This window comes from Puntigrus tetrazona, chromosome 19 (genome assembly GCF_018831695.1).
Source record: "Puntigrus tetrazona isolate hp1 chromosome 19, ASM1883169v1, whole genome shotgun sequence".
In the NCBI taxonomy this organism is placed as follows: domain Eukaryota; kingdom Metazoa; phylum Chordata; class Actinopteri; order Cypriniformes; family Cyprinidae; genus Puntigrus; species Puntigrus tetrazona.
Window position 1 is genome coordinate 3,701,855 of NC_056717.1, and position 136,971 is coordinate 3,838,825.

Below are 136,971 nucleotides of genomic sequence, written 5' to 3' on the forward strand. Positions count from 1 at the left end.
CACACACACACAAAAGAAATCTATAGCTACCAAAATAACTTCTTTTGTGTTCCTTATTAATAGTAAGGTAGTTGTTGAGTTTATTGGGTGAGTTTTATAAGCGTGTAGAATACGGTCGTGTTTTATAAACTAATAAGGAATGCTTGTAAGGTCCACCTGAATCCAGACGCCTGGTCGAAGAATCAATGCCGGCTCGCTCCTTTACTTGAATTGCTGAATAGATTTTTTTACCACCATTTAAATGAACAAATTAGTTAACCAACTTTTTTTTATTTAAATGTATCTAAAATATATATTTTTTTACTTAATGTAAGTGACAACTAAAATATTTCAGTTGCCTCAACTAAAAAATGTTGTTATTTCAAGTTGAAGCAACTACTGTTTTTTGCAATTTAGATAAAAATATTAACATACCATTATTTAAAGGAATAATCATGTTGTAAATTATTAGTTCATCATTAACTAACCACTTGTAATGGACATGTTAATTAGCATTCACTCCTAAAAGGAGCTAATAAAAAAAAAAATCTTAAAAATTCAATTTTCATATGGTGGAGATATCTGTTAAAGGTTTAATAAAACATACATAAAATGTTAGCATATTGCTTGTGAATGTTTTGTAAGTGATTAGTTCATCGTTAAATAATCACTTGCATGAAATTGAGACCAAATTATCAATCGCACCTTAAAAAAAATAGAGGTTATGATTATGAATTCTTTAGATGCATGATATAAGTTTAGTAACTCGAGTAAACCTTTTTGTGACCTGGGTCATAGGTCAAGGAGGGAAGGATGGATGAAGGAGCAGATGATCTCTTTCTTCCACATCTTCTTCTCAGATTAGAGGGTTTGTTGCTTTATTGCATGATATACATGCTGTGAGTTTTTGGCTTCGTAGGGAATTAATTTCACTCCTTACATGCTAATTAGTAACTAGTTAATAGTGAGAATTAGTCCCTATAATAAAATGTAACCAAAAATCGTATAAACTTACGTTGACGGAGGGAAGTGAGCAATAGACGGTGATTTGGGGTGGGATTATAGATGAGGAAAATGAATGCATAATTGTGGCAAGTCTTGCTTTGGAAATATCCACTCATATTCTCTTTATAACATATCTAAGCACTGTTATACTGTTTAAATTATATACAAAACATTAATACAGTCTGTCTTGGAAGTTTGACGTAAACATATTCTGTTTTTTTCAGGAAGTCTGATCCTCTTTTATTTAGTCTAGAGTTACGAATGTGCTGATACATGATATATGGTAAGCACTTAATAGTGATTTATGCATATTTTTATACTTATTTTTGTTGAAACCAAGCATGACATATCTAGCCGTATAGAAAGGCTTGTCACTTTTCTTTTTACTTCTCCCAGTTTAAATCATTTTTTTTTAGCTGCTATATACATACATACGCAATTTGAGCTATAGCTCTTAATCATGTGACGTTTGAGATAATGGACCCCGCTGTAACTGCTTTGTGATTTACAAGCAGCTCTAAAATGAATATCCTCCATGTGCCAAAGCAAGTAAAAATGTGCTGCTTTGGCACAAATATATAAAATAGAGCTGCTAGCCATTAAGCCTTATATCAGTTTAGAGAGCAATACTCTAACCCAGAGAAATAATATGCTTTAAATGTTACGATCTCCTAAGGAGTTGCTCGGTGACTGTCACGCACCTGCTTATAACCTTCACCCCGGTGGAAGCGGTATAGGAATGAGACGTGGGTCAGTCTCGTCTCGAGAGCGCAGACACGAGTAAAACAGTGTAGACTTTATTAAGATCTCCAGACAATGGAGGTTAACACGAGACGGAACACATGCATCCACAATAAGAAGAAGAAGAAGAAGAAGAAGAAGAGATGTTAAATGAAGGACATAGAGGCACTAAGAGCGAACCGATAAGTGACTGATGAGCTAGTGTGTTAATGAACACAACAAAAGAACTAAATATGCACAGCTGAAGTAGCACGTCCAACTCAAACAGAACCCAACGAGCCGGTTCAGCCGACTGTCAAAGTTTGCAGAGGATTACAGAGGACTCAACGAGAACCAAATAAAGCGTAGCGAGGTTTGCGGTGGAAGGATTCTGCTGAGCGAGCTGACGGTGCTGTGCAAGCCTTTCCCAGAATATTGATATTGTTTTGAAGTCATCAGATGATATTCTTCAAGTTATTGTGCGAACATTACGCTTTATGAATCAAAACTAGCAGCGTACTGGAAATATGCTTAAGTTACATTTTATCAAAACCTGCTGGTTATTCTGGTTGTTTGTTGAGTATTAGTTTTTTAATAATTATAACTACTATAATTATTTGGACAATTACTGTAAGGCACACTTAAAAGTTTATTTACAATTAGAAAAACATATACACACAAATACATATATTTTTATATTTTTATATATATATATATATATATATATATATATATATATATATATATATATATATATATATATATAATTATTATTATTTTATTTTTTTATTTTGAAACGATACACTGTTCAAATAAAAACAAAACCATTATAACAGTGTGTGTCAAAGTCTCCGTTTGTAAAGTTTATTTTTTTTTCTTTTGCTTTTTGGTTTCTCTTTCTCCATTTTTACTTATGTTACTAATATCATAAGTTTCTATAGTTTCATTTTAGTTGTCGTTAGTTCCAGGTAGTCGCTGTTCTCTCTACGCTTAGTGAGCTTGAGGACAGAAAAAAAAAAGTTTTCTGGCTGTTAAAACCATTTATTAATGAAATAATAAATCACCCAGTAGATTCGGTTATGTTGACAATCTAAAAGTTTTCTTTTCATTTGTCTGTAGTGGCTTATACGGAGCTAAGATGGTTACTAACCAGTGTGCTGAGATCTACTCAGAGGAAGAGCGTGTTCCTACATCTGGACTCAGTGTGACGGATACTGGCAGCTGTAGCGCACGAAGCAGGCCTATTAAAAGTCTTCAAAGAGGTCCTGGGCATCCTGTGCTGAGGGTCTACACCTCTCTCTCTCTCTCTCTCCTCACTGCTTCTGCTGTCTGATTCCTGTGGTGTGTGTCTCTGGGGCTCTGAGATCTCTCAGTCCTATTTGGCATTCGTGGCAGGCAGACCCACTGTGTTGAGAGAGGGGGGATTTTTTTGGGCGCAAAGATGTCGCTGAATGGATGAGATCAGCATTAATGCTCGAGGATGCAGTTAAATCATAAATCAATTGTCTGGTATAAATCCTTTTTCATGCTTAGGCTGAGGACCCTTTCAAGTGCCCTACCTTTAAAGTGCTGGTGTGGTGCTTCTGATTTCAATTCTGCTCCTCAACAGTTCCATTGAATATTCTTTTAGTACTTTTGAGAAAGCAGACATACTATTACTAGAGGGAAGAAAAATAAGTGAAAGTGAACTTCGTTCACTTTTGCTGCACAAAAAAAAAGTGTACTTAAAAAGTAGCGCAGATATAATAATAAAGGCCACTTAAGTGATTTAATTTCATGACATATTTCATTTTTTTATATCATGTCTAATAACCTTGCGTCATGCTACAAAAGCACACTATGCTAAAGCTCAAGTGATAGTGAAATACAACTTTTTACATCATTAAACATTATCAAACCTTTATACTGCATATTGCAATTCTGTCTGCATGTTTTGTAGAACAATTGTGACTTTTTATTACCTTTTTGTCAATTTTTTTCAGGTTTTTAGTGTATATATCTCACAACTGTGGGGGAAATGAATGGCCTGTAAAATGTAAACTCAAAATTGCAAGAAAAAAGTCAGCGGAAATGAGCTTCTAGTTCCCGAAACATACGTAACGAACACAAGCGACCTTTAACAAAAGTGAAAGCCCCGGCACATATTACAGATGTTAGTACCTGGAGCTGCTGAAATAGGCTGTTTGACATTAATGTGATGTGTTTAGCCTCCTGTGCTAAATGACCGCAACAGGCCTCTGTTTATGTCTCGCATAAGAATAATGTCAGCTGTGAGTGTAAAAGGGCCGCAGGGAACGACGTGCCTGTGCCACGGCTCTCACAAAGCCCTGGAGGACACAGCCTCTGCAGGCTGCATGATCCGAACACTCGCGCGCCACCCTTTCCATCTCTACTAATATTGTGTTGACAATGCAGTTCTTGGCAATCCTGCGACGATAGCTCTCTGCGACCCCAGACGGCATTAAACACAATCACCATTCATCACCTGCTCGCCTTCCCCAGCAGACAAACGTTTTCAGGTTTTCGGATAATAAGAGCAACGTGCCGTTAACTGAGAGAACACATTTCTCTTTATATCGCAGCTCTGGGTTTTAATCCTTCTGCCAACTGGGCGGCGGCGGGTGCCAGACTGACCATTCAGACTGATTAAACTGCTAATCAAAAGCATTTGAACGTATTAGAAAAAGTCAATCTGCAGCGCTCGTTTGGGGCTTTGCGGCTTTGCGCAATGTGTCTTCTGTTACATTTCTTCGTAAAGACGCCTGGTGTGGGCTGGACGTGACGCTTAATCGGGTTTTCGTTAAGGTTGTCTAGATAACTAGCGGTTTAGATAGCCACTATTGTGAAAATATAACGTTTTGCACATTCCTAAATTAAACTCGTTATTAGATTGTCGAAAAAGTAAAATCACTCTCAAGCCGTTCAAGATTTTGATTTAGTTTGTTTGTTCACAGATAAATGTAGCTTGTTTCTTGGTAAACATCTTTGATGACCATGGAATAGCTTTGTGATCAGATTTGAAGAACCCGTTTATAGTTTTTGTGAAGTTTAGGTTTATAATCAATGTACATCGGTGTCAATCAAGTGCCAATAATTGCTAGGCATGCCAAGGCATTATTCATTAATTTAAACATTTGAAACGGGAGCTGCTGACCATCTAAAATATAACAGGAACAAATACAAACCAAAAAGACGACACACACACACACAATATAGATAGATAGATAAACGGACAAGAGGACACCCTGATTATTAAGATTGCATTGATCCAAATGCCAGAGAGAATAAATATGCTTCAGTGAAGATTTAAAAAGATTAACATCAGACGACAGCCTAATGTTTACCGGCAGATCTTTTCACAGTCATGGAGCCAGAACAGAAAAGGCATCTCTTTTTAACTACTGGCCGTGTCAGCATCAAACTGTTTGAGGACTATAAGGGCTTAGAAAATGTCTGGCGTAAAAGAAGATCAGAAATGCATTTTGGTGCCCTGCCATTTAGCCCCTCATACACATACAATAATACATTTACATTTAAAATGGTATTCAACTGGCAACCTATGAAGTGAAGCCAGACAGGGTGAGTGTGTTCCCTTCTTCTATTTCCAGTAGGAAGCCTAGTGGCAGCATTTTTTACTAATACTAAAGGAGTTTAGTGTCATTTACTGTTGGAAAAATGACTGCTGGCCAACATCTTACCTCTGCTTGAGTTTAATAATAATAAAAAAAATCATAATTATCTTGATTGATGATTGAAGGAGAGGTGCACCTGCGTGTAATTGACATAAAAATGGTAAGGAATGTTGAAAAATCAGATCTTAAGGGAACAAATAAAGTTGAATCAATAGAGGGCGCAAAATTGATACACACCCTTAATGTTAAAGGCTTAGAAAAAACAAAAATCCATTGAAAGTGTTCAATTACAAAAGATAGGATTTAAACCTTTTTAAAACATAACCTTGAATTCCTACACAATTGCTTAGACTTCAAGTAAAATACCATGGTCAGGTGAGGTCCATGAGAATGACCTGAATCCACAGCTAACAAAAGATCGTTCAGCAGCTTCAGAAAAGCTGTCTTTGTGCTGTGATGTTAATGTTGTCTAAAACCTGACTTCAATGTGTCTAACAAGTTTTCATACTTGGAACCTGATTACGAAATCCAAATGACAAGTCATCTCTGTAGGCTGAATTACATGTACCGAGCTCTGTTCCTCAGATTAAAATAACAGAAAATCAGGCATCACTACTAAATCTTAATTCTAAATTGAAATGTTTACACTTGTTTTTGTCTTTGTCTGCACGTCTCTCTTCTGGCTTTGGATCGCTTTTGCTTTTTAGGTCTTCCAACTACTGTCTCCACTGATGGCTATAGAATGATAATAAGTGTGTTCCACTGTCTAATTAATAAACATCACTGTAAAATAGCATATAATATCAGAGGCAGCTGGCAGTGAGCATGAGGATTCACATGGTGAACAACATTTTTATAGAAAGCTTTCATTAGCTCATCTGAGTGTACACCATTAAGATGATGAACGCACCAAAATGAATAATAATAATCCACACAGAGGGTTTCCAACAAGGAGGGTAGCAAACCCACACTTACACGTAGACGTGTAAATGAGCTTTTAAATGAACATCAGATTACAGAGTGCTTGTTAGGCCTCCTTCTTTTGGTTTACTTTATTTGTTTCTGTCGCAGTCGGGTTTTAGTTGCTATGAACCCAAGCTTTCTCAAACAGAGATTTTAAAAAGAATTTCAAAGCAAACTTGTGTTCTTGAGCTTTTCCTCAGGAAGGGTCGTTCTCTTTTGTCCATACGTTGCTTGATCACTTTTTTTTGTTATTCCTTATTTTGTTATATCATACATGTCGGTTTTAGTTTCTCTGCCGCCGTATGTATTTAAGTAGATGGTAATTATTTTGTAAAGCATTCTGTGAACCGTTCAGAAAGGTGCTATATCAAACTTTCACTTACTTATGTTAGTAGCTGTAACAATAGAATACACACAGAATTTCATAGGTGTCCGATTCATATAACGTGCAATTCAACAAATTAAAGAGTTTACCTGTCATGATAGATAAGAATATTATGAATACATCGCATAATATAATAACTGTACATTAAATTTATGTTACGTAATGGGCGCAATTTTATTTTACCCTCTTCATATTCTCTTAGATTCTCTTAACACTTTTCCCTATTGACCTCTGTTGCAAGTGCGTTATTGTAAACATTATTCATATTTCTTTTTTTCCCCTGAACATGTATCCGTGGTAATCTGCACCATGCCACAGATTCAATTTTCCATTAATGAAATCAGTGATCTAAAAGGCTGCGGAAAATAAAAGCACAGCTCAAGGTTGTGCTCTGCTTTAGCGCGAGTGGGTGGGAAGTATATGAAAGATGCCAAGCTCAGCATGTTAGAATAGGGTTTTATTCAGTCACAACCCACATGTCCACGCAGCACCCTGCAATAGTCACTGCGTTTGCTTCTTTCTATAAGTTTCTCATCCCCGCTCAATCAAAACTCCTCTCTGGTTATTGTCCGCCTCTCTTGGTTCCTTCTGCTCACCGTCTTCGTTCTGGCCTTCACGTCAGTCTCCTACGTCTCATTATATGTCTTTTCTCTCCCATATGTCTTTAGATTCACTCCTCCAAAACATAACACCCCACTGTCACCCTCAAGAGGCTCTTTAGAAGCTGTTCAATCTCTCAGACGCTGACAGCAAACTCTTTTCTCTGGGCAGCCCTTAACCAATCAACTGACTTCTTTCCATTCGGCTGTGCTTTCTTGGCCATTTCTGAGTAAAATCTTTAAAACCCACAGCACACAAACGTATATCAACATCGCCTGCTGCTCTTGGTGCTCATTTTAACAGCATATAGCATATTAGGCTTTGAACACGTTTGACATATTTTGTCTATGCATTTTTCATGAGGATATACAAATTAATTACATTTATCGATGAGTTCACACAACAGATTCATAGTTACAATTTAATTATATATTAAATGCTATTTTGATTTAAAGTAAATTTAAAAAAACTCCCAACTGTATTCCTATAGCATTACTCCATAAAAAGGTAACTAACTGCATTATATAGTTGACCCCCAACCCTTCTCCTAATAACCTTCTTCTATGTTTGTGTAGCGCGAAGCGGGTCTTGCTGTCATTGTCATAAAACATTTACACAATCAGTCAATCTAGATGACTGACAGTAACCCGGTGACCCGCTATGCTGTTTTGCAAAAGCTTGCTTTTCTTTCCAAATCTCTGTTAAGTGTTTTCACGGCTGTTGCTAGGATTTTGAATATGTTTTTGTTGGCGAGCGTCAGCATGGAGCTGAACTGTATTTTGATATTTTTGAGTTAGGGATGATAGCCAGCTAGCACTGGACTGTGAGAGTGTGAGAGTTGTTGTGTGTGTTTTGACAAAAAGGCTTTAGTAGTGCGTGAAAATAAAACACTTCCTACTCATTTCTCTATAACACCCAATGGTTCTTGACAGCAGGCACACCTTGTATATATAAATGATGTCTTTTTGGCAAAACAAAGGTTATGCCTGTAGAGCCAAAAAACAAAAAGGATCCACCTATATACAAATATGCAGCTGGATGTGCTTAGATGGGTCTGGATTGTTATGGGTCAAAAATGGTTTAGCCTGCTTGAATTTGGCATAAACTAAAACTAAAACTGAAAGTTTCCTGGGAAATGAAAAGCCTTGCTTTATCTGCTTGGGCAGCTTTTGGGCTTGCTCGTTGATCACAGCATTTCAATCCTCAGAGCAAGATTTAAATAGGTCATATCATATCTTTAGAATAAAAAGTCTGATGTAAAATGATAGCATACTCCATAGTCCACAAAGAGCATTTACTGAAACTGAGCTACAAAAACTTTCTGATGTTAAATACTATTCATTCGGCATATTTTATCACTTCTGTCATGTATCCAGGCCATGGTCTTCTGCCCATTCAACACTAAAGGTCACCTTCTCCATATTATTGACTTTCACACCACACAGACTGCTGCAAGCCACTCTGAACTCCATTTCCCATGCTCCTTTGCACAAGATTGTTTTCACCTGCGTTCAATTACACACTCCCCTCTGACTGTACCTAGTTAATCACACGTTATATAATCCTTGGACTTTTTCACGTTCAACCCAGAGTATTGTCTAGCATGTATCACTGTTTAGCGATAGCTACATTACAGAGCCATTCATTATTTTATGAGTTTAGTCCTAGTGCTGCCATGTCTATGTTTCTGTGTTCTGATCTTTGCCTTGGTTTCTGGATATCTCTTTGCCTGTCGTTTTGGACCCTGTTTGAACCCCACATGCTTGTTTCCCCTGATAATCTTGTCCTGATGGATTAAGTTTGCCATTTACTGGCCCTCACTTGTTTTTGTTTGTCATTGTTTTGACCGTGAATCTAAATAAAGCTTTGCATGTGGATTCATACGCCTCTCGTCTCATCTGCTCCATAACAGAATACTCGGCTAAACAAGGAACCAGTAGGTTTTCGAGTAGATACTGGCCAGGTATGGACAATGCAAAGATATTATTTGTCCTGAAGTAAGGTATACGATTGAATTGAAAGTCATATCAGTGAGTATTTAGTGCTTGCTTACTATTCAGAATTACCAGACTGCATCTTGATAGGGATTTTCTGCGATAGCATTAATCAAAACTAGCTCACTAGTTCATTTTTGGACTATGCTTTGTGTGTTGGCTCTTCGTTCACTGTGGGTGTTGCAGAGAAAGATTGCAACATCGCGTACAGTGCTATAATGGCAGACTACTGCCATTCACAAGTAAAGTCATCGCTAACTTTCACAAGTCAATTCTCTGCACAAACCAAGTCAAGTCACTGCTGATTTGCAGGAGTCAAGCTACAATTGATTGTCATGAGCCAAGTCAAGTCACCGTTGATCTTCATGAGTCAAGTCTAGACACAGTTGATCTTCATAAGTCACGCCACGTTTCAGCTGGCCGTCCAGAATCTCGTCACAGCTGTCACACGTATGGAATCCTTGTCTTGCCCTGTTTGCCATTGTTTTGACCCTGCCTATTTTTTGACCTTGAATCTGAATAAAGCTTTGCAAGTGGATCGGTACTCTTCTCGTCTTGTCAGCTTCATAACAACTTTTTTACCTGCTTCTGGTCTTCAACGTCTTGGCTGATAGTAGACTGTTAATACATTTTGCAGACAAAACACTGGTTTTGGGGATTATGCAATTTTGTGACTAATTGTTTTGTTAGACAAAATCAATATTTTTTGACAGGATCTGGCATCCTGATCTTATATTTCTGGCTTGGAAGCGTGATTTAACATTATGGCACATGCAAAAGGGGTGGGATGTTAAAAAAAAGGTCCTTAAATCATTGATTGTTGTCCTTAAAACAAGTCTTAAAAGTTTTTTTCTGTAGAAAAAAAAAGAAATAAAACTTGCAACCAAAACATGGCAAGAAGTTAATGTACTTGACTGACCAAAAATGACCAATACATAAGTTACATAAGCTTATGCAACCTGAATAAATGTTAGAGACACTGTTAAATAGTTTGCTTTTAAGACAGTTAAACTCACAAAATGTTTTAGACATTCGACTAACAGTAAATATCTTTGAAACTACATGTCAATTGTCAGTCATTACAGTATTAGTAGACTGTCTGCTTAATATCTTTTAAAACTTTATTTTGATGGGTCCACAACATACTACATACTGACTATGAGAATCTTTTGAAAGAAAACAGAAAGTATATGTCAGCTTATTCAACTAACCCTAAACCTACTATTAACAGTCTATTCTGGGAGATAGTAGATATTTAGTTGCAAATTAATGAGAATTAGTTAACATGTGGTTACAAAGTTACTTATACAAAGAAGAATGCCTGAAGTGGACTATTAAAATAAAGTGTAACCGTTTTTAATAACATAAGAAAACTTAGATATTTGAGGAACAGTTTCTTTAAATTAATGTAATCTTTGCATTTGATTGATGTTTGAAACATATGACATGAATATACCAAAATACAACCACAATACAATGTAGTTATACAAAGCTGTAACAATTACAAATGTATTACAAACAATTCTAAAATGTTTTGAAAATAAAATAAGAGAGAACTTTTATAATAAGATTTACTTGCATGTTAATATACCCTCCCAAAAAACCTAAACGGTCTCAATTATCAAGTGGTTTTGATTGTCTGAGCAGTATGATGTCATCCTGCACAGGCTCCGCCCATAACTGCTGACTGACTGTCCTGTATTAGCACACCTCCACTTTCAGCCAGTTGTACAATTGAGCAGCTGTAGCGGCAGCAATGCCTCAAACTATCCAGGTGTACAGAAGAGAGGGGCGGGGCTAGCCCTCATTATTATCATCTAAAGAGACATGCACCGAAATGGGTCGTTGTGAACAGATTTATTTTTGACAAAATAAAAAAGTGTGTTGCTTTACTTGAGGAATTTTAACCAAAGTATGTTACATTCTTTGAACACCATAAAGAGTCATACCAATTTGGGAAATATGGGCACCCGATTTCACCTTGGAAACATTAATTAAGCATATTGCTGGGTTCAGTCTGATCTTAACAGTTTGAGAGACGCATTGTAGATTGTTTGTTCACAAAGTAATACAGCTTTGCTAAGAGGCAGCTGTTACTCATTTTACATTTTTCACACAACTCCTAAAGGCAGCAAAAAATTGCCTGTTTACTTGCCTGAAAAAAGGTAATGTAGAACTAAATTTTAAAGCAAAAAAGCATGACTAACATTAATGAACCTCAGGGAAACAAATAAAATGCTAAAAGAAATGAATCGGCCTCCTTTAAGGCTCGTTAGTCATGTGCAAATGCTTCCATAACAGACAAGACTTTTGTAACATCACTGCCTGCTGGTTCCTATAAAAAGTTAACTTTGAAACCAAGTACAAACACAGAACTCGTGCTGGATAGTGATTCGGATGATTGGGTACAGTAACTTGAGCAATATTTATTCAGACCTAAACCTTGTTCACGCTGACAGGAATTTTATTGCAGTCAATCAACAGCGTGCTGTCCAGTTGGCCGATGATAGGCCTTCATATTTCTGAGTTTCTCTCATTTCTAAAAACATGGACACATCCCACCCCAAATAATCACTGTTGCTTGTTACAGTTGACATTTGCCAACTTTTATTGTAAATAAATGACTTCATGTCACTGTAGATTAATGTCAGTGTGTATTTATTTTTTTTCTTTGTGGGATATAAAAGCAGGTTCTGTTAAGAATGATGGTAACCAAATGGATCCCACTGATGTCCACAGTATGGAAAAATTCAGTGGCTACCAGGCACTTTTTAGTCACCCATATTCTTCAAGATCTGTTCAAAAGAAGAAATAAACTCACACAGGTTTGGAACTATATAAAGGTAAGTAAATGATGACAGAATTGTCTTTTTTGATGAACTTTCACTTTAAATCTGATGGTAGCTATAACGCTCACCACAGTAAAGTATTTCCCTGTGCAATTAGGTTTTGTGTCTGCTATTTTGTGTCAGCTGTTTTGAATCACAACTAGTAAACTCAGCAAGAGAACAAAAGGAATTGAAGTAAATATTTACCTGCAATATGTTGGAAGTCTGCAATGCATCTTCCTGTCTGTCAGCAAAGAAGAGTTTGCATGCTGCTTGCAAATAACTCTAAAACAAAAACAGCACATTACCATGGCATTCTTTGAAGCACATTAAAGTAGCATATACATATAATGGTACGGAAGATAATGGATTGAGAGTTCTAATTTTTAGCATCATCAACTTTGTAGATCATGTGTCTTTGTGCTGAGAAATCTTTTTAAAATGTACTCATAAGAATAACATGTATAATTGTTATTAATATCAATCAATAAATCAATCAATCATTTTTATTTATATAGCGCTTTTAACAACACAGGTTGCATCAAAGCACTGTACAGTATAATGTAGAAGAGTACAATGACAGGGATGTATAATGACGAGAGTGACCAATTTCTTATTAAATGCAGAGACGGTCTCTGTAATCAATTCGTCGTTAAATCACTAGAAGTTAAGTGTCCCCAACAAAGTAAGCCAGAGGCGACAGCGGCAAGGAAACAAAACCCCATGCATACAGAATGGAGAAAAAAAAACCTTGGGAGAAACCAGATTCAGTTGGGGTCAGTTCTCCTCTGACCGGACACCCAGCACTTAATATTACAAAATAGGCATGCACTTACTGGACTGAAGCAACTTAGCCATAGGCAGAACATGGGTAAGGCTGGTGAAAGGCTTAGACTTTCCCTGGGCATGGGGACTTATGGAAACTGCTTAGTGAAGTCCTCGACAATTTTGCTGAATAGCCCAGCCTGGGAGTGCCGAGGAAACAAATCTTGTCGGCGTCATGTACCTCAGCCAGGTTGAGCCATAGATGGCGTTTTTGGGCCACCAAAGTGGACATCACCTTCTTGAGGGACCGTGCAGTGACCTTTGTCACAGAGAGAGCAAAGTTGTGCGCAGCTCCTGCATCATCCACGGGTCGGGACCACCCTCTTGCATCTTTTTTATTGCCTTGGCTTGATGTACCTGCAGGAGCGCCATGGCATGCAGGGTAGAGGCAGCTTGGCCCGCAGTGCTGTAGGCTTTAGCAGCGAGAGCTGGTGTGGTCCTACAGGCTATGGATGGGAGTTGGGATGGGATTTTGCGGGCACAAGTGCACCGCAACCGCTCTATCCACCTGGAGAATGTCCACATAGCCTTTAGCTGCCCCACCATCGAGGGTGGTGAGGATAGAGGAGGGAGATGAGTGGCTTCTTACTGTGAAAAGAGCCATCAACGACTTTGTCAGCTTCTCATGCATTTCCAGAAAGAAAGGAACCAGAGTTAGCCATGATTTGTTATCACAGGCTAACCAATCATCACCAATCATTCATCTGTGAGGACTCAGGGCTGGGCAACATAGACACCTCCAGCCTGATACTCCTAACAGCCCAGGCAAGCGTGACTAGCATGTCTGGATCTGACTCGGCAGAAGAGTCGCAAAGAGGTCCACCTCTGCCTGATAAAACTCCTTGGGGGGAGTATCCATTCCCTGGGCCTCGCCCCTGCCTCAACAGGATGTCTGCTTCCACATTTAAATGCCCGGGAATATAGATGTCTCTCAGTGAGAGTAGTCTGTCCTGGGCCCACACAAGAATCTGGTACACCACGTGTACACAGACCTCCTTGGTGGTTTATGTAAGAGACCACAGATGTGTTATCAGTGCACACCAACACATGCCGATCTCTTACCATGGGGTGAGAGCGTCCACTCATGACTGCTCCCCAAGTGTTGAGAGACTTATCTGCCGCTAGTGTTACATGCCGACAAGGAGCTTTCTGGCCCTGATGTTGGAACCAGGATTTCCTCCACATGTCTATACACATAGAGCACGCTGTAACACTTTGATCATGCAGGGCAGATTTCCCCTCAGGGAAATACCCCTGTTCCTGAGCCACTACTGTAGGACCCTCATATACCGCAGGCCAAGAGTTACAACACTGGATGCAGCTGCCATAAGGCCCAGCAGTCCCTGGAACTCCTTGACAGTAAGTGACCGGCCATCTTTCACTCTCGTGATTGCAGTGAGAATTGACTCGATCCAAGCAGGGGTCATATGAACCTGCATCGTGGTCGAATTCCACACCACACCAAGATAAGTGGTTCTCTGATCTGGAGAAAGCAATTTTGTTGACATTCTGTCTCAACCCCAGATGTTTCATATGAGCAAGGATGACATTTAAATGTCAGCAAGTTGTCAATGTAATTGAGTATGTGGATGCCCTGGAGTCGCAGGGGAGCAAGAGCAGCATCCACACCCTTCATAAATGTGCAAGGTGAGTGCAAGGTCTAAGGGAAGAACCTGATATGGGTACGCTTCGTCCCCGAAAGCAAACCTCAGGAACTTCCAGTCCACGATCTTTTAGATCTATCATGACAAACCAATCCTCACACTTGATTTGAGGCACAACCTGTTTGACAGTAAGCATCCTCAACTTTAGCTTCATCACTGAGTGTTTCAGGAGCCTGAGATCTAAAATGGACCTCAGCCCTCCATCCTTCTTTGGAACTATGTAGTATTAAGTTGTAGAACCCAAACTCTCTTTCATGAAGAGGGACCACCTTGATGGCTTCCTTGCTCAGAAGAGTATCTACTTCCAGTTCCATCACCAGAGCCTATGAGTGTGGGTAGAACGTCTTTTAATCATGGTGTTCTGATCAGCCCCCGTGTTTTTGAGAGCTGTCAGCATGAGCTCCGATCCCCATGCTCCTCATATCGACAACCTGCTTGGGCACAAAATCACTAGATCTGGTGAGAAAGGAAGAGGATAGGAGATCGCCGTCCTCATTTCCCCCACCAAATCCCACCCCGATTTCCTGAGCACAGCCGCCACATCCACCTCATTGAAAGTGGGGCCTGCACCAAAAAGAAACGCCAGTGAAGGCTCACTCCTTAAAGAGAGCCCTGCGAGAGCCAAGCGTACGCAGAAATGGAAGCTCGCCATGCGAGCAATCAGCTCCCTTGAGGGCTGACTGTGCGTGCAATGCTCTCGAGCAGACAATAGTCAGACTGCGTGTATCCCCACCCATAAAGTAGTTCGGGAAGGAATAACACAGCCCGAAATGCTGCCTGCTCTTGACCTTGCTTTTACTAGTAAATGGTAAAAGAAGAATACTTACCAAAAGACTGACACCCATACAGAGGCCCCACTCCAAGTACTTATATGCTTCCTGGCCAATGACGTCATCCACCCATGACGTCTCGCATATCCTTTGGACTAATTACACATACAAGCCTGATTTATCAAATGTGATACTTAAATAAAGAAATACAAATAGGCAAACTTCTTTTTTCTGTCAGCCTCTGTGGAGCATCAGGTAGCTAGCAACATTTTTGGAGTAGTTTTCCAACAACATGCCCCGCAGTCCCTCATGCCTTATGTCCTTGACAGCAATTGGAAACAATAACAATAACCCAAACATCTTTCTTCACTTTCTATTGTTTTTCTTTTGGCGCATTTTGAAGTTGCACCATCGATTTGAGGTCTTTCTGGATCTTTACCTCCAGCAAAGATCTAATGGATGAGTAAGACTGTCACTGCAGGATGTTTACAGTGAGCTGTGTGCGCGTGTGTGTGTGTGTGTGTGTGTGTGTGGAGTCTTATTGGAGACATGAATCATGTCGTGTGTTAACAGACGACAAGCAAAATTCTCCAACACTGAATCAGGCCTCTCAGCTGCACTAAATGATGTTAGAGAAAGTGTTTATATGACGATATACTCTACACCAGTCTTCATGTGAGAAGATGAACTAAACTCCAGAGCCGTTATTATCTCGGTTTTATCACTGGCCCTTTTTATGACTGCAGGCGTCAGATTTCGGACTCTGTATGAGCACTGCTTGAAACTCTGATCTCTAACCAGTGGTCCACACTCAGATTTTATTATCAGCTATAAAGAGATGAAATAAATCTGCAAGAAACCATTCAAAAGACCATACCTATCTCACAGCATTTCCTTACATTAACCATTTTTGCTGTTATCTCGAATAAGAGCAAAACAATGCAACAATACATCCTCTTATTGTTTGCTATTGAATGAAAACACTACATGTGGGTGTATGAAGGATGATGCAAGAAGGGAAGTGGTTTTAAAAGACATGAGGAATAGGATAAGAGTCACATGAGAGGAATATGAATAAATGAAGGATAATAAAAGACTAATAAAGACTGCAGCTCAGTTTTTTTAAACCTAGTTAGCTGTCTTCATAAACAGCAGTCTAGGCAAACTCCTATGAGAATTGGGTTTAATTTCACGGGAATGTGCCCTGGTGGTGTATTTCAAATGTTAAAAGTGTATTTTTAAGAAACTGATTGGAGATAATACATTATAATGGACAATTAATGCATCTTAAGTGCACTTAGTAAATACATATTTTTGTCTTAACAAACAAACTAAAGCACATGAAAAGGACTAATTTTGGTCCTTTAATTTTAATTTCATTGCAACTTTGGCTTTGTAAATATGTAAATGTATTTAATTTATCATATGCTTGTCAGTGCATTCAGCAGTTACACTTTATCCATTTTTCAAAGACAGTAGAAAGAATTATGAAAATGCATATAAAGATGCATTGAGTGAAATCCTACTTAAATGGGTTAAAAAGCAATCTAAAGTTTAACTAATTGCATTTAATGTAATTTTAAATGTATGCGGTTTTATTTAATTGCAATTAACATGCAATTCAGTGTCAGAAAATATTTAATTCAGTTCAAACCCAGTATATTCTTCTGAAGTTAATTATTTCTTTAATAAGTATTTTTAAAGTATGTTTCTAAAGTGTAATTCTTTTTTTCACAAAAGAAACAATAATGTTAAAAAAAAATTATGTTTAAAAAAAAGATCTCCCTAATATCACTCCAAACCATACTGGCATAATTCTGTTGTTGACAAAAATGCAATATACATTATATACCATACATTATACACTGTGTCTTCTGAAACAATTTAACAAACCTAGAATGTAACTTAAAATGTCCATTGTTATTCACTGCGAAGTTAAAAAAAAAAGTAATATGATCACAGTGCAGTGATTTTCTTTCATGGAGTTTGTCACAATGCATAATGGAATTAGCTTCTCTGCAAATGATGCATTCGATCCTGCTTCAGAATTTGGCCAGAATCATCTTTCACATCAGGAGCGTGCCTGGGATGATTTAAAATGCTGCCCGCATAGGCAGCTCACTAGGTTTTTGGATCAGAGCCACGGTGTGACTACATGTGGGTGTATAAAGAATGAATGAAGAAGAGAAAGTGTGCCTAAAAGAGAAAAGAGGTGGCGAGGCAGAGGAGGAGAGGTGTGTAAGATAGAGAGGATGATAAAGAGAGGAGTCTCTTAGCTCTTTTCCAAAACCTAAGGAGCCGTGTTGCTGCCTGCGTCCTGAAATGGCAGCTGGCTTCCAAGGCAGCATCGTAACCTTGATGGAAGCACATAAGTGGCTAATTTGAAATGCTCTTTATAGGCGCACCACACAAATACTGAAGCACACAACAGACTCTGATTCTAATAGACTCTTCTAATGTTTTGCTAAGCTAGTATCACAAAACCAGGCAAGATTTTAAGTCTTCGGTATAACACATAGACTGTTTTTAAAGTGTTGTTATGGTTACTGAAAGGTGTCCCCAACAGCATGACATGCATGCAAGGTTAAAAAACACTTTTTTTATTCATTGTCATAATATGCTTTTATTTTTTTACCTTATTTGCTCATTATGACTCCCAAATGAATCGCTCAAGATTAATTTTTCCAACCCGCTTCTTTGTGTACTAATCTGCATCTGTCTCATTTTCATCTCATCAAGTGATGTTTTATAAACATATTTTGGGAGGAGCACGACTTTCAGCTTCCCTCCACTTACACTGACAAGCACTCGGGGGAAAAACTTGAGAATGCATTGTATAACTAACTAGTTCGTCCAGTGAGTTCTGTGCTTTCGTGCTTTCGTTTCTCAATATTTTGTTACCAACATTCCAATGTCAAACTACGTCAGGCAATATTCTACACATGTTGACATTTGTGGTTTATGAGGACTCCCTATAGGCGTAATGGTTTTTATACTGTACAAACTTTATGTGTTATAGCCCTACAAACTTCAAATTGTAATACAGTTGTAATATATCTGTCATATTCGTGTCAATAAACAAATATGTGTCCCTGTAAACCACAAAAACCAGCACACACACACACACACACACACACACAAACGTATATAGCATATTGTGTTTCACTGAACCATGTGTAAACACAAATTTGATATGAAATCAAATTAATAAAAAATAAATAAATATGTGTTAAGATGAAATGTATATTGAGATTGTGTATTGAGCATAATCTGTTTGCTTAGACGAAAGTCTGTAAAGGAAAGGCTATGCAGAAAACCATATAATCTTTATGTAGTTTGGCCATGTTTTATGCAAATTACTTTTAATTCATTAACACTAGGCTGGGGTTAAGAACAAATTTATGTGCTTATGCATGTGTTGTGAATATTTTCTTGAAAATCTGTCCTATGCAGTTATTATAAAATGAGAGCCACTGAGTTTAATTTAGATGAAAACTGTTTGAGGAAGAAGTGTTAATTTTGAAGTGAAAATTTTGAATATTTTCATTTATTTATATATGTATTTATTCATATTTTTGAAGGAAGCACAGCAAGGCAACATTTATTTGATCAAAATAGTGAAAGAAAATGAATAAATAATAAACAATAAAGTCTGCATATAATATTATTGCAGATTATTAAAAGTGTTTTCTATTTTAATATATTTTAAAATGTGATTTATTGCAGTGATGCAAAGCTTTATTGGTATTCTTAGATGACAAAAAAAAAATCATAGAAAGAAAAGCATTCCTTTGCAATTCTAAATTATTTATAGACATTAGAAATGTCTTTACTGTGACTTTTTGCCTGATTAATGTGTCCTTGCTGAATAAAACTTTATTTTTGCTCACTTATACCAAACTTTTGAATGGTAGTGTATTATGTTTCCGTTAAAAATAAAAAAACTGCCACTCTTTAAAAAAGCCAGCATATTATGCCACATGCATTATGAGCCGATAAACTTTAAACATTAAATACAAATCTATTTAAAAAGAAAAAGATATTTGTATTTACAATTTTGTCTACCTCAGTGTGACTATGAATGTCCACCGCAGATTTTCAGCTTCTCGAGGTCTTTAAACGCCGCGGCTTACAAGGTTATGTAACAGAGCTATCATGTATACCTTAGCTAACAGAGAGAAAAGTCATTTACATCTCGCGTGTGCGTGCTCGTATGTGTTATTGCCCTTGTCCTGTCCTGTATACAAGCACATAACAGTCGCGGGAGCTGATGAAATGGTATTGTAGTCCCGGGGGGCCCCGAACGCCTGAAGTGAGCTGTCACTGTCACGTTACATTAGTGCCCTGCGTGAGTCTGATCTCAGAGGCAGCACCTCATCTTCTTCCTCCGTGTCCTTCCAGTTACACACACACACACACACACACACCAGTCACAGTCTCGCACTAAACCATCATCTGTAATTCTAATGCATTTTCAGGAGCTAATGGAGATTGCAGCACGAGCGAGCGTCTTCGTGGCAGCTCCTGGGAGCTCTTCTTCCCCTTTCCCACATTTGACGTCGCTGTTTTGATAATGGCACGTCAAACTTGCTGTCATCCCGCATATTAAGATGAATTATGAGGCGAAGTTACCGTTGCGGCTAATGCTAGAGATTTGCAAAGTGCCGGAGAGATGTAGACATAACAGACACATCTGCCGGTGTCACCTTGAAATATATGACATTTATGCCTGATTCTCTGTAATCCCGAAGCTCTTTTAGCAGAACGTAATCACGCTATTGAGATGAAACTAGCATTCGTGAAATCTTACTTACAAGCAGCACAAATGTAATATTAATGCATGCAATAAAGTAGGGTTTAATCAGTACACACAATAGGGGAGGGCGATTTGTCCCTGGTATTTAATGGCCTGTCAGTGAAGTGAAGTTTGAACCCTATAGCGCAGACTGGAGTTATCCGGCCCTGTTTAAGTAGCTTACTGCGAGTCAGCTCTGTCTGTCTGATCCTCTCGCTGCATTACTGTGAGTTGCTCTGGCCTCATCCTGACACTCAGCTGGGATCTCCAACGTGCTCGGATTATAAATGGGCTAAACTGTGTTTGTGCCTGCGTGTTTCCAGCACGAAACGTGAGAGCCATCGTCAACCTGTTTTTGTGCGTCTGACATGTGTTGCCGTGCACAGAGAATGCAGAATGAGGTCCATAGCAGAGATAATTAGACGTAATGCAACCATAGTTACGTGCCTGAAGTGGATGCTGACTGAGTCCACTGATCGGTGAGAATTTCAGACAGATAGATTCCAGGTAACTTTACTGCTCATCTCAGCATTTTTTATATACCATAGTTCTAACTAACTGAATCAAATTCTGAATGTACCATATATATAGCCTACAGAGGTAAAGTGGACACCACATTCATACCACATGTTAAAGGGGTTATATAATGTTTTGTGTATTTGGTGTAATGCAATTTGTTTAAGGTTTAAAAACACATTATTTTCCATATACTTCATGTACTTTCTGAAACGGGTCGATTTATAAAAAGTTCATCTTTCAAAAAAAAAAGACGTGTGCTCTGATTGGCCAGCAATCCAGTCTGTGATTGGCCGAATACCTCAAGCGTCTGACGGAAATATTACATGTTTGTGTCCCAGCGCTATAACTCAAAAACAATAAAACATATTACAAATGAGGCATTTGTTGCATCCAGTGGAGACATAATTACTGATTATAATGACTTAGTACTGTCTTTGTACGCATCATGCCTCGTAAACATGACCATGTCTGCGTTCGTGACGGATAAGCTGCAAAAAAAAGCATTACTCTACACTGATCAAAACCCGCATTTGAATAATAAGTAGCAAGAATACTCAACTTACTTAGAGGTTGTGAGTCAGAAGCACCCAACTGTCCTTGCTGAGTTGGAATGGGCCTTTATCTCACTGGAATTGAACACCGGGTTGTACTTTAAGCAGTCAGTAATATTAATAAAATGCTCCTGTGCAGCTGGAAAGGCCTTTTGTAATCATGCTTTTTCAAACGGGACACTACAGCACCATTGGAGTAAAGACGGTGCCACCATCACTGTCATGCACTAGTGAGGCACAGACCAAGGATACAGGTCAGATATCTAAATCAAGCAAGATCGCAGATGATCTTTTTTATATATGTGACCCTGGAGCACAACAGCAACAGGTATATTTGTAGCAATAGCCAAAAATGTAAAAAAAACAACAACTTTAACAGCGATTTTTAATATATTTATTAATATATATTATTTCATTTAAAGTGAGGTTCTGAAAGGAGGAGTCTATACAGTTCACTGCAAAAATGTGATGCCAAGAATTTAATTTGTGTGTTAATGTTACATTTGTTGAAATTAAAATTTCGTTTTAAACAAAAATGTCATACAGGGCATTCGTCCTGGACAAAGTTGTATAAAATCTACACTCTATTGGGCCCAGGTGAGTTTTTGAAGACAAGCAGCTAGCCCACCCTTCCCTCTCTCTTCATTTTGTGTTTTAAAGATGAATAAACACCTAATGGGTGTGGAGCGACAAAGGGATGAGTAAATAATAGAAATTATGAGTGCACAATAAATATCAGCCAATATTCCATGTGCATCTTATCAGTAAAGCCGATTCTCTATTCAGTATTAAATTCCATCACGTGTGTGATTTCACATAGACCAGCATTTACTACAGAACCGTTGTTTACTGAAAAGTCAGTGAACAACGACTCTGTGTAGTAAATTCGGCTCAGTGTAAAATCATGCACCTGATGGCATTTACCATTAAATACAGAACCGGCTTGACTGACCAGAAAATCAATCCACAAAAGCCAGCCGACGGTTTATAATTGGTTTCTCTATAGTTATTGTTTTACTTGTCCTCTGTGCTTTAGTCCAGAAGATTAAATTGGATGCTGAAGGAGCAACTGACTCCCAAAATACTTTCTCTGATGGGAATCGAGTGTAGTATCTAAAGCACACATCAGCTGCACAGTATCTGTTCATACGTAATTTTGAGGCTGATAGATGACTGAGCTAAATCAAAGTCTCTAACTTTGACCTCCAATTCTCTGATTCTTTCATCAGCAGAAACGTATACCTGAAACTTATAGCAAATATATATATATGAAAATGACCTATGCATTGCCATTAAACTGAAAATGATGAACCCCAATATGTGAAGCTCATAAAACTAATCATTTTGGTAAATACATGTTAGATGACAGTTGTCTTGCATCTAAAGTGTATATATACATGTATATATGTATGTTTATACAGGTAATACATCTCCAATGAACTTGCCGCTGCTTTGAATTAGAGCAGCCGGGTATGCTGCAATAACACTGCCAAGAGGATTGAGCCATTTATTTTGACTATCTGACCAGAAGTATCACTACACTGATTTGGTCTATTGCCTCACTTTATAGTCTCTGAGCACAGACACTGCTCTGTCAGGTTCAGGAATCAGTCCTCTGTAAATGCACTGAACACACTCTAATATTTGTGTTAAAATGTTCTGGAAAAGTGTTGTAAACACAGCTTAATCACTGATTTCTAGTTGTATGCTAGCACAAAGAAAGTAGTGCACTTTCACAATGACACAACGCGTCCAGAAAGCTCTCAGATTTTATCAAAAATATCTTAATTTGTCTTACAGGTTTGGAACGACATGAGGGTGAGTAATTTATGACAGAATTTTTATTTTTTGTTTGAACTAACCCTTTAACTGTGGTTTTATATTGCTTTACCAACATGGTTCAAACAACTGAGGTCTGGCCATGTTGTTTCAGGAAAAAGTTGTGACTAGGTCATTTGTCCAGCAATGGATTGTACTATTATGGTTAAGCAGTGAGAAACAACACTGTATGGGACAAGCTGAAACATGGTACGTGGTGATGTTGACACGCAGAATCTGATCTTGCTGAGTGCAACATGTTCCTGGATCAACATCTTTGTAGACCCTGGAACAACATTGTGATTAACCAATCAGCTTCTTCAAATCTGATTGGTTAATCACTATGTTGTTCCAGGAACATGTTCAACTCAGCAAAATCAGGTTCTGCATGTTGCCACATGTAAAAAAAAAAAGGAAATAAAGATATGGTGTACACACTGCAACACTAATTCTCCAGTGTTGTCAGAGATAACAGATGAAAGCGAGATACACTATCCGCACCCAAAAAAGGTTAGCTCACTAGTGTGGGAATTGTTTGGACTCCATTATAAATGACTTGCCGTTAAGCTTCTTCTGCAGGAAGTGTAGAACACAAGTTATTTGTACAATGATGTTTACAAACTTTCTTTCTGCTCCCTGCACTCATGTTTCTTTTATTTTTACTGACCAAGAAATAGTAAAAACTAAATATATAAAAAAATTTGACTGCATCTTTTTTATTTTAAATGTTTTATTTTAATATTATTGTTGAGCATGATTTTGACCATGATAACAATGTAATGAAAATCTTATCATGGCAAGCCTACAAAACCTTGTTTATCGTCAGATTTCTTTTCTGTGATTGGTCATGGGTAATTTAAACAAAAAATTACTGTAAATTACTGTCTGATTACTTTCAGTGCTGGGTAGATTGTACACATTGTAGCCCATTACTGATTCCAAATTATATGAAAAAAATGGTTGTAACATAATCCATTTTGTTACACATTTTAGGTAATGTATCTGACTAGCTTTTGATGACTTTTATCCTAACTCAAAAGAAAGAAACTATATTTCATTTATTGTTATTGACAACATGAAGTGCATTACTTTACATCATTGCTTTATGATCTCTGCATTAATTTGTGCATTTTAATGTAATTTAGCTGTAATATAGACTCATGTAATCTATAAAAGTATCCATACTTGTTACGAACATGATGGCTGGGACCTGACTTGGTTTTCTGTTTTGACAAGAACTGAATTTTGAACTGGAGCACACACCACAGACAGTGACTGGAAACTGGAAGAGCCTGGCAAATCCTTAACAGTACCCCATATCCTAACCCACTGGTTAGGATTCACAAAGATTTTGGACGGGAGGATATTTTTAGGTTCCTCAGGAACTTCCAGGTCAATAGGAAATTGTGAAATCAAACCTGCTGAAAAAGAGTGCCCAACGTGCTTGGTGAGGGTTTAGTCTCATGGCATCACAGAGATACTGGAGGTTCTTTTGATCCGTGAGTACCTGGAATGGCTGTAACGCTCCCTCCAAACAGTGTCTCCACTTCTCCAGGGTGAGCTTGATGGCTAGCAGGCCTCTGTTGCTGATCATTTCTCTCCGTCGGGCTGAGCTTCCGGAAGAAGTAGGCACATGGATGGAAGAGTGGAGGGCACCGCTGCTGCTGTGACAGGACTGCTCCTACTCCAGTGTTTTAAGTGTCGACCTTGACTATGAAGGGTATTTCAGGGTCTGGATGTACAAGAATGGGAGTGCTAGTGAAGGCTCTCTTCCCGGAGTCCAGTACAGAGACTCGGGCTTGTAACAAGACTCGTGAGGGGACTGCAATGGTTCTAGAATTCTCAATGAACCGACGTTAAAAGTTAGCAAATCGGAGGAATCTTGAAGTTCTTTAACTGAAGTGGGTTTCTTGCAAGGAAGTGATAGCTTTGACCTTCCCGCCGTCCATCTGCACACCCCAGCGATCAATGATGTAACAGAATAATGGCACAGAGGTCTGATGGAAGGTACATTTTTCAGCTTTGAGGAAGAGTAAGAGCTTTGATACTCACATAACCTCTTTAGGACCTCCCCAACGTGCTGGCGATGGTCTGCCTCACTCCGGGAGTATATCAGGATGTCATTGATGTAGACGAGAACTTGTGGAGAAACTCCCGGAGGACCTTGTGCATAAAATCTTGAAATACAAATACAATACAATTGGCGTTGACCAATCCATAGGGGATGATGAGTTACTCATAGTGACCGTAGGTGTCACAAAGGCCATTTTCCACTCGTCCCCCTTACATATTCACGCAAGTAGATCCGTAACAATACTGTAGTCTGATTCTGAGTAATTTAAAATGTAATATAATTTAAGTTGAAGAACTTAATTTTTCACATATTACATATCTGTTTACATAATACAAATGATGAGTAATCGGTTACTAGCACTTTATGATATCAAAGGTAATTCATTAAACCGGTTAAAATTCCACCAGAGCTTGGGAAAAAATGGATACATTGAAATGGAATGGAATGTTAAACATATCATACAGATTAAAACAGATGTGCATTCTAGCTTGTGCATTCAAACCACGAGGGCATGATTGTATACAGTATATCCGTCTGTCAGTGTTTGTTTATGCACCCAGTGCTAGTACATGCAGTCAGACAGTTTTCCTGCTCCAGGCAAGTGAAGTTTGATCAAAGAGGTCATCTCTTGCGACCTCTGGCAAAAACCGGTTATACCTTCCCATGCTCTTCCTGAATAACTACTAAAAACTACAGTACTTGCAAAATTGCAAATGTGTACTTGATGGTGGTAAACTCTAAAAAACACCTCTAGGGTTCGACCGTACATAAGGTTTTTGTCAGTCACCATCCCAAGGGGCACCTCCAAACATGTATTGCTCAGCTAAATGGTGAATATTTTAGCATCTGTCAATCTGTCAACACTGGCAAAATATCCTTCTGTTGAAGCCATCCTCCGCAATCTCACCCGAGCTGTAACAATATATATATTTACCCTTGTATTTTTGTAGGCCTTTGTTGATTTTGATGAGGATGGTGTTAGACAGGGAAACGCAACATGTCCTCAATCCTCATCTCACATTCTCGCTCTCTCTCTCCTGCAGTGTTTCACATTTCAGCTTTTTTTGTGAGTGCAGCATGTTTTTGGAGATAACCGCCTAAGCATGGAGACGTTTGAGCCTTCAGGTAGCAGTGTGTGCATGGCCCACTGCCCTGGAGGCGTAGCGCGGCTTATCAGCTTCCTTGTCACACTATAAGTGTGTTGTTCTGACATTACAGCACTGCTGCCCTGACACTGCTTAAAGAAGAGTGATTGGATGAGGCTTGAGGTATAACAGTGTAATATATGTAAGAATCGAGTGTATAAAAGAACACATTACCTCATCTTGTTACTACAGACCAATTGATTTGGTTTTATCAGTCTTATTACTTTAACATCAAGCTTTCAGAGAGAAAAAATCGAAAGCTTTATGCACTCCTGAAATGATCTTACTACTATTACTACATTTAGGAACTTTTAGGAGTAGATAAGACTCAAAGCTGTTCCTAAGAGTCCTGCTCTACTGACAAACTGCACTTTTTTCTCACATCCCAAAGTCATTATCTTATCTCAACCTTGCATTATTCAACATATTACTTCACCCTCACTACCTTAAATTTATTATCTCAACTTTACTTCTGATTTAATACTCCTTATATCAACCTTATTACTTTACTTGCATTTTTAATCTCATTACCTCAGCATCATTACCTTAGCTTTTCTACTTTGTGGAAAACTTTACTTCCAGTGTCAAGCACCTCATCTTGTTACCTTAAAAAAAAACTCATTACCTTAACCTTGCTACCTCACACTCATTATTCCCACCTTTCTTACAATTTTAACCTTATTACCTCAATCTCAATACTAATCTAAGTGTCACTACCTCAACCTCATGAGATTAATTTAGCTCAAGAAGCTGATGTCAACCTATCGGCTTTAGACACTTATTTATCTTTGTGCTGCTAAGCCGCGGAAAAGCGCAGCGATAATATCATCCATAAGCAAAGGAGTCAATCAGTTTGACAAATGAGCATTTGTAATGTGAAGGGAACTTACTCTCTCTCAGTTTAGCCACGGGACTTTCAGAGCAATAACAGAAGACAAACTATGTAACTCTGATGTGTCCCCTGAGGGGTCTGACTCCACATTACATGCCCATTCAATTACCTTCATCAGGATCAAGGGTCTGCCTCACACACACACACACACACACACACACTGAAGAGTCCAGCGTTCAATTACAACTGAAGCGCTATCTTCAGACAGTCTCTATTGTTCACTCATTGACTCTGTACAATCAGGCCCTGTACAGATAGTTTGGGACCTGAAATCTCTCTAGTCGCTATAAAAATGAGCTTTCATTCCATGGGGCCTCCATTGTTTTTCTCCTCTGGTCTTTCACAAAAAAGGCTATGAGTGTTGCAACTGATAATGAAGCTTAATGCTTTTCACGACACACTCTTTTTGTGTATGGAGCTCCTACGAGGCTTGTTAAGTTGCTAGTTGTGGTATTTCAGTGGGTATTGTTGGGTTGAAGGGTGCCAGGAATGCAGGCGGTGAGTCGATGGGTTTGAAATACCAGTGTGCCACTCCAGACTTTGTTAGTAGCTGCATGGCACCAAGATGTTAAACACAACACACAAACGAGGGACACACACAATGGAGTTTTCCTAGGGTGGTGGAGACAAAGCTAGTATAAATGATTTATTAAAACACTGAACTGCCATCACAGAAATCTGCTTTTATGCTAACGAATGCTCACTGGGAAATTTCACCTGGAAATTTCAACAGAGTGAGTCAGCTTATTATGAAATGAGTTATGACCTCTTCCAGCAGACACATGGAAACTAAATAATACACAAATTTGTGTTTTTTATTTTAGTTTTTAGTGTTCGGAGATTGCAGGAATTAAGCCATATCGGCATCTCGGATCACCAAACCCCTTTTCCAAAACTGTGCATTCTTTAAGTTTAAAGTCAACAGTTTGTGTTTTGCTCAAAAACTGCTCTAATGAGGAAGCATTAATATATTTTGTCTTGTTTAGCCTTTTTAAACATTTCGTTTTGGCTAAGTAAATGCCAACACAAATGCAAATCACCGTATAACTAAACATTTGCAAGAATGTTGCAACCGAGAGCTCTCAGTGTCATTATTGCAGAATAAACTGTTATTACTGTCAGTGTGATTCATTGTTTAATTCACTGTTATATTCATGTTCTGATTACCATAGTTTATTGCTCTGGAGCCACCCAGCCAATATTCTTTCATTTATTTTTCTTTTTATTTCAGTACAACAATTCAGTACATACAACTACCCAAAATGTGCATCATATAATTCATATATGTTTAATATTTGTAATTTTTCAGAGGCATTGCTAGACATGAGAAGAACCACAGCGCACGCACTTTTTACCACACGTCAAAGTAAATATCTTTAGAAAACATTTTACACAAGTACGTATGCCAAATAATGACCAGCATGCCCCAAAGTCAGCCAGTTTCATTTGTATAGCGCTTATCACTATACACAAAGTGTTAAAACAGCTTTACAGGATGTAATAATAATGTAATAACATTTTATTGTCATGCCTTTCGTTCAGCCGTTTAGTGCTGGCTGATAATATAGTTAAATTTTGAAACGCTACAAACAATAAAACAGCTGAGATTTGCTATAAAGCACATTGCATCACTTTAGGGAAGTCTGTATGTATGCAGATAAATTAGCACAATAATACCATTTATATTTTGATATAGGCACTGAGCTGATATATATATATATATATATATATATATATATATATATATATATATATATATATATATATATATATATATATAGTACAGCATCAAACGTCCTTGATTATTACGCCGGAGAATGAGAGTATAGTTCATAGTTATTTCAGCCTAGAAAACCGCAACTTTTCATTTTCCGCCGGTCTTAGTACACGATTAACTACAAAAGAGTCAAGTTTTAAATAGGAAAAATACTGAAACTCTTAGGTCATTTTTGCATTTGATGCTACTGGTCTACTTGGATTCGATGATCTATGCTAAGCTATGCTAAAAGTGCTATCGCCAGACCCGGAGATCAGATGAGTGGATTAAAAAAACGGTAAAACTCAATGAGCCTATTTCCAAAAAAAAGTGTAGTGCTCCTCTAAGAATAAAATGATATTCTATCCTGATGTTCTATTCTAATATGACAGTGCCTCTATGTATAAGGTAGGGTTAAAAAAGAAATGATTGATTCAGTCAGTGTGGAAGAACTTGAGAAAGCCTAGCCCTAATCCCAGCTAAAAGCAGATTTGCTGAAGAGGCTTTCATGCTGGCCAACCCACTAACATAAGCAGAACTATGTGTTTTATCATATAAATTGCAGTCTGTCACATTTTGGAATGGAACAATGAACTAACCCTGCACAGCTAAATTAGCATTCATACGTGAGAGTACGTTTCGGGCCTAAAACTGTTTCCTGAATTTAGCTGCCTCGTTGGATGAAGAGGTAGGTGAGTGAAGGAGGAAGAATGCGCTCATCCTGTCCTCCTCCTCTTCTCTGAAATGTAGGTGGCTTAGCTTGTGATAAAGCCATGTCATAGGCAACGATTCCCGAGACAGAGAAAAAGAAACAGATTATGTTTGACAGGAAGAGAGAGAACAGAAAGGGATCCTGTGATTCTGTTGTTGCCACGAATGGGCAATCTCGCTTTGCCCTGCGCTAAAAATAAGGCCAGAAACGCAGACTCCCTCGGTGTCTGTTTAATTTCATTGTCAGTCGCTGCATGGACCGCGGGATTGTTAATGGTGATTCACTTCTAATGACCATTAGCATGGCACCCGCTGACTCCTCAGGATGTTTGTATCAGGGGTCAGGGTTTATCTGATTAGCTTTATCAGTTTGTCCCTGGAGGCACATGCCTTAACCACGCTGTTATTAAAATGATATATACACCGTTCATTACTCCAGTCTTCACAACATCCTTCAGCAATCATTCTAATATGCTGATTCGCTGCATTAAAAACAGCGCTTGTTATTATCGATGATCTTTTTTTCTGGATTTTTTAACATTTTGTAACATTATAGATGCCTTTACAGTCACTTTTAAAGGGTTTTTGCTCAGTAAAGGTATTTCTTACGAATACCAAACCTTTAACTTTATTTTATTTTATTTTATTTTATTGTTTCACTAGTGTTCATTCACCCTAAGCTGTAATACATCAACTGCCATGTTTTACTTTTTATTTGCGAATGCCATTCGCCTGCATAACGGTGTCGTTCCAGCATCTAGCACAACTAGCTAACTAGCTAAGTGCAAACCTAGCCTGCTAAACCAAGATAATATGAAGTGATCAATGGTGTTTACGACAAGCCTGTTTGCATCACGGAAGTAAAACAAGGTCGATTTCCTACAATTTCATGTAACTCGTGTTATGAAGTTATATAAATATGCAATTCTGCATTTCTACATTTGCAAGGCTAGCTTTTTTTCTTCGAATTCTGACTTTTTGCTCTCAATTTTAGATTTGACTTCTTTTTTCAGAATTGTGAGATACAAACTTCAAATTGTTATAGGTTCGGTTCTGAGGAAATTCATGTGACAACAACGTACAGCAGCACCCTGCTTGATATACTGTATATATATATATATATATATATATATTGCATGTTATTTTACAGTAATGTCGCATTCAAATGGTTCCACACAAGTCTCTCAAACACTCTCCCTGGCTTCCATTGCTTTGACATACAGACAGACGAAGCTCACACCGCTGCTTGAGTCAGAGACTGATAACGCCAAAGTCTTTACGCTCTTCATAAGTCAATCTGTGAAGGGCTTGCATGCAGTTGCCTCTTGAGGGACACACGAGAGCATCAAACAAATTACACACCTCAGCTTTAAGCAACATGAGCGATTCTGACTAAATTACAAACACTACACAGCGCATCTCAGCCTCTCAGATCATGTAAAGTGTTGATGTAAGCAGAGGAACGTAATCCCGGCGGCCTTTTAAGGAGCTGAGGTAAGTGAGATCCTCATTCTGAGCACTAAAAATTCAAGTGTGACAAATGATGGCGTGGTTTGATACACAATGACATAAGCCTGATATCACCGCTGCCTCTTTGCTTGCCAGTGCACTCTCAGTCTTTCTTTCTGCTTTTGTCCTGTTCAGTGTTTTCATCTCCATGTATTTTTAGTGCTACATACTGTTGGCTTCAGCAGAGCGACTCAGCAGCCAGTACAAACACTAATACTCAATGGCCTGTGGTGAATCAGACTCCAAGATAGCGTTGTGTACTGGGAACAATAACAGACGATCCAAGTATTTCTATCCATCTGCAGCCTGAACAGATGAAGATATCCAGGATGAAAGGCTACGATCAGCTCGGAGTGTTAAAGAGCGCTGGCCTCAGGGAGAATTCTGGATTCAGATCACAGATTTTAGACGTTATCATATCAGTAAAACTTGACTGCGCTCTGTCTGACGAGAGTCAAAGATGGCATCCAGTAATTTAGCAGACACTTTTATCCAAAGCAAATTACAAATGAGCAATACAAGAAGCAATAAAATAATGCAAAAATAAATAATCAATAAGCTGCAAAACACACGCACAGTACACAATACAGCATTTCAGACACAAGAATTTAAGTACCATATCCAGAATTTTGTTTTCATCAGTCTGATGAAAATGTCATACATACACTGTAGAAAGAAATGTTATAAAATAAATTAATAAAAATAAAAAAATTAAAATTATATTGTTATTTTAGGATACTGTTCACTTAAAGTGGATCAAAATGTCACACTGTAAAATAAAAAAATAATAAAATAATAAAAGTAATTAAACAAAACAAAATTACATAAAACAAAAAAGTTTGTTTTCAGAAATAAAGAAATCAGAAAAAAAATGTCAAATTTAAACAAAAATTATTTTGGGACAATGTTCACATGCATGGGATAATTGTTGTTAAAAGACAGTAAAGTTAAACAAATAAATAAATAAATAAAAGTCAGTCTATTAAAAAACAAATTAACTAATTACATATTTCTCTGAAATTAATTGCAACTAAGCCCAACATTTAACTTTTTAAATATACTTTTATATACATATAGTTTCATATTTAGCCTTCTGCTTAATGTAGCAGAGCTTAATGAGAGAAAAGCTTCCTTAAAGCTACAAAAGTTATTAATTCTGTCTCTTTTTCTTTTCTTCTTTGATTAACTGAGGTCACAGCGGCTGGGTTATCAGATTATTAGCTGCTAGTGTTCTGACAAGAATTTTTTCTTTTCTTTTGTGGGCAGATTATGTTTTCTGGGCCCTCTGAAGAGCGTATTGACCCGGGCCTCCCCCAACATCACGTTCCAGGCCCTTCTCTCCCTTGGTATTGAGGTAAGTTTGCGTTTGGGAAAAACTGAGTTTCCGGGTTCATAAAGATGATTGGTTTTGAGCGGGATTCATCACCACTATTCTGACCAGCTACTCTGGTTCAAACTCTGAGCTGGCAGCGAATGCTTATATCTAATTTTGTGAGCCCGATGGTCCGGATCTAATCCGGGCTGGATTTGTTTGGTCTGCTCTGAAACTCGGGGTTTGTTCATCTCGCTTAGTGCTACAGGCCACAGGTCTTTAAAATGTGTTTTATGGCCTGACAACATCTGACCTGACCGCAGCTCACTGTTGTTCTGAAGCTCCTCGTCGCCTGTTCCACGCTGAGGTGAAGCTGGAGCGTACATCTGAAATGTCTTCTGCTTGATTTGGTCGTAAAGACATTCTGCGTCTGAATAAACACAAGAAAAAAGAGACGAAAGCAGCTGCTGTGTGTGGGGTCGCCAATCATTCATTCATTATTAACTTATTCTACTAACCCTGAACCTAACAGTCTACTCTGAGAGGTTTGACAACAAGCCATGTTGAGGTTTTTCATCAACGTTATCGTCATTTCTTTTATCGATTTTGGTGGAAATTGCATCTCCGTAGTTTTAAGTATGACAGGAGAGTCTGTTGTCTGGATGAGGACATTATGAAAGTCTGTGTGATTAATTGTATAATCATAAAGTTGTGCTTAAAATTAATTCAGCGGTTTTTCAGAGCAGCCCTTGATAGGACACTCTTCATTGATTTAATTTTCGATGTATTTCAGATGTCTGAACCACCAGCTGTTAATTAGCCAGAGAGTTGGCACGAAAGTCCAAATCGATACCGAAGGTGCAGGAGACAGCTCAACTTAGCTAATCTAGATTTAGTTATGTGTTTGTTGAAGGTCAGAATAACTGCGGATAAATACTGCAATCACAGAAATTCCTAGAACGGACTTCTCTGAAGACAACAAGAGGAAATTTGGCCCTTTAATCAAGGTTATGTGCAAAATACACAACATTTTCACTTCGGATAGGAAGAACATCACCTCCTGAGGGTAAACTTAAAATTAATAACATGAAATGAATCGTATTGCTACAGAGGTATGCGAACAAAATTTTGCTCCAGCTGTCATAACAGATGTTACTGTAGTATTAAGTCTAAGAGCACTGTCTTACCATCTGGCAAGATTTAAGAAATAACTTTAAAGGTAATGTATGGTGAGATCATTTTAGATCATCATTTGCTGCTCCACACCATTACTGCTTGAAACACTTAAAGCTTAAACACTTTTAGCATATTGTAAATAATTCAGATCCTATTTCCAGGCTGCTTTCATGAGTTTCTCTCAGAAGTAGCACAAGCTTTATTTGGGGGGGACTGTAAACTAAAAATAGTCCAGTAATGCTCTTATCTCGGTGGGATGAGGTGTCAGGGGACGGTATATGGCACGGTGCTTCCTCCGCTCTGTCTGCCTGCAGACCACCCAAAAACACGAGTAGATCACAGATGACCTTCTGAACGACCACAGCTCACTCTCTCTCTTTTTCGCCAAAGGCAAGAACTTGTGGCCTCCCTAAAAGGAAAAAAAACTATCTTTCTTGCGATCTCATCAAGCTCATTTCTATAGAACACAGACAAAGAACATGTAGAGTGTTGTCAGGAATCTGTTAGAACATTCTGTTCAGCTCAGTGTGTATTCTTCGGTGATGAAGTTCATGAGCGTAACACTCAAGTCACACTTGAGTAGGAGCAAATGTTGGAAGAGCATGAATTAACATCTCTTCTATTAGAGCCTGATATATTTTGAAAAGCTTTCTTGCCAGTGCTGGAACGGTTAACATTTTCCAGCCCACATTGGGCAGCGTGGCCTAAAAAAGATGATCTATGTTGTGTTGGAGGCACATATGAACCATAGGATGTGAGTAGATTGGTTCCTGTGCTTTCTACAAACAGTTCAATTGCTCCACGCATGACCTGTGTGGCTATGAAAATCTGAAAATGTATTCAGGGTCAGGTTTATTTTCGGGTTGATCTCTTATTAGCTGACATACGCAGAAGCCTCGAAATAAGTACGTTTATTTTAAATGTAACATAGTTTTAGCTTGACGACTTTTAATCAAATAGCGTTGTAATGGTGTTTATACAACAACGACTGTGCATACATGCATACTTTTTTTAGTTGAAAAGTTAAAGTATAGATGACAATATTATCAAACGATCCCCATTCACACAGATCCAGAAAACAACTAAAAACACTGTATTATTTATGCCAGGCGATGAACAAATCATTTGCTAAATCATTCCCTTTATTTGCTAAATAGTTCCCTCAATTTGCCAAATCTTGTGCAGAATTTTCAAATTCGTTCCCTTGATTTTAAATCGGAATTAGTAAATTGAGGAAACGAATTATGAAATTTGAACATAAGTAATACGCTCTTGCATAATGTTTTCAAAACCTTGCCTTTTCAGGCCCCCCAAAATGGCACTGTAGTGTAAATGAACAGCCAAATTTTTTTTTTAATATATATATATGTATTGTTTTAAGTGGATGTGAGAAGTCAGCTGTCTTCAATTTCACACAGGTGTCAGAGAAAAGACAGGTGTAGAATATCACCATGTTCAATTAATATTTAATAACTGCAAAGTACAATGATTTTCAGCTTCGTTTTGAACACTATTGTTTTACAAAAGCAGCAGAAATGGAAAGGTATGAACGTTGTCAGCGTGTTTGTTATGTTAACCTTTTGCTTTATTGACAAGTGCACTGCCTTCACTCATGACTTTTTCATTAACTCATTATATACAGTTATTATGTTTAAGGTCTTGTATGGCTTTGAAGGGGTTTATATTACAACAATGATTGGCTTCACTCTACATTACCCCACTTATTGGCGGTGCACAAGATAAATAAATAAGCGTAAAATATTAATTTTACAATTATCTTATGTCACAAGAAAGAAAATATGAAGGAAATGCTGAAGGAATGCTGAAAACACTAAAGAAATCACTAGGGAAATTGTTTGTCCAGGTCAGCTGGTTACAAAATAAACCCTGACAGGCTGATAAGGCCCCCAACGTGAAGCAGGATTAAAGGCAATATAGATTTCCTTGACTGACGATTCACATGGGCATTCTTTGATTTCTGTGGATTAAACGGTATAACCACATTAAGCCCCACTGCTTGTTTTTTCAATGCCTGGACTTGTTCCCAGGATTAAAAGTCTTTTTAAAGGCTAATCACTTAAAGCTGATTATATATTAAGTCTTTTCTAATAAAATAAACTAAAATCTTGGCTTGCACAAATGCATACTCATATGTATTGATTTTCATATCATCAGATTTTTTTTTTGCATCTAGGTATATATAAATAGTGCTGTATATGCTCAGCGAGACAATAAATGTGCAAAAATGTCACAAACTTGAGGTGCCATTAATACAATTTATCGTAAAACTGCTTAGAAATTTGCTGATTTATCTGACTGCGGCAAAACTCAATGGCTGGGCGAACTTGAATTGGATCAAGTTACAGACTCTCTCGGTGGCTTTAGTTTCATAGAGGATGGAAGAACAAAATAAAAGAGTCATCTAAAAGATGAGATATTACCCAGGAATGCAGATTATGGTATTAGTGTTAGTTCCAGTGTTCCAGCATCATGATGCTCAGTGTTTACAATTTTCTCTTTGTATCAATTTTTCCAAAATTTGTCAATGACTCTATCAGCTTATAACATTACAGAAGTCAGTACCAATATATATATATATATATATATATATATATATATATATATATATATATATATATATATATATATATATAGTTGTACTTTCTTTCTTTGTGTAAACATTTGGGTGCTGTTATGAAAATAAACCCACTCTGTGACAAAAAAAATTATATTACATTGCATTACATGTTACATAAATTTAAATATAAATAATTTGAACATAATTGCTGTAAATTTAACCCACACTAAACCTATCCAAAACCAAATATGACATAAAAATGCATTTACCATGCAATTTCAAGTTTGTATTCAAGTCTCTGAGCTCTTTTATTGCAAATCCCAATACAAACTGCACGGACAGTACATCACTTCTCAGACACTCCAAGCTCCAAGAGGGTTGGATGCGAAAAACCCCCAACAAAAGCCTGTTGCTATCTGTCAGCGCAAACTGATCTTAAGTTGCGTTTCACAGAAGAGATGCAAATTGCAATTGCTTGTTACTATGTTAGAAAAGCCATATATGTGAAGTCGGTTCGTATGTAGTCAAACATTACGATTGTGCTATATAGAAGCTAATGTGCTAACTTTGTTCAAAGTGCTTTGAGGACATAACACAGTACCGTGCAAGGACCTGCGCCAAAATAAGTGTTTTTTACATCATAATCTGCCTCTGCGATCATAATTTGTCTTTGTGTTTCGAGTTGCGCAAAATGTAGGCAGAGGCAAGTTTTTCCTGTGAGCCTATGCTGTCCGTTTCGTCTCATTAATGTTGTTGTAAGACTGCACCAATCCCTCACACTTATTGTTTTTTAATTAACATTACTTGCGTTTTAGAACAAAGTTAGCAGTTCGATGATTCACTCTTTTGGCTCAGGAGGGGATGAGCCATTCAAACACATGCTGTCAGAAAGCATTTCTTCCTTGCCTACGGCTCTCTGATATGACAAGTCAGCGTTTCACGCTCCCATTCCAGAGGAGCTCACATAACACGCACCAAAGACTCTTTTTAGCCAATCAGCCTCTCACAAACAACCTCAGTGCTTAAATGTGATTGTTTTGAAACCCAGTAAGAGTCATTTTGCTCCAACCATCCTCAATTTGAGAATGCGAATTGCTGCGGTTGGACAAGAGGGAGCGCTTGCAAAATAGCTCGGCCTCTATCTGGATTTCCCCATTCTGTCATTTTCCCGCCGTGATGTGTTTGATGGTAAATTTCAGATGGAGCGTGAAGTTCTTTGTCGGAGTTGTGTAATGGTTTGTGGAAAAGGTTGGGGGGTGGCCTCTTTTGGTCGGGCTGAAATGTCACGCTGGTGGGAAGTTAAGCGGGGTAAACCGCTGGATGTAATGATGTGGGCTAACGCGCTCTTGTTCGCCTCATCAGAGAGAGGAGCACAAAGACTTGTATCCCGTTGAAAGTCAATGTGAACGGACAGATCACAGGGATTGCAGATGAAAGCGCCCGGCATAGTGAGAATCATGGGAAGAAAGAAGCGAGAGAGAGAGACGGTTGAAGTTGAGAGGGAAGATATCAGAAGGGGAAAGGAAGCCTGAACCAAAATCAGAGGACGTGTGTGTGTTTTGCTTTATAGAGACACGGGCTGTGTTCTAAAACCTAGGGAACTGTCAACATAGGCTGCTACCTTCTAAGGAAGCAATAACGAAACTCAGGTGGCTGTTGTGAAACATTGTGAGACATCTGAAGTACATTTGTACCATACACTCTCAGAAAAAAAGGTACAAAAGCTGCCACTGGGGAGGTACCTTTTCAAAAGTTATACGTTTGTACCTAAAGGGTCCGTTTTGGTACCTAAAAGGTACAAATTAGTACTTAAAGTGTACATACTGTATTTGAACCTAATAGGTACTTTTCCAAAAAGTACCGTCCCAGTGACAGCTTTTGTATCTTTATTTATGAGAGTGTAGTGTACCAAATAACATAAATCAATAATTATTCAGTGACAAAGTCAATGATATTTTATTATAACTGATTACTATGTCATCTATATAATTGTTATATCTATATACTATATAATCTACGTATTACTATGTAACTGAGTACTATATAATTAATACTGCCTTTAAGGGTTAGTGGCTGCAAGCGATTTATTTTAGCTACATTTAAATGAAAAAATGTTGGAGAATTAGTAAGCTGAATTTATTTAAATGTAAATAAATTAGCTAAAATAAATTAATAACTAAAATAAATTGATTGCAACCACTTATCTTAAAAATACAGTTTCATAAAACTAATACTATTAATAATTAATCATTTTGAATGATACTTTATATTGTCGACATAGCTTCACTAGCTTTCATTTTAGGTCATTTTTTTTGCTTCTTTTTGTAATTTTAGTGTCTTTTTATGAAGCTTTTCATTATGATTAAAATAACAGTTCAATATTTGATGGTATTTGAAGTTATTTATTTGTGGGTTGGTGTTTCTTAGGAAACCAAAAATATCGTAGTAGGTACTGTATCATGCTCTGCCCAACAAATATTGTAGTTTAATACTTCCGGCTGGAAACTGAAGGTCAAATTTAATGCATTGCATTCTTGGCAGTAGTATCCCATGAAGTGTGCTGTGGTTATTCATATTTTGGCCAGTGTATGTGAAGCGTACAGGACATTGTATGTCACAAACCGTACATGCACGCTGCATACTTCAGAAGCAGCACGCCTGGTGTGATGGTATACTGTTCTAAACATAACCAGCGTGAGTCCCTGAGATTTTCTTGCAGAATAAATAAAAGAAACATCAAGTCATCGTCTGCTGTCATCATCTGCCCTCAAGCATATTAAACAATCACAGAGAGAAAACTGTAATATTTAACAAGCAGGAGACGGTTCATCCTGACAAGCTAATGTATTCATATCACACATTTGAGACAAACACACGCGCAGACAGTAATTTCTCCCTTGTGACGCATATTTTTAATAAGATTACTTATTATGCAAATTGTTTCAAAAGAATTGAGCTTGCACTTAAGTGTAGCTTTTTACACATTTAATTGCATTTTATTACCAAATAATTCAAAATGCATTATAGTTTAAATGTATTCAATTCAATAGTACATGCAATTAACTGAACATAAAGGTGTTTTTTTTTTTTAAAGAACCCCTTTTTTAGCATTTCATAACTGCTTTTGTTGTATAATATATATATATGCACACACACACACAAATCAATAACCAAATAAATTATCAAATTTAAATGTAATATTTATTAACAGCATAGTCAAAATTATGATTAACTAGAGCATTTATTAGCCCATGTTAATCAACACATCAACACAAGACTGAAAAAACTTTGCTAAGAACACTTAAGTGGCCTTAAATTTGATTAATGCTATATTATTAAGTACAGTCTCACAAGTCATTTGTACATATTTAGAGACAGGTAGGTTTAGGGGCATAGGTCATTCATACAAATACAAATTTGCTACTAATAAAATATGTACGAAGTCAGGTCATTCTGTTTCATACGAATTAGCCACCTGGTAAAATATGCATGAATTGGTGTGAGATCAGACTGGATCCACGTGATTGGAGTCCAGTGGTCTGTCAGCAGAGCCGAGCGAGAGCCGCTGGAGGAAATGAAGAACAGCAAACGGAAAAATGCAAAAATAATCTCTTTTAAGTTCTTGTGCTTCCTTCATATTTCCATTTAATATTGATAATCTTATATAAGGGCATGTAGAAAGCAGCAGAGCTCGATGTGTCTAAGGAGAGAGAAGAAACAACAAGGATAGACTTAAAGCGAGTTCGTAAGGAAGTAAAATGTGCTGCGGAGGGTTTGATTATTCCGTTTGAATAACACAGGAATTTCTCTCTTCAGCTTTGTGAACTGAGCGATGATAAACAAACGGTTGAGCCAGAGGAACCCCCTACAGCGCTGTTACACCACACACACACACACACACACACGGTCCCTGCAATGTAGGCAAAATGTGACCCATACACAACTCCATCATACTAATTCAAAACACATAAACTTAAAGGGCCAAAGAGTGTGTGAGGAAACGCATGCGAACAGAACAGCACGAAACACTTTTTAATCGCACAAACACACCTAAATTGTGTACATTTATTTAAAAAGCGTTCCATTTCGGCTGCACTGGTGTCACAAAAAAACAATGAGTGAGCGAATAAGTGACCGTACAACCAAAACGAACGAATGAATAAATGAATTAAACTATTGGTCAGTCAAACAATTAGCCCCGCCCCAAACTCACACCATGTGCAGTAATACTGTTTAGTTAAAAAAAAAAAACTAAACTAAATGACTATATAACTGTGAAATATTATTAGGATTTAAGACACCTGTTTTGGATTGTAATATACTGCAAAACGTAATTTATTTCTGTGATCAAAGCTGAATTTTCAGCAGCATAACTTCAGTCTTCAGCGACACATGATCCTTCAGAAATCAGTCTAATATGCTGATTTGCTCATCAAGAAACGGTTATGATTAACATTATCAGCATTCAAAATTGTTCTGCTTGTGAGAATGTGTGCAATTTTCATATTCAGGTTTCTTTGAAAAGAAATTCAAAACAACATAGGAATCTTTTGTAATTATATAAATGCCTTTGCTGTCACTGTTGCTTTATTTATTAATTTATTTTTTAACAAACTTCCTCCAAGGAATTGTTTTGCAAATACATTTTAAATTGAGCATTTCTGCATTTTCCAAATACAAAAAATACTAAGATTAAATGTATGCAAGTTTTTTCAAAGCCTTTTCAAAAGATATTTAAATACAATATACAAAATAGCATGTTAAACCCATGTAAGCAGCTTAATAAAAAGGCTGACTGACAAAGTACCTTATGCATTTTGAAAATACAAGAATACTATAATTAAATGTATTTAAATGCAAAAAGGCATTTAAAAACAAAACCCTATTTTTTTAGTTCAAATAAATGTATTTGAAATGCTGCTCATCCTTGCTTACCTCAAACGTTTTTTATAGTAGTGTGTATGTATATTGCGTAAAATTGCGTGGCACTTCAGCTTTAGCTTCATAAACTTCTCTGTAATTGCATAAATCGGTATTACATAAAACTAATTATAACCATCTACATACAAGCATTTGCATTTTTAAACATTATTTACCTCATTTATAAAACATTTCTACATTTCAGGATGTCCCTGCAGTCATGTAGCAAACTTTTGGGACAAAGAACAGCCAAAAAAACCCACAGACAAATACAGGATGGACACACACACACACACACACACACACGTCAGAACACAACACAACCCACGACTGCTGGATGTACATATTCCAGGTCTGATCTCATACACTATTAGTGTGACATCTGAGTTTATGACACAAGAAACTGTGCGCCAGCTGAAACACACTCATAAACACTTCAGCATGCCATGTTACGTAAGCATCGGACAAATCCTTATAATCCCAACACGCCAGATTTCTACAGTCAGAGTCATTCTATAAGCAAAACTCGGAATGTGAGATTAATGACTTTGTGCAAAATGAACACATGACCTCGGAGGGAAACCGTCTCTTTAGTATTTCAAACGCACACGGCAGATGAAATGAAGAGCAAATGAAGACGCCGTGAGCTGCTTCTCAGATTCTGATCCTGTGGTAAGATCCTTCAGCGAGCTCAGCCTTGCCGGGATGCTCCGCAGTCAAAAAAGTCTCTCGGTATGAAGTTAGAAATCAAAGGCATTTCTGAAATATATGAAACATAATTGTCCCGAGACTAAATGATATAAGCTGCTATCTACATTCATGATGGATTGACTGATTGGTCCTACTTTATATCAGGTGGCATCAACTACTGTGTACTTTCATTGAAATTATCATTTATATGTTTTTAACAATATATGCATATATGCAATACATTTCTGTAATTACACTGTTAACCCACCCTTAAACCTACCCATACCACCAAACCCGTCCCTAACTTACACACCTATGCAATATGATCACAATAAGTACATTGCACTTATTTCTCGATGTACGGGCATAGTAGTTAAGGCCACCTAATATAAAGTTTGATTGATTGATTGAACTATAAATGAAATAAATTTCACAATAAAGACAACGAGGGTCGTTGAGATGTAACAAACAGGACAACCTTGAGGTTGGCAAACGAGTGTGGAAATCAAGTTATCTGTGACTAATGAAAGTTTCCACGTCTCCATTTGAAGATTCTAGCAGAAAGACCTACGGCAACCGTTCAAAGAGGTTGTTTTCTTCTTCGTTTCTCTCTCTCTTTTGCGAGAACGGACAGCGAATCGAAACCACAGATCCCAAAAAAACACAGGAGCACGAGTTTAGGTCAAGTGTGTCCAGATTACGTGACTCAAATATCCTCAGAAGGACAGTAAAACCTGAAATCAGCTACAACACATAGACCGTTCAAAAAGGCAGAGATGAGGGAATCAGATTAATGAGCAAGCGATGCCGATCTTGAGAACACATCGATAAAATGTGGTATGAAGGATAAAACAAACTCTCGGTGGACAACAGCTTGTTGTAAATCCAGTGAGAGGTGGGTTCACTCGGGCCACACGAGATTACAGCCGTCCTAATCGGGTTTGACAGATTCTGATATCTGTAATCAGATCCTCGGCTCAGATGCGCAAAGTCTTTCTTCACCTCTGCTGTCTCGTCCGGCTCGAGCGATTCTGTCCTCTCATCACGAGCCATGAAGCTCAAAACATTTACACAGGTGCGTGTTGCCAAGCCGAGCAGCTCTCTCTATGTGATCGATGGAGACTCGAGACTATATAGCTTATAACGTAACAACGGCAAAAATCAGAGCTGCCTGCTGGGAGAGAAAAGAGAAGTCAGGCTCAGGCTCAGACAGTTCTGAAGCAGCATAACAAACAGTTTTTGGTCTGGATCTGAATATTAAGTTCTCCAATCGTTATAAATGCAGTTCACATATATGGAGAGTGCATTTAAACATCTTCAGCTTTTTCTTATTTGTTACTGACCCAACGGTATTACAATCTGTAAGCCTTATTATACTACAGCACATCTACAGTGTTAGTGTGTCTTGTGCAATTGGTCTGATATTTATATAGGAATGTAAAGACCGTATGAGACCTGAACGCACACTAATATCTAATACTAATATCACACTTGGCATCTCATATGTCTTTAATAACTTTGGAGGACATGAGCCTCACTTTAACTATCAGATGATCTAAGCGCTCCCATTAATTAATCAAGTATAAAAAAGTTTATAATGAAACAAATGATTGGATTTTATATTGATTTATATGGAATTTTAAGGTGATATAATTGCATATTATTCTTAAAAGTAATTGAGCTCAGACGTAGTTTCTGTTTTCATTCGAAACCGATGCAGAAATTCAAATAAAGCAGCACGTCGATGGTTGTGTCAACGTTTCCCTCTGGATGAAGCGAAGAGGATGTTCAAAGGTCTTTTTATGTTTATTTAATAGCATCCTGAAGCTTGGGGCTCAACATGTAATGATGCACAACAGCACATTATGCAGATAAAAAGGTCTAACCTTCAGTATACATCCTCCTGAAGCGCTTCAGCCCAGCCCTTATGAAGAGACGTACAGCTTTTAAAAGCATTTTTAAAATAAGGACTTCCAATATATTTGAGATGCAACTTCAACGTAAGTTAAAAGTCAGCGTTAGTATTATATCCTTACAACTTTCTAAATATGCATACACACATACTTTGTGTTCTAAACAAAGTATGTGTACGTGCATATTTTTGAAATGCATTAAAATTGTTATGCACATCAAACTTTGCACACTTTATTTTGCATAATGCACAGCGATTCGTTTTAATTACCTGGACGTATCGTTCTAAATAAATGTATTTCAAAATTTGCAACTAGTACACATTTAATACACTTCTGTCTTTTTTCATAAGGTTTTTATGAAAAAAAAAACAAACAAAAAAACTAGAAAGCTCAATCCTGGACAGAAAGTTCATGACATTTGCCGCTTCACCTCAGCTGTAGTTTGTGAATGTGCATAACCTTTAAGCTCAGCAAATAACACAACTGCAGCTACTAATGAATTAAAAAAGTCAGCCATTAGAGATAATGAAGGTGGCAGGATATCAGGAAAACCTGTCAGGGAGATATTTCACCCCCGAAATCAAAAGCGAATCATTTTAGTTCATTAACATTATTATTATTGCATTATATCAATAAAAATTAAGCACACTTTGCAGCACAAAATGTAATGACGATTCTCAGCAGACTCACTTTACTGCAATGCCGGGTGTTTTATAACAGAACGAAAAATCTTTATTGTCATGAAAATAACGTCACATCTTATGCAAAGCATCTAATGTTTCGCTCACGGATTCAGATGAGAAGCGTCCCCTCGTTTGCCTGATAATATATAGCCTTGTTAGAATATTGCCTCTCACTCAAAGTCCAAATACGCTCATTGTCTGAACTGGTGATTCACTGAGGAGAGTCAACAGACCCGTGAGACTCTCTGAGGAACATAAAAGCCTCATTCACCTGAAGTTCCATCAAATGCTTTCTCCTACCTTTCTCTTTTTCGCTTTCTCTCCCGTCTGAGTCATATTTGCAGACAATGTGTTCAGAGCTCCTTTCCAGAAGTAACCTCATGGGTATAGGGCGCCACGCTAGGCTTCTGGAAGGAAAATCTCGTTCGTTTTCTCTATAGGGACGTAAGCCTTTAAAGACGCAGAAGATGCTTTTGAGTTCTGAGATTTAGAGAGATGACGTGTTTCTGTGAAAGTCATTGGGGTTTGACCTTCATTAGAAGAGAAAGTCGTAGAAATTGATAGAATAATTCCCAGAAAAGAAAAACACTCTTAAAGATAAAGGTTCTAATGCTTTTATATGAAAATGAATATGATGAAAAAGACACAAAAGTACTAAACACAACGCTTTTTTCATTAATTTTTTTACTCATATACAGACATGTATTTTAGATTTTTTAGAAGCAAGACACATCCCATATAGAGAGGTTGTATTGTGATATCAGAATTAAAATATCAAGCATTTTAGAAGAGAATACAGATTTTTGCATCATATCAAACAAGCTTTTTTTTAAATATAAATTGTGATATATTTCAAAAATATTGAGATATGTACAAATATGCCTGTATATCTTTGTCCATAGTCACATTAGTCTCTCTGTTTAGGACGGTGTGTCCTCTTCACAATAAAGGGATAGTTCAGCCAAAAATTCTGAACACGTCGTCCCAAACCTGTAAGACCTCCGTTTATCTTCAGAACACGCAAAAAAAGATATTTTTGATGCTTTCCGTCCATAGACAGCAATGCAACCGACACGTCTAAGGCCCAAAAAGGTAGTAAGGACAGCATTAAAGTAGTCATGTGACATCAGTGTCGACTGTAATTTTACAAAGCTGCAAGAATACGTTTTGTTTGCAAAGAAGACACAAGAGTACCGCATGTGTGTGGAACATCCATCACTCTCAGTTCATCTTCTGCATATTCTGGTTCAATTAATTAAAACTGGGGCAAAAAATCCTTGAAATCTTTAGACCTGTTTATGAAAACTTTATGCACAATGAAGGTCTTATAGATTAGGAATGACATGATGGTTAGTAATTACAGTGCCCCTATTATGGGCAATCATTTGTGCATTGTAAATGTTCCATGAATCTTAAAGGTTCTTCTGGAACCATCAGTGCCAATAAAGGACTTAAATTACACCTTATTAACCGCAAGGCACAAATCACGCAATATACGCCTTATTATGTGTCTTATTCCACTCCTCTCCTCGCTGCAGCGTCTGCACTCATCTAGCTTGAAGGCGGGGTGAGGAACATCTCAAACGAGCCTATACTGTCATTTTTTTTATTCACGGATATTTATAATGCTGCATGCAGTCATGCAAAGTAAAGCTTGCAAAAGGTGTCATAGTAGAACCATGTTTGGTTCTCCAAGGAACCTTTTAGTTAAAAGAACCATTTTTTCATGTGTTATTTTAAATTTGCAATAATCACGCAATAAAAGGTCACGTTTCCTGCTATAAAGAACCTTTTGTGGAATGAAATTGTTCTGTGGATGTTACGGGTTCTTTATGGAACCAGTGCGCAGGATGAGTTTGTTCCCTCGTGAATAAACTACAGGCCTGTACCTTCTTTTTTAATTCAATGTTATGATTTGCTTCGTTCCAGAGATGGTTTGTTTATTTTATAGATCTTTACTGAAGAATGTGTTGATGCCAATGCAGAAAATTAATCGGAAGAATAATCAAGGATACCGAAAAAGTCCTATGACTTAATGCACTTTGGAGGTTGTATAACTACTGTATATGTAACTACATATCAACTATAACAGTCTTGCAATGGTACTTACAGTCAGTTCGATTATCCGTTGTCCATCAAAGTAAAGTGTTGCCAGATATTAAAATAACATGTCTCTTTTTTTTTTTTTTTCATCCATTCAGCTGATCTCCGGTTCTGACGGTAATGATGCTAAGCTACAGCTAACGTGCTACTGTTTAACTCTAGGGGAGATAGATTATTTTAAACAGACAAAATTGCCAGGTTGTTTTAAACCAACTTTGAATCAGATATGGACTAACGCAACTCTTGGGTTAAAATTGTAATGAAAAAACTGAACACAGCAGTCAGGTTAGTCCACATCTGACACATAGCTGGTTTGAAACATCCCAGCGTTTCTAGCCAGAAGCACTTTTTTAAGTAAAAAAATGGCTGATTTGTTTATTACCTACATGCAGCTTGATGATTACTTCAATTACATGTGGATTATTGTGACACCAGCTGACGGCACCCATGCTAATACTCTAATGACTGCTAGCTGACATTTAGTTACAAGCGAAGTACTTACAGTTAGTAAAATGTCCGAAGTGGTCTATATCACACTAAAGCATTAGCAAACTTAGCTCTTTATGTATAAAACAGCTCAAAAACCCACCCCTGATACCTCTAATACTTAGTGTGGTGCAAGCAGGTTGTACTTAAATACACAATTCACGTGAATTCATATGAATTAGCTACTAACTCGCCAAAACATAAACTAGCTCCGAATCAGCATGTGCGTTGTCACACCTGGATCCCATTGACTGGCCGCACACAAGCCAACGAGACCGTGCCTCTGGGACCCGAGCAGTAAAAAACAATTACACCCAGGCCGTTTATACAACCCTCCCGCTAACATCCTGAACACACACATATAAACAAACTCAAACAGCACGCTCTGACCCAAAGCGCTCGGTTACATGACGTATTGTTCAAAACTATAATCCACTTTAAAATACAGCGACCTGCAGTTCAAAAACTCTGCATCTGGCTGCATTTAGCGCGGAGAGGTGTTGTTTTTAACACACTTCTGCGACATGTTTAAGGTGCCGAGAGGACCTTTGAAACTGCGCGAGCTTTTGCTAAACTTTGTTAATGCACTGCAGATGCTGAGGGTGGCTAATAACCCTGTGCCAGAGGAGAATTTGTCTGGTAAAGAGCTAGCTGCAACGCCGTGCCAATTTATCTGAGATGAAGGGCACGGTCTAAGATTGCCATGAATCTCAACGACTCTGCCAAACATAATGTCTGCATAATTGTTGGCAAAGACAGCATGAGCAAGATAAACCTAGGCGGATAGGGGTATATATATATATATAAATATATACATCAATCTAATCGTCAGTAGGAAATATCAGTTTTTTCCAGACACTCATTTCGCATTTTACCATTAACTGTAATAATCACTGGGATGTTCGCCTGGAAAGATATGAAATAACAAAACAAACTGAGACGCGTCAACATCTTGAAGATGCTTCAAGAAACCTCCCTGAGAAACTATGCCGAAGTACACCGAGGGCTGCTATAAACGCAAAGAATGCACACACCAAATGTTGCTTTGATTTAATTAATATACTTTAATTAAAGAAAGCATGAAACATTTATCAGTACTGTAGCTTTAGGTTATACAGATAACTTTCTGAACGGATCAATGTCTTGTAATACTACTACTACTATTACTACTACTTCTTATAATGATGATGATAATAATAATAATAATAATAAATCTTTTTTTTACCACATTGTTACACTTGTGATATTCCCTGTCCACCTACCAGCCAATTTTTCATTATGCCATAATATTAAAACATAAATTCTTTAAATAATTTTCTTTTTGAAATTGAATGTCCTCGGTTTTTAGGGAATATTGCCATAATTAACCATTCTTTTCACTCAAACAATTACGTGCATAAGATTAGATCAATCATATATATATATATATATATATATATATATATATATATATATATATATATATATATATATATATATATATATATATATATATATGATTGCCCTCATATCTACTGTGCAGCAAAATGTCATCCAGTCCACACTGAAGTCATATATATCGGCAAAATCAGTAATGTTGTCATTGTTTGAAACATCATATTCAAATTTGCACAGAGACAAATATCAGTTCTGTTTTTTAGTCCTCCTCCTCTCCACCTACACACAACTCTTCCTCATTGAAGTTTTTGGCAAAAAAAGAAGGCCTGGGTCTTGCCTGCTAGCTTTACAAGCTGTTAGAATCGCAGAAGCCATCTTGTAAATGACCAATTAAATGAGAAGAGATCACGAGAGACTGCATACCTGCCCGGAAGGAGCCATAAAACCTAATAAGGGGGGGAAAAGTTGGCCCCTGACGAAAACACTGCTGAGGATAATTACAGAAGGGGAATTTCTCTTCCCCTCCTCCATCACAGACACTCACTGAACCAAACCCACCAAACTTTGGTCTGCTTTTTTTCCTCTGGGTTTTACATTCATCAGTCTGGAAGACGGTCACATGAGAAATACGTTGGAACTCAGTAAGGTTGAGGTATAGCGTATTTTTTGGAAAAATGTCAATAAATGTATAAGAGATGGTTATTAGCTGGTTATTGACTGGTTGCTATTTAGCTTTTTTCACAGGACAACACTTCAACACTTTATTTTAAAGAGTCGTAATGCAGACTAATTACCTAATTATGTACTTAGTAGTAGCTGCTGTACTTATCATGTAACTAAGTTATAGAGCAGCCTGTAATTAGTTTGTAACTATGTAGATTTAATATACAGCTACTGTTGTACATATATAATTACACTGTCTACTTGTACACTTACAGTAAGTACAGTGTTGATGCTTTTTATTTGAAGTGGCTTATAATGTTCTGTAATTGTAATGCAATTACAAATGTGTTACATTTATTTTAATGCAAGCTATATAAGGTGTGCAGTACAGATACACATGAAGTACAGTCTTGATACACTTCTAAGTATCTTATGTCTATAATTATGTTGTATAAAGTCTGCAACACATATGCGACCATCTTTTGGTTACATAAGTCGCTGTGTAACAGACTCAGTCTGTAGCTGACTTTCACATCTACATAATTACATAATTGCTGTTTCATAACTTAGTTACATGATAAATACATTCTTTCATGTAAGTAAAATGGCTACTACTGAGTACTAGGTAATTACTCTTTATAATGGACACCTTCAAATAAAGTGTTGCCAAATATTCTATTTGGAATGCAATCAAAATTTGAAGTCAATTACACTTTCTGCGGTGCTAATTATTATTGTACTTTTTTTTCACGTAGCATCAATATTTTGGTAAATAACTACAGTTATAAAAATTAATTTATTTTTAAATATTATTTTTTTACAGATATTTTGAACACTTTTAATATAAGGACATTTTATAACATTCTATCATATTTTAGTGTTATTCTGTAATTTTTTTAATAGCTGCATGCATAATAGCATGTTATTGCGATCTGACAAATTTGTAAGACATACAAGTCCTGATTGTTTGAATATTTACATGGTAAAATTATTGGTTTGGGATTTACTTTCAACTTATTTTAACTCCATTCAAATAAAAGTAGCACATTTACTTAAATGTCAGTTTAAAAAATGTCAGTTTAATACTCAAATAATCGTTAATCTCCAACTAACTTTTACTATTTTTTATTAAAGTTGGGAAGTGAATTAAGTGTCACGTGAATTTGTGAAAAATCAATAAAAGCATCTACCTTTCCCTTTAAGGCCAATACATATCAATAAAATACAATGAATTTATTTAGATATTAATTCAGGTGTTGAACGATGAAGATACATTAGTTCACTTCCCAGAAGACACCTTGATATCAAATTGACCTCAAATATTAGCCCTGACTTGATCTGCATATTTGACCAGTTTCTTGACGTCGGTTTGATGTCTTTTTTAACATTAATTGCCCACTGGGTTATAATTAATGTTATAATGATTATCAGTGAAAAGTGATTACCCTGCTTTTTTTTAGTTACTTCTTAATTTAGAAATTGCTTCAAGAAAGGAATAGATTAAAAAGTGCTTTGCAAGTCACACTTCATTAATTCCTGCGTAAAAAAATGACATCCAGTTTTTACAATGAACACTGAAAACGATGCTCTTCACAGAAATCTTCAGTTCAGTCCAATGAGATGTTCTGTAAAACTTGTCTGAGCAACAGTTGGGAAAATAAATAACATAGCAAAAATAAATAAAAATAATTATAATAAAAAAAAAACATCTACAGTGGTGTGTATCATCTAGACCATCTGTGGTAAATAAACAGGGTTTAACACTGGTCTCAGAAAGTCACATATTTTACCCTTTTGACAATTTAGGGACTTAAGAGGTCTTAAATCACAAGGGAAAGTCTAAAATAGCATGCAATACAAAAATGTAAAAATTGTAAAAAATGTTTAAAAAACTTCCTCCGTATTTTTGTTTTGCTTTCTGAAACATTTAATCCTCAAGTCGACATACAGTTACTGAAGATAAAAAAATTAACAAAGCTAAGTGAGTTAAAAAGAACCAATATTTGTTAATGGCGTACGAAACATATTTTTCACAGGAAACAAGTAAATGATGTTCCGGTTCATTTAAACTGGAAAACAAGACAAAAAAATACAGAAAGAGAACATCACTTATTGTAATCTGAAATTACAAATTACAGAAGTTATTTCCATATTCTAGTATTTGGGAGCGGAGCTACTCAAGACATGTAATAAAATTACATTTAAAGCAACAGACATCAGAAACTTATCATATACTGAGGTTCATAGGTGATATGAATTTGAGTTTTGCTCTTGTCATTACATCCAATGTCTCCATCAATAAAAGTGACAAAATGCCCCAAAATAAACCTAGATTTACCTAGATTTCGCAGTGTAGAAATCGTAGAACGTAAAACGTAGAAATCTAAGAACAAAGTCCAGTGTGTGAACTTACATCAAATTCATTCTACATTTATATCTTAAAATAAATAGAATGCTGAAAAGTTTGAATGGAGTACAATACGTAGCTAAATTAATTTCTGAAAGTTAGGTAGAAAAAAAAAAAACCAGAATGTCTGAGTAGTCTAATATCAATAAAAGCACCTTGGAAATATAAAAGCAAACCTTTTTCACGCTGCTTTCATCCATCATCACTGAATCAGACCTTGCTTTTAAGGCCGTATGGCAGAGTGGTTACAAACATCAAACATCCATAATCTTGCCCAAACTGTACACATCTAACAAAGAGCATGGATGAGGTTTGCTCAATCATCTTACGTCTCTCTGCACTTTAAATAACAGGGATTCCTGCCCATAACCTTTACTCGTAGAACTTAACAAGTTAAATTACTTTTACCAGTTGAGGTTTATTTAAAATGGCAAAAGTAAAGTTAATAGCTTTTGATAACTGTATTTCTAGGCTTTGGCCAAAGTATATCAAAAACATGCTGCACGACTAATCTCTGTGACTATGTATGGTTAAAGGATACAAGAAAAAAAAAAACCAATTAGTCAGTGTTCAAATAGATCAGTAGACCAATCAGAATGCAGTATGTGAATATTACAACATTATTGTTTGTGCAATATCGAATGTCCTTGTAAAACATATTTCTCACCTCTATTCTGTAACCTTCGTATACACAATTCCTTTTATTTTTATGAAAGAGATGAAAATGCCATATGATGGATCAGTATATATAAAAATTGTGAATTGTGAGCATATGAGTGTCCATCGATGGAGAAAGGATCTTTTGGCTATAGCATCTACCAGCAGGGGTAAAAAATGCTGCAGATAAAAAGCCACACCTTGACCCCCTAATGCTACCTTGAATCAACTTAAAATCACGGACAGCAAACAGACGCTTACAGTTAAAGTGGTTTTGTTTTGCCTTTTATTTGCAACACAGGCATGGGATTCAGTTCAAAGGTGGTGTAAAGGATCTGATCGGTCAGTCAGACTGTGAATATTGCTCAGTATACATTGAGAACGCACGGCAAATAACACAGCGTACCAGAAACAGGCTACACGGACGAAACAGAGACAGGGTGACTGCCTTGTTTTTGTAAACAGAGTGAAGTTACACATTCTCACTGCAAAGAGGAGGGGCTCGGTCCAGCTCCGCCCTTTAAAGGGAAAGCAATTATGTACCCGCATTAGTGCATGCAAAAACACTGATCACCTTATTTAATGAAGCCAGGAGGGCACTGCGCCCTCGTCATCGATGCTTCTGTTTCACTGCCGGCAGACAGAGATGGAAGAAAGGTGAAATACAAGAAGAACAGATACTCGGGGAAACCATAGACGAAAGATTTACAGACACTCCAATTGAGGTTGCTTTACCTCAATCATATAAATGAACTCTAATGGACAATCCAATAGTAGACACGCAGTTAGATTTTTTGGTCAAATAACCAGCATTCTCCATTTTTGGCCCTTGTGACTATCAAAACCAGAGCAGTGCTTTTTGGCTGACCTGAATTCGGAAGTCAAAAATGTGTTTACTTTGAATCTAGTCACTGCTGAGGTCTTCGTTTATTCTGCCTCGCAGGTTAAGCAATGCTGCTTGACGTGTCCTAGCAACAAGCAGGGCAACAATCACAAACGGATCCCTCCGAATGGGATCCATCCAATCAACTATGACATCACGAGCTTTTTAGCACATTCCCATGACTGTAAAATACCTCCGTCCCCAGCTTCCTTCAGGACGTGGGCTTATATCTCCACAGCGTCAAGGGCAGCAGGCGATGCAATTCCATACACCGCAAATCTCCGAATAAGCTAGTTACCAAAACTAGTCAGGTGAGATAAATGGCTAGGTCTTGGAAATGAGCAAATTAGTTGGCCTCAAGGGATTCCAAAAACTGTGCAAAGAATATCCCCTGGAAACTTGCACTTTTTTGTTGTTTGGGTAATTCCAAGTGTATATGCTATATAAGGCTCCTTCCGATCTGCCAAGCCATTGACCTTGAAGTAATGATTAAACCTCGTCTCACTGAAAGGGACCTGAGCCATAGCTTTTGTTCAGCTGCAAGCACTGCTGCTCAAGCTGGTCCAGTAGCTTGTCCACAGAGTCCTCCTTGTTCTCCAGCTTGAGATACTTTCTGGCACTTCCGAGGTCCAGCCGAGGCCAGCTGCGGTGCCTCTGCTCTTCCACAGGTATAAGGTCAAGGCTTGTAACGTGAGACATGTTCACGCACACCTCTGAGCTGGACTGCCTCGGGAGCAGTCTATGGTGACCCGACAAAGACAAGGACCTGTCCTCTGGATGCACCAGGTCCCTGGATGGTAAGTGAGGTTTAGTCCTGTGGCTCATGCTGTAGGAACGTCTGGGTGGGATGGAGAAGATCTCCAAGTCCTCCCCACCCAGTGTGGACATCGAGGATGCGGTCATACAGTTGCTTAGTCCAAAGTGACCTTCCCGTCGCAGATCCAGTGCAGAGTTGGCCCCTCGTCCCTCCTTGCTGTCATTGCAGGAGTTGGAGGAGTGAATGGAGGGCGTGGAGGAAGAGTCCTGATGATAAAGGACATCGGTGTGCACCGTGTCTTGCTGCTGAACGCTGTCCTCCTCGTCCATGCTCTTCACCTGGAGCAGAGGCTCCGAACTGGACATTTCCTGCAGGCAGAGGATGTTCAGGTGGGCTGCAGGTAAACTGCTGACCCATTGGTAGTGGCTGGCGAGGGAGTTCACTTGCAAGAGGTCTGCCGAGGGCACGGCGGCAGAAACAGAGCAAATCACGCTCCGCATCTGCGCAAGAAGCATCTGCGTTTCCCTATCCCGATTCTCATAGAGTACCGTATTGGCACAGATAAGTATGAAGAGTCCCACTCCCATGATGACTGGTCCTAGTAGTTTCATCCTTTCGCTATGAACCAGACTTGCTGCAGACAACAGTCCTTTGGAGCCTAATCCCCATGCTGAAGCGCTTCCGGGGGATCCTTCCTCTGTCGTGTCCACTGTTGAACGATGAGCCCTGTACGGCCAGTAGCCTGCCACGGCAAGGGCGGTGCCAACAACAACTACCACTACCCCAAGCACCAGAAAGGCACCCGGCATGGAACGGATACGCAGCTTTCCTTGGATTACACCTTCTTTCTTTTTCCTGGAGTGAAGACTGAAACGTGGCAAGCGCTGGCGGGAAGGTGTGGCTGACGTCTGGCCGCGGGACTTCTGAGTCCTCATGGCATAGGCTGGTCTGTAATGGTCCCTAATGGGAGTCTGAAAAGGTGAAGAGGGAAAGGCGAGATGTTACAGTTGAGTGTCGACAATCATTCACCAGTGCATTCAAGTTTTACATCTTAATGTCTGCTTCGGATATGAAATATGTGCTACAACTACTATAACCTCTTGTTTACTGTAAATTGAAGCATTGATGCTAATGTTCCTGGGAGTTTTAGTGTCTTTATTCCTACCCAGACCTGTTTGTTATTATGGCTTCTATTAATATTTGATCCATAGGGGCTTGTCTTGTAGTAAATAATTTAAGAAAACAAGCACAGTGATTTCTACTTTACAGCCTGTAAAAAGCTCTTAATACATAGTAATAAATTAAAAGAATGGCTCAGGTTAAATACAAGTCAAGCTCTCGACTCATTGTGCTGTGTAAACAAATTAATGAAATGTACGAATAGCCCGTGGACTTTAATTGTATTTGCATAACTGTTTTTACAAACTGTTGGATGAGTTTGAAGTGAAATAAAAAGGAAAAAGTCTGGGAACATGTCTTGAATTTTGATGGAAAACTCAAAGATAAACAGCATAAAGAATCAACGATTTTTTTTTTCAATTTCAGAAACATAATGCAGCATGAGATTTTCAGAAATGTATACATAGAGTAACACCATTCTGATGGCGTACCACAAACAAATCATAAACTGTATTTAAATAAATCATATAGGCCCCAAATATACTTAGAAGTAAAGTGGCTGATGCTGTGTTTTATTGCAGCAAGAGCATTCCCAGTCCCTAAAACAATTTGTAAACTGTTGCATTAGTTTTAAGGCATGACATATTTCTTTAATACACTGACAGATAAACTACCCAGCTGGATTCCCAAAGGAGCTCCAGATATCAAACAAGCTTAGCTGATTTTAAGTCATTTCTTTACGTCGTTGATTTTAACTCGAAGAAGAAACAGGTGTGCAGGGGAAACCTTGCGCTCATTGCATTGACCGAGGCAAAAATAAATTAAACCCCTAAGAATTTTCTAAGAAAAGTCCTTGCCACTTTTGGCCGAGGAGGAATGTGGGGGGAAAAACAACAGTCCATAAATGAGAAATTATATGTGACTAATTCAATCTGGAATAACAAACGCTCCATTGGCAGAGGTTTCTCAACAACTCTGAAAATGTCATTTACAATTCCGCCAACTCACTTGGTTTGTTTAAACTCATGGGAAATGCTTTGAATGTTCTGCTGGAATACTTAAATCACAAAGAACTTGTAAGCAACATGTCAGTATTTCGAAAATACAAAGTGTATGACCAAACGTAAACACTGAGGTTATGACAAAATCTGTATAGAACAACAACAACAATAATAATATGCAATTTTGGCACTAATTCCCTAATTAAATCGTACTGCATCATAAACGACTGAACTTTTTCCTTTAGAACTATGCAAAGCAAAATGTAAATTAGAACGTAAAATGAGATGCACACAGAAAAACAATCTATAGTGCATGCATCTCGGAGCATATGTTTGGACTGATTCATCAAAAGGCTGGACTGATGAATTCCAGACCTCTTTTTTCCATTACCAAGTTCAGCTTTACTTTTAATGGCTGTTGACTCTGGTTTCCAAATGGGTGAAATTAATTATACAAGAGTATAAAATATAAACAGCAGATGCAGATCAATCGTTCAATCCGAAATTGTGCTGAATGTTTCAAATTACCGTTTTATTATTCGTGCAGATTATCATTTAAGCACCCAAGTCATCTCTTAGTAGACATGTTGACTTGAACTTTACTGTTGCATACATTCATGTCCGAACGCTAAAATATTCCTGCCATCACTGGCATAAAAATACACGTAATTGATTGTGACAGACTGATTTCCATGTCGCATGTAAAACGGGGAGAAAAAGGTCTATTCATAATCATTCTTGACATTTCGCTGTAAGCCTCATAAAACACGTTGTAGATGTAATATCACACACACAAATTACAAAAAAACTTTTTTCTTAATAAATTTGTGCATATCTTATATAATGCACCATATCAAATGTTCAAAAATGCACCAAATGCGGTCATATTTTGTTGGAGCCAATTCATTATAATTTCAGACACATTTCTGGCGGCTTCTCAAAGATTGACCAGCTTGTCCTAAAATGATTACAGACGCCAAAACATCTTTTTTTCTCTCTCTTAATAGGGGGATCAATCTCAAATTCATTCATTCTGCTCAATCTATGCCCCTCTCTGGAAAATCAAATGGAATTAAACAGCTCTGACATCACCATTTCTCGATTTGCGTCCAAACTTGAGATTAGACTCCATCAATAACATTACAGATCTATCGACCTCTAATAAGGTCAAGTCAGTATTGAAATTGGCGCTTTGGCGTTACTGGTCCCAAACGCATCAAAGGCGCCTCAATAGAGAACGCGTTCACTTGCCTTTGTTACGACGTATCGGTTCAGGGTTCCATCGTTCTACCGCGCTGGACACGCATGTTCGTGATGTTCTTCAACCGCTGCGAAGTTTCGCGGTGCTCCATCAATCCAGACGCGTGCGAAGTGCCGCGCGTCTCCCATGACAGCTCTTCCTCTCCAAAAGAGGACGGCAAAGGGTTAAAATGTCGGACTTTCTGAAGGCAGATAAGGTAAAGGTCGCTCCATCATCTGTAGCCGCCGTCTGTCCGTTCACCAGTGTCCACATTTCGCGTTCTCCCCTCAGGAAAGTGTTGAGGAGAGCGCCGCCTTCGACGAGGCTCAATGGAGCGACCAGACTTCGGTTCGCTTTCCATACAGTCAGGCAGAACACGTTACACAAACATTCAACAGGCTAGACCGCTCTCTTCGGGGGTTTAAAGAGTAAAAACGCTCAGAGCTTGGTGGTGGTTATGAATATAGGCGTTTGTAATGTAATGCTCAGCGAACATAAAGAGGAAAACTGTATGGAAAATCTGGCAAATATATTTAACGTATCAAACATCAGAGTTTTTTTTTTCTCTCTGAATGTTGGCGACATCTTGTGGAACCATTTTAACATTAAAAGGCGGGAAAATATTTTACTGAAAAAAATAAAATTAGTTAACTGAGGTCAAATGTTGTTTAAGTACCATTTCTCAAGCATACATTTGATTATTGAGAAACGTTAGCTCTGTTCTCATTGTTTTGGATATTCTTTTAGTTTCATTGAATGGTAAATAGCACACTAAAATCACCTTTTGTTTTCCATATTTGTACTGGTTTGGAAAGTCAATTTCCTTTTAAACGGTTTACACTTAACTCTATTGATAAACCCACCACAAAACAACTTTGTAAATGAACTGAACGGACACAGTATTGTGAGGCAGTTTTTTTTTAATTTTTTTATTATTTTTGTATGGAGAACTTTGTTGTAAAAAGACCATAAACTCTGCCCCAGCTTAACAACAACTATGGTACATTTCTAAATATACAATGCAAAGGCAAGGACATCTACTGTTGGTTTAATTTTACTCAGTCTTTGTGAATAAAATATATTGCAAGCAAATTTTAAAATAAAAACGCTACAAAAAAAAAAAAAAAAAAAATGCATAAGGTTAACGATTACCAGTAAATACTGAAATGTGAATATGCAAGCAATTTCCCTAATACTAAACTATGACAAAAGAAAAAAAAAAAACTTGCGTCAAAGAAGAAAAACGTAGGGCAGAACGACATTTAGACACATTTAGACAAATCAGTCTATTTTTGTCTTTTTCAAGAAAAATATGTAAAAACAAGATGCACCGTTTTGCTTTACACAAAAAAGTAACATATTCAGACTTGTTTTCAGATATCTTGAATTTGGATTGTTTTCTTACCTCAACCACACATTGTCTTTTTTTATAGCACAAATCTAACCATTTAGAGACAAATTGTCAGCGGGGTTTAAAAAAAAAAAAAAAAATTAAGATATATTTTTGTTTTAAAAGATGTTTAGTTAGACTGGAAAAACAACGGCAATTGGGTTTTTTGTTTTTTTTTTAAACTTAAGAACGTGACCTTGAGCGGGACCGAGATCGGGAATAAGATCGCGAGCGCGAATGTGAGCGAGACTTGGATCTGGATCTGGATTCCCTCCTCAGATTGGCATCTGGTGGCGTTTGTGATCTGGATCGAGAATGAGCTCTAGAGCGGTGTGCCCTGTCAGCCGCCCGGCCTTCGTCGCCGCTCTTGTTTCCCTCCTGAGATTTGGACCCAGACTCTCTGGAGACGTCCCTGTCGTTCACCGATTTGGATCGAGATCTGGACCGGGACCTGGATCGAGAATAGGAGCGAGCCCTCTTGTTCTCCCGCTTGCTCTTTTTGCTCGGGGGGCTGCAGCTCGTGCTATTATCCCTAGCGCTTTCACCTGCCCTTCGAGCTCCATTACTGCTCTCCTCCATCCTACCGCTCCTGCCCTTCGCCTTCTTGCTGGTCGACCTGCTGCGTGACCGTGAGCCCGAGGCCCTGGAAAGACAGAACGTATCAACACCCTTGAAGCCTCACGTAAATTATAGCGCAACTACTGCCCTCTAGAGGATTCATACATCTAAACTGTGCTTACGCTACAGTCATGAGAGAATATAGAAACTTGGATGTGATTAATTTTGAATGCACAGCGTATCAGGCGTAGGAGAGGAAGTTTGTCGAATTCATTCATTAGACCACCAACGCAAAAACACTGGAAAAAAACGTTATGAAATATAATTCTGTGAAACTGCATGATTATGAACAAAACGGCATGAAGGTATTTATGCATTGCATTTAGGTTTTGTTTTTTTATATAAAATGGAAGTATTGTACTGCACACAACCAACCAGACCTTTTAACGGTTTTCTAAAACAGAAAGTCTAGTGGGAAAGTCTTAAATTGACTTGCGTGGCCCACCTTGAGCGGCTGCTGGTTCGGCTGTGGCTTCGGCTCCGGCTCCTGCGGGACCTCCTGCTCCTGGAGCGAGACCTGAGGGGTGCAAGCAAGAAACTTTAAAGCACCTTTTACAACAAGGAATGTAAACTTAGCTCACAGCTAATATCGTGACATCAAGTTGTGACAAGCTAAGTCTCAGTTAAATGTCTCCCACCTCTTCAAAGCAAATAAATGTATTGACTGGTACCTGGAGGCGCTGCGGGAGTAAGAGCGGCGGCGTCTGGCACCAGGCCGGTCCTCGATGAGCCGAATCTTCCTTCCATTGACCTCGGTGCCGTCCAGTTTCTCCAGGGCTCTTTTCATGTCCGAGTACTGCCTGAACTCAATGACGCCCTCGTTCTTGCGGCCCTTGTTAGTGTCCGCATAAGTCACCTCACCAGCCTGACGCATGTAGTCCTGTGAATTCAGGACATGATGGTGACTTTCAAGAACATGCCGCTGATCATGTGACTGACTTCCTAAATGCTTACAGGTACATAAGGGTTTCAACTCTGTGCATCCTTAGGGTTTGCTAAAATGGTGGTTTCTAAATGTGATGTTAGCCTATTAGATTTAGTCTATTAGTAAATCTGATGTTAGCCTAAGTATTGGGACAATGTAAAAAAAAAAAAAAAAAAACAGCCTGGCTACCAATATTCAAGGAAATACCACCAGCCTCATCAGAAGTACTGCATCATGACCTTGACCCAAAACATTCTGGCAGTTCAGTCAATGAGTTTATCAGGGCAAAGAGACAGAAAGTCTTACACAAGCTCCAGATTTAAATCCGATTGAGCATGAATTTCACCAGCTGAAGAGGAGACTAAAAAGGCAGAAACTCTCCGAAACAAGCAACAGTTGAGATAGTCTGCATTAAAGGCTGGGAAAAGCTTTTAAAAGGATAAGACCAAGAGTCTGATGATTGCACGCGAGGGATCGGCAACCGAATAATAGCTTTTAATCTTTTACAGATGCCTTAAACGCGACTCTGGCGATATACAACAGGGCCCTTATTTGTAAGATTCTAAGAAACCTTTCAGAGAGCTCCAAATCTATCTGATTTTCTAGCTAGAAGTCTTAGCTTGAAAGTGATTCAGGACCACTCTGAGAGCAACTCTGATCTGAGCGAGGATGACAGTCCTTTGAAGAATGCGACTGCTTGGATGTCCAAGAAGGAAATTAGAGCGCTTTTTAGGAGCAGGGTGTATTATAAGCCCTGGCTTTGAAATTACTACCATATTGTTGTCCATTTGGGCGATCACTTTTCTTATAGAAGATTGTGATGGCCAGTTTAAAAAAAACTTTTAAATGTAACCGATTTGGGTCCAAGTTTGTTAAATGTAGCGATTACCTCCATGTCTGGTGCTACGGCATACCTGTCTGAGATGTTAAGACGCCTCTAATAAGATCAATCACTAATGTGTAGAGTGTCATGAATTGCGTGTTGCCCATTTAAAGAAAAACTTAAGCATCTTAACAGTCCTCGCCCGTGCTCCTAACAATTTGGGACCTTATGACCTCTTAAGGATTAAGATGCTTTCTGAATTAAGTTTTTCTTTAAATCGAAAATGCCCACATTTCTTAGAACGTGTTCGAATTTTGTTTCCAGAACTAAGACTTCATGAATACGGGCCCAGATGGGAATTACTTGGTAAAATACGTACGTGTTGAAACTTTTGACATTCTGCAGCACTGCCTTTTAATCATTTGCAGATGGATTAAGCCATATAGTGCTTTGGCTTCATTTCATTTGACCTTCATGTTAAAAACGACACTTTTGTCTGCAAGACCAATTGTTTCATACGGTCGTGATAAGGTCGAGACGTTGTTGATGATACCGTTACGTCCTTGCTAATGACATCTCTGGAGCTCAGTGTGACTTTGCGAGCGTCGGCGTACCTTCAGGTCCTGCCAGCTGCAGCGACTGGACAGATTTTCCACAATCAGCCTGTAATCTGTGCGAGTGGGCGGGCCGTACCTTTCCCCTCCTCCACGACCGTACCGACTACCTTCAGAGTGACGAGAGCAAGATGCACACCGTTCAGGGCAGGAAAGACACAACAGAGTAGAGACTCTGTGGATCTCACACACAGCAACACTTAAAAGATTTAGACTGAGACAGCAATAATCTCTACAAAATGATAGAAAAAGTATGTTTAAAAACTGAACTTACTTCAACTACAAACTGATTTTAAGTTTTAGAAAATCACATGAGATTGAGTAAATGACAATGTTTAGGTGAACTATCTTCTTCAAGAACTGAAAACATTCCACCAAATAACATACTTACGCTGCACTTAGATTAATTATTTGGGGAAAGGGAAATATGTCAAAAAAAACAAAACCAAAACACCTAAAAGAGCTCAAACCACATCTCCTAAACCCCTTGAGATCCTCACCACCCGGCTTAATGGGAAAAGCGGTCCTCTTTCACATTGGCTCGCTTTAATGGTCTGCCCAGGGGCCCAGTTTGGTCAAAGAGCCACACGCATGGGAAGGGGGACACCATGGCCGGCAAAAGGGGCAGGCGGTCAGACTCTTTTAATAAAACATTGAGTGTTAAATTTCTAGCTTTGACATAAGTTATTCCATTTTTTTAAAAATAAGAAACTCAATCATTGTATTGCAACAGTTATTATCTGCATATAGTGAAGCAGAAACTACAATACTCAGAATTGCTAGCCTAGTTCATCACGGTGATTCTTCATTCAGGGACACTTGAGCTTACTTGAGATAAATCCTCTTTTTAATCCCAGATATTCTTACATGGACAAAAAGATAGTCCCAACTGAAGAATCACCCAGCAGTTATATTCTAAAGATTACCACTCATACAATTTCACTACCTAAAAAAAGCTCAAAGAAACTGTATATGTAGTAATGTTTGGAATTTAATATACATTTTTCAGGCTTCTCATACAGAGACTGGGTGCTCTTAAAGGGACAGTTCTGCACTAGGCGTTTTATTTAATGCATTTATTTACTGCTACATATTTAAGTGTGTTTTGTTGTTATCCTTGGATGTTTTGTACTTTTGTGATGCATTAAAAAAAATAAAATATGATTTTTGCATACATATATATATATATATATATATATATATATATATATTTATATATCCTAACGTCTTTGTAAGCTGAATGAAGGTTGCGGTTTTATGATTTATGAAAAAAGATAATCCGATGCACTGATCATTTAAAACATCACCATTGAGTGCTTTAATAGAACTTTTCAGCGTTTATGTGAACTAGTAACTCAAACCAGTTAACTTCTAAAAGAAATAATCTTGCAATTCTTCGTCCTTCACCTGAAGACCTGCGCCGACCCTCTGGAAACGTCCATTACCGGTAAAAGCTTTACAAAGTACGATCACGGGCACCCCGAGCACCGAACCCTCCATTTGAGAAGCCTGAAAACATTCAGCGTCTGTACAGATTTCACTTCAAGTAGAGAAAATGATGCTCCTACGACAACACGAGCAGTTTTTGGTACATGGCGCTGCGAGAGTGTCTTACTTCTCCCAGATCTGCTGCCGCCGTCACGCCGCTGTCCTATGGTGTGCTCCACGATCACCCGCTTCCCGCAAAGGTCCTTGCCGTTCAGATCGCACACGGCGTCGTCCGCATCACGGGGGTCGTCAAACTCCACAAAGCCATACCTGAAGAGATGTCGGGTTGGGACGTTAAACGCAGATAATCATCCGTTTCAGATATTTGACTTAATGAAAAGGCGAGCTAAGTGCAGTTTTCAATGCACTCTATGGATCAAAATAATCTATTTTTATGTCACAAATCATTAGGATAATAAGCATTGCGTTCCATGAGTTTTTTTTTTTGTTGTTGTAGTGAATATTAATACACAATTTCTACATTAATAATACTAATTGCTAACTTTATTTGGACAACTTTTTTCCTTTTGCATGCTTAGATGCCAGACTTATCTAAATAGCTGGGTCTCAGCCAAACACAGCTGTATCCTAAAACCACACATCAACGGAAAGCCTATTCGTACAGTTTTCTGGTTATGCATAACTGTTTTTGTGCTCCGGAGTCGCATTTCCTATAGAAACAGCACGTTTAGGCACGAGTTATCGAAATGTTCGTACCATTTTTTTCCCCCTCAGCGCAGCCATTATTTTCATCGTCGAGCTCGCGTGTACGCTTTTTTTTAATGAACAATACAATTGCAATAAATTACGCGAGCACATAAACTCGAAAGATTACACATAAACTAAAAATATAACCACTAACGGTCGCGCTAATGTTGAAACGCTAGATAACATGAAACCTGACGATCATTCTAAAACGCTAAACTAAAACGCTCGTTTGATTAAAATAATCAGTTTCACTCAAACGCTGACCATATACTTTGTATTAAAAAAAAACATTTAAAAAAATAAATAATTTTATATCATAGTTAAACAGCATTTTTCACTGAGGTTGTTGTTCTGGACCCTGTTGCGTTTATAAAATAAATAATTTCAACTATATTTCATTTTTGGCGACTAGGACTGTAAAAAACAAAACGAAGCACTCAATCGAGGCCAACCTGGAAACAATGGAGTTTAGCCTGCTGTGCTAAAACCGCTAATAACTCCGCCTTAAAAACGCGGATTTAATTCCGACTTTATATTTCCAAATACATTTTAACGCGCAATTCATTATTAGGAGCGTTTTATTTATTCCGGGGCTGTGTTTTTATTCGCGTGGAGCGAAAGAAACATTAGCTTATCCTTCTTAATGTCTCGGGGGTCGCTTCGGCTGCACATTCGGTTCGCTCGAGTAGAGAGAATATTACTCACCCGTTTTTCAGATCTACTTCCAGAATCTTCCCGTAGCCTTTAAAAAACCTTTCTACATCTTTCTCTCTGGCGCGATAGCTCAATTTTCCCACGTAAACTCGAGACATTTTCCCGGTGCAGCAGCTCGGCGTGGAGAATCAGCAACAACATACGCGAGATTCAAAGTAAGAGTCCTCTATTCAGCGTTCTCCAAAATAAAAGTCCCGGCGCTTATCGTGATTGTGAAAATACCAAACAGCTGCTCGGTTGCTTTATTTTTCTCGTTAACTGACTTTGATCCCTAAAATAATTTAGATTACTTTTAATCAATCTAGAAATTAACTCGCACCAAGGACCCACATCCAACACTGTCCATGAAAAAAAACTTTTTAAATAAAACGAAACAATTGCTTTCTGATATATATATATATATATATATATATATATATATATATATATATATATATATATATATATATATATATATATATATATATATTCACTGCACAAGCTAAAAAAAGCTGCTGTTCGTTTTAAATAAAGTTTGTGTTCATACTGATAGATTTTGTTAATTCATAAACAAAAATTAATCTAAATATTTAGCTTATGTTTATCTTAAAATAGACTTCTTGGACTCCAGAATAATTCATGTATTTCATTTGGATTTATGATTGAAGCACGTTTTCAATGCCATCCTTTTTTAAATATCTAAATGAAAATGTAGAATGAAATACTTTATTTTATATATTTTGTTTATTATTTTTGTTTTGTTATATATATATATATATATATATATATATATATATATATATATATATATATATATATATATATATATATATATATATATTTTATTTTTTTTTTATTTTGCAAACTAAAGTTGGCTAAAGTGAAGATTTCTACAATACACAGCCTAACAGTCATTACGATACAAGTCAAGCGTGACACAAAACACACATTTTAAGCCTTTAGACTGTTCTTAAGAGAAGTTGGCACATGCATGACTGTAAAGTGCAAAGCAAAGGTTAAATCAGGCCCATGGAAAGACACGTTCTGTATTGGAAAGGGCTGCAGGAGACTGCATCAACAATTCCAGCGTTGCCTGGAGCTATAAACTTGTCCCAAAGCTGCTCTGTTATTACCGCAATTCTCCACAACACTGCAGTCAGAGAAAATGTCCTGGAGGGGATGATGAAGAATGTGCTCTTCCTGCTCAGCAGCTCCAGCTCTACCTCATAAAAGACGTAAGAGACTGCATAAGGGCCCTGCGTCCACCAGGGGGCCCCATGCCGTGCGTTCAGATATAATGTGTCTCCTGAAGCAGAGACTTGAAAGTTAGTTCACTGCTTTTTTGCAGCCGAGCCTTTCTCAAAGATCGTGTTGACAACCACAGAGAGGCCGTGAAAGAGAAAACTAAAGATCTGACATGAGCGAGTCACTCAAAGACTTCTTACAAGAGCTACAGACACAGCAGGAGGCGGGAAAAAAGAGCATGCTGGTTAGGTACTTTTTGAAGCGTGGCAGCTGGTTTCAGCTGGTTTAAGCTGGTTATAGGCTGGTCCTGAGCGGGAGCTAGTTCCTCAGGACCAGCGAATGACCAGCTGCCATGCTTCAAAACAAACCTAACCGGCATAATGTCTATTTATTTCAACAGTTTGCTGGCTTTAACGATGGAGCCAAGAAAGCAAGAAAAAAGTGGGCGAGGAACTTAATGTCCAAGCAGTGCTTAAAGGGATACTCCACCTCAAAATGATTTTTTTTGTCATAAATCAGTAACCCCGATGTCGTTCAAAACCCCTAACAGCTTGTAAATAACGACTTTATTCAGTAATTCATCTCTGTTGTGACAGAGTGCGTAGTGCTTTCAGCGGATATTCTCCAAAATGGCGCTACGATGATAGACCCAGGTAAAACAAACAAACAAGTAGACTTAATTAAAGTGCTCTATTTGTGCGCTTTAATTTTGTACTTGATAAACTAAAAACGATTCTTCAGTGATTATTTTGTAAAAAATGTATTTAGTTACCACTTGTAGCACACTAGAGTGTGCTAGTGTATGAAAGTGTGCTACGAGTGGTAGCTAAATACATTTTTAAAAACAGGTAGCATGTTAAAAGTGTATTTTAGTTTATATTCACGCTGTGTACAGTACACTTAGACGATCTTAAGTTTATCTTAAGTACTAAAGATAACATTTTTGTTCATTAAGTGCGTGAAAATAGAGTACTTTAATTGCATTACGGATGCGTACTTGTTTGGTAGCTCACCAGAATATTTATGCGCTTTCCTTGCAGGAGCTACAGACTCTTTTCTACTTAAAATGTGATGATTTCTTGTCCTGAATCATAACTTACCACTAGGTGGTGCTAGTGCACTAGTCCATAAACACTCCTGTACTAAATAATGCAACTATAGTTTTACTGAATATATGTTATATTATCTATCTCTCTATTATGGGTAATATGTTACTGCTAAACTCAGGTTAAAAACTGTAATATTCACACCGCGTAAAGTGTTTCCTACATTTCTTTAACAGATATGCATAGCAGTATATATGTTCACAAGTCAGCCTTATTAATCTAGTTTCCTTGAATGCACAGTTTTGAATGTTTGTGGAACATGTGGAAAGTACAACTGATTAAATAAACTTCAGTTTATAAGTGAAATATCTTTTTATTTAAGAACTTAACCAAAAGTAAACTAAAATCACAGATGATGATGATGATGATGAGTGGTATTATAAAAGTAGCTTTCTACATACATTTAGTGAGAATGTCTGAAAGATTGACGTTGCATCTCTAAATGTGATTGTTCATGAGGTGAAAATATATAAAAGACATTGTCCCTAAGTACCTTTATTTTTAAGAAACAGGCCTACCTTGTTGTGTAGCTCAGAGGTCCCCAACCACATCCATTTCAGCACACGAACAATTTTCACTCAGAAATACACTCCTTTATATACTCCTCCTCAGTCTTCTTTTCTGAAGAGGGCTTTGACTTCTCAGAAGGTGATTTTAGAGACATTTACAATCAGTTTTGATAGTCATTCTTCCCCAGAATGCAACGGGATTAGGCTGAGTTTGTTACGCAGACCTGGCAACCTCACTCAAAGCGTATGAAAGACTTTTGGTATAGAAAACATGTGGCTTGGTGATTGCAGTAGGGCACTGAAGATGGCATTTCTAAAGAAAAGGTATCTTAAAGTGTATCTTACTAGCATTAGGTGGTGCTAGTGCTTGTACATTTGGCCATAAACACTCCCCACTGTTTATAGATATTGTCCTGCACTAAATATGTGCAGTAATGATTAAAAAAAGATGATACATAGCAAATTCAATGACACTGTTGTCCTGAGATAAGAATTTTAATTTTTATGTCACATAAAATAACATTTCCCACATTTCTGGAATTTCATTCCATACAGGTACATGCATAGCAACACATTTTTGACTTTTTTTTTTCTTTTTTTTTTTTGAGCAGATTATTTTGTTTTTTTTTCTGTAGGAAAGATTACAACGAGTCATCCATACCAAGTGTAAACCCTTCTCCAGCAAGACTTCAATTTCTGGGGGTCCAAGTAAAAAAGTTACCCTTTCGTAATACTGCTTTAAATAATGTTTCATCTTTTAAAAAGTATTGCATTAGAAGCCAAATATTTAAAAAGAGATAATGAATCAACAAACACACGTACAGGTCACTTTTTAAGAAGAGTTCTGCATTGACAAGAAAAACATATGGAAGCATAAAGAAACATCAATGACAAACTAGACTCTACATGTATTGACAATTATTAATTCATAAAACTTGATTGCCATATTTAATGTTGACACATTTGTCAGCCAGAGGTTACTCCGCTATCTGTAGGTTTTTATTCATAATTTCTACCATTCACGTGGCTTCTTTCTGTAATTGTAAAAGAAACATTCAAGAGAACTTTCAACAAATCTGTTTTTCATCTCAGACCTGCATTTTCTTTTCAGAGCGGCAACTATTATTAAATAAATAAATACATAAAAACACAAAAAACTATCAACACACAGTATTCCCAACAAATATTTTAAAATGTTCTAATAAATGACCGTAGGATAAATCTCCTGATTTGATTGTCCTCCTGCTGCTGAGTACGCCAGCATGGAATTGTAAAAATGTCTTACGTCACTGACCACAAGGGGAGAAACTGGTGAAAATTGAATATGTCCACTTTACAGAAGAGGGGGCAAATGGTCACTTTTAATCAGCGAAAACAAAAGTGTCCATTGTACAATTCAAAACAGCGGGGACATCATCAAGGGGGACAACTTGGTAAGTTGTCCCCGTGTCTTTACATGTTTAGGGGCTTGGGCCCGCCTTTATAATGTGAATTCAAGATGTGATCTTGGTAACAGCTCTGACTTTTGTGGGTCCATTATTTTACGTGCTCTGCTGTGTGTGACGAGCAGTAGAACTTCTTGTGTGTTATAAAGTTTGAGAGGTTGTTGAACTGGATGTCACATGGACGGCAGTATTTTACGTTGCTTGCGGTGGCAATGGACCCATTTAGCGCTCTTTTGAAGCTCGTCGAGACTTCCTCAGTCTTTAAAGATGGCGCCAGCATTGTGCTTTCCTTGCAGTCGACGGGACTGTCTGCATGGCTCTCCGGTGTAGGGGAACCATGATGTTTATTTCCAGCATCTTCCATCTTGTCCTCAAGGTCAGGGTTGTCCTTTAAGGACGATGACTTCTCGGGGTCATCTGCGCTAAGATGGCTACCGTCGGGCATCGGCTGGTCTTTTTCCCCCTCACTGCCCTCGTTTGGACTCTGCCTCCGTTCGCTTTGTGAGACCAGCATCCCCGTAGCGTAATCAGTGGCTTTGATTTCATAGTAAGGCCAGATTTGTTCATCGGGTCTCATTTTCTTAGCAGGACTTAGGTAACCACCAGAGGGCTGAAACACACTCCTCACATCATCTTTTATCGGGACTGGTTGTGCCTCACTGGAAGCTTGGATGTCAGAAGTAGCATGCTCCATCTTTCCATGCAGAGCTGGGAGCTCAAAGAGGGCACTCTCTAAAAGGGTGCTAGTATTTCTAGGGCCTTCCTTTTTGATGCTTTTGTTCTCAGCGGAAGTGTTTTGCAAAATAGTACCTGGGCAGAAGTTCTGTTTGTGCTTGAGATAGTCCTCAACCTTGTTGAAGCTTATCTTGCACACAGCACACTCATGATAATCCATAAGTCCTTTAGAGGAAACCGAAGTGTTGCCAAACTGTGGCATGCATTTTTTACTGAGATCTATAGGTACATCGCCCTCTTCCTTAGAGATTGTATTACATTTTGACACAAGAGCTGATTTTGAAACTGTCAATGAAGCTTCTGGATATTTAGGTACTAACCCCTGGATCATGCTGTATCTCTGATGGTCCCTGAAGCTATCCAGTGTGTCCTTTGACATGTATGGACCTCCTATAGTGGGCATACCAAGAAATGATGGCATACCCATGGGAGGCATTTGTTCTTGTTCAGGAGTGGCCAGCTCATATGCCTTTCTTCTTTTACGGGGGCGCACTGCCTTCTGATTGGCTGCTCCTTTATTGTTTGCTCGTTTCACTTGAGGATCATGCCGAGTGGCACAATAATACTGCTTGTGCACCATGTAGGTCTCATGTCGACTAAAGGTGATCTTGCAGGCATCGCATGTTGTGTGGTTGGGGTCAGTTTCGGTGGTTGGCATTTTCTGGCTTTGTAAATCCAGCTGTGTACCATTCGGCCTCTCCTGCGCACCAGATGGAGTTGACGCTTTTTTAACTTGCACCGACAGTTCATCAGTTACTTTTCCACCTGCGATAGAATTGCAGGGGTTTGGCTCATGCCCTTTCACTTCAGAGGGATGGCAGGCATTTAGCATAACAGCTAAACTAGCTCCGATTTTTGGGCTTACAGTGCCTGCTGGTTTATCCAGAAGTCCAGGGAAGTCATGTGGCTTGTGTGTGTTTTCCCAGCGACTGTTGCAGTAGTGCTTCTTGTGCACCAAATAATTATCAAGGTTATTGAAGGTGATATTGCATTCAAAGCAAGTTGCTCCTTTTGGCACAAGTGTGCTGTACATGACCGGAGGGTAAGTATTTCCCCCGTGACGTAACCGACGATGGACCAACTCTGACATTTTGGCCAGTATCTCAGAAGCTTGCGGGCCCACCGTAATATCCTGTGAGAACGGTACATGTGGTATGAAGGGGGGTAAGGGAAATGCAGGAGGCAGGTGATGTTGAATGGGTGAAGAGGCTAATCGGGGACTAGAAGGTTCTGACTTCACTCTTGAGTATGAAACACTAGCCTTGTTTCCTGAGTTACCCTCACCCTTAGTGGATGTCTGGCTACTTTCTGTGCTTTCCAGCTCTGACATTAGACTTACATCACGATGTCCTGCGCTTTCCTGAAGGTCTTTCGTGTTTGCATTAGCTCTGGCTTGTTGAGGACTGCCTGCAATTCTGCTAGGAGAGTTATCAGCTTTGTCTTCTTTGAGTTTGTTGACCGTGCAGCTATGTCCATGTAGCTCCTGGTGTTTAACCAGTTCTCTAGGGGTTTGAAATGTGAAATGGCAGTGACCACATCTCAGGCCGGTTTGGGATAAATGGGAGAGGATGTGGTGCTGGAGTACCATAAGGGTTTCGGCAGTGTAGTCACAAATTGTGCATTTCAAGCTGCTTCCAGTGTTTATCTCATCTGACTTGAGACCTTGATAAATGAAAAGAAAGCAGAAAAGGTGTTAATGAGCAACAAACAATACAAAGTTGAGTCTAACCAAGGCATACATTTCTGAACATTTCCTTATCATCTATACCAGGGATGCTCAATCCTGTTCCTGGAGGACCAACGACTTACAGATTTAATTTCCAACCAGTTACAAATTGCTTACTTGGAAGTTTCTAGTGAGTCTGAAGAACTTGTTGAGCTGGTTTAGGTTTGATTAATTAAGATTAGTGCTAAAACCTGCAAGACCATGGCCCTCTAGGAACAAGTTTGGACAACCCTGCACTTTACCCTTAATTCCCTGTCCTTTCTCTACTTGAACTACCAAAAAACACCTTGCAGCCTGTCCATGAGACATCAAAATCAATCTAAAACCACCAATCATACCAAGACTGCCGATGTCCTGCAGAGTTTACCTCCAAACAACTCCAACAAACTTGCCTTAAAGTTTTTAGTGGGCCTGAAGACCTTGATTAACCAGTGTGTTTAATTGGGGTCAGAGCTAAATTCTGTAGGACAATGCCCTTTCAGAAACACCCCTAAAGCCCAAAATATGCTTCATCCATCCATGTTCCACACTCTGTACACATTATGCAATTTTAAACATCAGAGGTTTTCGAGATAAAAGTTGAGAGTCTATTAGGTAGTACAGTGCATGTGTCAACCTTGTCTATGTGTGCTCATTTGCATTTGAGCACACTTTGAAGGTGTGTGTATGCAGCTGTGCATGAGATGGAACGGAACACGGATAGTGAAGTATTCCTGGACCTTAAACTAGACCAGGGATAGGCAATGTCAGTCCTGTCCTGTAGATTTTAGCTCCAGCCCTAATCAAACACACCTGAACAAGCTAACCAATGTCTTAAGGATTACTAAGGCAACAGGCAGGTAAGGTTTTTTTCCAGGGTTGAAGCTAAACTGCAGGACAGCGGCACTCCAGGGGCCATGTTGCCTGTCCCTGAACTAGACCAACCTGACCAGACTAGTTAAACAAGTGTGTCTTTTTTTATTTGTGACTGGTCAAATGGTTATCTGAAAAAGAATGTCTTCTTGGTCTACTCACTGTTATGTGTGGATAAGTGCATTTCCAAGGCATGCGAGCCTGCAAAGCTCATATTGCATTGGGGGTATGTGCAATTTCGAAGCATTTGATGGCTGATATTGGCGTTTTTCTCTGCTACCATCTCAGGGTCCCTTTGTCGCCCACTGCAGTAATACATAAGGTGGGCCTGGAGGTTTCTTTCACTCCGAAACCAGATGCCACAAGCCTTGCAGGGGAAGATGTCTTCTACAAAGACAGAAATGGACACAAGCATATCCGTACTGTATTACCTAAAGCTTGTGAAAAGCCAGCATCTAAAATTGCATACGTTAAATTCAATGGGGTCAAGAACTCTGAGACCACTATTTTTAATACAATATTATTTAGAAACCTTGAAATAGAGCAGAATAATTTGTATTTGTTTTAAAATATATTGCAGCTACAAAACATGTTTGTCCAAGTTTAAATGCTTTTCAGCAATTTACAACAGAGAGCATTATTCAAATAATATAACAATTACTATAAATTAAATTCTAATAATATAAGGCTCAACAGCACATCAAAGATGGTTGATGGGATGCAGTATATCTATAATTCTGATTATGCAGTAAAGGGATGAACCACACAACTGAACCCTATAGACCCCATTAAAGCAAACGCACTGTTGTTTGCATCAAATTCTTGTTAGCTATGATTAGAGAATGGAAGAGGGTAAATATCTAATTCTTGCAAAACTGAAGGTCAGCCTCGACCCTTGGTAATTCTCTTATCCATAGCAAACATGCACATCAGAGCTGTGATGACTCTTTGACATGGATTTCCATTTTTAACCAAGCACATTAATCAGTCTATCCACTGTGGCAGAGGCCTGATAATGCAGCACTCACTGTTGATGATAGCGCCGGGCAGTATGGACGCCATGGCTGCTTGCTGAGGAAGGAGTTGGATGCCGTCCAGCTGTCGGGCCGGGTACATCCCTTGACCGTAGGGACTTTGGGCTGGTGTTTGAAGATGCGAGTGCAAATCCACCACACAGGCTGCAAGTTCTTCTCCTTCCATGATGTTTTTAGTTGTGGAACACCACACATGTCCTCCTGTGAGAAAAGGCAAAGTTTACATTTATTAGAGGATTTTAAAGGGGTCCATTTAGCCCTGCCCACCGATTTGTGCATGCGGTTTTTATGAGAGGCAAATGCACAGATCTAGAGAGCAAACAAACTGATGAGAGAGTGTAAAAACAGGACAGGATTTTTTTTATGTAAGTATCTGGGTAACATTATAAGTGGACCTCTGAGAACACTACGTAAAAGTAGAGTTCATAACCATTTGAAGAAAGTTATTTATGATATCTGAGGTCCCTCTGAGACTGAACGACGTAAAGATTTTGAATGATAATGGGTTTTTTTCGCTTTGTTTTATTTGAACCCTATTGACTTCCATCGTGTAAAAAAGAGGTTAAGATGTCCGCATCAAAAGAAATTCACAAAAGTGAATTTAAGTCCTTAGAACGCAAATGAAATAGGTTTTTGGGAATAAAACTAGGTTATATATACCTTTACTGTTCCAAAGAAGAATTTTGGTCACACAAGTTTGAAAAGCAAAAATTTATAAATTAATTGATTAATTTTAACGCTATAACTAGAATTTGATGAGAAGCATCTTTGGTTTATAAAATCCTGATGAAATTAATTTTCCAAAAGTCTAATAAAGATCGTCCAGATGACAATGAACCCATGAAACAGACCTTGTAGTAAAATATGTTAGTACATTTAGTTTATTCCTAACAGTGAACCATAACTGGTGCTTTCTACTAAAATTCACTCAGAGAACAATTTTTTTCTTTCCTGGCATTGTAGTGTATATCAACTTGTTTTTCAGAAACAGCAGTAGTAAGCTTCCGCTTTTATCTGTTCTCAACTAAATACGCAGAAATCAGCCTAGTGGTAAATAGAAACATAATACATTTTGAACCCACATACAGCACGCTGTCCTACACACGAATGCATTGCTTTGAAGCCGCAACAAACAAGTGAGGGACAAGTGTATTACCGAAGACGCTGCCGCTAAAGAGAATGGACATCTCGGATAAAAGTACAGCATTATCAAATTGAAGGGCTGCGGATGAAACATTCCACTGGAGTCCGCAGAACAAACTCATTAGCCGGTTAAAAAGAAGAGGAGTGCTTTGTGACTGAGATAACATTTATCTGTCTAAATGACGGACTTTCTGTCTGCGCGTCATCTTCCACTGAGGGGATTAAAGTTTTAAATATGACTATTTACAAAAGTCTGGAACGCAAGATAACAAGAAGAGACATGATATGCCAGCACTAAATGCTAGAATTAGGACGTGGACTAATTGGGGAGTTGAACAATGAGGATGAAGTACACTCAATGCTACCTTTCAAAGATGCGCGAGCGCTCTCTGACAGCATGTCGAAGGAGAAAAAGTGACCTGTGATGCGCTGTCATGCCTCCCGCGGGGGAATGCTAATTGCGTGTGCATGGACGGGACTTTTGGTATTGTGGGTCTGACATGAGAAACGGACGTCCGTTCAATAAACCGCGTGTTTTAATGCAACAGTGGTTTTGCATCAGTACAGAATCATTCACAATATCCCACTCGAACCCAAAAAGCAGACAGTTTTAGGTACATTTTTGATCAGTGGTTTTTATAAAGGACTAAAAATTGCCGCACAAATTTGTAGTAGCGCTTGTAACAATCCTCGAACAAAGATAAAGCTAAATAAAAGTGTGGTTTAGCCTCTGCCCAGCCTGTTCTCGTGTCTCTGCTATTTTAGTTCTGGCACTGAAACAGAGCAATCTGTCTGACCAGCGTTTATTTTGGCACGGCGCGCCGTAGTGAAGACAATGAGGGGTTTAAATGCGATGCACGTGTTTCTTTCCTCCCTCTTGTTTTATCCTAGAATTCAAGCAAATATTTGGATCTGTCGAGGAGTTTCTTGCTCATCAAAGCTGGAAAGAAAATAAGAAGGCTTTACAGTGCTTGAGCGTAAAAAAAATGTGAGTTAACGCTGAAGGGGAAACTGGATGGAAGTAGTATTTTTGGAGGATGGACTGCACGGTGCTGTATGTACACACCACCGAGGTCAGGCTTGGTGCTTTCTGAGTAGCCTGTCTGTGTGAGGAACACAGCATTGCTTTCAAGCCTTCACCACAAGGTGGCGATGTCCTCGTCTGCAAAAGCAAGCTCTTATAGGTTCATTCATTACAGTAGTTAGATTGCTCCTCTGTTAAATACTGTTTGTTTCCGTCAGTGCTGCCAATATTAACTGGGATTGGTTTTACTTTTTATTATTTAAATAGGCTATACATATACACACTCATATCTCTCATATATGTATATGTATATGTATACATATGTGTGTGTTAAGGAGGAACTATGCTAGCTGTATTTCAGCCAGGAGAAATATAGTGAATTCATTCAAAATAATTCAGCATTTGTATTAATTAAGCAATAAAAGGAGGCATTAAATTGATCAAATAGGACAATAAAGACTCTTCTGTTCTATTACGTATTCTATATTCCATTTCGAATATATGCTGTTCATTTGAACTTGAACACATCAAAGAATACTGGAAAAAGTATCAGGATTTACACAAACGATATTGATGGGCATAGACATTGGCAAAATAAATACAAATAATAAATAAGTAAAACATACTGACCCTAAAACTTTGAATGGTAGAAAAGAAACCGGCTTCTATAGACGATTAGTAGATTTGTTCATATTTTTCATATCAAACAAGATAATAAGGTTTCTAATAGTCATGATATAAATAGTTGTAAAGCAGCTTTATAGGAAATTTTTAATTTAAGTGCTATCAAACAATTAACTTCGATTAATTGCTTCCAAAATTTTGTGTGTATATTTATTATTATTATATCTATATATAAATACAAACACATGTTTATTTAAAAAAAATATTTAATCATTTGACAGCACTGCATTGTTTTCTTATGCATTGGTTACATCCATTAAAGCCTTTTTAAAAATTAGAAGTATTATTTTAAAACAATGCCTCCTCCTCTACCTCCAAAAAGCTACAGCGTGACTCATGGCAGAAAACAACCTACATAACTTGGCTTTTGGGCCATCTTTATTTTACCCAGCAACTGTGTTTAATGAGGAAGTTCTAAAAAAAAAAAAAGAAAAAAAGAAGTGTCCTAAAAAGCCCAGCAAAAGAGCGAGAGATCTTGCAAGCGCAGCAAGCGGTGCGTGTGAAAGACAGTGGGGAGCTCACTTTCACCGCTCCCTTCCATAAATCACATCTCTGCCTCGCTGCATCCCAGAGTGCATCAGTCATACGGCTCCGGTTCCCCGGGGGCCGCCCTCTTGGAGCTCCTGCGTTCCTGGCCAGCGCCGCGGGTATCACCTCTCCACCATCTGCCCCTCACACCTGCACCCTCATTGATCTCCTGGCCCGCGCGCTACATCAAACGCACACCGGAGGCTTCCTGTGAGGCACGGCCAGTCATCTGGCTGAGGAGCAGGGTGTGAAGTTATGCCTCTTTCTGTATATTCATGAGGCGGTGCAGTCAGTGTTTATTTTCCCGCAGCACACCACACCCCCGGCTTTCAGGTTCAATTTGAGGAGTGGCGGTAGCTTGACAGGTCTGCCAAAAAAAATTACCCCGCCGTTTTCCAATTTCTAAATACGAGCTTTGAGAAATGAATCGTCTTCCTGACAGCTAGCCTACTGGTCCGGCTAAAGCCAACGCTGGCAGAAAGTGAGATTTTACTGGCTGGGTGAACTAAGCTCCTTCTGAGTGACAGGTCGAGACCTGCGTCCGTCCTGCTGTCCATTTTCCTTTCTTTTATGTCAGTCTGATGCAACACGGCATCTGAATGACCTTAAAGAGGTCGATCTTTGACCTCCAGAGTTATTTACCGATAGAGATGGACGAATTTTTCACCTGGCCCTTGCTACTCAGACTTGACGCGCACGCGTAGGTTGCCAGATTAATTACAGAAAGTTGTATTTCCCTCTCAGACCCCTTTCGTTTGCCAGCTTCCACGACTGAAATGAAACACGCTGTGTTTCGAGTCACCTGGCAACCCGGGGGTTCCGAAACACGATTGGGGGAACTGACAGTGGGCGGGTCCTCAACCAACATTTTCATCAAAGGAGAATAAGTGACTGTAGCATTATTTTTCAGATAAACAAGCATGCTAACTTAGCATGTTTCTTAGATATCTGAACACATATGGCATTTTTGATGATGAATGCCTTTTTCGCTCTTCGTTTAGGGGTAAAAAGATTTAGTTGAATGTGTGGATACACTTCTCTATTAACCGTTAAGGGTAACTGTTTTAACTAAGGATGTCTATTTTGAAGTAATTTTGCACCCAGCAGACAAATTTGTCACATGGTATGAGGAAAAGTACTTAGGTGAAACTATTATGAACAATTTCTTGAATATGCCTATACGATCTTGGGGCTACATGCCAGGACGTTTTTACTAGATGAGTCTATATTTGGCACACGAGTACAGTCAGCATATCAGCGGTATTTATGCAAACATAAATATATAAACGAACCTTGTTGCTTGTTAGCATACTAGAATATTAGCCATTTATTAGCGTTAATATTAACGCCTTATCTCTAATTCTACCCGATGCCTAAACGTAAAAACTACCTTACTAAGTATTAATAAGTTATATTAATAAGTCTTTACATGCTCGCATTGAATTCGGTGCGTTTACCGACCGGTGCCATTTCCAAGCAATTCCGGCTGTTACAAAGCGGATCCTACGGTAAATTCGTTTAGCTGAGCGAGCAACGGCGACGCACGCCACTAATAAAAGCAAGAACTTTCTGTCGGGTTGAAGATTTTAACCGCAGCTGCGCGCACACACACACACACACACACACACACACACACACACACACACACACACAAACAAACGAGTCTAAATATGGGACAATTTGTTTGTCGCCGCACCTCCACACCCCGATGGAAGCCCCCTGAGATTGGCATAATGAAAAGCAATGTCTCCCACTTAACACCGGGATCCAGGCGCTCTCTCTGATAGAGGCCGGGGCTGTTTATTAAATGATGGAATTTGGCTGTTTCTTCCGCAGAATGTTATCAGCCGGAGAACAATCGTGCCCATGGTCGCACCCTCACTGGCTCGCCCGGCTGCTCATTAGCCACAGCATATTTAATCCAGAAGTTTCTTATCAAACGTGACACCTGCATCTCCGAATGGCACTTTCCCTGTTCATTGGCATGTATTTGGGTGAGTAGACTCCAAGGTGCTTTGTGGAGATTAAGAGAGGAAGAGAGAGAGAGAAAGTGAGCGAGAGAGTGAATGAACGCTTATTTTATCATTTAGCGGGTCTGGACCGTATCCAAGCAGTTTTTGTCTTGTTGTTGTAATTAGAAAGCCTTTTAAGCGATAACAGCTGCTGCTGAATATGAATATGGATAGAACCACATCAATTCTGCCTGAGATAGACCCCGCTTCCCATCCTCCCTCCCCCTCGCTTACTGTTTTTCATACTGCGGTGATCTTAATAAAGACGGAGGAAAGTGTAGCTAGCCGCTCGACTCGGTTATTTTAGCATTTCTGATTGAAGTCTTTCTCGACGGTCTCTCTGCGTTACATGTGAAGCATTCAAATCACAGACTCGCTGACAGGCAGCAGCTCATTTCCATATCCCGATGTGTAATTAAGCTTTGTGACAGCTCTTTAATAGCCGCGCTTCACGCCGCCGGTGACGTGCCGTTGAATCGAGATGCACATGTGCGTGCTCGAAAAGTAGAAAATAACGATAAAACCGACGAACGTCAACGTGAGCGTGAACGCGAAGCTTTTTAAACGAATGTGCAAACATATAAGGGGGAGGTGGGGCGTGTAAACGATAACAAAAAGGAAATAAGTAAATGAAAACATCACCAAAAAAGGTAAACGCAAAAGCAAATCTAAAGGGAAAAGTCAACATAAATGTAAAAATCAACAAAGCAGGTAAACGGATCCGTGTAAAACTGATTATGCAAATGTATGCAAATATGCATAGGCAAAGATGAACATTTACAAAGTGGTTAAATGAAACGGTTTATAAATAAATGCAAATGTAAAGGTGGATGTTACTAAGACGAATAAACGTAGAAGTCAGCTAACTTAATGGCAAATGTCGAGTAAACAAAGGAAAATGTTACAATTAAAAATCGCTGATAGTAAATCAATGTAAAAGGTAAAACTCCAAACAGTTAATGAACGTACATGTGAACAGAACAGGCTAAATCTAAGCAAGGTAAATATAAAGGTAAACGAAGTGATGTTGCAAGCTAGTTTTCCGTTGCCAAATCTGTGTGATCGTGTTAAATGCTCATCGATGGCCTTCTCTTTCTCAGGAGTTGTTAGACGCACAACAGGACACGGATTACGGTTGATGACTGGCATGCTATGCAAATTTCTCCCATGCAGTCGATGGTCACTGAGCTCACTCGGGGGAAGATTTCTTCCTCCGGCTGACCCTGTAGAGTCGGGCCGGTGAGACACTTTGATCTGTGACTGAAAAACAACTACTGCTTCTATAAAAAAACATCTCAGAAGGAAATGTTTTACTTTTATCTTGGGGTATTCAGTATTGTGGCTTGGGACCCTCTGCTTTTTTCCAGGTAATGGGATAGAGCAGGAGAGAGGGTGGGAGGGACGGAAGGAGGGAGAGATTGGGAGAAAGGGAGGAGAGATACCCCTCAAGCGAGCGCCTCAGTGGGAAGAGGATTATGTGCTTCTGCTTTTCTACCTTCTAGCAAAACTCCCGATTGGTTTCAGGAAAACTCAATTAAACTTTGTCTCCGTCGACTTCGTCTTCGGTGAGAATCAAACCGAAATTTCTCTGACGTAACGCTGTAACCCTGCACCGAGACGGGTAGATGCAAGATCGCTGCTTCAGATCACCAGAGAAGAACTCTCCAAAAATGTCATTACCAAAAATCCTCGTTTGTCTTTTTCTTGTTACATTTTTCCACCATCGTTATGACTACATGATGCAAAAACATGATGCATTTTGTCAAAAATGTGCATCTTTATTGGATTTTTTAAATCTTTTAATCAGTCTGTTTCACACTAGATAAATCACAAATACATAAAATCATTATACTGAGCACCTTAAGGACATAAATTGGAAAATAAACTGAAAAAAACATAAAAACCGCAATTTCATAAAACATGCAAAAATATAAAAGATTTCAATTTTTTTTTATGTTTGCATTTTACCATTTTGTACATTTGGCCTATTAAAAGAAATACTTGTTTTAATTATTTCTTGAAAAAAAGCCAACTGAATTCAAATGATGTAATTTATTAGTATGGATTCCTGTGTGTGGTTTGTATGTGTGTACAGAGAAGTGTGTGTGTGTGTACAGAGAAGTGTGTGTGTGTGTGTGTGTGTGTGTGTGTGTGTGTGTAGCTGCTAAGGTTGTTGCTACTCATTGATAAATATTCAAGTAATGATCTGTAACACCTCCCCTAAAAATGTGCATTTATATGAAAAAAAAAAAAAATGTTATTTACTTTTAAAGGGTTAAAATGGTAGTTGTGATCGGGATTGATATCCTGAAAATATGATAAGCAGAAAACAATATTGTTATATAATATTTAGGGCTGTTTTTGCCACTGACATTTTTACCCTTAAAGGACTTGCTACCTGTGTAACTTTATTAAATTAAATAGGATTTATTAAATCAAGGGTTCAGGAAGCGGTATTGTGAAAATCTTAAACAATTCACAGTGTCCACATCTCCATAAAAGGACAAAAAAATAATAATTAAAAACACCTTCAACTTTCTCACATTACTTACATATCATTCTGTTCTTCATCTAAAGCTGTTGCATATATAACTACAAGTTCTTGAATATGCTGCATGGAGTATCTTTTTAAAGAAGAGTAAAGAGAAAAATAATGCATACCTGGTTCATTTTGAACTAACAACTAATTCAATAAACATGAAAAGATATTAAAACTTGATCTGTAAGGTTTACTGAACCATCATTTAAGGTGGACTCATTTTCTAGGTGGAGGAACTTCAAAACGCTCATAACAAACACACATTTAACAGCATTACAAATGTTCCTCGTAGCTTTCTGGCTACTATCACAGGAAACTACGAGCGATAAGCCGACGACCATCACTTCCTCTTTCTGCGGTGTGCCAGGACTTTTTTTTTTCTTTCGGCTGACCCCAGATTCACCTTAACAGAGCTGCTCCTTCCCATCTCAGACAGCCATAAGCCTGTCAGATATCAGTCCATCAAGAAATGAGACAGAGGGGGAGAGAGAGAGAGACAGCCAGCATGAAATATGAAGGGAGGAGAGCGAAAATCGAGGGAGGGGGGGGGGGGTGATAAATCAAAAGATGAGGTCTACATCGTCTAATGACCAGAATAAACCTCTTTCCTGTTCAGTGGCAGAGCTCAGAGTCTCTGCAGTCCTTAAGCCGTGTCCCTCCTGATCCAGACATCCACTGCCATCAAACCAGGATTTATGACGCATCACAACCCCATGACAACATCCAGCAGCTTCATAATCTCATATTTTTTTCTGCCCGTGCCTGACATTTCCAGCCTCGACATTCACTCAAGATAAGCCAAAAGCCCTCTGACAGGATAGAGAGCACATATAAAACACACGCTTAAGAATTTTACTGCCCCCTTCGCGGGAACTCATCAGTTCATGAGCCGTGTGCCGAATGCAATCGACGCGACGTTTCGTATCAGACAACTCAACAACCTGTAATAGAAAACACCGGACCGGAAGCGTAGCCTCTCGCGGGGACCCGTTCAACCAAAGTAAGGGCCCGGCCATGGCGACGCCAAACCTTCTCAAAGCTGTCGTGTTTACAGCTTTGACAAGGATTCTTTGTCGTTATTATCACAGTAAACTTTCTGGAATCAATGAACGAATGGTAGGGACGTTCGCTTAAATGGACGGTTGACCCCAAAAAATGATAATGCTGTTGTTAATTGCTCACCCTCGTGTCGTTCCAAGACCTTCGTTCATCTTCATTTCTGATAGACAGCAATGCAACTCACACGTTTGAGGCCCAAAACGGTATTAAAGGCGTCACATCAACCGTCCTAACTACCTTACCTTACTTTTCATGTCTTAAACATACACAGCGCTGAAGAAAAACTGCTGTGACGTGATGGTGTCTCCTGCCATCAGGTCCTAAAGTCTGGCCAAGCGAGACTAGGGCTGAGCGGACAATATCAGTTAATAGTTTTAAGTCGAATTCTGGTCTCTGTTGTTCATTTTAACCTTTAATATAATTTGAAAAGTTCACCCTTACATCTAATCTAGTACAAGGATCCTGGCGTGCTGTCGTGGAGGAGAGCCCAGAGATATGACTTGGAGTGAAGGAGGGATGCCGGAAACCTGTTGTAGGACAGGGATTTTGTGGCAGTTAGGACGATTAACTAAATGAGTTTCACTTGTGCCAAACGGATTGATCATCTGATCGCGCTCCTCCTGAACCTTGTTAATAACCAACACACACACACAACAAAAGCGATATCAAATCAGAATCCTAATGACTGTTGCCAAACTTTTGACCCGTCTCGTATCGACGGCTATTGCTACAGACGTGCCAGTGCTACTTCTGGCTGGGTCACAAATAGGTGAACACATGCTATGATCTTCGCACGCTATAAAGCCTCGCTCGCCGGGAAAGCTAACTCCGCAATCTGCTCGAGTACAGTAAGCCGAGAGTTTGCGAGATATCCTGCAGCCCCGGCCTAATCGATCCCGACCCCTTTCAGTTCCTTAATAACTTCTCCGTTGAAAGCCCTTCAGTTCATCAGCGTTGTCTTTTAATTAAACGCAATCGCTGGCGCTGGCGGAGCGGAGCCTCCTCCGGGGGGCGGTGCTGTTTGAATACACTGATAATAGAATTTGACATTGCTGGAGATGTTCAACCATTATTCTATTTCTCTGTGTTCTCAGATAAGTGCGATAAAGGCCTTTAAGTCTTTCGTTTCCTCAAGTCTTTTTTTCAGAATGGAGAAGGGATTGTTCTCTGTTGAACTTACACATGTACTGTAAGTAGATTAATCAATTAAGCCCCTGCAGATAATAAAAAACTGGAGCACTTTAGCGGAAATATCACTTTTAGTGAAGGAGAGCGAGCGCCAGCAACAAAGAGTTATCTTTCTGCTCTTTAAACATTGAGCATTTGTTCGTGGAATGGTAAGTTATTACCGCTCACTTTTTCTTCTTTGGGTTAAAAACGGGGCCATGGCTTTATCTCAGAAAAGGGCACGTGGTTTTTTTAGATTCACTGTACATGTTTAAGACCCCATGAAATCGAAATTAAGAGTTGAGCTGTGGCTTTCAGTCCACGAGCGTTAAAGCTTCGAGGACATCTGAATATGATAGTGCAGGAGCTTTTAAACTTTTCGATGCCACAGACGTTCAAATGTGACGATGAGGGACACCCTTCTAAAAATAAAATCCAGATAAATGTACTGTTCAAAGGTCTGGGGTTACAAGATTAGTTTTCGTTCTGTTATGCTCAATGTTTTATATTTGAATATGTTTAAAACGTGTGGGGGGTGCGGGTTTCAGTAAGTCAGAAGTCATATATGAATGAATTAATTTTTTATTTTATGTATGGAATTTTTATATGGAATTTTTTTGGTTTGTTTTTTAAAGCGTTGACATTTTTTCAAGATATTTGATAGATAGAAATGTAAAAAAATAGCCATGATTTTAATGGTAAAAATGTAAAGAATTCTATAGTAAAAACATGTTAAATCATTAATGGTAAATTCCTGTAAACCGTAAACTTTCATTCCCAGAATTCACTGCACTGCATTACAAAAATGTAATTTGATGTTTTTTGTTTTTTTTTAAATAAGTATGTTTATTCTTAGTTTTGTCTTCTCAGATATGTTTATCAGGGTTGTATGTTACATCTAATGTTGTTAAGTTAATGTTTATAACATATTTGAGTTTAATGAGTCTCACCATGATGGCTCTTTCTATATATGTTACTATTTAAAAGCTGGGCTTTGGTTTTTCATGTGATTTTCTCATCACCACCTACATCAGTGTATTTCAAAGGTACAAAACAGATTCCAGTACTTCAATAGGTTAGTATATGAACAATATATTAGTTAATCAAATTACGGTATTTTACTGTAATTTAACTTAAAACCGTTAAACATAAAATGTTACAGTATTTTTTTATGGTCGAATTCCGGCAACCACAGCTGCCATACATATTTGTTTTTACAGTGAGTATTATTTGAAATATTAAAGCTTTTACATTGTGTAACATCCAGCCAGCAGAGGAGCCCTCCCGAGTACTGACCAGAGCCGCGCCCTCTGCTGCTACTTCCGGTTAGGGCTATTTAACCGTAGAGCACCAGGTGCTCTACACGAAGTATTGCCAGCCTGTCTGCCTTACCAGCGCTTACCATTGTTCTACTGACTACTATTGGTTATGACCTTTGCTTGCTTCACCGACTCACGACTTCACGGATCATCCTTGTTTGTTACGGTAACCGATTACTACTGAACTTTGATATTGACCATTGCCTCCATTCGACTTTGCCCACGGATTTCCCTTTGTGTATGTTTGCCTTCCGGACTGATATTACTGTTGCCAACCCTTGCTTGTTTTTGACCATCCTCATCTGTGTGTGTGTTTCCAATAAACATCCGCACATGGAATCGCAATCGGCTTCCGCCTCCTCCTTACAGAATACTTCGCCAGACCAGACTCCAGCGGAGGTGACACACATGCAAAAATTGTTGGCATACCAGGAGGAGCTATTGAAAGGTTACCAGTCCCGATTGGATCAACTGCAGTCGGTGAACGAACACCTCACCCGGTACATTCAGGATCTACCCCCTACTACGTTTTCTACAGTAAACCTTGCCTTACCCGAAAAGTTTGACGGTTCTGCTGAACGGTGCAAGGGTTTCATTCGCCAGGTCAGGCTGTATTTGGAGTTTCAGCAGGGTAGATTCAACAATGAAGAAGTCAAGTGTGCATTTATTATGACGCTACTGACGGGAAGAGCGATCGACTGGGCGACTGCAGTTTGGGATACAGATCCCCACATCAAGACATCTGCTAACTATTTCTTACAGATGCTAAGAGAGGTGTTTGAATATCCTGCAGGGGGCAAGGATATCTCAACCCAGTTAATGGATCTGTCCCAGGGTAAACGCACAGCCGCTGATTATGCTATTGAGTTCAGGACGCTCGCTGCTCAAAGCGGCTGGAATGATGTCGCACTCAAGGCGACTTTCAAACGGAGTCTCACGGCAGATTTACAGACGGAATTGGCGTGTAGAGGTGAGGATTTATCTTTTTCCGATCTCGTCAATTTAACAATCCGTATTGATAATCTTAAGCGCCAGGCACCGCAACGTAAAGCGCCGTCTATGGTCACGAACCAGGAAAAGAATCAAATACGACACGAGTTAATGGAGAAACCGGAACCCATGCAAGTAAACTCCCAACGTGTCTCTATGGAAGAACGCTAACGCCGCGTCGTCTTCAACTATGCTTTTACTGTGGAGAAGGGAAACATTATCAGGTTGACTGTCCTCGCAGACCCACCACTACAAACCGGGTAAATATGAATCATTTTCACGTACTCAGCAACAAGGCTCTCATGTTACCTATCATGCTCGGTCTAAACAATGTAAAGGTTATGTTGACAGCAATGGTTGACTCGGGCGCGGCCTTGAACATCATCAGTCGTGAGGTAGTCGCCAAATATCACATTCCTTCTCAACCTTGTGAATCTGTTTTAAGGATCAAGACCATTAATGACGAGGACATCGGAGGAGGCATTTCTCACAGAACCAAGTCTCTTACTCTCCAGGTTGGCATGTTCCACAAAGAAACCATTACGTTCTATATTGTTGATTCATCCAAGTATGAAGCAATCCTCGGTTCCCCTGGCTTTCGGTACACGACCCAACTATATCCTGGGGTAGAGGTGAGTTAACGCAATGGTCTCACATGTGTATTAACAGATGCTTCGCTGTATCTCCAAGGAACTGCCTCACTACCAGTATAGAGAGTCCGGAAAATCAGAGGAGAATCAAGATACCAGCATGCTACAGGCAACTGTCAGAGGTGTTTAGCAAATCACGGGCAACAGAATTACCACCTCACCGACCATGGGACTGTGCGATTGACCTCCTACCTAACGCCATGCCACCCAAAAGTAAGGTATACCCATTGTCATTAACTGAAAGCCAGGCTATGGAGGAATATATTAATGAGGCTCTTAGCTTTGGGTTCATTAGACCCTCCACATCACCTGCAGCAGCGGGATTCTTCTTTGTAGGAAAGAAGGATGGAGGCCTGCGCCCATGCATCGATTATCGAGGCCTAAATAACGTCACTGTCAAGTTTCGATATCCCCTACCTTTAGTTCCATCAGCTCTTGAACAACCCATGAGGCAAGGATGTATACTAAGTTAGACCTCCGGAGTGCCTATAACCTGATAAGGATCAAGGAGGGAGACGAGTGGAAGACTGCTTTCATGACGACTAGAGGGCACTCACGAATATCTTGTTATGCCGTATGGGCTAGCTAATGCTCCGCTGTATTCCAGTCCTTCATCAATGAAATCTTCAAGGACATCCTAAACAAATACGTGGTGGCTTATATTGACGACATCCTCATTTACTCAAAGAATGAGGCAGATCACATTGACATGTCAAGGAGGTTCTATCCAGGTTACTGAAGCACAGATTGTATGTTAAGGAGGAGAAATGTGAGTTTCATGTGTCACAAACTCTGTTTCTAGGTTACGAAATCAGCCACCAGGGAGTGAGGATGGACGATGACAAGGTTAAAGCAGTTACGGAGTGGCCTCAACCCACTACGATCAAGGAGCTCCAACGGTTTCTAGGGTTTGCAAATTTCTACCGACGCTTTATCCGGAACTATAGCACTGTTGCTGCACCACTAACCTCTCTCTTAAAGGGAAAGCCGTCCAAATTGAGATGGAATGAGGGAGCAATTAGGGCGTTCTCCAACCTTAAGGAACGTTTCACCACAGCCCCTATTCTCAAACATCCTGATCCTGAGCTACCGTTTATCGTGGAAGTGGATGCATCGGACTCATGGAATTGGAGCTGTTCTCTCCCCCAGCGTCACGGTCAACCAGGAAACTTTACCCATGTGCTTACTTTTCCAGGAAACTGACAGCAGCTGAGAGAAATTATGACGTGGGAAACAAGGAGCTATTATCCATGAAAGCGGCCATTGAGGAGTGGAGACACTGGCTGGAAGGAGCAGTGCACCCGCTCCAAGTCATCACGGACCACAAGAACCTGGAGTATATCAAGGGAGCTAAAAGACTGAACCCCAGACAGGCAAGATGGTCACTATTTTTTACTCGTTTTCAATTCACTGTCACCTATCGTCCAGGTTCCAAGAACAGTAAGGCTGACGCACTGTCACGAAGATATGACGCGCACCTCAGAAGGAGGGAATCCGATAATATTCTGCCACCCACGGTGATCCTGGCTCCAGTGTCCTGGGATATAATGGAGGAGCTGCAGAGGGAATTACAACATGAACCAGCACCCCCTCAATGTCCTCCTGGTAAACATTACGTACCATCAACAATACGCCAACGCATCCTCCAATGGGTACACACTTCACTAAGTTCAGGTCATCCAGGCATCAACAGAACACTACAGTTAGTGAAGAACGCCTTTTGGTGGCCGTCAATATCTCGGGATGTGACGAACTATGTCAAGGCATGCCAGGTATGTGCACAATGCAAGACCCCCAGAGAATTGCCTGCCGGTTTGCTCAAGCCTCTGCCCATCCCTCAGCGACCATGGTCTAATCTATCCATTGACTTTGTCACAGATTTACCATTGTCTAACGGTTTCACATCATTTTAGTCATTATTGATAGATTTTCTAAGTCATGTCGATTAGTTCCCATGAAGAACCTCCCCACCGCCATGGAAACTGCCCTCGCCTGTTCGAGCACGTCTTCAGAATCTACGGATTACCCGAGGACATAGTGAGTGATAGAGGTACTCAATTTACTTCCCAAGTATGGAGGGCCTTCTGTAAACAGCTCGACATTAATGTGAGCCTTACCTCAGGTTACCACCCACAGGCTAATGGACAGGTCGAGAGACTTAATCAGGAGATCGGGAGGTACCTGCGGACCTATTGCCACAGAGAACAACACAGATGGTCAGAGTTTTTACCATGGGCCGAGTATGCTCAAAACTCACTAGTCAAATTGGCTACTGGTATGACCCCATTCCAATGTGTCCTCGGGTATCAGCCGCCCATGTTCCCGTGGTCAGGAGAACCATCCAATGTCCCAGCCGTTGATGATTGGATTCGTTGAGAGGGTGTGGGATAGTGCTCATGTGAGACTACAAAGAGCGATCAGGTATCAAGAGACCCAAGCTAACATTTTAGACGCCCACATCCCCATATCAACCTGGACAAAGGGTCTGGCTCTCGATAACATCAAGATGCGGCTGCCCAGTAAGAAGCTAAGCCCAAGGTATGTAGGACCATTCAAGATAATAAAACAAGTAAATGATGTCACATATCAACTGGAGCTGCCTACTAATTATCGTATATCTCCATCCTTTCATGTATCCCTCCTCAAACCGGTCCACCCGAGAGCTGACCCTGGCCATGAAGCCCCAGAACCACCGCCGCCACTTGAGATTGACGGGAATCCCGCATATCAAGTGAGCGAACTACTGGACTCGCGAGACGAGGGGGTCGGCTCCAGTACCTGGTGGACTGGGAGGGTTATGGACCAGAGGAGAGATCCTGGGTAGCCGCTCAGGACATTTTGGATCCATCCCTTATTGAGGAGTTCCACAGAGCCAGACCCGATCGTCCAGCACCACGACCCGGGACGCCACGCATCCAACCACGAGATTCTGCCCAGGACCAACCACGGCCACGAGAACAACCTCGAGACCAACCACGAGATTCTGCCCAGAACCAACCACGACCACGGGGCGCCCACGAATCCAACCACGAGATTCTGCCCAGGACCAACCACGGCCGAAAAGCTCCAGGAGTCGCTCCTAGAGGGGGGAGTTCTGTAACATCCAGCCAGCAGAGGGAGCCCTCTCCCGAGTACTGACCCGAGCCGCGCCCTCTGCTGCTACTTCCGGGTTAGGGCTATTTAACCGTAGAGCACCAGGTGCTCTACGCGGGCATTGCCAGCCTGTCTGCCTTACTGCCGCTTTACCATTGTTCTACTGACTACTATTGGTTATGACCTTTTGCTTGCTTCACCGACTCACGACTTCACGGATCATCCTTGTTTGTTACGGTAACTGATTACTACTGAACTTTGATATTGACCATTGCCTCCATTCGACTTTGCCCACGGATTTCCCTTTGTGTATGTTTGCCTTCCGGACTGATATTACTGTTGCCAACCCTTGCTTGTTTTTGACCATCCTCATCTGTGTGTGTGTTTCCAATAAACATCCGCACATGGAATCGCAATCGCTTCCGCCTCCTCCTTACATTGTCACACAACTGTCACAATTTTTCAATTTAATATGTCCTTGCTGCATAAAAGTACACTTATCTTACTGACATCAAACTTTTGAAAAGCAGTGTATGATTACCTTATTTTGAGCTGTATTTTTTCATCATACAATAAAATAGTTAGATATTTAAGCATGACTTCCAACCGGTCGTGAGAAAGCACAATAAAACAAAGATAAAATTCCGTTTCCTATTGTGTGAATCAGTACCTTTCAAGCACAATTTCGGTCAATAAACACAGAATCAAGCAGCTAAACACGGTTCGCATTCATCGAAGTCTCTACAGATGGACATCCTTCAGTCGTGTTTGTCCAGCCTTTCTGAAGCACAGAAGACATCTGTCAGCCCAAATAATAACCTCTCACCTTTGCTGTACACGGCGCAGTTGCTCTTTCCGTCCTCCGCGCTGACCCACATCATGTCCATCAGCCAGCGAGGACCTCCGTTCAGCCCCAGCGAAACCTGCCACACAAAACACACACCTCAGTGTGGTCCAGAACATCTGACCCACCGCAAAACATACCAGTATCCGGGGTCTAAGTGAACTTGAGCCATCAATGTGTGTGTGTGTGTGTGTGTGTGTGTGTGTGTGTGTGCGCGCGGGTGCCACACCCCGTCCCGTTCGCCCTCTGAAAGGCTCATTGTTTAGAGAGCCTCCGAATGTTTCACCTGATCCGATCTCATCCTCTGGGAGCTCTGGGATCCAGAAGAAGCGGATGCTGAGCACTGATCTTTAGTCACATTGTGCCCTCTATCACAGCATCACAGCCTCCTCACACCCACACACGGGGAATTTAAAGAGCTGGCACGGCTTTCAAAAGGATTTGATTTCATAAGTGAAAACAGAATTGCCGAATTAAATAGATATTTCTGGGGGGGAAAAAGCACGCTATCTGTAATGTTGCTAAATATAGCCTTAAAAAAGAAGAGCACTTAATTGTACCGAATGTGCACTAGTAGTGTACTTCGAATCTGTATATTTATTAAAAACTAAATAAGTAAACGCATAAATACAAACTGTGCTTGATAATATAAAGTTGAGTAGACTTCAAGAGAGTTCACGATTGTTTCTTAACATGCTATTTTGAAGTACATTTTAAATCATGTTTTAATAATCTTTTGTTTTGTAAATTGGATGGATTCATTATTAGGATGGAATTACACAGTAAAAGTTTTTACAAATTAATTTTGTTAAATAATAATAATAATAAAACAAACTTTAAATGTTACAGTATTTATAAACAAGAAAGTGTGAATGCAAGCCAGAAAATGCAACATTGCGTGTTTTTGCAATATTTTAATGTTAAAATGACACTATTTTTTTTAGAAAGATGAATACGTGACAATTTTCGATTTATTAGTTTGTTATAAATGCTTGTCTGTGCATTCAATAGCTACATTTAAACCACGTTTTAAAAACAATAGAATTACGCAAAGTTGTACTATTTGTTTATGCAATTAACAAAAATGTAAACTACGATACTTTAAAGCTATATTAATTGAAACTGTAATATAGTCAATCAAACGTTGTATTAAACGTTAGGTGTATTATTTCTGTAACAGGCGGTCAGGGCGGTCTGGGACTGACCGGTCTACAGGAAGGTGATATGATTCAGCAGAAATGCAGATTTGGCCCGAGAGAGCCTTCAGAGATAACCCTCTCAGAGTCTGGAGAGCACAGGGATATGTCCGGATCCCTGCAGGTGAAGCACAGATCGTATCCACTTCACCTCTGGCCTGTTCATCAAATTAACACAGACGTTTATTCTACACTAAACCCAAAGAAATCTTCACCGGAAACAATCATTTCCACAGAGAAAGTGCTAGTAAACGTCACAGATAATTACAAAAACACAGCAAATAACGCGCTGAATTAAACTTCACATTTCTCCATAATCATTTACGCAAGTTTGATTGATTGAACAATTACACCGAAATCTTGTTTGGTTGCAGATTTTGTTATGATAAATCTAATCAAAGTTTAAAAAATGTTGAGATTTCTTCTGAAATTCTAAAGAAGATCCTTCCTTTCCTTCCTTTCCTTTCTTCCAGACTTTCCTTCTTTCCTGACTTTCTTCATTCCTTAATTTCTTTCCTTCCTTTCCTTTATTCCTTACTTCCTTCTTGCCTCCCTTCCTGACTTTCTTCATTCCTTCCTTCCTTCCTTCCTTCCTTTCCTTGCTTCCTTATTTCCTTCCAACCTTCTTTCATTCTTTCCTCCCTCTGACTTCCTTCCTTTCCTTTCTATCCTCCCTTCCTGACTTTCTCCTTTCCTTTCCTTTCCTTTCCTTTCCTTTCCTTTCCTTTCCTTTCCTTCCCTTCCCTTCCCTTCCCTTTCCTTTCTTCCTTCCTTCCTTTCTTCCAAAAGTAATAATGACAGTGAAATTCAGCTTGACTGTGTACTTCAAACACGTTCTTGATCTCACAGCGATTAACTGATCGGTGTGATCAGAAATCAATCAGGTTAAAGAAAAAAGTTGGTAACACTTTGCAGTTTTAATGCAATAATTATGCCTTATATATTAAATAATTAATTATTTGACCTTATGAATAACTGTATCATTTATACTGCATAGAATGATCGATGCATTAAAACACACATCAAACAAACATGATGTCTTCTAGGGTTTTATTTTTGCAGTAAATGCTGGTCGCTCACCAGGCAGCAAGTCGAGCAACTCAAATCTCTCACATCTGATGAAAAGCTCTTTTCATATCTTTAATTGTTTTCTGAAGATGAACAAATTCTAATGCGTTTAGAAGGACGGACAGCATCCTCCGTCTCTTTAAGTTTGAGCGACAGTAACAGCGAGGGCTGCCTCGTCTCACAAACATCAGTAACCCAACAAGCGTGGCGTATACCCTCCACGTGTACTCACTTACAGTACGTCTGGTGTCTGTTTTTAAAGCCTCACCTTCAGAACGGTTTGGGTGGATCTGACTGTGTGGGAATACTTCACGAAAAAGACAGAGTCTACACAGCACTCCACTCTCCTTGAGTCATTTCTTTCTCTTTCTGCCTGTCTCTCTCTCTCTCTCTCTCCGCTGAATCCTCTTTCTCCTTATCAGGCCGGCACAGGCCTCCATCGGCCTCTCCCCGCTCTGACAGGAGCAACAACAATGGGCCTGCGATACCAGTCCGCTTCACAGGGTAAACCTGCCACGGGCACAGATTACCCGTGACACACACACTCGCGCTCGCTCTCGTACACTCCAAAACACAACACCGCCTTCTCCAAGGCCTCCCAACACACAAATGGACACAAAAAGCGTTCAAACGATTTCACTTCTGTCCCTCGCTCTGCTCTCAATCGGTCCGTACGGTCTCTATGCCTTGCATTAAAACTGAGTACAAAATAAAACATTATGTTGACCTAAATCCCAATGGGAAACACGCTCTTAGATACCGGAGAAGAGCGTTTTTTGTCTACACGGAACCTTTAACAACCTGTTCCACAAAAGCTTCTTTGTGGTGAAAGAAGGTTCTTCAGATTATAAGAGATGGTTCTTTAAGGGAGCTTTGACCGTATGCTTCTTATATGGCAACGCTGTGAAAAACTAAGAGTGTACTCATGTTAAGTCACGTCATAATGATTGTGTTTAGAAATTAACAAATGATTCTGAATTCTTTTTTATCAATCAGAGATAATCATATCTTATTTTTCTGTTCATTTTCGTCGCAAGTGTCGAAATAGTGTCAGAAAAGGCAACCGGACTTGGTGCACCCTCATAACACATAAATGAACCCACCTTGTCACTTCCTCCCGTGGTCACCTCGATCTTCCCAGGGAAAGGTCCCCACGTGGTGCCCAGAAGAAGTGCCTGACAAGAACAAATCCTTCTCTCTCCTCCTTCGCCAACCATTTTCAGCTCCCCTTAGAAAACAAACAAATACGTTATAACCCCGACATTATCTTTAAAATACTTTTTTGATGTTAATGCAAAGTGTTTTTTATGCAAGTGTAATGCATATTACACTTTTTATTACTTTTCAGAAGAGTCTCTAAGGTTCTCCAAGGTTGCTTTTGGTTTGATAAAAATAAAGTAAAAACAGATATATTTTGAAATATTATTGCAATTTAAAATAAGCAATGTCTATTTGAAAATATAGTAAAATGTAATTTATTTCTGTGATCAAAGCTGAACTTCAGTCTTCAGTGTCACATTATATATATTATATATATGACACATTTTAATTGGTTAACTATGGATGGATGGATGGATGGATGGATGGATGGATGGATGGATTTTGTTATAATTCTTTTATTGTATTTCATTAGTATTAGTTAGCTATTCTTTTTAGTTTTTTTAATAACCCAACTGCAACTGCACTGTTTCCCCAAAATGTAGTTCTTATTCTTATATACTCTTATATTACTCTTATAATTCTATACACATATATCTTCTTCTTTCATATTGTGTATTATGTCGTATCTATATTGTATGTGCATATCAATTCCGGGGAAAGCCCACCTGGGCTGGCCTGGGGTTTAGTGTCTTTCTCAAGGACTCAGTGCTGAAAGTTCATGTGCTTTAACCCTACATCTACACAGTCACCAGCTGAGATCTTCAACCAAAACACCACAGCCCTCCATGAGCAGACAAAGCCCCAGTGTGAGCGTCTCCCTCCATTAGAAATCATACACCCATCCGCCGGACCCTCTCCCGGGTGACCCTGCCTGTCTCTTTGATTAGGCTTTCGCTCACTGCTTTGACAGGGCTTCAGATAAGGTGGATTAAGCCTCTTTCTGCTGGAAGTTTTGATGTGAACAGTGCAGAAGCGTGTTAAATTATCCAGTTTCAGGAGGAGATGCGAAATGCCGGCAGATGGATTGATAAATAAAGAGAATCTTGAGGCAGTGCTTTCAGGAGATCAGGGTTAAGCCTTTACACCCATCCCCTCTCTGGATTAATAGATGTCTTCAACCGCAGAAGGGCACTAATGTGGGGCGTGATTCAGAACTATTTTAGATATAAATATATATTTAGACACTTACGGATTTTTGCACACTACTTTACAAATGGTGCTAAATTTTTCTCGCTTTAGAACAATTGAAGGAAAATCGAAATAGGTAAATATGTCTTTGTAGTTGTCTGTAAATTAATTTATGCATAAACAAACTAACAAAAAAGAAATAAAATATACAATTAACTTAAAAAAAGTGAAAAGGAAAATAACAACTTAAATTTCAGTCAGTTTTATGGTTATTTTATCTATTCCCTTTTACTGTATGTAAAAGAGCAGCATGAACATTCTTTAAAATATCTACAACATAAAGAAAGTCATGTAGATTTATGAAATAAATTAAAAGGTTCCTTTTAAATCCGAGACCACAATTTAATTTAATTTAATTTAATTTAATTTAATTTAATTTAATTTAATTTAATTTAATTTAATTTAATTTAATTTAATTCTGCAGTCTTGTGGATTACCAGGGACGCATATTGCCCCTTATTTGAAAAGTTTTTGAAAAATGTATCTTTATGAAATATATTACTTGTGCAACGTAAAACAATATATTTTGATGAAACAATTTGACTCCCATTTAATTCCACTCTATGGATAAAACACAATGGGAACCAAAACTGTCAAGATACCAACATTAAAGTTGATAAAATTTATTCATCAAAAGTTATATTATTTGAGACAATATGAGAGTGAGCAAATTATGACAGAATTTTCTTATGTATATCCATCTTCCTGATGGATGGTGTGGTGAAGTATCATCATTTTGATGTGAACCAAAAAGGAAAGTTGTTTTAGAGGCGGAGCAAGTTATTGCATTCTGACAATAGATCCCAAAGCGTTAAAGATCGCTCGCAATGACAACTTCAGTGTGCATATTAAGAAGTGTTCGTGATTTAAAACCAAGAACAGACTTGTAATTTACAATCCAATCAGCGCTCGAGAAAACCCGTGTTAAAGGCTACTTCAGCGGAGAGGATTTTTCTTTCCAAATATTTCCTTATTTTTTGTTCCGTTCCACTTCAATGCCTCAAATGAACATTATGAACTACATTTCATCTCCAAAAACGTAGTCACACTCCAAAGCGCTTCAGAACGCAGGAGCACTAAAATAAACAAAAGTCATTATCAGAAAAAAGACTGAGGGAACAGCTCCACTGTTCTTCTACGTCAGAGCCAAAGTGAAGTAATCAAAAGCAGCGTCTGCCACAGAGAAACCAGCCTTTTCTGCACCTCTCTCCTTCCACACTGTCCCTCTCTTCCATCTCTCTCTCTCTCTCTCAGTGGTCTAATCTGTGAGGGACTTAAAGGGACCTTATCTCCAGGCTCTCCTGCTTCATTTCATGCTTGATTTACTTTAATTTGTCTGATAGGGCAGCAGGATTTGGAGACGGCCCATCTTTGGCTTGGGTGACGAGTGAAAAAAAAAAAGGCACTCTGATATTTCTCTGGCACATTGTCGCGGGTTTTTGACTTCTCTCCTCTCTCTCTCTCTCTGCCGCGAGTTCCTGGAGAGAGAGAGACGGGAGAAGGGCGAGAGAGAATGAGAGAGATCTCAGCGCGGTGCAGCAGGCTGTTCGAGTGTGCTCGGAGTCGAGCAGCCAGGGAAGAAAGGGATTGTGGGAGTGTGGCGCGATCGTGCGATGTAGTCTTTCGCCGGCTGAGATGTCGGAGGCAGGGAGCACTGCGTGGATGAGCGGGGCTCAAACGCAGCGACTGCCCCGGACGCGCGACACACACACTTTATTCAAGAGCGCTGCTCTCCTCCGTTTGAGATGTGACGGGTATCGTTTTACGAAACGCGAGCCGAACAAACATCTGCGTCAGTTCGGGGGTTTTAAAGTGCGACGTTGTATTTTAAAATAGTCGTTTACACAATGTCCTTTCATGAGTGTGGCCAATAAGTTCAGAACATAAGACGTAAAATAGCATGAGATAGATGCGTGTGTGTGTGTGTGTGCTGGTTTTTGTGGTTTACAGGGACACATATTTGTTTAATGACATGGTTATGACTGAGGTATTACAATTTGAAAGTGGTTTATGAGGACAGCGGTATCCTCTTAATTCAAAAGGCTTACAAAACACATTAGAATGGGTTTTTTTAACTAAAAATGCTGAAAATTTCATGTAGGTGTAGGGCAATCGAAAATATGGTTTGTACAGTATAAAAACCATTATGCCTATAATAAAACACAAATACCAATATGTGTGTGTGAGTAAATACCGCATAACTTTGTTCATGGATTATTTGCAATCAATAAATTGCACTGTGCTCTTTAATCCATATTATTTGACCAATAAAGTAAATGGCAAGTTCAACGATAAATGTAGTTATTGTTATAAAGTTATGTGCAAATATTCTGCAAATCTCTCCAATATCACAGCACTAATCAGTCATCATATCAAACCCCATTAACAATTTTGTCAAGATGAACTGAAAATATAATAGTTTTAAAGAATAAATCCGTTCCGCTTGCAATTCATGAACGCGACCAAAAAGACTAGCACATAATTTTAAAAAACACCGTGTACCAAAAATCTAGTGTACACATCTTTTTTGAGAAAAAAATTTAAATGCATACTACAGTGCATACTATTTGGCCAATAGATGAACGTGTAAATCGATAAATGTGGCTAACGTTAAACGTATCAATAAATATGGGCGTTATGGCATGCTTTTCGTAACGGACGACACGAGCGTGCGCGATCCCGCTAATATCTGCATGAATATGATTCAGATTTCAGCCAAACATCTATGCATTCATCGTATTAAGCCCCATTCAAAGGTGTCTATCCGACTCTCTTCCCCGTCGAGGCGCGGTTTCGACTTCCTCTCGCGCGCGTTCCGGGTTAAAGCGATTTTCTCTCCGGGCTCTCTCTTTTTATTTTTTTTTTCAGACGGAATAAAACTGAGGAATAAATTCATCTCCCGGCGGTGAAGGGCAGAGGGCTTCGCGCCGACAGTCTCCGTATTTGAAACTCGCGAAATCCACCTCCTCCCCTCCCAAAAAAAGCAGCTCCGAACCGGAGAGAGCATTGAAATTCCCCTCGCGGCGCTGCGCGGGATTTGCTAAACGGCGGGGTGTGTGTGCGCGCGGCTGATAAACGGAGTGATGATCCAGCAACACGTCTTTATCCTCGCGCTCCGCTTTAATTAACGCCGGCTTGTTTGTTGAAAAGATGATTAATATGCCAGTGAAAATGGCCTAATTGAATACCGCAACAACCCACACAATCAGGGAGGAACACGCTGTTTTGTTTTGTGTAGATTAGCCCTTTTATCAATGTCATTATTTATATTATTATTATTATTACGTGGTATTTTAATTCGTCTGACAGCCCCCTCCTCCGCGGCCCTCCTGCAGGCGGTGAATGAGACCGCATTGTGTCCGTCTGAGGAGGGTCAAGAGGAGCGAGACTGCTTTTGTCACGCAAGTCACAGATCTACCGGCTCGGGACGGGTTCTGAACCCAGTGTTGTCCAACGGGGAGGAAGTTTACGGAAAGGTCGCGTGTAACTTCTAAGTGAGTTATTTATGCGTGTCTGTTTTGGGGTTATCTCCCAAAAACGAGCAACTGATCTTATCCTACGAGTAAACCAATGTTGCGACATTAATATCAGTCCGATTTCAGCCAAACAGGCTTCGTCATTTTTTAGGTTAGCCCACAACGAACTGTGACAATATACGTAATAATGGTTCGACACATTATTCACGCAGAAACTTGTTCTGCTTGGATTTCATGAATGTGGCCAAAAGAGGAACATGATTAAAAGAGACAATAAGAACAATCCTACGAGTGAACTGATGAACGACAAAAGTATTGTAGGGCAGGGCTTAATCCTAAACAGGCTGTGGATTGGATGGAAGGAGATCTGACTGTAAACTTGCGGCCAGTGGACCTTTTTCACATTTCCGGGTTTCTCGGCGGCGGACGTCGTCATGAAGAGCGGTGAATGGGAGAGTATCGCAAATATATTTTGGCGTTCCCTTTTGCTCGAACAGCTAAAGAAAAACTTTCCGATAGTGTTTTCATGACTTTTATTGAAATGAAAACAGTCAGAAGAGAGAACGATGTCAAATTTACTGTCTTGCCTTAGAAACACCCTCACATTAGCGTAAAATAATCGTAAATACATATATATTCATGATTTGTTCCCACAATTTTTTGTTCTTTTGTCAAATTAACTTATAATTAATGTTGATGATTAAGGTGACGTAAGATATTGTTTCTAAACCTAATCATTTGTTTTATATTAATGCATATTTTTAGTTTCGATGAAACTTTTTTTAAGCTAAGCCTTGGTTGGTTGGTTTGTTTGGTTTTTACAGAGCGCATAAGAAAAATGAACAGTAACACAATGCTAAAATATGACTATTTAAAATAAGTCTATTTTCTTATTGTAAACAACTCTTTTAGCTCAATGGTTTTAATTAAAAATTCATGAAGCATGTATATTATAAATAAGTACCGGGTAATAATTAACGATATCTCTTTAATATAGGGTTGGGGATTAGTTTAGGGTTAGTTGGTTATGCATCATTTGCTATGTGTTAAATGTTTTGAGTGTTCATGACAGGAGCAGAAAAGGTGAGTCGTTGTATCACTTTATTCTCATGCTAACATGCATAATGTAGACATCTGTGGCTGGTCTTCAAACATTATGAGCGCATTACTGCGATCAACGCTTGTTTGAGCTGCCACGTGTGCTTATAACACGTATCAGTTGTTTTGCGCAGACGAGAACATCTGCCGAACCTGAAAACAAAGAGACCAGTGAGATAATGAACTCCCTCGGTCTGATTCGGTTCATTTCCCATGATGCTCTCTGTCTGAATGTCAGAAGTCTAGAAATCGGTCTCTCTGAGCGCAGTGGTCAGCCGCTCTCGGCTCTGGTTTACATGTTCTCCGCTGCGTTCCCGCTCCCCGTGTGAAAAGGCTTTAGGGGGCTCAATCAGTGGGACTTTGATGTCGACTGCGGCTGTAATGATTTCATATTGTTCCAGGGATTTCTCTAATCCACTACACTTTCATTAAAATCCCTCGCTCTATCCTGCCTTCTTCTGAGGGGCCTCGGACAGAATCAGGCTCCTCACGTACATCTCTCGCTCTTCTTTCTTTTTTTTTTTCGACAATCACTCCCGTTTCCGCTGCGATGTTCGTAGGGAAGTTATAACTGCAGATGCTAATTCAATTTGAGATGTTGGAAGTCGTTCCAGGCGGTGCTTTAATTCGTAAATGATGAGGTCCAGGAACAAGGACCGGTGACGTACCCGGCAGGTTACGAGGGTCACGAAACAAAAGGAAAAGAGTTCGGCGTGACACGATTTTAGCCGCTCGCTAAAAAATTGACGAAAAATCAATCGGGCTGTATAATGTATAACTACAATCAAATGACTCTAACATATTCCCTCTAGATTTCTTCTTTTCAATAATTCAACTGCATCTCTACTTTATGTTTTACATTTTTACAGTGACACCGCTGTTATTAACAAACCTTATTACCCTTAATTTTTCACAAAACATACACTGCTTTTCAAAAGTTTGAGTCAGTAAGAAATTACTACATTTATTTAGCAATTGATCAAAAGTGACGGTAAAGATTTCTATGTACTGTTCATCAAAGAACTGGGTTACATATGAAGCAGCACAGCTGTTTTCAACATCGATAATAATAATAAATCACATTTATTAAGCTGAAAATCGAAATATTAGAGTATAATGTAACACTGAAGACTGGAGCAAATTCAGCTTTTGATATAGAAATATATTAAAAATCAGTTCTTCACTACAGTTTTTGCAGTCTCGGTGATCGCAAGAGACGTTTGAATGGCGATTAAAGCATGTTTTCGAGGTGCATGAGACGAATTGCCCACAAAATAGTTCCCAGATATGACCAAAAAAATCCACCGATATTCTGTGTCTATTGGCTTGGCGCAGTGAGACTCGTTCAGCGTTCAGAGAAGACAAAAACATTGTTTCCTGATCAGATAAGAGAACGCTGCGCCTCATTATTGTTCGAATGAGTCTGTAACCGAACTAATCATGTTTATTCAGACGACTGGAGGGAGAGAAAGAGAAATCCAGAGATAGAGAGCGCAACAAAGAGCGTGAATATCAGCGCGCTGTGATATCTCATACCATCAAGAGCTGATTACAAAGACCCGCGATCAGATATAAAGATAGGAGACAAGTCAGCTTGGTTTGGCACTAGTGACTGTATTGTGTAAATCTAGTGTGAAACGAAAGATAAAGCGCCTCCCAAAATGCCATTATTACGTTATCAGATTTCATGCTTTTAAAGAGGACAAGGCTTATTACAGTACATCATACAGCTGCACCTTTCAGGCTCATTTTACTTACTCTGTGCAGTTCTGACATGTAAATAAAAGCTGTCTTTTGTGGGGTTATCCATGTTGTATTATTTTAACATAATACTGCACCGACATAACTACCTCTCATTAGATTACTGGGTCCAGCTTTATATTGTGTCCTTAATACCTGTGTACTTACACAGTAACTAGCTGTGTATATAGCGACCACACGGTGTAAGTATACATCGGTGCACAGTGTCTACAGCTGTAATGTTTGTGTAACTACACACCTTTTGGTAATGGTAAACAGCACTTTTTGGTAAAGAAAGTGTCACACTTCACATTAAGTGGACAGTTCCTATGCATATACCTTGTAATTACTCCTATGTTACACAGCAGCGGTCAGCAAGATAGGCTTTACATATAAATTGCGGTTGGTGTCCAGAATGTTACACTTTATACAAAGTGGACAGTTCCTGAGGAGTTACCATGTAAGTACACTGTTATTACAACTGTACATATCCATAAAAAACTGTTACAATTACTCTTATACATACTGTTGTTACAAAAGCACTTAGTGAAGTGAAAAAAGTGCTGTTAGCGATGTCCTGTTACACATTTGTACCTACACATACCCTTCAGTGGGTTGTTACGTGTGTGTAGTAACAGAAACATTAGAGCTATAGATACTATGCGCCAATGTATACCTACACGGTGGTTATATACTTTATACACATCTAGTTACTGTGTAACTACTTTGTTTTCCCATTTATTTACTAACATCTCTCCTGTCCCTATGACGTGAGAAATTGTGAATAAGCCTGAAAATGTTGTTTTTGCTACTGAAAACAAATAAGCAAGCCCTCCCTTGGTAACAAAAAGCAATGCAAAAGCAATGTAACGCAAATAACTAAAATACCGCAATTGGTTACTGTTCATGGATCAGCGCAATATTGTGACGCGCTGCTTTTAAACGTATCTTTCCCCAACACTGTTAAGCGAACAGTATAATAATACTCTACTCTAATGATGGCTAGTTGAAAGGTAGTTGTAAAGTTACTTATAGTTAGTATAACGTCTGAAGTGGACTATCGAAATAAACATATGCTACGATTTCTGGTTTGCGATTGGACGGCTGTCTTACTTGGGCCGTCCCATTCTTCTGCTGTCAGTGGGCTTGGCTGGACTCTCTCTTCTTGTCCGTCGCTGTCTTGTTGCTCCACCTTTAAACTTCCACCCATTTCACCTGTATGAAGACATCAAAGCTTAATGGTTTTGCGGTACAATTAACTGTAGCACAGTCAGTAAACCGAACCGCGGCAGCCACATCTGTTCGTTTTCTTTCATTTAAAACCCTTATTCCTTGTAATTCCAATGTGCAGTTTCTCATTTTGGATTCTTTCAAGTGTCTGCTGTGGGATTTTATGCTCGTTTCTTCGGAGAGAATGGAAAAGAGACGGAGAGCAAGTCCCTGGACCCACCTTGATCACAGACCGGCTGCCTGCGTTAAGCCCTGTGACGAAACTTATTGGAAATGTTTAATTACAGTGTTGGGAAAGAAATTAAGCTACAAGATGATTCCTTAATTAAGCTGTGATTAAGGATTTTCTGCCTTTGGCTCTGACACCATGGGCAAAGTGCTATTTAACACCGTCACAGGCAAGAGAAGTTAACTACAAGAACAGGCCTATTTACCTCAGATCCTCACACACACACACACACACAGGGAATCAGTCCACATCCTCTGCAGACAGGAAATTCCTTTCTAGAGACCAGAATGGATAAAACAGTGTGATCTTAAAACTCGAGCTGAATAAAAACAGGGACAGACCCAAATATTAAACCTTCTTGAAGGGACAAGACAGCCAAAATACCACTTAAAAACTGGTGTGGAAAAACCAGAGGGTTACATGTATTCAAATTTTGAGCTAAAAAAAGACAATATGTTAAAAAACGATGGATTCCTATATAATTTTGAGAAATTGACAAGCTACTTATAAGTTGTAATCCATTACTGATTCCAAATTACATGACAAAATTGTAGTTTAAGTAATCCATTAAATTAAACATTAGGTATGAGGTACTACAATGAGACTAGTTTTGGATTACTTTTGAGCTAACTTGTTTATCACTTTGATCTAAATAGGATAATCTTGTACCATACTGATATAAAAATACAAAGAGAAAGAAAAACACGCAGAATGTGCAAAATATGAATAATAACAAAATAAGAGGGATCATAAAAATGACATGCTATTTTTATTTAGGACTGTCCTGTGTAAGCTATTTCACGTAACAGATGTGTACATATACTCAACAAAGACAAAATAACAACTGAAACCAATGACTCCATTCAAAAGTTTACACACCCTTGAATCTTAATGGTACACGTACATTTCCAGGATGATCCAAGACTGTTTTTAGATTTTGTGATAGTTGTTCACGAGTCCCTTGTTGGTCCCGATCGCTTTAAATGCCTGCTGTCCTACATAAAAATCCCCCAGATCTTGCACATTTTTTGGTTTTCCAGCATATGAACGTTTTCCAAGAGTGACTATGATTTGAGATGAGATCCATCTTTTAAGGCTGAGGGTAGCAGCTATTAGAAAAGGTGAAAGCGTTCACTCATGCTCAAGAAAGCAACGCATTTCTATAAGAGCCAGGAGATGGAAACTTACGAACAGGATGTTTTTAACGATCACATTTAGGACTGCAATCTCAAACGTGCATAAATTCTTATACATTTCCCAGAAGACAAAATAAGTACGATTTACCCTGATCGTCAAATTCAAAATGTTCCCACCCCCAGCTCCCAGTGCACCGTTAACGTTTAGGACGTTCTGCAAAGGATACGCAAACTCATGAGCGCAGCTGTATTAAAAATGTATATATTAAATAATCAAATGCTGCTGTGTGGAGAATATGCGGTCATGTAATCAATAAAAAAGTAACTGTTGTCTGATTACAAGTAATGTAATTTAGTACTTAATTTTGGAATCTGATTCTCAAAGAGCCACATCTGGAAACATGCCATGTTTACAGATGCATCTAGTTGTTCTAGACTAATTAATCAACTTTACTGCCACTGCTAATGTAATTATAAATACGAAATCATAACTTTATCCATTCTGTTATTTTTGACATTTCCATTATACGGTTCGCAGATTAACTATTCTATTATATGACTTGTTATAAACCTCAACTGGAAAAACCGACGTTCTTACATATTTATTTATTCATGGCCGAGTAATTAATAAGCAATCCTACGGTCCTGAGAGCGTCTCGAAACGACCCCGCCGAGGAAATCGTAAACGGTAAATCATAACTCATTTTCATCAGGTATAGGTGTCATGATCTATACTTTTATTCTTGACATTTCCATTATACGGTTCAGAGATTCAAAAAGCAATTATGTGATGAAGTGAGAAAAGGGGGGCGAAAAAAATCAAGAAAAACAATAAATATTCAAATATTCAAAAATGCTTTTCGCCACTGCCCTTCAAAACTTAATAGGTCAAAACATGAAAAGGAATCGCCCCTCTCGCTATTCAACAAGAACAAAAGCGAACCGGCGCGCATCGTTCCGCCAAATTGGGAACAAAAAAGCGCAAGTGATTGTTCTTTTGAAGATTGCGCGCTCGCAGGCAAAGCTGGTAGTTTATGCACTTCACTTTTGCCGTCGCAAACTTTTGGACGTCGGGGATACCGAGACAGGCATTTCAAAGAGAAGATTCATCGTTTACAAATAGAAAAGCATAACGTCAGGACGCGGAGTGAATTTTAAATGGCTGGGGGGGGTCTCTGAATTATCCCGTTGTGACGGTGAGGTGTGGCCGGCAGAAACGCCTGTAATTGAATTTCAGTTCAAAGAGCTGATGCTATTAGCCTGAGTTTGATGGCGGAGGCCTGCAGCAAATACCAGCGACTCTGTTGTTATTTACTATGACCAATAACCCTGTTAGTAACATATACAGTAGGTCTTCCCTCAAAATGCCATATTTCTTCAATCTGCTCTTTCATATTCAAATTCAATTTCAGCACAAAACCAAACACTGCTTTGAGCGAAAGGCGCCGCGGTGGGAAGGTGGGGAAAGATTGCGGGCTCTGGAAAAGGTCTGATACTTCGAACATTTATAGAGCATTGTGAAACACAATGGAAAATACACAACCCTCTATAGGATAACGGTACGGAGGTGTTTGTTTGTGTACTAAAACAAGTCCATATGTGATTAAAAAGGGGGAAATTTACGCCAGCTGATTATTAACGCACTTATAAAACGGTCCCCGATTCTGATCGGTTAAGTCTCGTTCGAAATACTCTACAAATGTATTTGTTTTCGTCTGTGTGTTGCTCGGCAACCACTGCGTTCCAACCACAACCGTTTTGAGGGACTGCATTGTTCGGCGGGAGAATATAATTTTTTTATTAATGCCGTTACACTTTATTTGCCCTGTTTGGGAATCAGTTCCCGCGATTCCCAATCGATTTTCAAGCAGATACATATTTTCTCAGGTAATCTTTGAGCTCACCGTTGCTCAAGTGATCTCCGTCCTTAGAGACGGCGTTCTCTGGGTCAGAGTAGTAAAGCGGGTCGTCCTCCACAGACCCGTCTTCTTCTTTCAACATCTCTTTCTTCTCTGTCTCCTCGGAGTCCATCTCAAGCCCATTTTCAAACACTCCTGTCGAAAAAAAACAAGCACACAGCATTAGCTTCGGAAGACTGGAAAGTGAACTCACCTTTGCCTTCATACCCATACCCTTTTAAAAAGAGTACAGTGCGGAAATAATATACTTAAATGTGTACTAAATGTATTGGTTTTAAGTGCATAAGATTAATTAATAGCCTAGATTTATATGCATATATTTAAGCTTCTCACCCACTTAAGTAGGACATTTGATAATTACTTCTATTGTCTTTGAAATGTGGTTAAAGTTACTACTGAAAGCATTTATGGTAAACTTAAATATACCCTAATTTCATTCCTATTGAAACTTTATGTATTTAAATAAGTATTTAAACAATGATTTAAAATGTACTTCAAAATGATGTTTGATGTTATAAAAACGATGGACGAGAGAGCGCTTAAGTGGCATTTTAACGCATTAGTATTACATCACCCGCAAGTAGAGATTATAAGTGCACATTTAATACAATTAAGCGCATTCTCGGCCACTGTTGAATATTTTCAAATATTAAAACTGACCATTTCTGAAAGATGTAAATGTGTATGGTGGGATGCTTAACCTGGCACAAATCAAAGTAAACCTAATGTTTAGAAAAGTAAAAGCACATCTCTCATCGCCAAGCCATGCAACACCTTGTCCATCAAGTCATATACCGCCATGCACCTCGCAATCTACCACTGTATATCTGTTCGCTAATGTTTCTGTACCTTCCACAACTATAAACGAACGCGACTGCAAAGTGTTCGAGCGAAGCCAACGCAGGAACAGATCCAAAGCCTAAGGTTACGTCTGCTCCGAGATAACTTGTTCACGCAAGCAGCAGCATTGAAGGTAGACATAGCACACTTTCTTATTAATTTGCCTTATCAGTGGGTACAATGTTGATTTTTCATTTGCTTGCCATGCCTTTGGGTGGTACACCCGTGCAATCACAAAGTTCATTTTTCTCTGTTTGATTAATTTCTTTCCTCTGTCAAAAACACACACACACACACACACACACACACACACACACACTAGCTACGTTCTATCAAGAGAGTCCTTTTCCCTTCCAGCTGTACATGTACTTTGATATTTGCATATTAATGTTTTTCTTCAATCAGGGGGCATGGAGGAATAGCACCCACCTGAACGAAATTAAACAGACGCGTTTCACCTTTGATATTAAAAATATTCGACTTTTTTTATGTTTATAGGGCTGAAAACTGTAAGGATGGATGCAACCCAAAGTCTCCGAAAGTGAACCAAACCTGTGGAGATGAATAAAACATGTCTGTTTTCACGCTACACATAGCTAACCGTTTTTATTCGGTCGAGGTATGCGTGTGTTGGTGTGATCTGGGTGAGTAAACTCTTTCTTTTCATTAAGTTTATGAATGGGCTCTTTGTAGGAGGGCAGCTTGAAAGGAACAAAGACCCAGCAAGGGCAGAGTTTGATCCACATTTGATCTCGTAGCAAAGACAGAAACGTCCAGGCTGCAGCTCACGACAGCATTACTCCTCCACAGCTCGGCAAGACTTGACGGAGAGCTCGCTTGAGTATACATTTTTTATATAAACACATTTCATTCCTAGTATAAATGATTGTAGATGGCAGCTCAGATTATTTAGTCTTGGAACGACTTCAGAGAAATGAAATGTTTGAGTTCATATTGAAATCCTTTGATTGCTGACTGTAGTATCTTGGCAAATCTTTAGCAGAGCTCAAGGATAAACTCTAGACACTAAATAAGTGTTAACCCTTACTGAGCTGTAAAATGACCAGTAACTTTACTATGATATGCAGTGCATTATGGGTAATTTCAGTGACCTTGCTTAAAAATTACACTAACGTTTCATAAATTGATCACTTCAACTTATATTAACTTAAATTTCTTGCTTAATTCAGTGTTACTTTTATGAGACAGACAGATAGATAGATAGATAGATAGATAGATAGATAGATAGATAGATAGATAGATAGATAGATAGATAGATAGATAGATGGTTAAAATCTTCCATGCTCTCATTATTTCATTATTAATATCAATAAAAATCTAAATTTCTAAATTGAGAGAGCTAATTAATCTTGCAATAATTCAGGCACGATATTCAACAAATAATCGAGTTGAGCAGGACTTTTTCATTTCATCCTTTAAGAATGGACTGGATGACCAAAACAGGCTTCAAAAAGAGGAGCTGAAAAAAAGAGGGCTGGATGACATCAGCGAAAAAGTGGGCAGACTGGAGGAATGTTTTTTTTTTTTTAAAGAACATGCGCTGATAAACTGCACAAAAAAAATGTGACTGCGAAGAAAAATGCAGACAGTAAATAAGGTCCATTTTCACATGGACAAAAAGGTCACCAAGTTAGCTCAGACGTCGTTTGCAAACAGTGCCTAACCTGCTTCCGGGCAGAACACACTCCAGCTAGAACACACACACAAAGCAGAAGACACACGAAGTGAAATATGCAAGTATGCGGGCATGATCTGAGTGACTGCTAATTTCATGCTTGGATTTGCCGCTCGCCTGCGATGTTGGAGGCGTGTGTTTGCATGGTGATAGCGGCCCGGCTCGGTATCAGCTGGCTTCAGTGTAGAGCCATGCTGCCCCGTCGCACACCGCAGCCAAAGCAGGACGCTCTCCAGCGCTCTAATTACACCTGAGCTAATTCAATCTGACAGCACCGAGCCGCATGGAAATCAGCCTTCTTTTCCCCGCCATTCCAGCCTGCTCCTTCTTTTCTGCTCTTTTTACAGTAGAGTTTGTACATCTGACCAACGACTGATGAGCGGGAAGGGCATCCTACCAATTATTTTAGAAATGCAGAATGCATACAGTGCACAAGATGCAAATGTTCTCTGTGCAGAGAATACGACTGAATTTGTTTGACAGAATATGCTGTAGTATACAGAATACTGCAGAGAATATTATATCCCACAGTGCAATGTGCTCAACTTTACCATGCATTTCCAGTTTGATGGATAATGAAATGAACATAATATCTTTTTTTTTTTTTTTTTTAATTTGAACACTTTATTTGACTAGTACTGAATAGATACAAAATAGAGCAATAAATTGGAGTTAGAATGACCCCAAAATTCAATATATGGTACAAATATGTCCTAATATGCCTGTGTTTGTCATATTTGTATATGATCGAGTGTGCTGTTTGCACAAATATCACATATCTGCAAATATGATACTGATTTTATACAGTTAATATTGCGACTTACATTTTAGACCATACTGTCAGAATTGTCAGAATTTCTTTTTGAAAAAGTCACTGATTTCAAGATCATTCGTGAAGACAATCGATTGTTTTGTTCCAGAATAAATCTAACGAATCAATAATTCAGTTATCGATTCACAGACAGTCACTTGCTTCATTTCTAAAATAATCTGGATGAATCTGTGATTCCATTCACAAAACTTGCAAATCAATGAACAAATCAATGATTCAGTGATCTGCTCAAAAAGACAATCACTCCTAAATTAATCAGCATATTTTGAAATTAATCAGTGATTCGAATACATAACTATGAAGTCACTTGTTTTTTTCCTGGATGAATCTGCTTTTTTGAGTGAATCAATGATTCAATCAGACAGGCACGTCCCTCATTCCCAAATGAATGTGTGTTTTTGAACAAATCAGTGATTCAATGATCTACTCATATTCAATAATCTATTGTTCCTGAATGAATCTGTTTGTGAATGGCATTCATAAAAACAGTCACTTGCTTTTTTCTTGAATATATTTCGATTTAATGATCTATTCACAAGACAGTCACTTGCAATTTACATTTTTGAATGAATCAGTGATTTAAAGCTTCATTCATAAAGACAGTCACTTGCTTTGGTCCTAAATCAATCTGTTTTTGAATGAATCAATGATTCAATGATCCATTCATAAAAGCAGTTACTTGCTACATTCCTGAATGAATTAGCTGTTCAAAAGAATTGTCTGAATAATACATTCTGGTGTTTTTGTCAATATTACACACAGGTATTGCAAACATGTGCAGAAACTGCCCTCCTAAACTGACCGCCCTGATTCAATTCCGTTTTAAAAACTATTTTCTTTGCTATAAAAACAAAGCAACACAAAAACCAAGATTCCCAAACGGAGTCATTTTTCCTCCTGTTTCTCTGTGTGAATGTCAGATTTGGATTCCTCTTTCTAAACCTCGGCACAACATCAAACAAACAGCTGTGGCAGCCTGGCAGCGTATCACATGGCCGATCACCCCAGTGCCATAACATCTCAGTCGTTCTGCTGGGCTGTACCCAAGAGTAGATGGGCCAGAGAGATCGGAGAGATCAGGAGAAAGGGACAGAGGCTTCTGGAGAGGTGTGGGCCAAGAGCGTTTGCTAAAGTGTTTCAGGGCCTATATAAGAATATATACCGCACCTGCAGATCATGTTTAATTTGAAATAATCAAATAATCAAATAATAAATAAAGGGATAAAAATAAAGGGTAAATAATCATAATAGTTCATGTGCTTTAAAGAAGTACTCTTGTGTAAATTAAAGCACATGTGATCATCATTTAAACTAGTATTTTTGACATTTCGTTTAAAGTTATATTGTTCGAAATGTGCCAAACTGCAACTTCGTCATAAGGTGAAATGACAAATATAATTAAATGCATGGCATACACATTTCAAAGGAAATTACATGCTTGTCATTACACTCAGAAGTGCACTTACACTATATGTTAACAAACGTTATATAGATTTAAAGATAAGCCTATTCAGTGGGTTTAAAAGCACTCTTGAAATGCAAACATCTTCACGCAAGTGTGTTTTATTAAGGGTAGTGTTCGTGTAACTGTGTTTTTGCTTTTTAGCACCTAAAGCTAAGCATATAATATTCTCTGTACAGCTCTCCAAGCATCTCAGTGATACATCTCTGTTTGCGCTGTGATGTTTGTGGAGAACGAAAAACCATGCATGACTAATCAGACATACAATAGAAACCTTTTTCGTTTCACATACAGAAGCCCATCACCGTGCTCCCATAATCCTCACACACACGATCAGTGTTTCCCACGAACAGCCTTTTAAATGAGATTAGATGAATGATTACACAGCCTGGAATCATGAATAACGTTCAGACCTCATCCGAGTACCGGTATTTAAGAAAGAGTGCTATTTAACAACGGCTCTTATGAGAGCTTACATCCTGTCAGAGAAATGACCTACAACCGCCTTGTCTGGAAAAAACCCAAAAACAATCTACTGGCTAAAGATCTGAATTATCTGCTCACAATGAGCGAAGGCCAACAAGAAATCAAACCACCATTACATGATCAATTACATTTATCAGAGCAAAGTCTCCATTATCCAGAACAAAACCCATTTTGAGAAAAAGGTCTTTAAAAATATGCATTACAATTAAAATATTGACATGAATAGAGATGTTTTCTTTCCACTAGTCTGACAAAAAAACACTTCATGAAAAACCAAAAAGCCTAAAATCTCAAACTTGACAGATGCATGAAAAAACTCCCCACAGTCTGTGAGAATCAACTGAGATATTAAAGCGATCTCCTCTTTTATTTTTCTGTTCCGCGATCCTCGTATTCTTGGCAGAGAAAGCCTTTCCAAACAAGCAACACACTGTATCATTTTCTGACAAATCCCTGATATAAACACAAACTAATAATTAAGCTTTACAGTATTCCAGTATCCTGGGAGCGCGAAGGTAATTAAAGAACTTAAAGGCTGTCATTTGATATCAACAGCTTTGCAGACTCAACCCCAAAAGCACTTTGAATTATGAACTTTTAAGCGCAGTTCGCAAAAGATGCTCACACAAACTTCAGCTATCACCTATTAGTGCCCCGGATTTGTGCCATTAGCGATTTTCCACTCCGCATTTAAAAGCGTGCCATCACATTTGCTGTGGAGGTGCTGAAGTTAAAATTAGACCGCCGAGCTCTCTAATCCCAACAAACACCGTTTACTGAGGCTCCAGCGGCACTGTACAAGCGCACATATCTGGCTTTTCACATTACTCGTTCATGAAGCATTTCATAAGACAACATCTCATGTTCAGCGTCTTGGTTTAGATCGCACACCGATCGAAAAAAACTACGTCCAACCGAGCTCCTCCGCTCTTCTCGTCGCGCGCTTCTGCCTCTTTAAATTCGTGAGTGATATTTCGGCCGCATGAGAGGAACGAAATCTCAGAACCAAGTCTAAACAGTCAACGAGGGCAGACATCCTTCATTTGCACAAAAAAAAGAGAATGTGCTTCGAGCCATTAGCGAAAGAAAGTTCAAAAATCCATAATTGGCCAAGAAATCCCGTTCCTCTTTCAACGAAACGAAAATATCGAATGAAAAAACTCTATCGAAGCCAATGACTAGTATGTATACGATACATCGCACTTCTTGATTTAAAGGTTGAGTAAAAAGCATACGCCGCTGACGACACACCCAAGGGCGCTACCAAGATGGCCGCCAAGTGCACCGACGTGTCCAGAAGGGACCCGGAAGGACGAGCTCTTTAACCGATCTTCGGCACAAACACTCTAATTGAGCCGTCTTTTTGTTCCCGTTGAAAACAAGCACCAGTTTGTGCATCTGACAACAGTTATTGATTTAACATCATTGAACTCTAAAGGCTCAATGAAGGTGAGGAGAATAAAAGTGGCGTGTTCCCCGAGAGCCGCTGGACCTCACTGATAGGACATCTAGCACAGCAGGGGCATCAATGATTAAGGCTCGTCAAATAAACATCTCGCTTATCTTGTTTTTGCCATTGATTCTGTCGGCCTCTTTTAGAGCTACTGGTCCCATAGCTGGCCTACAGACGCGCTTTAAGGACAGTCTTTTGTACATTTGTGTTATAGCGCTTTTTTGTTTGCTCGTATTTTGTGTTGGTTGACTGATACGGACGTTCGACTAACTGACGAAGCCGGTATACAATTCTACATAAGAAGAGTTTATTTGCAAAAAGATAACTTTTACATAAAAATCTGTTTTTTTAACGTTATGTTTATATTGTGTTTTTTGCATTTATTATTTTCGACTAGTCAAAATAACCCAGCTCCAGTTTGATTTGGCTGATTAATCGGAAATCGCAATTTAAAAAAACATTTTTTTTTTATTGTTAAAATTTGTTTTTGCGAATGAATCCCTCATATGTACGATTATACTTTTATCCGAAAACAATGCATTAAAATAAAGATATTTAGAACTGCAGAAATGATTCCGTTTTAATAAATTATTCTGAGCTTTCTAATCGTCAAATAATCATGAGAATAACATTTTACACGTAAATATGAAGCAGCAAATCAGCATATATATGATTTCTGAAAAATCATGTGATACTAAAGACTGGAGTGATGTTTTTTTTGTATTTTAAATTGTAATAATATTTGAAAATATGACTGTTTTAGAGAATATTAGAGACTAATGTTTCAAAAGCATAAAAAAAAGTAATAATTGCATACGATTATCTATCTGTCTATCTATGTTTCATCTATCTATCTCTGTTTGTGCATGCATCGAATATTCTCTTTTAATATAGTTTTTTATGTGTATATCATTCTGCATTCGAACTACCTTTTTCAGCAATAAACCAGTCAAGGGTGTGCATTACAATAATTTGACCTCTTACCTTTTACAGTAACGCACAGCCCCTCGTGGCTCGTTGCTTTCGACCAGAATACAGGTGTTATAATGAGCGAGTTGTGGATGTGTCGTGTGTAACCAAACAAAGACAAACAGTAGCTGCATTCCTAAAGAGTTGGGACGTCTCCCGTGCAGCGTTCCTGGAGAAGGGTTCCTGTCCTCCTCCTCCTGCAGCCTGTGAGCCGCAGCACTTCATAGCTCATTAGTGCTGAACAGATGCTGGGGAGAAAGTTGGCACGCAATAAGCCCTCTCTTCATATTGCACTGATCTGTGAGAGATAGCTCGCGACTGAGGGATGCCTCACGCTGACAGTTGGCAGATGAAGTTAATCAAAACGGATTAAAAAAAGAATAAAGGAGAGGCAACAAATCTGACATCCTTGATAGGGTATAATAATGAAATAAATTATCATATTCTGACAGCACAAAGTTAGCGCCGACAACCACGAATGACAGCCTCCAAATAAATAATTGAAGCATTGTGAACAATGAGAGCAAGATGACAGTTCTCCGCTGCGAGGGCTGAAACTAGCGACAAAACGTCATTAGCAGTTACACAATATTGAAACCGAAGCATACACTGTAAAAAAAAGAAAAGACGTTAAAAAACCGGCAGCTGTGTTACTGTAAAAATACAGTAATTTTAGGTTTTACAGTTTTAAGTTCAATTTACAGTTAAATACCGTAATTTCGTTAATATACCAGCCTATTCAAGTACTGGAATCTGATAACCACCGAACGCAGGTGGCGATGAGAAAGTCACACGAAGAAACAAAGCCCAAAGCCCAGCTTTTAAATAGCAACATATGTAGAAGGAGCTCAGTGACATTCACACAAACACTAAACACCATCATGGTGAGACTCATTAAACTGAAATATCTAATAAACATTAACTTAACAACATTAGACGTAACATACAACCCTAATAAACATAAATGATAAGAAAAACTTATTTCAAAGAAAAACCATGCAGGGAAATCTGAAAAAAAAAATTTAATTCAAAAAAATAAAATACAATAAATAAATAAATAAAATATATATATATATATATATATATATATATATATATATATATATATATATATATATATATATATATATATATATATTTATTTATTTTTTTTTTTTTTTTTTTAAAGAAAATAAGTTGATCAATCAAAAAGAATTTAGATGTTATTTTTAAGACAACATGGTTTTGTTCCACTTCAGATGTTGACTAGTACATATACATATATATATATATATATATATATATATATATATATATATATATATATATATATATATAAATAAAAAGGTCTTTTTTTGTTGACAGATTAAAGTGATGCAGAGTTACATTAAAGACAAGACACTCTTAATCTGCAGTCTGGAAACTTTAAACAAAGTCATTCAAAGACAGAACGCAAGTATTTGATAGAGTTGTGTAATATATCCATATATCCTGTGTAACATAGCGTGTACATAAATTCTCGCCCACACACACCATAATTCCCAATCCTGTGAATAAGTCATCATTTAAAAAAATCCTCAGCGCATCTACAGCCTCTTTTTTTCCTCAGACAAAAACTTACAAAAGCTGTCGCCGGGGGAACTACCTTTTCAAAAGCTACACCTCTGCACCATATATATGCCTAAAGGCTGCAAATGAGTGCTACGAACGCTCGTGCTAGCATCTGAACGGTACATGTCTAAACGTACCGTTCACCACAGCTTTCGTCCCGCTCTTCCCAACAGTGCGACGACCGACCCACAGACAACGGACGCGAATTACGTTTCATCTTACGACAGAAACAGCCGGTGGACGACTCGTACCGCTCTCGCTGTCGTTTACTTGCGCCGGCCAATAATTCGCCCGAACGTACACGCGATGGGCCGCGCGGGTGATAAGGGGTTGAGATGAACAGCTGGTAGCAGCCTGCGCTGGAGATGCTGAGCTGATAGCGCTGACGTCTACTCTCCCACCAAGACACCTTGGCCATCCAATCTCCCTCGCCATCGAACTCTTATTACAATAAACCCCTAAACACCAGCCCCGGGGAGGAGCGGGGAACGGTGGGGGTGGGAGATGACCCCGAATGCCCTTTTATCTCTCCATAAGGAGAGAGACAGATCCTTCAATGGGGCTAAAATAGTGTGAGAAGAGAAAATACATAATTTATCACCATATTATCGGAATATCCAGGCGGGCTAATAAAGAGAGCGCGGACTGACTATTCCTTGTCTTATCACGCGAAGTGGAGGATGGGGGAGGGATTATCAGGCTGGAACAGACTGCCGGCCTGGAATTCTAATGGTAATAATGGGGTCTCTGATGGTATATCTTCCCCGGCTTATCAAGCCCATTATCTGCCCTTATCGCCACAGTCATCGGGGCAAATTAATGGAGCTCTTTCAGTGCTCTCGCTTTATCTGCCTCACAGAGGGCACACCAGAGAATGGAATAGGCAAAATATGAAAATCCAGGGTGAATCGCCGGGGTTCAGATAACAGGGCAAACTCTGTTCAATTGGGAACAAAATGTAGCCATAAAAAAAAAAAAAAGAGAAGGGAGAGGAGCGTGTCTACCCATAACAACCTCTTTGTCCTTTGCTGTGAAGCAGGTGGCCGGATCTTTACAGGTGCTCCAGCCTACAGCCATCTCAAGAAGACTCCGCTGCCTGCTAGTGTTTCAAATCGCTCCTGAAATACGTGGGACACGTCTGCGGATTGAGATATCACTACAACTGCCTTCTGTACAACGCAGACCTTGAAAAGCAGAAAACAGACACGATGAGAGCCGATGCAGGCTAAGCGGACGGTCTCCATCACTCGCAGAAACTCCAGAGCAACAAAACGAGGCGTTTCGGAGAGCTGCCCTCGCGCTGCCCTTTTAAAAAATAAAAGACATTTCGCACAAGCGTGGACCGAAGCGCTCCTCTGTAGTTCTGAGACGAGTGAACGCATGCTTCGAGATGCTTTGCGATGTTTGCCTTGTTTAAAAAAAAAAAAAAAAAAAAAAAGGAGCCTATTAGTATTTTTTACAGGTTATATATCTTACGTCGTAATGCGTTTTAAAAGCGATTCGTTTTAAAAAAAAATGCATGAAATAAAAATGACTATATTTATTCAAAGCGCTGGATAAAAAGTCGCAAAAGCCATAATGCGCATGCTTCTGATAAACTGCATGCAGCCATTCAGACACATCAATAGTTCACAACTTTCCACAGATCTCAATTCTATTTTATACGCTAAATAAAAGAAGAATAGCAATTAATGCACAAGTCTGATAAACGCATCAAACTATAAAAGATGAAAGAGCCTCTAGCCATCGATGTATATAGCCTATGAAATCAACTTAAGCTGAACCTATAACTGCTAAAAACACTGTACAAGTATTTTAAACACGCTGTGCTGTCATCTGAAACAATGCACGAGTCAAATCCGCGTTGGCAAACTCACGTTTGAATTGCTTGGGGTTGCTCTGTTTCCTCCGGGACATTCCTGCTCCGCGCGCTGGACTCGAGATTAAAAAACGATACCGCGATTCATCCAAACCCAGATAAACGCGCTGCGTGTGAGGCTCGGGCGCGTTCGGGCGTGCGTCCGCTTCCAGGTCCGGTCGTGCAGAGGGTTAGGTTGTGCCGTGATCCGGGCGCGCACTGACAGCGCAGATGAGCGCGTGTTGTGCTTTTGTTGCAGGAGGTTTGAGCGCAGCGGTGCGCCGTAGAGCTGCAGCGGCTCTCACACACTCCACACACACACACACACACACACACACACACGCATTCGACGCACTCCAGTGCTCACGAGCCGTCTGCCCTGTGCCCTCGGGACGTCCAGCCGCGGTGAAACATATGTAACTCCTCGGATTAGTATGAGTTTTGTTTTTGTTAGTTTGCTCTTGCCCTCTTAATTACAGCTAGCGTTTATTGTTTTGTTTATCATAGTAGCTGGAAATCTTAAAATGCAAATATTAGTATGCATACTTCCATACTATTATTATGCATGTCTTCTTCTGAGTTTATGTAATGCCAAAGACTGCTCTCACAGACTCATCTATAGGGTCCTGCAAAGCCTGACTTCAATAGGCTGCTCAACCATCACTTTGACTTGTCCTTGATTTAACAGTTTACAAAGAAATATAGCTATTTTACGTAAAATACGAACACGGCATGCCGAAATTACACATGCAATATGTGAAATGTGCATCCCGTTTGACCAAAATAGCATGCAATGAGCAGCGTGCAAGTGTTCTGTTCTAAATGCACCGCCATTTGGACCCGGTTTTGATGCAGTCTGATTCAGAAAGGAATGAATGTAGCTCCAGTTCAGTTTAACAATACTTTTTAAGAGCCCTTTTAGCCTTCAGGACAGTAAAGAACAGCAGGAAAAGGAAGTGGGGGAGAAAGCAGATATACTCGACAGAAGCAGGACTCAAATCTTTAAGCGTGTCGTAATCATGTGCCAACCACTGCGTGACTTCAGCCGCAACATGCAGCTTTGGCTTCGACCTTTGTATTCGTTCAGATCCAAAACACGGATCTGCTCAAAAAAAATCGCGTGCAATGGGGCTGAATTCATGTTAATCTGTTATGAGATGGACATGTTTTCCGAATAAGCGCACTTTAAGTAGACCATTAAGACACTTCCATGCACCCTTTAGGGTTAAATAAAGTACAACTGTGTACCTTTTAAAGGAGTACTGTCCCAGCTAGTGCGTGTACTTGTATTCGTGAGCATTGCAAAACTCTTTTGGTGCTGTCGAGGTGGGATACGGTTAAAGGAATAGTTCACCCAAAAAGTCTGTCTTCATTTACTCACCCTCAAGTAGTTCCAAACCTGTACGAATTTCACAAAGGAATATATTTTGAAGAACCAGGCTGTTTTCGTAGTATTTCGTTTCCTGTCAACGGTGACCCAAAACGGCCTGGCTACAAGCTTTCCCACGAAACATCTTGCGTTGTGTATACATGGATCCGGAACTACTTGAGAGCGAGTGAAGGATGACAGAATTAACAATTTTGGATGAACAGTTCCTTTAAGGCTGAGACAGGTTCGGTGGAATGGTGCAGGAATTACAATACCTGATGCAAAAACATGCACAAAATGAATAACTTAATATAAGTACGATAAAAAGTGGAACCTTTTGAACTTTTTGTGTAATGGAAAAGTTATGCAAGCGCTTCAAGGAATCATCAGTGCCAACAAGGACCTTTTCTGTAGGTGTATGCACGCTGAATTCCTCCATAGCCAGAAGACATTTCTTAAAAACCGAAGTGTGTCACCAAAACAGTCCCATGCGGTCTTGTTTGTAATTTGATGCATTTTCAGGCTACAGATGCTGAGATTGAGCAGGACGGGAATCATGTCTTCAATCTAAGGCTCGACTAAAGGATTTGCCCCTCTCTTTTTATGGGAGATATCAATAGAGAATTGAGTTCCATTGAGACGCGGGAGCGAGCGTGATAAGGACGGGGGCGCGCCGGAGATGGATTAATTATGAGCGAGCATAGAAAGCAGGCTTATCATCACTTAGCACAGGAGACAGGCTCACACGATCACAGAGCACGGATAAGACGGGAACAATGCCATGCTACCTTACAAGCCATCGCCTTACTTTTTTATAATTAAAAACTAACATGCAATTATGTCGTATCTTGCTCAACCGAGAGGGCGATGTAAATAACTGTGCTGTGAAATTACGGCAGGGGGAAAGACGGTCTTTATAAAACACAGAGGACCGAATGACCTCTGTGAAACAGAAGATACTGAACGGGTGAAAGTGCATCACAGACACTTAACTCCTAAAACTAAAGCTTTTCTTCGGTGGCTCTTTTATAATAGGCTCCTGTCAAGCGTCAGTCGCTCTAGGGTGTTTTTGTTAGGCTCTTTAGAGGGTCGATGCTGTATTCTTCAAATCAAACCATTTATCTGATTATTTAAAGCTCAAACGCATGTGTTCTTGAGGAAACCTGCTTTTCAAACAGCTTTAAAACTCTTAAATATGCTTAAACTTTTATTTTATTGGTTTTCCTATAGGTATTGTGGGTCATGAGTATGTTTCTTAACATACTTTGTTCAATAATAAGAAAAAAAAAAGTCAGATGAAAAATACATTTTAAATTACTTCTATGCACTTTTTAAATAAAGCACATTTGCATTGTGTTTTAATATTTTTTGTGCTTTAATGTGCACTTGGTTAATTTTAAGCGTTATTCTTATTTCATATTTAGCATTAATATATTTAAAACGTAACATACACGTTTCAACAGAAAATACGCTGAAGAATATTCCAATTTCTCATAAGTACTTCAACAGTTTATTTTAACCATATTTAAGTAATTATAAAAGTATTAGATGGTGTTTAAGTCCTTATTAAATGGTCCAAAAAGCACTTTAAAATTTAATCTAAATGGAAACTATAATACATTTCATTTTAACATACAATTAAGTGTCCTAAGATAATATATTCATTCACGATTATGTGTAAAATTGTAAAGTGTACTATATCTGTAATAAGTTCTCTCAATGTCTCAATAAACCTCGGTAAAACACATCTTCTGTTTTGCTGTTTATGTTCTAAATGAAGGCTGAGGATGAGTTCGTTCATCTAATCTCGTCAAATGCAACAGCGCCATGACAGTTCAGCTCCGCCTTTATTCATAAATGTATAACAAATGCATTATTAAGCAGTTCAAGGAGACTTTAACGCTCAAGCCGAAGCGCTCTATTTCCACCAGCAAGCCAGATCTGTTAACCTTCGTTATATTCAGGGATTTATGAGAAGGTATGAACTTCTACTCCCTTTCGGCTTCGTTTACAAGAGTCGAAGGGCTTAAATCTTTGACGCATTCATTATTCGAAATGGCACAGGCCTATTTTTAAGATTCTGAAAGTCTAGAAATAGAGGTGTTTGGTGCACGACCACGTTCACTAGCCATTTACGTTGTCACGAAAAGGAGAACACAAGGGTCAAAGTTAAGCATCCGTGATGGTTTGGATGCAACGTCGCATGCTAAACGGTTAAAAGGCTCTTAACTATCCGACAAATCGGTCTGAGATCTTTTCTCGAGGAGCTGTAGCGGCCGGCACAGTTCTGGCTTCTGTCATCCGGTTTTGCTGCGTGCATCTCCATGCATTTTTCCCCATCTCTTGGGGAAGATTGACTCGAGCAGGCACAATTAAGGCATAATTCATCCAGTTACTTTATCTGGCTTGTCTGAAGCCCTCAACTCCTTGCACCTAGCTTCCATCACCTTCACATTTCTGAAGACCATTAAAAGGATATCTGATAGAATTATAGTGTGAAATGGGGTAGGGTGAAGCCTGCGTAATGGGTTTTGCATATGTTTTCGCCTCTGGCGTGAGATATATTTGAAGTTCATTTTTAGTTCATTTGATAAAATAAATTGGCAAAACATCATCCCCGCCAACCTTTTACCCACCTGTGTGCCATCCATAAAGAGGGAAAAAATGCATCTAAAACGACCAAATCTGACTGAAATAACTCAACTCCTGCGAGCCTTCTTCAACTCCCCCAAAAAACAAAGCAGAAGATTATATTTACAGTAAGGCAAACGCATTTAGTTTGATGTATTTGTCTCTATTGCTCCAACATTGTCTGCGAGGGATATTTGGTAGACAATGTTATCCTTTCCTTCGAATTGAAGGCATATTATGTGAACATATGGGTCTTTGGTGATAAGCCGCGAATGGCAAAAGCTGCTTCCTACTACCTCTGATGTTTACTTCTGTGGTCTTACCACATTTACTCAGTGCAGGGGGTGTTGGGAAACTCTAAAGGCTTGATTCAATTAAACAGGAAACAGATGCGCCGGCAGAACGTGGAGGTCGGGAAAGCGACACGGTGCAGAAACGGAGGACGCGACGCGACCGAGAGGAAGAGGAAGTGGAAGCTCGAACAGCGAGCGGCCCTGGCGGGCGACGTCCAGTCAGGTGACGTCGAAGTTATCTCGAAAAACAAATGAAATTGTCATTACACGGTTCGTGGAGACGCGAGTCGACGGGGGCTGCGAATCTCGCCCGGTCCGCTTGTGTTTGCTGGATTAATAACTTCATTTAAAGGCTCCAGGCGGGAGGAAAGTTAACGGTGACAGTGGCCCAGGTTTTGCGCACCCTCAACGAGCCATGAAATTACTGCATGCCCCCTGAAAACGCCTGCTGATGGAAAGGGAAGGAGCAAGTCCTTGGGGGCCCAAATCGGTGGCTGTCACACATGTGCACGGACACACACACACACACACACACACACTAGTCCTATCGTACGTCGCTGATTCATGAGGAAAAAAACGGCGCTTGTTGCCATCTTGGATACTAAAAGGCGCTGAACGCTCGGAATCGTTTCGGTGGCGAGCATTATTTTGGTAAAGAACGATCACAAATGACATCTCTTTAATATTTCAGTTGGCTCTCCTTGACAGCGGTGAGATTCAAAGGACAAGATCTCAGTTCCTCCCGACAAAAAGTCTCCAAAAGTCTGCGTTCAAAAGATTTTTCACATGTTTGTTTAATCACCATTCAAAACTGAACTGTGCTAAAAACGCGTTTGGGGCTGAAAGTATTATTCTGTTTTATTCTTTCATTGTCATTTATTTAATTTAGAATACAGTTAAAACCGTAATAATGTGAAATATTATTAGAAATTCAAATGGCAGATTTCTATTGTAATATTAAATGTAATGTACGTAGAAGAATGTTTAGCATCGTTACTCCAATCTTCATTGTCACATTCTTTAGAAATTTGCCATTTTTGGAAGAAAAAAAATGTAAATTTCCACAAAAACAAATATGACGTTCCCAAATTTGCCTTCATTGTTTTTTATTTGAAATGTTTCTTCTCATCATTTATGTATATTAGGGTTGTATGGTACATCTAATGATGCTTTATGATACTTTATGAAATTGCGGTATTTTACTGTAAATTAGTGTACATTTTTACTGTAAGTTAAAATATAAGTTTTTTGCATGAAGAAGTGCAAAAAGTGCCCATTTCAAATTTTTAAGGATTTTTTTAAACCCTATAACAAATGACCAGTTTCTCCTAGACGGTGTGTATAAACTGAAATCAGGACTTGTGGTATTCGCTCGCCTCCCAAAAAAGACTCCAGTCATCTCACGTTTCCTACAGAAAATCAGAAGATAATCAAATCTTACTGAATTATTTCAAGACTAATTCATATAAAGCATGGAGGAGCATTACTATACATTAGCACACATGTATTAATCTACATGAGACGTAATGGTATCTCTAATAAGTCTCAACCTTTACCGTTTTACCGTTTTCCATGCATTTCCTCTCCGTATAGCGAACAGCACGATGCGACGTATTCCGACTGCGACCCTCGCACTAAATGAAATTTTTACCGACTGGCCGCGGAGGAAGTGAAGTGTCAGGCTCGTCATTATTGAGACGTCACCTTAACATCCTTTTGATAACCGTTATATTTCGCTAGCTGTTAATGAGAATTAATTAATTGTGTAAATGCTACTCCAAAAAGCTTTATTAACGCTCCCTCTCCAGGTCAAATCCAGAGGGGTTTCTGCGCGCCTGTAAATGAGAGCTTAATTAATTTAGGCCCTGCCTTAAGAATTGATATGAATTGTTAACACTGTATGTGGCCTCATTAATATGCGTCCCTATGGGACCGGACTGCTAATCATCACACATACTAACAACCTGACAGAGTCTGTGTGCGCGGCTGGCCCTCGCACAGCCACGCTGACATTAGGTAATTAATCATTAAGAGAACAACACCTCTGCTTATAACAGTCGCACGGAGCAAATTCAGCCCCTGTCACGCCGCGCGGGAATATTGTGTCACACATCTTTAAACTCGGAGACATTTTTACGTGCTTTTAATGTTTACAGGCAAACTAATACGGTTCAGAGAATGATCTTTAATGGATCAAAATCTATTATTATGAGCCATATCTATTGCGAATGCAAAAACACTTATTCATGCGATAAAGTACAAAGCAGTTGCAATTAATCGCATCCAACGTTTTTGTGTGTACTGCGTTTAATCATCAGCTGCAAATATAAACGCATGTATAAGTTATATTAAATGCATTCATATATGTCATATAAAATATGGATATATAAATGTATATACATGTAAATATTTTCAAAATATATACCGATGTGTGTGCATTTGTATACGCACAATAAATATACACCATGCATATATATATATATATATATATATATATATATATATATATATATATATATATATTGTAACAAAAACTTTCTTTTTTACTTTTTTAAGATCAAGTGCCACTTTAATAGTTGGTTTGTTTGGAAGCTGTATCACTGGATTAACCAATTAGCATCCAGGAGAGAAACTTTCTTTTTTATAATTAAACTGTTTTTAGTCTTAATTTAAGTGTTGGATTGAATGCCAGTAAATCCTAAAAGAATTATTTCATAATATTATCCATCGGTGCATTCCCTTACTTACCCGATTTGATCCAGGTTAAATTTATTATGAATAAAACTCAGCAAATTGTGCATTATCTACTAGTTGTGTTTCCCTAATGTTATCAGATTTTTGCTAAATAGATCAAATATACTCGATGTTCGACTTATTTGATAACACTTTACAATAAGACCTCATTAGTTAAAAGTGGTAAAAGCATTCGCTAACAATGTTGTATATAGATTATGATTAATATCGTAGATGTTGGAAATGCATGCCTGCTTCATAAATGACTAAATAACTAAATAACAGCTCCATTGTTTATGAAAATGAATGCATTAATAAAATGAGACCGTTATAACGTACACTGTAAAAAGTGGTAACCTGGTTACTTTAATCACATTTTTTTAACCGTATTTAAGACGTATGAGTCATCTTGTGGATGTAAATTAATGCACTAAATAATATTTTAACTATTTAACTAATAGTAAAAAAAAAAAGTAGGATAAATATATGTATATAAATGTTTAGCAGAAGACACCTTATGACAACCAAAAACAATATCAAGCATTTTTATTAAAACTGGTTTCCCAGTGGCCTTAAAGCTGTTCCTCAAACAAAAATAAAGCTCGCTGCTGCTTCCAGTCGTTCACCACAACAGCTCCTACATTGTTTCCAGCCTTCCTCCGTTCTGTCATTGACATTTTCAGCTTAGATGAACTTTGGCCCATTATCGTTTCCAGCGAGACAGGTGCAGCTTAATGAATGCTCCCAGTGTTTAATTAGTTCCCGGTGGGACAGCAGACAGGATTATCAAATGAACAACTCCATAATTACTATCCGTCAGGCGCTCACTTCCTCTGTCTGAGAGCATCCTCTCCTATCGCCGTCGCCGGCCGCGGCATCCGGAGCATCGAAGCAGCGTTGAGGGCGAGACGGGTCGCGACGGGGGACGAGGAGAGTCCAGAGGCCCTGCTTCCTCGCGTAACGGCCAGCACCTGATCATTAGGGGTTTGATAACGGCGCGCCGCCATTACGGTTCCAATATGCAGAAGGCGACGTGTCAATTAGCGGCTGAGAGCTTTGAACTGAAGGCAGAGCATCAGTACAGTGCTGGTAATTAACTTAAACAGTAATTAGGCTTCTGTCAGAGATTGTCGTGTCATAACAATAAGATAAAGACAGCTGTTAGCGGCGAGGAGACAATGGCGCTCCGAGTGTCGTCTACATATACCAGCATCTCTTCTAGAGTTATGAAACATCCATCATTGTGGGGCTTCACGCTCGTACGAGTATCTTTATTTACTGAAAATTCTACTCTCATGCTCTCCAATAACAGCTTTTTTGACACTTGTTTCACGGCCCTTGCAGCAGAATATGAGCTTTATTTAAAACAATTTAAATTGTTCAAGCACATTCTTTCACATACAAACCTATACAGTGTAATAAATGTATTGATATCATGTTCAAAATTAAAACAAGAACTGTGACTTATTGTGGTTTTTGTTTAAATTGATTCAATTTTAGTTTAAATCGATTAAATGCAACTAGTTCATCTTTAGAGTGTACTTTATATACAAAATACTTCATATATAAAACACCTTTTGTTTTTAAAATATATAATATTTAGTACATTTCTGAATATTTAATGTCACGTATCCCAAAATGTTCATGATGAAATTTACTTTCATTTCGTGAAACCCTTTTTTTCAACTCACAACTCTATATTTAACACACAAAAATGCATTAATATTATCGGGAATGAATTAATTAATAATATTAGAATTAATCGCAAACGCTTTTGAGATGAGCTATATTCTGAATATTTTTACTTTCTGATATTCTGAGCGCTTCATTTCGCACGAGATATTTATTTTGCATTTTGTGCGCAATTCTTGGATTTGTGCGTGAAGTTTAGCGAGGCAAGGTTTCGAAAGCGCGTGTAAGCGGCGAGTATCTTCATCTAAGCGAGCCAAAAGGTGTCAGTGGCGAGGATTTCAAACTCCATCTGTGACAGAATTGGAGAAAAAAAACCAAAAAAACAGGCTCAGCTGGGAAGACTATGAAAGTCATTCACTTGTAGGTTTTTATTTTTGTGGTCATATATATATATATATATATATATATATATATATATATATATATATATATATATATTGACTCACCCACCCCCCAGCCCAGTTTGTTCATAGCTTTAGTAATTAAAAGGTCTCGAGGCGTAAGAAAGCGCGTGGTTCATTGTGTTTCTGCCCTTTTTTCGGTATGCCTGTGTCTTGTAGGCAGATAAACGCTGAAAGGGAAAATACGGGAGCAGCTAATCTTCAAATCCGTGGCATGCGGCGAGGTGACTGTGATAGAGGGAAGGGCTGCCGTCGATCGCAGTGCTGATGAAATGGAGGGGAAGCAGATGAGGGAATCTCACAGTGTGAGGTGAAGAGAGGCCGCTCTTTCAAATCAGCAGCAAAGAGAAACACGAGGAGAAGCAGAAAGAGGTGCAGAACACTTGATCGGCAGCCAGTCTCCGCATCTGCAGCTCGTGGACAGCCTCTGTCTCAGTAATGCACTTGCTATGGAAGTCTATGGAAACTGTCTATAGGGTAAAACGTTTAAAAATTAAGTTCATCTCCTCTTTCCTAGCACTGGGATCAGAAGGAAGGCAATGCAAAGGCTGTGTTTTTCCACCGCTTGGTGCTGCACAGCATCTTGTTGTCTTCCGTCGACCATGATGCAGAATTGGTGGGCGGGGCTAAAAAGGCAGCGATGTGGAAGCTGGCGTTGATCTTCTGCGGAGGTGGAGTTTAGCCACTCGTAAACTGTTTTTTTTTACGCAGGCTGGCTTCAGTATAAGCTGTTTCTAGACTAACACAATCTACAAAGTTCTGAACAGGGGCATCGTTTTCGTATGGCATGAAAAGTTATCCCAGCTTTTACATAAACTTTAGCATTTCCGTAGTAAGCAATCCAGCATTTTTTGTCACACTGTACAACGATTACTATTTTTTCATTCTTTTTGGAGTAAGTGTAGACGTTAATAAAACACAATCTAATAGGTAGAAAATGTTCATTTCCGGGCCTGAGCTGTATCCCTTCTAGCCGTAACCATTTACTGTGATTAGAGCAGCAGCAAGCGATTAAGGTTGCCATGACAACCACATACATTGCACGTGAATTACTTAAAGGATGCACTGTCTATTTCTGCTGCGCTAGCAATAACCACGTTGAGTAGAATGCACCATAAACATGTTTGCCAACAGAATCACAAGATGAGCGAGAAAACCACAGCTTTAAAACAGATATCTGTTGCACGTTACTCAAATTAAGCGCACAAAAGCAGGCACACAAATACATTTAGTAACGTTAAATCTTACTGAAAATGGCAGATTAAGCAGTTTATATTCTGAAATAATTTCTAGGTTTTGTTCTTTGTGCATTAAATTAAATGTGGATGTAAATGGCCCTATTCCTGACATTAACACTGAGCTGCTAACGGAGGGATCACCTTTATGTGTCTGGAGTCGGGCATCTTCATCTGTCTTTGTTTTATGGTAAGGTTCAGAATCCTCTGCAGTTATTGTATGTTGTAAAAAAACATCTATTTATGTCATGCAACCATAGCATGCAACAGGCAAGCGTAGGCTATTATCTGCCAAAATGCAGATTGGTCACGCAACAAATTTATTAATTTATTTACAATAAATAATCGTAAAATATATTTAAAAAAACATATTTACTTTTTAGTTGAAAACATTAATTAATTAACAAATATTTAGTTCAATCTTACAATCATTAGGGGACGCACAGCCCCTCTCTGCCTATGGTAGCACAAGTTGTGTTGCTAACACCTTTGTTAGCTAATTCATCTGCATCTGTTTATTGCAAAAAAAGATATTCACACTTTTGAGGAAGTAACTATGGGGAGTAGCTATACTGCAAAGATGGTCGCAAAGATATTGAAAGGTTAGGTTGCTAGGTTACTTTTATAATCAACATAGCTACCAACATGCCGACCTCTTCCAACAGTCAACTATATAATGCATTACTTTAGTAAGATAAAATTGGACGTTAATTTTTTAACATGTTAGCCATGACACAATATTCTACCAAAACTTTAGGGGTTGAATCACTATTTTGCTTTTATTAAAGTAGGATTGATTTATTTTGAAAGTACAGGTCGCTCAAAAATCTAAATTCTATTTACTTGCCCCCGTGTCATTCCTAACCTGTAAGAGTTTCGTTGTTCTGTTGAAAAGAGAGATATTTTAAAGAGTTTTGGAAAACTTCCATAGTACTTTTTTCCCCTTACTTTGTAAATCAGTGGTTACCAGCATCTGTTTGGCTGAACTGAAGAAATTAACTCATACAGGTTTGGGTGAACTATTTTTTGCCAATTTTATCATCAGTAAAGTTGCAGTCACTCTAGTTCATGACAAAATAAGGTCTATTGTCAATACTGCTGTGATGTATAAAGCACTGCTCACGCATAAGTCACTCTCAAGCCAATCAGCTTCATGTTGGTCAACGTGGAACGATCCACTTGAACCTGGTGTGAAATCTGCCTTTCCATCTCTCCTCAGCAAGCTTCGCCATCCTAGATATCATTCATGTTAAGGACAACACGCAGGTTTAATGCCAACATTAAGTCTTTGTCAAGTCACTAACTCCAAGATTGACCAATATAGCGGTGCATGCTCGATCAAGCCCCAATAATAAGGAGGGGAACTCATTAACATGCAAACTCCTCGATGCTGAGGAAGTCTTGGCTAAAGAATGACATCAGACTAAGCGAAGGTTCATTAATGGCAGGCGTGCGATGCGCTTCCTCCTTATCAAGTTAAGCCCGGCAAGAGGACTGATAAGAGACTAATGCAAATTCGCTGATAAGAACTGAGTGCAAATATTTATGATGTACCTTCAGAGCGACGTGTACGTGAGCCAAAAACAAGAGCTTCCTTTGTGTGGTCTTGAGGGGTGAGCCGAAAAGAAGTTTGCTGGACGCTCTTTTCCCTGCAGCCACTTTGTGTTGTGTGTGCGCTCGCTTTCTGTGCACTAAGCTGTTCATTTAGAGAGGGTAATTAGTTACTGTAATTACAGTGATGTCATTGGCTTAATTGTTTTTGAAAGCGACTTTATGCCTGTAAGAAAAGATTGCTTAGCCCTTTACAGGATTTGAGTCGGAAAACGTTCACTTCAACACCAAAGTCGTGTTTTTGTGGGATCGACTAAACAACCTTTCTCTGAGGAAAGATGCGCGCGGGAGAATCGGCTAATTTAGACTAATTAGCCAGCGTAATGTGTGCTCTTGGATTAGAAACATGAAATAAACCAAGGTTTGAATGAATTTACTGGTGGGTCGAACGCAACTACAAAGTGTTTCGCGCATTAAAAGTCTGCCGAGGCGAGAGCGAGTCAGTGGCTCACTGCTCCGGCACACGGCGGCGTTACAACAGACAACACAACATCATTTAACCTTTACAACGCTCGTATTGATTTGTTTTGTGTTTATCACGACTGCAATCAGAGCTTTCAGCTGGCTCTGATGGTGGGTGATTGGGTTAATTGAACGGTTGCGAGAAGACAAAGAGATCCACCTTCTCAGGGTTGCCAAGTCTGCAGTTTTACTGCAAAATTGGGACACTTTTACTTAAGCTGTTTATTTAAGTCTGTGGGTTAAAGTGGTCTCTCTGCAAAGCTGCTGAAAAAACGAGATTGGGATAGTTTTGATTAGCAGTGAGGCTGGTTTTGTTTCACCAGACCTGGCAACCCTGACCGAGACCTAGTTTCTGAGAGAATGTGGTGAAAGTTAACAGGAACGGTTAGCGAATTATATCCATTGTAGCAAAGCATAGTTAACAACTGAGTGTGATTCAATTAGTTTAGGACTGGTCGCCCCAAAATGAATACGTTGTCTTTGAAGCGATCTCTCCGAAACAAGGACAAGGAGAAAAACTATTTAAAAAAAAAAGTTTGGGCTAGTTTTGATTAGCAGTTAGGCTTGTTTTGTTTCACAAGATCTGGCAACCCTGGCCATCCTATCCCAGCCTCTGAGAGAACGTGGAAAAAGTTAACAGTAGCAGTTAGCGAATTACATCCATTGTAGCAAAGCATGACTGTTCTTTCGCTTATCGCACCTTTTTTTTCTTCGTACGATTCAACCAAAGTGCGGAATGTTATTTACAATACTTACATTCAAACAAAACCCCACGTCTGCTTCTCCCTCTCCGGGAAACTTCCTCCAGGACAAAATTGGGAAGGCGCGTTTTAATTAAATCCCTTTTGCAAATAACGACTGACCATTATAAATCATTTGGTATCACATAAAACTATTTTACTCTTCTCTCTGTGGTGAGCGGAGTGAAAGGCCTTTTCAGGTCTAGATAAGTGTTAATAAATTACCCATGTTTCCCCGTTAATGGCTGTCAGCCTGCCTCGGAGAGATATCATTGTGTGTCATGAATATTTTGATGTTGTGATTAGATCAAAAACGCGGTGAATTCCTAAACAGCTCGACGCGGCACCGCTGATCAGAAATGGCTATTTCACCCAAACAGATTATAGTGCTTGCATATCTGCAGATAGTGAATAATTAGAATGACACCGGGCCTGTATTCCGCTGTAATAGCCGTGCTACTTTAGCCTATCCCTGTGATCTGGAGACTGCAGGAAAACGCACGTGTTTCTGAGATTCGACGCACCTTGGCAGCTGAGATAATGACTATTCTGATGCATAAGCAATTTGTATTTACTGGAGGAGGGGAGAGAAAAATAAAATAGGGAGAGGAGAAGAAAAAACACAATTCTCATCCCTGTGAGACATTGATTAGATACTTGCCGCCATTTGTGCATGGTTTCGTTGCCTGTCCTCATTATTTGTGGAAGATTATCATCGCGCAGCATGCGCACACGCCACTTGATGTTTTAATTGACAGGCACGACAAAGAAAGAAGTGAGCCGGGTATCTGAACGGCACCGCCAGACTATTTTTGTGCATTTATTCTGAAATATCACATTTGCACCATGCTACGCGCGCTATTTCAGGTTCCCAAAGCGAGAAACGCAGCATAAGATCTTTTTTGTGTCTCTAAATCGCAATAAGATCAAATCTGAATCAAACCGGGACTTTTGATTAAGAGTCATGGGCTTTTTCTCCAGAGAAAACACAGCGGTAATCTCATATGCGTGCCCTCTAAAGTTTTGAAAGAGATCTCAATAATCTCTCGAACTATGCTTATATTTGCCAAGATGCTCAATTCTGTGATCAAAAGTCTAAATGTCATCAAGATATCAATATGAGCTCATCTATATTTGTAGCTCAGCTCAACAATTGGTTGATCTGTGGCTGTTTCAATTTACCTGAATTCGTTTGGCCATTTTAAAAATTTTTTTTTTTTTTTTTTTCGCTTTTATGGCTCACATACGATATAGTGAAATTATGGAGCTCACAGTTGAGGAATAAAACACTATAAAAAATGGAATTTGGTAAAGTTTCTGGTATATATACGGGCAAAAAGTAAGAGTTTGTAATATAAATCACTGAGATGTTTATAACAGACTACTTACGTAAATTGCACATAATTTTCACTTACTTATCAATATCTCCTAATAATGTCTTGATATTTATTAAAGCTCTGTTGCTTTTATTGTGGTGGCAAAATATATAAAGCAATGCGATACAATCATGATTGAGAGATAAAACTTCCTCAAAAGCCTGTATGTAATAAATTTTAACATGATTTTAATTTTTTTTTTAATTACAAAATAAACCTAGAGCCTGTTCCACAGACAGGGCTTAGACTAAACCTGGATTAGGCCATAGTTCGATTTGGACATTTAAGTAATTTTATAAACACGCATGTAAAAGTGCATGTTTTATTCAGTTGACTGGGGGTAAGTCGCTCTAGTAAATGTTCATTTTTGAATATTGCAAACAATGTAAAAGTTACATTTACTTTATGTTTTTGAATTAAAAAAAAAAAAAGAAAAATCTGTAAAGATAACAAAAACACAATTATAATAAAATGCCTTTTACTTGTTTAAAAAATTAGCACATTTTTGATCATGTTGACAGTTTATATGCCCAAAAAAATGCTTATAATGATTATAATCTCTGATAATTTTCCTACGCTTTGAGAGCGTGAGCTGTAAGAGTTTCCTCTGGGTCGTCAAATGCCACAGCGAAGTAAAATCGCTCATTAGATTGGTTAAATATTCCATGTGTTTGCCAGAGATGAAGTAAAATAGAGAGCAAATGATATTTTGGCTCTGCTTCCCAGATGAAATTGTAGAAGATGCTTAAAAACATCATGAGCGATAAAAAAAAATCCTCTGGGTTAATGCAAACATACAAACTTTAAGAGATTAAGAAGTAAATGATTCAACTTTCTTAAGAAACTTATTTTTAATCGTTAATTAGTTTGCCCATATGCCACGCATATGCATTCACTTTAATCCATATGGTATTTGCTTTATAAACAAATCTGGGAGTTATTCTGCGCGATCTACGATGGGCTGATCCAGTCTGAGCAATAGAAGACAACAACAGCAAACTTCTAATTGTGCGTGTGTGGAGAGAAACCAGTAATCTGTGCAGATGGTTGTCAAAATTGATGAATACTTCAAAAGAGACGCGTCAGTCGAGATTGGCACTACAGTATGAGACCACAATGCGGTGCCCCGCTCACTTTGTACGCTGTTTGCCCGCAATCCCGCTGAAAACGAGAAAGGAGAAGTTGAAAACATCTGGAAAAGCAAATCCCAAATGGCATCGTACGAGATTCTGCACTTGTCAGTCATCAGCCGTAATGGCGCTCTCCGGGTTGACAAGCTTTCATCAGAGAGGACGATGTTTATCGCTTCAGCAAACTGACGCGTGGCAGCTGTGTACTGACTGCTCACGGCACACTGGGCCATTCGAGCTGGTGACACTGAGCTATTACTTTGCACAAATGGAGTTAATTTAAGGATATGGTGGCAAATTTAATTAGCGCTGTTTGCTGAGGCAAGCATCTCAACTCCTATTGCTCGTGGTTAGCGTAGCTCCGGTTTACGCATCTCGCGCTGAACAGATACCTCGAACCACAAAGCTTGATGAGAATGGGTGTTTTAGAGCTTTTCTGAGATGGCCGACATACTTCACTTTTGTATGAAGGGCAAGAAAACAGGCGGGAAAAATTCCATAACATCCGCTTTTAGTTAAACTTTTACTTCTATGAGCAGAATTCTGGTGTCATTTGCAAGTATTGTACTTGTAGGCTACTAAAGAAATAAGCCCCAAGAAGCTGTGTTAGCTGTTTATATAACAGGGGCATTATCTATCTATCTATCTATCTATCTATCTATCTATCTATCTATCTATCTATCTATCTATCTATCTATCTATCTATCTATCTATCTATCTATATAGCAACACTCTAGCAACTACCCAAATCAACCTAGTAACAAGCCTGGGCACATAGCAAGCAGATAGGAACACCTTAGCAACTGCCCCAGATACCCTAGCAACTCCATAGCAACACCTTAACAACCACCCAAAGTACCCTAGCAACTACAAAGCAACACCTTAGCAACCACCCAGAGTACCCTAGAAACCGCATAGCAACCTCCTCTGGCACCCTAGCAACCATCCTGGCTAACCTAGAAACTGCGTAGCATCAACTTAGGTACCTTAATAATGACATTGTAACTAGGGGCGTATTGTGTATCGTACGATTCATGGTAATTTTTCAGATCATCAAGGTACTCATTCTTATCCCCTTGTTAGTGGGGACTTTGGAGTGAGCAAGGTATGTGTGGGGCATTCTTTCGTCATTTGGAGTGTACTTGTCAAATGTGCGTCAGCAGATTCGTTAAGGGACGGATGCATTGCATAATATATACATATATACATATATATATATATATATATATATATATATATATATATATATATATATATATATACTTTGTATAATGCATGTTTATTTGCAACAGCTATTCTACATTTATGACATTTATGACATTAAAACAGCAACATCTGCTGATGAACACTGTGCTGTGTTCGTTGTCATGGGAACATCCCAGCTGAAGATAATGAGGAAATGACATCACTCCCTTTGACAAGTACAAACTACTAAATAATAAAGCACACGTGCTCTGCTCACTCAAAAGTCCCCACTAACAAGGGGATAAGAGTCAGCAACACCCTAGCAACCACCCCGGGTACCCTAGCAACCACACATCTATCTATCTATCTATCTGGCAGAGTATTTTTAAAGGTATTTTAAACTTTAAACTATTCCAAACTGAAAATCATCCAATTTAATACTAATAATAATTTCTTAAACTTTTTCAAACGTTCTGGTCTGGCTTTCTCAAGCCATGCAGTTTAATTTGCTACCATATTCTGGTTTGTGGTAGTTTTATTTTAGCAATACATTTTAGTAACTACATTTACCGTTTTCTGCACGACTGTGTTTTGCGGCTAAAGAATCAGAAGTCTTTAACATCTGAAGAACCTCTGTGTTTCACAAAAACTCCTTTTGCAGCGAAAGGAGCGTCTTCAGATTATAAAAAGGTGAAAGAGGCGGTTCTTTGACGGGATGCTTCTTCGTGGAACCAAAAATGGTTCTTCAATGGTATTTCTGCGCACCTTTGTATCTAACAACTTTTTAAAAGAAGTGAGGGATGTTTCCTCTTAGCTGGGCAAAACTCACAGTATTGTGGAAGTCATTCTGATTGGACGGTTTCTTCAGAAAATGTGTAAAAAAAGTTTCATGTGTAGAGAAGAACAGCGTCAAGTGCAAGTATCTCTCGTCGTAAATTCAGACAGATGCTTCTCACTGAGTTCAGGGTCACTTGCTGATGTTTAATGTATCTTTCTATTCTTCTAAGTCGTTTGTTCCCTTCCTCCTTCTCTATTTCTGCTTGCCTTCTTATTGTATGGCAGGGTTACTATTTTTAACCTTCCTCTAAAGACCCTTCATCTGAGCACTGAGATATGACTGGGGTGACATTTTATGGAGTCAACAGTCTCTTATCGAGGGCTGTGTCTTAAGCTTTTCTCTCCAGGGTTTACCAGCACTGAGAGTGCGCTGAACCGCTCTGATAGCACCACTGATCTTAACACAGGAAGACACTGATATGTAGAGTTCTGAGCCCCTTACTGACATCCAACTTTCGGGGCGACACATGCTCGTTTTGTAAAAAGAAAAGGGTGTAAAATAATGAGGGATTATTATGACGATGCAACTGTACGGGAAGGTTTAACGTTGGTTGGTTTCAGTTGGAGGCTTATGTGAAGCTTCTCTTTCTGGTATTGATATTAACGCCGGTTCATTATAGTCATAACAGGTTTTAATAATGAAATGTGAGATAAATTGCTAAATATTGAGATATTTTATAGGCTAATGCAAATAGGCTGATTGTTTGAGTCTTATCTCTGCTAAAAAGGGCAGCTTTTTGTTTGCTTCCGTCATATTCGTGTTTTTTTTTAAATGGCTGAATTCGACATTGTTTGTTGAGAGATAAACTAAAAGCTACGTGTAATTAGGGGAAATTACTGATGGGCCAGCTCACTGATGATTAGATCGGGTCCGGTTTTGATTCTTGACAGATCTTAGTGATATGTAAAATGTCTTTGAAAGAAGATCTTGGTGGCATTTTGGAACAAACAGCTGTAACGCTCTGGATGTGTTTGAAAAGCATTTCTAACATTATCGAGTAACACTGAAAAGGTCCTTGTTGATTTGAAAGTGATATGTGCAAATATCATGTCTCTTTGGTAAAGCTGTCAAGGTGTCTCCAAGATTGCCTTTATCAGACGTGACTTTGTTTTTAGCGAAGGAACTGGTCGGATATTGGTAGAGCATTTTTAGACGATAACGAACCGGAGGGACGTTCTTCGCTGAGGAAGAGGAAGAAGCACAACACAGCAATGCTGCCATCTAGTGAGCAAAAGAGACACGACCGGACAAAAGAAGGCCTTGTTTTGACTGCCATGTTTTATACGGAGTGCCGGAAAGCTCACGCACCCTCAGTATTTAGATGAATTTAAGAGTCGTATGTTCCTGTACATCTGGCAGATGTTTTATCGAAATTTATGTTGAATAAATAGTTGCTTATTTCCCCCTCTTTTTTCTTAAAACATATGCATTTACTCGAAATATGCACAAAAAATATACTACCACCGACGATGTTCATATACCGTCTTCTGTTACATTTTCAGAAACCCTGAAGTATATTTGAACGACTTTGTGTTCTTTTATGAAATGTGTGCATTTCAGTGAGAAGCAAAACTGATTGTGGCAAAATGAGGTCGGAGGTTAAACCGTATGCGACCCTGCTCCACAAAACCAGTCAATTTCTTGAAATCGAGATTTATGCATCATCTGAAAGCTGATTAAATAAGCCTTTCATTGATGCACGGATTGTCAGGATAGGGCGATATTTGATAAGATAAATATGACAATGCAAAAAAAAACTAAAAACTTTAAAGACCTCAAAATTTGGTTTTTATCACCTAATCAAAAATTTGGTTTTGATATATTTTCCCCTTGATTATGAGTAGTTATTATGATGAACAAATAATAATTATTGGTTTGCTTCTTTATACCTTTATATAAAAAGTCATGTTGCAGTACTTCAATACTTTTATGTTGGAATAGGTATTATTATACCTATACTTGTACAGGTGCACCTCAGATTATATAATATGGTGGAAAAGTTCTTTCTATTTCAACGTATTTCAAAAAGAGAAACGTTCATATATTCTAGCTTCACTGCATGTAAAGTAGAACGTTTCAAACCCTGAGTATCAGTCCAGTTCTTTTCTCTTTAGCCCAGGTAAGACGTATCTGTCGTTTCAGTTGGAGAAGTGTCTTGGTAGCTCTTTTCCTAAGACGCCTGAGCTTGGAGACTCTTGATGCCGGCTTCAGTCCACTCTTTCTGAATTTCCTCTTTCCCTGCATTTAGTATGAGCAGCCACCCCTCTCTTTTTTATAAAATGACCTTCTGGGACTTACTCTCTTTGTGGAGGGTATCGACGATTGTCTTCTGGACCGTTGCCAAGTCAGCAGTCTTCACCATCGTTGTGCTATCGAAGAACAAAGGAGAGCCACACTTTATACTGCAGGGACGGTAAAACATTACAATATTTCGAATACTGGATTTCTGACTTTCACGAGCTGTAAGCTTTAACCATTAAAGTAAAAAAAAAAAACTTTAAAAACTTTTAAATAATTAAATTAAATAAACTTTAGAAATGTTTTTATTTTACATGTCACGAGTCTTGAATATTAGAAAGAATATT

At 39.0% G+C, this 136,971-nt stretch overlaps 3 protein-coding genes across 4 annotated transcripts; all 3 read right to left on the bottom strand.

The window, feature by feature from the left end:
- Positions 1–52,369: 52,369 nt before the first annotated feature.
- Positions 52,370–57,553, bottom strand: tmem200b (transmembrane protein 200B). Its single transcript, XM_043217088.1, has 2 exons — positions 57,112–57,553; positions 52,370–54,711 (listed from the first exon to the last, which is right to left on the bottom strand). The coding sequence occupies exon 2, from the start codon at positions 54,673–54,675 to the stop codon at positions 53,485–53,487; it is 1,191 nt and encodes a 396-aa protein (XP_043073023.1). The 5' UTR covers positions 54,676–54,711; positions 57,112–57,553; the 3' UTR covers positions 52,370–53,484.
- A 449-nt stretch (positions 57,554–58,002) lies between these two features.
- On the bottom strand, positions 58,003–64,550 carry srsf4 (serine and arginine rich splicing factor 4). The gene is made up of 6 exons (XM_043217898.1): positions 64,372–64,550; positions 63,086–63,228; positions 61,471–61,580; positions 59,780–59,988; positions 59,554–59,625; positions 58,003–59,133 (listed from the first exon to the last, which is right to left on the bottom strand). Exons 1-6 carry the CDS (start codon positions 64,476–64,478, stop codon positions 58,674–58,676), a joined length of 1,101 nt encoding a protein of 366 aa, XP_043073833.1. The 5' UTR covers positions 64,479–64,550; the 3' UTR covers positions 58,003–58,673.
- Positions 64,551–67,682: 3,132 nt separating this feature from the next.
- zfpm2b (zinc finger protein, FOG family member 2b) lies at positions 67,683–117,002 on the bottom strand. 2 transcript variants are annotated; one of them, XM_043218502.1, is made up of 8 exons: positions 116,710–117,002; positions 105,490–105,639; positions 102,104–102,205; positions 93,431–93,555; positions 90,046–90,142; positions 73,006–73,212; positions 72,140–72,364; positions 67,683–71,061 (listed from the first exon to the last, which is right to left on the bottom strand). In XM_043218502.1, the coding sequence occupies exons 1-8, from the start codon at positions 116,747–116,749 to the stop codon at positions 68,756–68,758; spliced, it is 3,252 nt and encodes a 1,083-aa protein (XP_043074437.1). In that variant the 5' UTR covers positions 116,750–117,002; the 3' UTR covers positions 67,683–68,755. The 2 variants fall into 2 exon arrangements, with proteins under 2 accessions (XP_043074437.1, XP_043074438.1); XM_043218503.1 differs by lacking the exon at positions 72,140–72,364.
- Positions 117,003–136,971: the final 19,969 nt, after the last annotated feature.

What these genes read in the sequence shown, in the direction of transcription:
- tmem200b (XM_043217088.1), bottom strand. Translation starts at nt 54,675, where the DNA reads ATGAGGACTCAGAAGTCCCGCGGCCAGACGTCAGCCACACCTTCCCGC.
- zfpm2b (XM_043218502.1), bottom strand. Translation starts at nt 116,749, where the DNA reads ATGTCCCGGAGGAAACAGAGCAACCCCAAGCAATTCAAAC. An exon ending in CCACGGGAGGAAGTGACAAG is followed by an intron (nt 90,143 to 93,430) that starts GTGGGTTCATTT and finishes TTTGTGTGGCAG; the next exon opens with GTTTCGCTGGGGCTGAACGG. An exon ending in GCCCGGCGCTATCATCAACA is followed by an intron (nt 72,365 to 73,005) that starts GTGAGTGCTGCA and finishes CTGTCTTTGTAG; the next exon opens with AAGACATCTTCCCCTGCAAG.
- srsf4 (XM_043217898.1), bottom strand. Translation starts at nt 64,478, where the DNA reads ATGTCTCGAGTTTACGTGGGAAAATTGAGCTATCGCGCCAGAGAGAAA. An exon ending in CGGCAGCAGATCTGGGAGAA is followed by an intron (nt 61,581 to 63,085) that starts GTAAGACACTCT and finishes GTCACTCTGAAG; the next exon opens with GTAGTCGGTACGGTCGTGGA. An exon ending in CGAACCAGCAGCCGCTCAAG is followed by an intron (nt 59,134 to 59,553) that starts GTGGGCCACGCA and finishes CTGTCTTTCCAG; the next exon opens with GGCCTCGGGCTCACGGTCAC.